This window comes from Clytia hemisphaerica, unplaced genomic scaffold (genome assembly GCF_902728285.1).
Source record: "Clytia hemisphaerica strain Z4C2 unplaced genomic scaffold, Clytia hemisphaerica genome assembly, whole genome shotgun sequence".
NCBI lineage: Eukaryota > Metazoa > Cnidaria > Hydrozoa > Leptothecata > Clytiidae > Clytia > Clytia hemisphaerica.
Genome location: NW_027103633.1, coordinates 246,578 through 390,756, shown reverse-complemented (window position 1 = coordinate 390,756; position 144,179 = coordinate 246,578). Strand labels below are relative to the sequence as shown.

The 144,179-nt window shown below is 35.2% G+C and overlaps 8 protein-coding genes across 8 annotated transcripts in view; 4 read left to right on the top strand and 4 right to left on the bottom strand.

Annotated features, from left to right (window-relative positions):
* LOC136802618 (chromatin-remodeling ATPase INO80-like) overlaps nucleotides 1–17,374 on the bottom strand; it is a 29,037-nt gene extending 11,663 nt beyond the window's left edge. Inside the window, exons 1-18 of the mRNA XM_067059370.1 lie at nucleotides 17,183–17,374; nucleotides 10,995–11,146; nucleotides 9,469–9,557; nucleotides 8,557–8,624; nucleotides 7,551–7,979; nucleotides 7,386–7,439; nucleotides 7,028–7,126; nucleotides 6,828–6,932; nucleotides 6,424–6,505; nucleotides 5,867–5,986; nucleotides 4,085–4,302; nucleotides 3,672–3,785; nucleotides 3,272–3,367; nucleotides 2,928–3,053; nucleotides 2,527–2,612; nucleotides 1,526–1,610; nucleotides 966–1,086; nucleotides 178–422 (exon numbers count right to left, since the gene is read on the bottom strand). Coding sequence (XP_066915471.1) covers nucleotides 178–422; nucleotides 966–1,086; nucleotides 1,526–1,610; nucleotides 2,527–2,612; nucleotides 2,928–3,053; nucleotides 3,272–3,367; nucleotides 3,672–3,785; nucleotides 4,085–4,302; nucleotides 5,867–5,986; nucleotides 6,424–6,505; nucleotides 6,828–6,932; nucleotides 7,028–7,126; nucleotides 7,386–7,439; nucleotides 7,551–7,979; nucleotides 8,557–8,624; nucleotides 9,469–9,557; nucleotides 10,995–11,146; nucleotides 17,183–17,215 — 2,322 coding nt within the window. The 5' untranslated portion in view covers nucleotides 17,216–17,374. The remainder of the gene's footprint in view (nucleotides 1–177; nucleotides 423–965; nucleotides 1,087–1,525; nucleotides 1,611–2,526; nucleotides 2,613–2,927; nucleotides 3,054–3,271; nucleotides 3,368–3,671; nucleotides 3,786–4,084; nucleotides 4,303–5,866; nucleotides 5,987–6,423; nucleotides 6,506–6,827; nucleotides 6,933–7,027; nucleotides 7,127–7,385; nucleotides 7,440–7,550; nucleotides 7,980–8,556; nucleotides 8,625–9,468; nucleotides 9,558–10,994; nucleotides 11,147–17,182) is intronic.
* Nucleotides 17,375–17,799: 425 nt separating this feature from the next.
* LOC136802617 (RNA-binding protein 14-like) lies at nucleotides 17,800–35,333 on the top strand. The gene is made up of 7 exons (XM_067059369.1): nucleotides 17,800–18,015; nucleotides 31,489–31,572; nucleotides 32,490–32,560; nucleotides 32,704–32,727; nucleotides 33,254–33,646; nucleotides 33,858–34,666; nucleotides 35,032–35,333. Exons 1-6 carry the CDS (start codon nucleotides 17,857–17,859, stop codon nucleotides 34,657–34,659), a joined length of 1,533 nt encoding a protein of 510 aa, XP_066915470.1. The 5' UTR covers nucleotides 17,800–17,856; the 3' UTR covers nucleotides 34,660–34,666; nucleotides 35,032–35,333.
* A 14,600-nt stretch (nucleotides 35,334–49,933) lies between these two features.
* Nucleotides 49,934–116,009, bottom strand: LOC136802615 (tubulin polyglutamylase TTLL5-like). Its single transcript, XM_067059367.1, has 31 exons — nucleotides 115,823–116,009; nucleotides 115,168–115,271; nucleotides 114,611–114,693; nucleotides 114,044–114,150; nucleotides 112,872–112,935; nucleotides 112,662–112,728; nucleotides 111,475–111,557; nucleotides 110,682–110,751; nucleotides 109,931–110,015; nucleotides 108,880–108,984; nucleotides 107,958–108,052; nucleotides 104,757–104,864; nucleotides 104,364–104,445; nucleotides 103,884–103,945; nucleotides 103,335–103,405; nucleotides 102,462–102,679; nucleotides 102,139–102,201; nucleotides 101,762–101,812; nucleotides 101,176–101,215; nucleotides 100,377–100,442; nucleotides 98,445–98,481; nucleotides 97,048–97,216; nucleotides 89,662–89,733; nucleotides 88,734–88,803; nucleotides 73,941–74,035; nucleotides 71,506–71,557; nucleotides 53,411–53,499; nucleotides 52,764–52,886; nucleotides 51,890–52,041; nucleotides 51,162–51,524; nucleotides 49,934–50,780 (listed from the first exon to the last, which is right to left on the bottom strand). Exons 1-31 carry the CDS (start codon nucleotides 115,951–115,953, stop codon nucleotides 50,452–50,454), a joined length of 3,306 nt encoding a protein of 1,101 aa, XP_066915468.1. The 5' UTR covers nucleotides 115,954–116,009; the 3' UTR covers nucleotides 49,934–50,451.
* On the top strand, nucleotides 55,736–71,474 carry LOC136802616 (uncharacterized). Its single transcript, XM_067059368.1, has 13 exons — nucleotides 55,736–55,839; nucleotides 58,266–58,503; nucleotides 58,913–59,102; nucleotides 60,470–60,648; nucleotides 61,127–61,454; nucleotides 62,560–62,677; nucleotides 63,110–63,382; nucleotides 64,111–64,943; nucleotides 66,392–66,527; nucleotides 67,250–67,313; nucleotides 68,223–68,420; nucleotides 69,155–69,434; nucleotides 71,160–71,474. The coding sequence occupies exons 1-13, from the start codon at nucleotides 55,818–55,820 to the stop codon at nucleotides 71,295–71,297; spliced, it is 2,997 nt and encodes a 998-aa protein (XP_066915469.1). The 5' UTR covers nucleotides 55,736–55,817; the 3' UTR covers nucleotides 71,298–71,474.
* LOC136802614 (uncharacterized) lies at nucleotides 77,916–87,290 on the top strand. Its single transcript, XM_067059366.1, has 5 exons — nucleotides 77,916–78,029; nucleotides 83,203–83,263; nucleotides 84,461–85,257; nucleotides 86,144–86,446; nucleotides 86,915–87,290. The coding sequence occupies exons 1-5, from the start codon at nucleotides 77,928–77,930 to the stop codon at nucleotides 87,197–87,199; spliced, it is 1,548 nt and encodes a 515-aa protein (XP_066915467.1). The 5' UTR covers nucleotides 77,916–77,927; the 3' UTR covers nucleotides 87,200–87,290.
* A 10,906-nt stretch (nucleotides 116,010–126,915) lies between the features above and the next one.
* LOC136802677 (uncharacterized) lies at nucleotides 126,916–127,755 on the bottom strand. Its single transcript, XM_067059436.1, has one exon. It carries the CDS (start codon nucleotides 127,753–127,755, stop codon nucleotides 126,916–126,918), a length of 840 nt encoding a protein of 279 aa, XP_066915537.1.
* Nucleotides 127,756–127,892: 137 nt separating this feature from the next.
* LOC136802676 (uncharacterized) lies at nucleotides 127,893–128,855 on the bottom strand. The gene has a single exon (XM_067059435.1). It carries the CDS (start codon nucleotides 128,853–128,855, stop codon nucleotides 127,893–127,895), a length of 963 nt encoding a protein of 320 aa, XP_066915536.1.
* Nucleotides 128,856–134,601: 5,746 nt separating this feature from the next.
* Nucleotides 134,602–140,794, top strand: LOC136802613 (dynein axonemal assembly factor 1-like). Its single transcript, XM_067059365.1, has 5 exons — nucleotides 134,602–135,541; nucleotides 136,598–136,865; nucleotides 137,251–137,451; nucleotides 138,316–138,470; nucleotides 140,203–140,794. The coding sequence occupies exons 1-5, from the start codon at nucleotides 134,654–134,656 to the stop codon at nucleotides 140,368–140,370; spliced, it is 1,680 nt and encodes a 559-aa protein (XP_066915466.1). The 5' UTR covers nucleotides 134,602–134,653; the 3' UTR covers nucleotides 140,371–140,794.
* The last annotated feature ends 3,385 nt before the right edge of the window (nucleotides 140,795–144,179 follow it).

Here is a 144,179-nt window from a genome sequence, read left to right as displayed (position 1 = left end):
TCATTGTGCAAAAAATCAGAAAAAACTTATGAGCCAATCTCGAGAAAAGCTGGTAACTAACGAACGGACGGACAGACGGACAAAGGTTAATTTATAGGACCTCCACCGGGGTAGGTCCAACAATAGATCAGGGAAATCTTATGAGCTAATCGTAGCATCAGATGACAAATTCATTACCTTTCTGAACTGCATGACAAGATTCATAAGAAGTGAGGTAGACTTTTCAGAGTTTGAAGTGGTCGATTGTAAAAGATCTTCAAACATGATCTTATTTTTGACGGCTTGGTAGAACAGCTTCTGTCTGGATGACATCTGACACATGACTTTGATCTCGATCTTCTCAGACAACTCATTTTCCACATCCTTTTTCACCCTTCTCAACATGAACGGCTTCAAAATCATATGTAGACGAGATAGCTGATCTGAATGTGACAAATAATATTAAAATACACGCTTTTTTATCATAAGAACAATTCTATAAGAACACAAGCCCCGGATTTAGGCCTCAGAACAATAGCTCTATTATTTTGAACAATAGAAATTTAAGAACAATCTCAGGCTCAACCAAACCTTACCTGTTCTTATAAAAGATTGTTAAGTTGCATTGGTTCTCAAAACTTACATGGGGGTAATAATTGAGAATTATATAAAAAGAGGGGTAATGTAATTTCTTTGATAACATCAGCAGCACACAGGTGAAACTTTGCTACATAATTGTATTTTGAATAATATTAAGGAAGCCAAACAGACACAGTAGTTCAGCCCCCTCTCACAATAATCTTTTTATTTCTTTGGCCCGCTAGCCCATTATGCTAACTGTAAAAAAGCGCAAAGAATCTTTCTATAATTCGAACTTATTCCCATCTCAGTTCCCGTCAAGGAGAAACCCTCTTGAAATAACCTCGAATCTCCCCATCATTCGAACGAATCGAGTTCGAATTAGCGAGAGTCAACGTATAACTTACTTTGGTCCAGGTTTGGTTTTTTCTCGGATGCGTGATTTTCAATGTCTTTGGAAAACCATTCATTGAATTCTTCATGATTATCGAAAAGCATCGGCATGATGAAGTGCAATAATGCCCAAAGCTAAGAACACACGATGATCGAGAGTGATTTATAGGAAAACATGAAAAAAAGTGAAAAAGTTGGATTTAGTACCTGGGCGCAAACTAGGAGTGCCCAATACATTTTTTATACGCATTCAAAAATCTTGAAAAATGCTTGAAGGATTCTTTATCCTAAGCAAAATTTTAGGGAATACCCCAGCCAAAAAGCCAAAATCTGAAAATAAAGGTCATGCTTAGCATATGCTTAAATTTTTGCCATATCGCTGAGCCTAATGCTTATAAACTGTGGAATGCTTATATAAAAAACATGTATTATGATCTTTTATCTATTTAGTTTCAGGGTATTGACTTGAGAGACTAAACGAGAACAATAACGGATTACAGTCTAAATCTTAAAGGTTAAAAGATCATTCAGCCGAATGTGTAGATATAGAAGATATTCAAAACATGCGATTCACCTCAGCCATGGTATTTTGTATAGGTGTACCAGTCAATAATAGTCTGTTTCTACAGTTGTAACCCAGCAAGATCTTCCACCTCAAGCTGAAAATCGAAACAATTTTAACATAAATATAATGGTGGTAACAAAAAGAGAACGTTACGAAAAAAACTGAATCCTTGTGTGAGAAAATGCTTATAATGAAAACTAATGCACGTTCCATACCCTGTATATAAAATTGAGGATTATTCTATTCGTGTACTGGCTCAACTTTAGCATTTTGAAAAACATTTTAATAGATCGAAATGCAAACTTGCACAAACAATACAATCAAATCTCCAGGTTACTCCCAAAATATATTGGCTACAAGAACAAAAAATATAAAGTAAACACCATGTCAAATTCTGTGCAATTGATATTAAAAATTCAATACGAAGAGAAACAAGGTGTCCTGGATAAAAAGTACTGCATTGCTATCAATAGACAACATTGAGTGTTCACTAAGCCTTACGAACCGTGGGCAGTTTATCAATCCGGGCAAGCCAAACTTCTTTGATTAGGGTTTTTATGAGGGTACCTATGGTAGCACTATTGGGCTATTCCAGAAAGAATTTGTAGGAAAGGTGACCTCCTGTATTTTTTTCCAATTTTTCTGGACCCACTTGGATTTTTTTCTCAATTTTGGAGCACCCTGGATTTTCAACCCCGTTTTATTGACTACCCTGGTTTTCAACCAAAACACCAGACCTCCTGGATTTTTTATTTTCCAGAACAACCTGGACATCACACTTCCTCCATATAGGGGTACAGAATATTTCTGGAGAGTGCTAGATCTATATTTCCTCGAATACTTCACCTTTTAAGTTAACGTTTATTTTTAGGTCTGCAATGGCTTCTTTGCGAGTGCCGAAAACTTTGATTAAATATGGGGATATAGCTTAGCTTAAAAGAGAGAAACTTTGTCATTTATACAAACAAAAACAGCAGTTTATTCGGCACATCTTTATAGATCGAACAAACCTTGTACTACTTTTGATAGCATGAGCTTCATCCAGTATCAGGTATTGCCATTTGATGCGTTGAAAATACTTCACATCTTGTACAATCTATTGGTAACAAAATTTATAAGTATAAATTAATATTTTTAAATCAAACTTTTATTCACTTTTCCAGTTAGTGATAATAACCGGAATTCGAGTAGCTCATTACAAAACTGTTTTAGTATAATAACTAGACGGTTCCCGTCGTCGCAAACGCCGGTTAAGCGTTAAGCTTGCCCATCAAAAGCCCTTAAAAAACTTAAAGGAGGATAAAAATCATGCATTTTGGCAGTAATTCTCTTTGAAACATCCGAAACTAGACCGACACTGCAGAAACTATCTAAATGACAATGATCTGTTTGATTGTACAGTTTTTCTTACCAACTGATAACTAGTGATAAGCACGTGAAAAGGAGCTTTCTCTGAGTCCGTCAAATACGAAGATGTTTGATTCCAGAATTTACGCAGACTCTTCCTGTCGCTAGGATCTCCCCAATATGGTAAAACCTGAATGGTCATTTTAGTGTAAAAATAAATAAGTCTAAAAATTATGAAAGATACTGAGAAATGAAATGAAGCAACCAAAACCAAAAGACACATGATATTTGAAAATAACAACAAATATTGACATCTCCAAAAAGCAACTTTAGAATATTAATTCCTGTTCTAAAATCATTAAAATGCTATGAAATAATGTTAATAAATGTTATGAAACATACTCATACCTTGAACTGTGGGAGAAACTTGGCAAACTCTTGTTGCCAATTGTGCAATGTAGATGCAGGAGAGACAATGACAAACGGACCCCAAATATCGTGTGCCTAAATAGAAATTAACAGATTTCAGTCTAAGACCCTGTTGCAGAACAAATTTAGAATGCTTTTCATAGAAGTATTTATATGTTTTAGATTATATTTCAACTAAAATAAGGAGGTTCCATCACAAAGGCTCTTTTTCTCTCGTGAAAACCTTGAAAACGCTTGACAATTTCAACCCTACAAAATGTTATAAAAAATATCATTATGTTAAGTATTTTATGTATCAAATTCTTTAGTTTGGACAATATTGAGTCAGTCTATCGTTTTAATCAGTTATTTGGGTGTAATTACAAAATGTACTCCTTACCTCTGCTAAATATGCTAGTAATGAGATACTCTGAACAGTTTTCCCTAAACCCATTTCATCTGCAAGAATTCCATTGATACCCTGCTCATAAAGGTTTATCAACCAATTCATTCCCTAAAGCAAAAAATCGAGATGTGTTAAATAAAATAAAGGATGATGTGTTTGAAAATTTGAGTCTTGTGAACTTAGATTACTGACCTACTGAACGAGTCTGGTGTATCTAGAAGTATGGTAAACCAAGGGCTGACTTTTCGATTGTTGACAAGTTGAGCAATTGTTATATCAATCATTTTGAATGTGAACCATTTGGGTAAACTAGACCGTTAAGATGCGTTAAACAATGAAATATTAAAATAGTTCAAAGCCTGAATATACAGCCTAATATTTTCTCAGCCAATTTGATATTTTGGTACCTTCAATTGATATGTCTTGAGCTTTCCTTCAAATATTTTTGGCTGTGGTAACTGCTTCTTTGAATTCATGGTTGGGTTGGCCAGACTGAAAGTGGAGTCAAAGGAAGTCTGTGATGCTGCTTTGGTTGAACCACTATCAAAACCATTGATCTTCTGTTCTTGACTCAATACAGCATTTTGAGCATTTATCAAAGCTCTGTTTTTCATTTCTTCAGGATCTGAGAAATTAAATAGTAGTTAAATTGGGACAGATTCAAAAACTTTGAAGAAAGATGATGAGAGCACAATACTGGTGTTTTAATTGCTTTGGTTGAAAAAAGGAAGAAGCTGGATGAAGGAACTGCATTAAGTGTAGACTGCACACATTCCAAAGTCAATTTTAATATAGGGGATGCGTACCCTGGCATATTATATTCCCGTCCGTTACCCAAAATTTGGGGTCCTGAAAGTTGCATGAATTTACATAATTTTGTCATATCCAATCAAAGAAAGAAAAAAATGAAGTCATTGTGTTGTTGTTTTCATAATTATTCATTGAACAAAGAAAAAAAGAAGTTGTTCGATTTGATTTTTTCCCTACTGTAAGAGCTTCAAAAGTTTATTAAAGTGACATAAAAAAATCGATTTACGTATGTGCTCATTCTGGCTAAGGCGGTTATTTTCAAACTAGCTTTCTTACAAAGATTTCCTATATACGACATCAAATAATTATCGCAGGTTACGTTTTGGTATTGAAAACAGTTTCTTCTCTAATATTTAGATAGAGCGAGTCGTCAATGATGTCAACTATTAGCTGCCATTTGTCAGCTTTACCAACCATTTGATTAATCGAAAGCCATGTGAAGATTTTTTCTGCTACAGAGCTTAGTTTACCACTTACTTCAATCCAGGTAGGAGCACTAACATAGGGTGTCGTATCGTCCGCATAATTAGCAACAGAGGGCCAAGGATGGACCCCTTGATCTTGATCCAGTTACTCAGTTCGTTGCCTACTTTTGTCCTTTGTTGCCTATTTTCTAGATAATTCTTGACTAACCCAGTGGAAAGGTCATCGAATCCGTATGCATTGATCTTTGCTACAAGTAATTTGTGGCACATGCAATCAAAGGCCTTAGTAAGGTCGATGAGCAGTGCTCCAAAAACATCTTTTTGTCATTGGCTAGCTTCCAGAGCTCTTCCATTGGGAGAAGAGAGGTTTGAGTGGAATATCCTTTCCTGAAACCACATTTGTTGTTCATCAAAGTAGTGCTCAAAGTATTCTTATATTTGATTGTGATATACTCTTTCATAAATTTTTGATATTACCGGTAGTATACTTATTGGTCTATAGTTACTTTTATCGTTTCTAGAATTTTTCTTGTTCTTGTAGACTGGGGTGACTGTCGCGAACTTGGAAATGTTGGGAAAAAAGCCTGAGCTGAAGGAGTCATTTATGCTTATAGAGAAGCAGTTTGCAAATAAGTGAGTATTTTTCAATTATTTTTGCTGGTATATCATTTTCTGCTTGAGACTTATTTGTCTTAGGGTTACTAATCATCTTCTCTACTTCGTCTTCGGTGGTGTTTCTGAACTTGAAGCAGTTTCCATTGTTCGATACCTTTTTTTTTATCTTGAGTATACTAGGGTCGTTTCTAAAAAGCATTATTATTACTGGTATAGCGCTAGTATAGGCTAACGCATCCCCTATATCAAAATATATACACTTTTAATCAAGGAAGAAAGGATGTTAACATTAGTGATAACAGGAATGAGAGCAATAATAAAATGAAATAAAATTCATACCATAATCATCAGCATTATGATTCACCAAAATTCCGCCTTGAACGGACCGATTAGATAGATTAGAATCATCATCAAGTTTCTTCAAAATGTCAGTCTGTTGAGCGCTGGAATCTTGATTTCCTGTTCAAAAAAAATAATGACTAAATCTCTGTGTCTTTTTTCGACAGCCCATCAGGTTTGATAAGGGAATTCAGCACAGGAAACCTTACCCTTATCTTTAGTTTGATTTTCTCTATTATTGTTTTTTAAAAGGATATTTGAACTGTCAAACGTGCTAATCGCACTGGCTCAACTTCAGTTTCTTTTAAATTACTTGTAGGCCCAATTGTAAACATAATAGATAAAAATTAAAAAAAATTAAAATCAAGATTTTTGATAAAAGAAAATTTTTAGCCTCGTTTTGGTGAAAAACTTGTGACCATGACCATAAAAATCAAAATTTTGAGAAAATGAAAAAAAACACCCCCAGATATTTACCCAAGGAACAAGTGTGCAAGATTTAAGCTGAATCGGATAATTATAATGTAGGTAATTAGAGTAACTAATTGAGTAAGAACCTTTCATCTTTCTGCTCATAAAATGTGCATATAGTTCAGTCTGTGTGATAAGGAAATTCAACTTTCTTTGCTGTCTCTTCATCTAAAACCAAAAGAATGAAGAAGTTTAAGCACGCTGCTCATTCGCAACAGCTTATTCATGCAAATAAGCACTACTATTGTTTAATCAGCATTCACTAACATTTATTCTTATCTGAAGGCTAACCATTTCGCTTGACCTTAAAAACTTTATTATTGTGTGTTCAGTCAGGTTCAGTCTCAAACTTTATCATTTGAAGGGTGAAATTTTTTATGCAATAAAATAGAATAAAGATCAAAGATTAGGTCTAACTTTTACAATCACTAAAAATGAAGTTTGCTCAGGTAAGATTCTAAATAAAACAGAATTTAATTTCACAATTTACCTCTCTCATTTCTTCATCTTGTTTCCTTTGCTCCTGAGCCTCTTTTTCAGCTTTCTTACGGTGTTCCTTTTCCACTTTGTCAAATTTCTTCCAATATAGCAACATCTATATGAACAAAACCAGACAGGTCTTACAGTTTCAAATTTGATTGAAATTATGATTTCTATTAAATTGAACAAAAAATGTCTTTCATTCTATACCTCTCTTGCCATTCTTTTTGCTCTCGGAAAAACTTCTTTTGATATCTTTTGTGACCTTGCGGCTTCTTTCCTTTTTTCTCGCTGGCATCCTTGGGCTACCTTAAATATTTAGATAGGTTTTTCATTTAAAAGCCTAATTAAATTTCTATCAAATCTGTTGCATGACAAGGATTAAAACTATTTAGATTTCTAGTTAAAAATGAATTAATTTCAGCAAAGGTTACAACAAACAGTAGTAATTTTAAAAGCTTTTAAGATACTGCGTGAATTCAATTGTACTGGGATAAAGGGGAAATGAACCTTGTTTAGATTTTCAAAATACAATGTGTAAGTTAAAAGAATTCAATTTATTCCAAACCTTTTTTAAGGTGGCCAAGGAGGTACCTCTTGAGTTGGTTTTATTTCTGCACATCTGAGAAAGAAAGAAAAATTAGGCCACAAAAATGTTAACTCATCCCGTATAAAATTACATTAAAAAAACATTACAAAAATGCAGATCAGTAAAACCAAATGAAAAAAATACCTTTGGTATTTCTTTTTTGCTTATAATATGCCAAACTTTTTTCCGTTTGTATGTCATATCTTTCTCCTGTTGCAGTTTAAGTTTCAACTTTTTTGCTTCAAGCAATTTCAATTTGGCTGCATTTTTCTTTTTTAAGTTCTTCTTAATATTGCTTTTGGAAAAAGTCAAATTTATTGGCTTCTTGACATGAGTCTGTTTAATGTTTTTCTTTTGCTTCTTCCTCTTTTTATGCTTTTCATGGTATTTATCGTGCTCTGACAGCAAACTTGAAGCAAAGTTAGAATACTCTTCATTACATTGCTCAGTATTGCGTAGGAATGATTTCTGGACAGCTTTCTTGCGCACGTGCATCTTCAACATTTCTTGAAATTCATTTTCTGTAATCTCACCATCACTTTCACTTTCAGAATTATCACTGAGAAGAATGTTCTAGAATAGAAAACCAAATCATTAGTAAAACATTTTTCAGAAATAGAAGCATCATTCTTGATTGTCTTTTGATTGTCTTACATTGAATTTCAATGTAAGTTAAATATTTTTTGTAATGGCATAATAATTACATAGAAAAGACATTGGAAAATCAATATGGATGGTTTCAGCCTGCTTTTAAGGTGCCCTCAACAATTCATTTTTTAGCGCCTGCTAAAAAGCTTCGTGGTTATGTTATTAAGATAGCGACTTTAAATCAAAAGAATCAATTTGAAATGGCAAAGGATGAGATAAAGAAAGACAAAAGAAGTAAAGGGAGACAAAAGAAGCAAAAGTCAAATTGGAAACTGAGTGCTGGGGCAAGATTTCAACAATTCAAAACATTTAACTTGAAAAACAGTTTGATAAACAGAGGATTCACAAAATTAGATTTAAACCCCCAATGGACAAGGCAACCCTAAAGAATCGCAAACTTCTTAGCCCCAACCCTGAACTGGCTTAGATGCCCTTCAGGCTTATCGAGGGGGGGGGCTGACATCATGAATATGGTATAAGTTTTCTCCCAGTTTAAACTTACCATCAACCATTTTCTATCATGTCCAATAGTTTTGAAGTTGTAGAATTTCAATTTTTCTTCTCTCCAATCTGAATAAAAACATCTCTAAATTTGACATTCTGAATTAAATATATCACACTGCAATATCAATTAAAGAGAAGTCTTTAAAATATAAGCCGCTAGCTTTTGAGGCTCGGAAACACTGAGTCAGGAAGACCCAGGAAGACCTGAGTTTGAGTTAGAAAAATTACATTATTTTGAAAAAAATGTAAGAAAAGTTTAATAACTTTTTGAGTAAAGATGTCATGTTGTAACTCAGGTTTTTCTTACTCGAGTCATAGTAACATTATGTACCATTTTCAATTTTGGCATGTGAAGCTTATCTAGTCGTTTTTCTGGTCAGGTACCAATCTTTTGAGAGATTTAAGTTGATTATTAACCCCCATATGCGCAAAGTATCATGCTTTAAGCCTTTGTGCACAATTTTTATGATTTTTAGCATCTGCTTGCACTTAAGTTGCGATGTCATGTGATTCCTGTTTAAACTCACGGTTCATATTGAAATTTTCATCATCTTATTATATCAATCAGCATGTTGCTGCAACTAGATTTTCAAACGTTTAGGAAAAGCTTTAAATTTTGAGTGCAGAAAAACAAAAAAAGGAGTAAAAACATAGTGAAATTTCAGATTAAAGTTATGGAAAACCGCAATCTAATGAGATTTGAGCTTGAAGGACAAGTTGATAAAAAAGACTTTGGCCTTTTGAGAAGAATCGACTGAAAGGGATTCATCCACTAGTTCATATAAATTGATCTTCAAAAGTTCAATTATTGCAGATCAATGACTCTTTGTGTAGGTCTTTAGCAGCAGGAAACTGATTGCAGATTGGGCATTGGTTCTTATCTTTTGAGGAAAAAAAATAGTTGAGTTACCTTTCTTGGCAAATATAGGAATACTCCTTTTATCTTCATTGGGCAAAATCTTTTCATCATCTACTTCTTCATTGTCTGAATCAAGTGAGCTAACAAATCAAGATTAAGGAAAAAAGTTTAACTAAATAAACAGATTTATCAAATTTAATCTTTGGTCTGACAATAAACTTATTATATATCATTGAAGAATTCCACAAGTAAAAGTGCAGAACAACAGCCTATGTTCAAGTTCCAGGCAATGAGATTTTAGCTCAGGCCTGGCTTTCTCTATTGCTAGATTGCTAGTGAAAAAAATACAACCTTGATATCTTAGCAATAGTCAAAGATCTAGGTCATTGAGAAAACTTGCTTTTATATAGGATAATTTGTGACCCCTAAGCGAAGAAAATTGGACTGGTCTTTCAGGGTGTCTACGGAATTTTTGTCGCCATTTTCAAGATTTTCAAGGTTTTTTGGCAAAATTTTAGTGTTTTTTTTCAAGGTTTTTTGGACCATTTATTGGGTATTATTATCCATATAGCGGTCAGCCATTAAAGGTTCAATCGGCGGGCGGTATTGAAAGGTTTTGTGAATCAAATTGTCATACCTGCGCTGAGGAAACTAAAGCGCCAGGCTTCAGAGGGCTAAAATATCATTATCATTATCTATACGGCCTGGGTATAGGGCAATAACGTCATTTGCGGCCCACTCGGAATTAAATTGAAGTTGTTGCATTGAAAAAAGAGACTAAACTAACGTCAGAAAAAAACACTTTTTGGTCATTTGCGGCCCGCTCGCAAGGTGCTAAAAATTTGTTGAAGATATGGCATTGAAGCGAAAATAATTGGTTGACGCTAGAAAAAAACGTTGTTTGAATGTCCGATATGGATAATAATAGTAATAGCGTTAAGTTTTCGTTCGTTGTTGTCATTAATTCTGCCCTTGCAATTTGATTATTAGCCCTCTAGTGCCATTTGCGCCCTCCGCTTCGCGTCGGGCCCAAATGACACTATCGGGCCAATAATCAAACTATGCGGGCAGAAAATAACAACAACGACCTCAAACTGAACGCTATTGTTATATTTTTAAGGTTTTTCAGAACTCAAATCGACTTGAATAGTAGGATATGACTTGTTGACAAGGTGCAAGAGATGTTACTACCTGTATTTGGTCTAGATTGATTACGAGCGAAGCGAGCAAGAAAATACTTACAGTTTAGCATAGACCGAAACATTAATGAGGACCCAAGCCAAAACAAGACAACTATACTGTCACAATCATGCATTTTCAAGGTCACTACAAGTCCAGTTAATTTAGCCGCCATTTTGAAGTGCAGGACAGGCGTTGAACTACCAGTCAATATCTTTTTTGATGTAATCGTTATTAAAAAACTAAAAAACAACCAGGTCTGAAGGCCAATCTAAAACTAGATTCTGACCTTCATTAGACCGCTTCTGATACTGTACCAAGACCAGTCTGATTTTCAGGTACTTTAAATCACTAGAGGAGTCACATTTGATCGGTGACAGATTAAAAAAAAGTGATACCTCAAGTCACTGATCTCTTCTTGAAAAAGATGTTCTGATACATTGATGAGATTGGATATGTCCAAAGATTTGTCTGCAAAAGCTATTGATGAAGGGGATCCATACTTTGATAGTGCAATTGGCTGAGTTGATGGGTGCACACTGCTGATTTCCTAAAGATGTTACAGAAATTAATTCTTTTCCATATGCAATTTTGTGAAACAATTGTCATCATCTTTTTAATGCTAAAGGGGGAGGGGGCGAGGTCCATTCTGCCACAGACACACTCATTATATTCCTTGGATCTCATGGGCTGGATGGATAAGGATTCAAAAATGCATTGCACTTTTTGGCAAGCATTGTTTTTATATCATTCGATCCCTGTTGCGTAGGGTAAAAACAGGAAATGCGAAATGGATTTTAGCAGAATTTTTTTGAAAAATGATCCTACAAGATTTGACTGTATCTTTTTATTCCATAAAGCAATTACTCTCAAATAAAAAATATTTTGACAATGAATGGGTAATCCAAACATGAATAGCATAGCTTTACTAAAAAATAGCACTTTAGGATCAGAAACAGTCAATAACCAGCTTTTTCCAATTTTCATTGAGTTACAGGAATTCGTTTTTTGTTTTGATCTGAAATTTTCAGGAGAGGTGGCCAACATAGTTCCCTCATTCTTGTCAGTGGCGGTATGGGACAGGGGGTAACAGAATTAAAGTTTTTAAGTAAAATGTAAATAAAAAGTTAATGTGAATCTCCAAGTGATCTTAAGTTACATAAAAGTCTTACGGCTTGATACTGGCAAAACTATAGGCATCTTGCAGGCAACACTCTTGTCGAGTCCGGCAATCCATCAATTACAGCGCTGGAAATAAAAGCTGGTAGACAGTTTGCCGGCAACATTTTGTGTAAATTCTTATTTTTAGAAAGGATTTGATTTAACAGGAGACTTTTGCTGGCTATCTGCCGGTAGCAAAGAAAAATAGCTGGCAATTTGCTGACAATGAAGAAAAATATCCAGCAATATGCCAGCAATATGCCAGCAATTTGCTGGCAGCAAAGAAAATTTGTTTACAGTTTTTACAGGCACTTTTTCCACCCTATGTCATGCGGCAATTTGCTGGCTACTGTTATAACATTGCCGGCTATACCAAACAGATAACCAGCAATTTGCCGGCAAAAACAAAACCAGCTAGTTGCTGGCAAGAATTTCATGTCCTTTGAATCGCTTGTATGGTCACAAATATCACCCAAAAAAGTGCCTTTTTTTGCCCATAGCTTTTAAATAAATAGCCCCAGCCTTATGCTGGCTTCAGTAAACCTTCCTATACCTTTTGTCCTTCAGAAAAACAAATAACATTGGTCTTGATCGTTTGCTTTCAGCTCCTATAGCCATTAGTATAACCACATGTAGACATTTAATTTCAATTTTATATCACACAGGTTTTTCAATAGAGATATCACGTGACTCAAATCCCGTTCGACTTCACATGACTCAAATCCAGTGTGCTAAATATTTTCTAGTTGACATTTGCTGTGGCATATTGAGTATGGACGTCAGCCCTAAGACAAAGAGCAAAAGTACCCTCCTGGCGCTCAGGAAACGCCCGGAGCAAAAAGTTCCTTTATTTTCATGCTCAGGCACGTGCGTTTGTGTAGGGTAAAATGGCGAAATGCGAAAATCGATTTTGGCAAAATATTTTTGAAAAATGACCCTACAAGATTTGACTATATCTTTTTATTCCATGAAGAGATTACTTTCAAATAAACAAGTGATACTTTTATGGACCTACCTGGTTATGCATTTAACACATAATTGATATCTACGTGAGCGTGACCATTAAAGAATCATTCAGAATACAAATAGTGATGATCTATTAAAATTAGTTGTTTGTTTCTTATAAAAAAACGTTTAGAAACCAAAATTTCATGCTCTTGAAATATTCTTTCATATTCAAGACTTTGTGAGCAAAAAAAAACATCTATCTCATCAAAAAATTGAGTTATTTGGCTAAGAACATTGATGTATGCTTATCAATAGTGATTCTTATGGATAAACATGCGTTTTTTGAGCTGAAAAATTCGTTTTTTACAAAAATCTGTCATCTTTTAAGTTTTACCTACTTTCATGCAAAAAATCAGAAAAAAACAATGATCCAATATTTCACAAAGTCTAAAAGACCTGTTTTTAGCCGCTTCTTGGCCCAAATTTGCCCAAAAACATTTTTTTCAAAAATCGGGCTCCGTCACATTCGAGAGTTTATAGTTATGCATCTTTGTGCAAAAAATCATAAAGAATGCAAGAGCCAATCTCGAGAAAAGCTAATACCTAAGTAATTGATAAAGTGCTAATAAAAAAATATTTTCTATAAAAACACGCTAAGCAGCCAAAATTTCATGTCTAAACACACATATTCTTCAAAAGTAAGCCCTCGTGAACAAAAAAATCATCTATCTTATAAAAAACTTGAGTAATTTGACTAAGAACATTGATGTATGCTTATTAATAGTGATTCTTATAGATAAACATGCGTTTTTCGAGCCAACAAAATTTTTTTGCAGAAATCTGCTTGAGCCATCTTTTACGTATGATGGTACCCTACTTTCATGCAAAAATCAAAAAAATTAATGATCCAATTTTTCACAAAGTCCAAAAAACCCGATTTGTAGTCGTATTGTGGCCCAAATTGGCACAAAAAACTTTTTTTTCGAAAAACGGGCTCCGTCATATTCGAGGGTTTATAGTTACACATCTTTGTGCAAAAAATCAGAAAAAACTAATGAGCAAATCTTGAGAAAAGTTGGTAACTAACAAACGAACAAACGAACGGACAGAGGTTAAAATTTATAGGACCTCCACCGGGGTAGGTCCAAAAATATATGACAATGAATGGGTAAGCTTTCTAGAAATCCAAACATAAATTGCATAGCTTTTACCAAAAAATAGCACTTTAGGATCAGAAACAGTCTAAAACCAGCTTTTTCCAATTTTCATCATGTTACAGGAATTAATTCCTAGTTTGTTTTGATCTGAAATTTTCAGTAAGGGTGGCCAACATAGTTTCCTTGCTCATATCAGGGTGGTCCGGGGGTGAGAGAATTAAAGTATAATGTTGGCCTTAATTGTTTGCTTTAAGTTCCTGTAGCCAGTAGTGTGACCCCCTGTATTTCTATTTTATTCCGCGCGGGTTTTTCAAGAGATGGCACATGACTCAAATCCAGCAGTGTTGCAGAGTTCCTGTGCAGTCCAATTGCTGAAAATCTACCTCCAGCTGGAACACCTGGCCAGAACACCGGAAGTGCTCTGGAATCTTCTGTTGTTCCGGCACATGCGTTTGGTTTGGTTTATTTTATCCATTAGGAAGTTTTTCCTTAACTTCATTTGACAGTTCCATCAATATGCCAAAAACATTTTGTTCAACCACCTTCACTTCAAGATAGGCCACCATAGAATGAACTTCCCTTTATAGGATGAACCATATTCATGTGGCTTTCAGCCTTGCACTCCATCGCAGAGGCTAATCAATTTTAATGACTTTTTTGACTAATGACCAAGTTAAAATTTTTTAATTTCTTTATATTTGAGTATTTAAAAGGCATGCATTCAAATAATAAAGGTTCAAAATTTTTCTCTGGGCTAGTTAGTAAAATATCTCAAATAGGCTCTGTGATGGAGTGTACACATGAATATGGTTCATCCTATATAAGGAAGTTCATTCTGTGATGGCCTCTCTTAGAGTGATGATGGCTGAACAAAATGTTTTGGTCATATTGATGGAACTGTTTGAAAAATTTCAGAGTGAACATCATATAAAGACTTGGTTGCGAGCGAAGCGAGCAGAAATTTTTGGGAATTTCAAATGCCAGGATAAAAGTTCAGGAAAATTTCCTTCAAATTCTATAGTTTTTCCAGAAAGGTATGCCAATTCCAGACTTTTCTGGACAGGTACCGCGAGAGGTCCTAAATCAGACACCACTGCCTAATTCCGACCCCCCCAAATAACTGTTATGAAAAAAAATTTATGTTTACAAACATTCCCTCTCTAAGTTGAACGATAAACTATTGCTGGAACTCTCGAAACAAAACATCTAACAAGATAGCTGTAATGTCAAGATGTCAATTAATGTAATTAAAAAGTGTGAGTTGTAAAAATAATTACCTTTTAAAGTAATAAAAACCAGGCTTGATTACGTAACGTTTCAAAATGAGTACGCTCATACACAGACCTCTTTTATATTTTGGTGTGCTTTGGAAAATCAAAACATCTCATTACTTTTTATGATGCTGTTACTACTGTTGTCATTTATGACGTTGTGCATATTGCAATAAAAAAATATCTTTTGTTATAAGAAGCAATTATTGTTATTTGGTTCAATAGACCTTTTTGCCTTTCCATCCGCCATCTTGAATTGTATGCAAAAATAGAGGAACGAAAAAGCCGTGGTTGGATTTAGTTGGAAAATATGCAAAACATATGCAAGTTTACACAAAGATTAAAAAGACAACAAAGCATCTTATAAAGAAATATTATAATCATTAGAACAATAAAAGATTGAATTTCTTAATCCAAAAAGAAATATTTACAGAAAAACAAAAGCCTTTTAGAAATTTGTTCTTAAAGACATTGCATATTCTGTTTTCATACCATTAAAGAACTCCACCAAGACGGAGTACACACATCAAACTTTCAAAACACGCAAACTGAAAGCAGTAATTATGACGTCACACATTCAGCGGGTTCAGATCAATGTTTTGATTTGATCGTCTGACGGTTCTATTTCCAAGGAAAATTATTAAAAAGAATGATTTGAATCTTACATAATATGGTCTTCTTTTTATTCCTTATCCCGTTCCCTTTTCTCGTGGTCTTCTCCTATTTGAAGCAGAATTTTTCTGGATCGTTTTTTGTACTGTTATACAACTTTGTGAATCAAACTGGTATTTGGAACTTTGAATTTGTCAAATGAAAATATTTAACAATGGATGATGATAAACCAGGAAAGGTAAATAAAATTAAATTCTACTATTCCTAGCAAATCCGTATCAATTGTAAATACATGGCCCGAACATGGTCCGAACAAAATGTTCGGGCCGATTCAATAATACTTTTTTGTGGCCCGAGCATGGCAGGCCCAAACATGTTCGGGCCATGCCATGGGTCGTGCGAAAGGTTTGTTTTTATTTTAGTTTGTATCTTTGAAAGACCCCATCGGATTTAGGCAGTGGTGTCGGATTTAGGACCTCTCACGGTACAGTGTAGACCTAAAGCTCTAAAACACCATCTAATAACATGAAAACCAGAATATGATTCTTCAATGGGAATCAAAACTATAAAGTGCACTTACAAACATCAATTTGTCAGATCTAACAAAATTAATAACCGCACTGTCATCATTGACAATAAAACAAACGATTTTCTGTCAAGAGCCTTGTAAACATTCCAACAACTTCCATCGAAATGATCTATCGCAGCTCAGTCTACCATTTTAGCGTGGTCCGAGGATTGAGCCGAGAACTCTCGCAGAGCGCCCGAGCTCCCGCGCGGCGCGCACCGCGGGGATGAAAAACTTCAATCTGTCAATCATTTTCTCAAGCGAAGAGTACGCGAAGCGATTCTAGCTTTACGATAGTGCCGCGGATCATCAATGGATAGTATTCAATTATCATCATCCCTTTATTTTCATTACTAGAACTTTTGCAAAAAAAGGAAAAATAGAAAAGTTGTATTTTTTACTGCTCTATTCACATACTGAATTTGAAAGATCTTCTATGTGGCGTTTTTTTGCAAACTTCAAAAAACTGATTTTTGTCCTGCCTTTGCGGGATTTTGGTCCAAGTGCTTGAGTGCAGCATAGGGTACAAAGTCCAAACACGCGTTTCCCGTAATTTTTGTATGAAGAGTTAGGTCTATACTGCGGTATGTCAATTCCAGACGTTTTCCAGACTTTCTTTCTAGACATTTCAGATCATTTCATCTGTTGCGCCCACGGGAAAGTTCCAATTTTTAATTAACGGGAAACCGGGGAAACCGGTTCGAAACGTGGATAAAAAACGTACGGAATGAAACCTGACAGAAGGTTTTCAACCAGATTTATGTTCATGTATAAATTAGGGAAGTTAGCTGAAGAAACAAAATCATTAAAAAAAAGTCGTAAAAAATACTTTCACTTTCATTTTCAATTTAATTTGAGAAACTCTTTACCTGATTTATACCCATTTCATTATGTTTCTCCATGCCAGTTTGATGACTGCCTAACACTCAAGCCTTTTGCACGAAAACATTTGCCAATTTTCCGACGACATGCTTTCACCGCGAAAGGCATGATAAAAAAAATTAAGATATTCATTTCTGAAATCGGTCGCGGGGGGCTGGCCGCCATTTTCTGAATACTGTAAATTTTAGAATGTGCGCATGTGTTTGTTCATATATCAACTTCGTACCCAAGTCTCCCTTAATAGGAAACTGCCGATTTTCTGGGGAGGGCTAAGTCTGAGTTTGCTAATTCTAAGAAATAAAGTACAGGGCCTTAAGTCACTGACCTTTATTTAGATGCTTTTAAACTTAAAAAAGTTCCAGAAAGTAATAAGAATTTATTTTTGGTATTCAATTCTCCCTTTGAGGTACACAGAAATAAAAAGTAGTTCAAAAATTACTAAGAAAATTTCACAGCCAGATGTAAAAGATCTTTCATGTAGACAGACCTTTAATCCATGGTCGAACTTCCTATGAACTTTATGATAGAAATACCTAAGTTTTCGCACTTTTTTCTTTTATGAAACATAAAGAGGACTAAATTTTAAGGAAGTGTATTATGTAAACTAAGCGATTCGTTAGTTAAGAAGTACAAGCTCGTCTAAAAGGTAAGATAATCCAATATGGCGGACACTGGAAAGGAAAATCAGAAATTTGATGACCAAACGATCAAGCTTTATGTTGGAGGCATAGATACATCATGGGACACAGAAAAGATTCAGAAAATTTTAGGAAACGATGGTATAAAAAGAGTCGATGTTGTCAAAAACTATGCCTTTGCAGTAAGTTTCAATATTATGATGCGATGAAAAAACGGGTTTGCTTATTATTTTATTTGACGCTCATGAAAATCTTCAATTTTAGGTCCAACTTTAACAAGCAATTGTTCTTTGTGTAGTTGAGCTATAAAATTAATTATTTTTGAGTAATCTGTAGCTTTCTTTTAGCTTTCCAACCATACATAATATGCAGGTGTAATATTCTACACTTTTGTCTAAAAATTCGTTCCAACAAGGCCATTTTTAGAAAAATTAGATCTGCGGGACACAAAAAATTTCACAACTCATCTTTGATTTCAAAGCGCTGCGGAGGAAAAAATGTTCAGACAGTGAAACTTTCCATATTTATCAGAAAATACCTGAGAAATCCAATGGTGCTACTATGCTCTGAAATTAATTCTTTCATTAAAGTTATTAATTTGTACTTTTTCATACTTTGGCAAACATTTTCAGCCTGAAAACAAGGAATAGAATTATAGAGAGTGGTACCACTGAAAAATTTGACCCTTTTTTAGCCTAAAACAGTTATTTATATGCCATGGGGAATTTTTCCTCCGCAGCGCTTTGATTACACAAAGATAGGTAAGTTCAGCAATTTTAACTTCCGCTTAATAACGTTTAATTGGTCAGCCTAAGCTGAGCATTCAAATAGGTAAAATTCAGTTCTTCCATCATCATAAGACGACAAAAAAAAAATCCGATTTTCCGATCTCACTTTTACTTCTAAACTTTCTTCCGATCGGGTTAACTTTTTGGGTACTTTTAGCGTGCGTTGTTTTTACAGATCATAATGTAGTTTCAAGATGGCGGCTCAAGCGATAGTCAGATGTGATAAGTCAGTGTTGTACAGTACCAAAGTATTTCCAGTGTAAATCTGTTGCAAGCTTCAATTTCTGTCATTTATTTTTTTAACTCGGCAAATCAAACACATGATTTTCATCAAGGGGATTCTTTTTCTACATCCTTTGAAGGTTTAAAGCCGTTTGCTCAAGTTTTTGTTTATGTTGAATTTTCTGATATATACTTTTTATTGCTGCTTTTTAATAGTTTTTGCAATAAAAACATATTTTTCTTGTTTGCCTCTAGGGGGATTGATGGTGTTATAATGTTATTTGGATTTGATAAAGTTTACAAAAGTACAGCTACTGTATAAATTTGATATAAAGACTGGATGCAATCGTGCTTTTTTGGACTTGGACGTGTTTGTGATAAAGTCGAATCGCTAAAAAATGTTTGGTTCCCGTCATTTCTACTTTAAAAAGTGGGAGTCGTTCGGCCGGTCAGTCGAAAATATTTTTCTGTTAAGAAGCAGCTATACGTCTTGTTGAAAGGGAATTCGTGTGGACTGATCCGAATTTTAAAATTGAGAAACCGTGGATAAACTGGTGTTTACGGTTTACTCTCCATTAGCATGCGGCTCTCTACTTCGATTTGAAAACTTTTAAACACAGAGCGTGCAGAGGTCGACAGTGGAAATCCAGCAAATGATGACATCACATCTCCTATTATTGGACTTGCAAAATTATGACAAATGGTCTTTGGAATTTGATCATTTATATTAATATTAATATATACAGTTCTTGTTGAAATTGATCAAACTATTTTTCACGCAGTTCCGGACGCAGATTGTGTTTTTCTAACCTTTTCTAACCTTGGCACACATTTTGACTGAATGATGGAATGGAATGAATGGCGATAACAGTTTATAGATATCTCTTATCAGACTTGCCGAAAGCGGGCTGCCGTCAAGTTACACAACATGCACACTCTCGCCACAACTTGCACAGCCATAACAAACAGATCAATCTGGTCTTCATTTAACATTGTTTTAAAGTTTAAAAAAACACTGCCAGTGCTTGGCACAGAAGAGAGGACTCCCAGTTGAAATTAATTCCTACACCGCTGCCCTGTTGAATTTATTTATTATGGTTGTGTGTTTATTCTGCCAAGGCGGTAAATCAATCGCCCAAATTCATAGACCAATCAAAAGCGAGTTTAAAGCAAAACGGGGGAAAAATGAGCTTCCCCGCATTGTTATGAATTTTAAGTTTTGCTTTCGATTATCATTTGCGACCAGCAAAGTCTTCAAGATGGTTGTGTGCATGTTGTGTAACTTGACGGTTACTAAACTACAAAATTTATTTACCCAGACTGGAGGGGCCATCCATATAGTATATACGTACACAGTGAAGGGGGGAGAGGGGTTCAGCAAAAGCGTACATCTATTGTTTAAACAAAGTCATTTCTATTGTTCTCTGCGTACAAGGGGGGAGGGGTGTCAAATATTTGGAAAATCTTTGCGTACATACTATATGGACAATGCTAAAGAGAAGTATACTTTAAGCTTCTCGTGGGGGGGGGGTTTGGAGGAGCTCTCAGGCTTGTTTTCGACCGCCTGAAGGCGGTTTTTTACCGTCGTGTTTTTGTTTTACGGAGTCGGGAGGTTGAAAGTTGAAATCGAAAGTGAAATCGTGCAGCTTAAGTTACCATCTTTAATTTTCATTTTTGGTGGCTGAATATTAGGGAGATAACCACGCAAATATCTAAGAGATATCCCGCGTGTACGGTGGCCCAGAGAGGTATGGGTGGATGGTACGGTGGCTTAGAAAGTTCAGCGTGTTAGCTAGGATGCAAGCGTTTTGATTTCAGAGGTAGTCTTTGTTTTTAGATGTACTTCTTGGAGTTATTATTTTGAATTATAACTTTTCTCGGTCCTCTGCAATTCTTTTTGGCATTGTTAGTTATATTGCATTTTACATGTGCTGGTTTTCACGAGGTTTTTCATTTTTTATGAAGTATCATACATGATTTGTGATGGATGTTGTTCTGTTGACTGCCAACAAAGTGTTAATTGCTCTGTAAAACAGCGGTCGCACCAGTTTGCTCTGAAGCAAACTGTGACCTAGTACATAATTTTAAATAAGTTATCAAATGTTTCACATTTTGTACATTATTCAACATATTTAGTCTACTCTGTTTCAGTGCATATCTTACATCTGTTAACCCACTTATCGACCGCCGAAGGCGGTTAATCGACCGCCTGAAGGCGGTTTTTTACCGTCGTGTTTTTGTTTACGGAGTTGGGAGGTTGAAAGTTGAAATCGAAAGTGAAATCATGCAGCTTAAGTTACCATCTTTAATTTTCATTTTTGGTGGCTGAATATTAGGGAGATAACCACGCAAATATTTAAGAGATATCCCGCGTGTACGGTGGCCCAGAGAGGTATCGGTGGATGGTACGGTGGCTTAGAAAGTTCAGCGTGTTAGCTAGGATGCAAGCGTTTTGATTTCAGAGGTAGTCTTTGTTTTTAGATGTACTTCTTGAAGTAATTATTTTGAATTTTAACTTTTCTCGGTCCTCTACAATTCTTTTTGGCATTGTTAGTTATATTGCATTTTTACATGTGCTGTTTTTCATTTTTTATGAAGTATCTATCATACATGATTTGTGATGGATGTTGTTCTGTTGACTGCTGATGAAGAAAGTGTTAATTGCTCTGTAAAACAGCGGTCGCACCAGTTTGCTCTGAAGCAAACTGTGACCTAGTTTCCCGAGCTGTATACGGGTAAAAAAGTTGGATTCAAAATTTGTCACAACTGTGCTATCCTTTTGAATATTTTAAAATTTGACTCGCCCATTCTGCACGTTTTGCAGAATTTTTTCGGTTAAAGGTTTGAGCAGCTGAGACAAATTTGAGATATTTGTAGAATCGCTTGTTTTCTGAAATGTGTGGCGTTTTACTACGGAGATAATAAAAGCATTTTTTCGGAGATAACGATGTTTATCATGAATAGATGAAAAACATGATGTGGCGCCCCGCTAGGGAGATAAATGTTAAGTAAATAAAAATACTTAAAGTATTTATCAGCTTCTGATTCAAACCACAAGTGATTAAACAACTCAAAATATACTATACTAGCTCATCAAATTCCCAGAACTTACAAGGCATCTTACACATGTTTTTTTATAAGCATACAAAAATCCGAAAACAGGCTCAGAGATGCTTAGGTCCAAAGCTTAATAAGGCTGAAAAAAGCTTGAGTGGATGCCTAAATCTAAAACACAAATTTAGGGAATTACTGAAATTCCAGCCAAAATCGGGAAAAAAACATTTTTCGTAGGCCCAAGTAATGTTTGCCATATGCTTAATTTTTCCCCATATCTGAGCCTAGATATGCTTATAAGTGCAATGCTTATAAAAAATATCCATATTTTCAAGTTAAATCACGCAAACGAGAGTGTCGAAGTAGATCATTGTCTAAACCGATGAATTCTTCATCAAATTTAAGGCGGTCGTTATCCAGTGATGTGAGCACTGTTCTAGTTAAAGCTATCTAGCTAAGCTCTATTGGCTGACCTTCCAGCCTCGGCTGGTTTATTGTTTTTTGCAATGCAATGCCTTCTTTTTCAAAAAAATGTCTTTTCTTTTCTTCCTTGAAGTGTTAGCAAGCCATTACAAAAAGAATTTGATAAAAGTCTGCAGTCAAAATGAAGATATCTGGAATATCTTGACTCAATACAATTGCTTGAATTTTCAATTTTTGCAGCATATGTCGGTTCCATTTTATATGCCATTTCTGGGCTAAATTGTCATCCTCAAATGTCTAAAAAGGTGCTATTTTAGCGGAACCAAAATCTCAATATCTCCGGAACCGCTTATCATTAGGAGGTGTATGACCCCTCATTTTTTTTTCTTTTTTGAAGCTCTACAAGATGAACTAGGTTTGATTGCCACCACAATAGTTTCAATTTGACCCTGGAATGGCTAATAGGACTTTACTTAAAACGTAACTCCTACCACCGTGTGAAGTCGGGTAACATAACTTGTGCATCAGTGGAGGGAAACTTACATAGCCCTCAAATGAATGACCTGGTTGGTCATTAAAATACAAAGTTAAATCAAAACAAAAATGGTAGAAATGAGTAGAGCTAGGGTAGGCCAGACCCGATCAATCGAACTTGTTGAACCAATCGACCAATCAAACTAATCGAACTCCATCGAACAATTAAAGTACGATTTAAAAGATTAATCAAACCTAATCGAACACTCACAATTTTTGAAGCAATAGCAGTTCAATTAGTTCAGTCAGTAAAAGCTTCAATTAGTTCGATGATATTAAATCCCTCGCTTGCAAAAAACTTTATCCTGGCACCACGCGTGTTCCAAAAGACAAAACAATGGAAATGCGTCAATCCGTTCAGCTGACCAAAATGACACAAAAATGACAAAATGAACTGTCAAGACATTCTAATATCTTTTTGTTTGGTAAAGCAACCAATGTCAAATAAAAAGTATCTTGACAAGGAATGAATAAGCTTTTCATATAGCCAAACAGAATTACCATAGCTTTTACCAAAAAAATTATATCAAAGATTCAATTTCAGCCATTTTCAGCCAAATCCAACTTTTGTTCTTGCTGGGGCTTCTTGAAAACTTATCCTGTCCATGTGTAAACATTCCCGTATGTTTGTTATGTACTTGACTACCTGTTGTCAAACCGAGATAAGACAGGGGTACTGCAATAAAAAGTTATGCAAGAAAACCCATGATTTCGACCTCAAAAGGTGACTTTCTTTACCAATAACTTTTGATAGAATTGTTCCCCTAATTTCCCCTTTTCAGTAGGTCTTCCTCTATCTTATATGCTTCAGAAAAACCAAAAACATTGCCCTAAAAGCTTAGCCTCGCAAAGTCCCAGCTAATAATATAACCCCCTGATTATATCTTTGTATTCTTATCCTATAAATATAACGGAACAGCCATTCTACGGAAATTGCTGTCACGTGACTTTTTCCTACCGCGTGATACAAATCGCGCATTTTCATTGGATGTTGAAAAATTATTTGTTATGTCACAAGAAGTTCCGACTTCACATTTTTAAAAAACAAAATGGCGAAAGGACGTTTTTTTATGATTATTGAAAGAATTCAGTTGATCTTAAGGTTTTAATTGCCATATGTACTAAAAGATTCTACAATGTTTGGGGAATTCAAATATCCAAAAGTTTTTCTATTTTTCATTGAAAAATGACCTACAGGCAATTTATTTGCTTAAGGTTTGTTTTTTCTTCGTGAATTTTCATTTTCAATCTTTCTTTAAAGATTTAATATTTTATCAATTATCTTGGGATTTTCAGGGTTTATTCTAGAACTATTTGGGAGTAGAGAGCTTTTTACAGATCTTAAAAAGGTTTACTAATTCTTTAGATACAGTCAAAAGTTTAGACATGTGTAAAACTTATTTCTCTGATCGAACATTGACACACGCATTTCCAAATTAGACACGCGTGGCACGCGATTGCCATTTCGACAATGCCCGGATATTTGTCCATCTGGAATAAAGTCCGTAGCCCCTCTGTTTCGTGCACGGCCAAGTGGCGGAATACTACTACTACGCAATTCTGGATACAAGGATACAAGGAAAGTATGTAATCTGTTATCAGAAATAATTTCCCCATTTACATTCCCAATAGACCTTTTTTCAAAGAGGCCACCCTGTTGAATAATTGAATAATTATGTAGTCCAGCAGAAAAAAAATGATAAAACCATGCATAATTATTAAATATGCATGATACAGTAATTATGCATGGCTCTATCATTGTTTTTATAGCTGAACTACATAATTATTCAACAGAACGTCCTCTTTGAAAAAGGTGGCGGAGCAGCACAAACTTGTAGAACAAAATTGGTTTATTGAACTAATCGAGCCTAAACCCATTGATCAAACTTAATCGAACACTCACAATTTTTAAAAAATCTTAGAGTTCCAATCTTTAATCGTTCGATGGAGTTCGATTAGTCGACTGTTCGATTGGTTCGACAAGTTCGATTGATCGGGTCCGGGGTAGGGCATCAACAGTCATTTTTGGGGCAAAGTCAAAAAAATTCAAGATGTAGTCTTTTTTATGAAAATTTAACCTATTGTAAAGCGTTCTGCACAATTTTTAAGGTTAGAAGTCCAAAATTGGCCGAACCCCTCTGGGGGTACCGTGAGAGTGGGTAACTTGCATCAGTGGAGGCTAATATGCATAGCTTCAAATGAATGACCTGTCTGGTCATTAAAATACAAAGTTAAATCAAAACAAAAATGGTAGAGTAGAACTGTGAGCGGAGCTGAATATAGCTTATTTTAGTGACCAGCCAGGCCATTCATTTCAGGGGTATGTATGTTAGCCTCCACTGATGGAAGTTTTCTGGCCTGTAAATATGCCAAAACTATTACAAATCTTATTTTTTTCATTTGCTGTACTAAATTTATGAAGAAACAACAAAATAATCATATTGGGTTGAAAATTGTGCCCATTGGAGCCTTAAACGAGCCGTTTTAAGCCAATTTTGGGTAAGCAAAATGCTTTTTAAGGCCAATTTTGCAAGTTCATAAACTTTAAACTGATTAAATTACATGTCTGAAATTTTTAGAATTAAAAGTCTTCAATAAAGTCTTTAAGCAAAATTAATTTCAAGTTTTTTCACTTTTTTCAAAAATTCATAATGGCATCTTCAAAAATCGCTTTTTAGCAAGAAAATATCATATTTATCAAAAAAATAGCATTTTTTAAGGCAACATTCTACAAACTGAGTTTAATGGTGACTGAAATTTTTTTTGCAGTAATAGTATTCTAGAGATACTCCAGGGAAATCAAAATTATTTGGGTCTGGGATGGGTGTATGTCCGCCATTATGGAAATAAAATCCTTGCTAAGAGCCATTTTTCAGGCAAAAACCCAAATTTGGACTGAAAAAATCTCTAAAATGACAATAGACAAGGGCTCAAATTTTCTTGCAGTGATAGTATTCTAGAAATACTGCAGGAAAATTAAAGTCATATCTGGGTTTGGGATTTGGGTATATCCCCCTTTTTGGAATTGAAATTCCTGCTAAATCGCAATATTTCAAGCAAAATCCCATTTTTGACTGAAAAAATCATTAAAATGGCAATAAACATGAACCTAAAATCTTTTTGCAGTGATAGCCTTTTGGAAATACTCCAGGGAAATCAAAATCCTTTAGGTTTAGGATAAGGGTATATCCGCCCTTATGGGATTGAAATTCCTGCTAAAACTGGCTAAAATGCAACATTTCGAGCAGAAACCCAATTTTTGACTAAAAACCTCTCTAGAATGGCAATAGTTTTGGGGCCAAAATCTTTTTGCAGTGATATTGTGCTGTAAATACTCCAGGGGTAAAAACTATTAGGTATAAGATGTTTCTGGGACAACAATTTTTGAATTGAAGCCAGTTTTAAAATGTATATAATATGTGACTTCCCAAGCAATTTGAAGTACCTGAAAATCAGGCCGGTCTTGGTCCGGTATTACGAGCGATCTAGTAGTGGTCAAATTTTTGTTTTAGATCGGCCTGCAGACCTTCTAGAAATGTAATCTCTAACGGTCCTGGCCGCTTCTAGACGCTCGTGGCCGCTCGTTAGACCAGTCCAGGCTGTTTGTTAGACCGGTCCAGGCCTCTAGTTGGTAATTTTTAAGAACGATAACATCAAAAAATTCTTCTTAAAAGGATGCCGACCGGGCGATCGGGCCGGTCTAGGACCGGACGTTTCGCAGCGGCAGCTCAATTAATTAGACACGTAATGGCCTTTTGGCAAATTTTTACCGGTCATTTACCGGCCCTTAAAAGACCGTCTAAAGACCGGTCCCATTTTCAGGCACTTTAAATCGCATATATCAAGCAAAAGAGCAATCTTTTTTTGACGGAATAAGTTTTGAGAATGGAAATGTATGTTGGCTATAAAGAATTGTCGAGTGGAATAGGATTTTTGCTATAATTTGTTTCAACTAGTATTTTTAAATTAAAGGATTGTAAATTCATATTCTTTGTTTAATGTTTAAATATTTAGTCAATTATGACGTATTGGATGGAAATATGTAGCATTTTAACAGAGATTTCATTTCCATAATGGTGGATGTAAACAAATCCCAGTCTCAAATGATTTTGTTTTCCCAGGAGAATTCACAGAATACTATCACTTCAAAGAAATTTAGGTCCATGTCTATTGCCATTTCAGAGCAGTTTTTAGTCAAAAATGGGGTTTTTGCTTGAAACGTTACATTTTAGCCGGTTTTAGCACATATTTCAATTCCATAATTGCGTATATACCCTTATCCTAGACCCAAAGAATTTTGATTTCCCTGGAGTATTTCCAGAAGGCTATCACTGCAAAAAGATTTTTGGTTCATGTTTATTGCCATTTTTAAGATTTTACAGTCAAAAATGGGACTTATGCCTGAAATATTGCGATTTAGCAGGAATTTCAATTCCACAATGGTGGATATACCCAAATCCCAAACCCAGATGATTTTGATTTTCCTGCAGTATTTCCAGAATACTATCACTGCAAGAAAATTCGGGCCCATGTCTATCGTCATTTTAGAGATTTTTCCAGTTCAAATTTGAGTTTTTGCCTGAAAAATAGCTCTTGGCAGGGATTTTATTTCCATAATGGCGGACATAGACCCATCCCAGACCCAAATGATTTTTATTTCCCTGGAGTATCTCCAGAATACTATCACTGCAAAAAAAATTTCAGTCACCATTTAAACTCAGTTTGTAGAATGTTGCCTTAAAAAATGCTAATTTTTGATAAATATGATATTTTCTTGCTAAAAAGCGAATTTTTGAAGACGCTATATGAATTTTTGAGCATTTTGCTACCCAAAATTGGCTTAAAACGGCTCGTTTAGGGCTCCAATGGGCACAATTTTCAACCCAATATGATTATTTTGTTGTTTCTTCATAAAGTTTAGTACAGCAAATGAAAAAAATAAGATTTGCCATAGTTTTGGCATATTTACAGGCCTGAAAAGGCCAGAACTGTAGTTCGAATCAGTACCCCCAATTGTTTTGGCCAGTTTTGGACTTCTGACCTTAAAAAAAATTGGGCAGAACGCCTCACAATGGGTTAAATTTTCAAAAAAAAACACTACATCTTGAATTTGACATTTGACGCCCCACCCTAGTAGAGCTAGAGCAGAGCTGCGTAGTTAATTTGTTTTGGATGGATGCAGCCAGACGTTACTAATCGATAAAATCGATTATCGATTAAAATCGTTACCTAATCTATAATTATTCGATTGATTAAATATCGATTAGATTAAAAACGATAATTGATAGATAATCGATACTCACAGTTTTTTAGGACTCAATTAAATTATCATCATAGATTTTCAATCGATAATATCGATTACAGTGTTAATAATTGATAATGTTGATTAATATCGGTATAATCGATACCTCGACCTTATCGATTTTTAATAGATAATATCGATGAAACTTGGATTAATATCTTATAATATTATAGCCTTTTTTTGACATATTTTTAAATTGACATTTTAGGTTTTTGAACATAACTTTTGAACCAATGAAGTAAAATTAAAAAGTAATACACCAAATTTCAAGTTAGGCTTTCCTCTGAATGATTCCGGAACAATCTTTGAAAAATGTCTTTTCTACTGGTACTGCCTACAATATCAAATCAAATAGGTAACTTATTTGTGGCACACCCGGTAGCTACATAAGCTATATTAGCCTGGGAATCCAAGCGTAAAATTTTGTTCACAGTCTAGTTCATGATATTTTTGCTGCTTGTTTAACGCTTGGGGCAGGTAACTCGCCTGCAGGGAGATTTTTCCCTGCAATGCAGGCTTGGCCTGATTGGCCAGCTTTCGGTGTATTACTTAGCAGTACTTTCACGCGCATTTTGATCATTTCGATGCGCGCGCATAATTTATGGAAAAAGCAGAAAAAAGGAAAACAAATGAAAATGAAAACAGATTAATTTAGAAACAAAATGGCTGTTGACTGGAAGTCTAAATACCTGTGGCTGATGTTTTGATGTGGTTTTTAGTAGTTTTGAAAGTCTTTAGAGCTTGTGAAAGAGTTTTTATGGTAAGTTGATTATGTGTGTACTTGCCTGGGTTTTCAAAGTTTAGACAAGTTTCAACAAGGGTTCACACACAGACTGTTTATAACATTCTGTGTCAGACTAATCTACCTGCACCAAGCTCCATAATCTTAGAACTTTTTGAGGTGAGGTATTTTTTGTCTTTTCTAAGATTATGAGCTTGGATTCCCAGGCTAAAGCTATATGGACATGTTTTTTAATTGTTTCGTTTTTGGCATTTTCAAAAAAGCTAAATTTTGATTGGGGTAACTTGGAGGTCCGAAATTTTCACAGGATGTTAGTAGGGATGATAGGACCCCAAAAAGTTCTTTTCCCAAAATTCTAGCTGTTGTAGGGGCCAGTTAGGAGCAAATTTTAGCATTTGTATGTGTTTCGCAAAATGATCTAAATCAGAGCTAAAAACCCAGGAAGTTGTCTATCTGACCAATGATTCTCATAGAGGGATGGCAATTAAAGCAGCCTATTGTTAAAAGGCCCACATTTTCTTATTGTGGGGCCCTTTTTAGAGCACTTTTTTAGCACCTATTTCCCCATTGACAATAAGTGCCAAAACACCATAGTAAAAGGCTTGATTGGATATAAGACTTCCATAACTTCTTTTGAAATAGTTGAATAATCAAGTTATTAACACCAATATAACACTTGAGCTGTTAATGGGCCTGTTTGGAGCTAAATTTAGCATTTTTCCACTAAAAATACTGCAGCAGAATTACTAGTATGTTTCTAAACACCTAATTAAAAGGCTGGAGTGGGTGTAAAACCTTCTTAACTTCCTTTGAAGTAATTTAATAATCAAGTTATTAACACCAATAAAACATTTGAGCTGTTAAAGGGCCCGTTTGGAGCTTAATTTAGCATTTTCCACTGGAAATACTGCAATTTATTCTGCTTCTCTTACTAAAATTAACTTTACACCTAGTCTAATTTTTGCTAAATTCAGCTCATTTGAGACCTAGGAACATAAAATAACCTCATGAAGTTCTGTTCAATTGTGTATCAAACATTAATGATAACTTATTTGATGTTCAAAACCTTTTCAGGGTCCAGAATCGAGCAAATATTTAACATTTTCCGTTAAAATGCTAAAATACTGCTCGCTTTTGGTCCATTTAACTATGACAAAGATCACAGAAAAGTCTTTTTAAGCTTCGTGAATGATCCAAGCATCAAATAGCGCCTAAATGAGCTATGAAATAACAATAACCTTCGGGTTTTCAAATAATAGCATAAAGACATGGCCTTCAAGAACTCTAAGTCCAGTCAATGCTAAATTTTTGCTCATAAAAGGACCCTGGAATGCTTTATATCGGCCAAATTTGGTTTTTCTAACTTTTTGAATGCCTCAAGTATGCATAATATCAATATCATAGTTCTTTTGTGTTTATCTTAACTGTGCTGGTGGATCAAAAAAAAGCCACACCCAATGCTAAAAACATGCTCATAATGGGACCATACAACCATTTTTAATGATTGCTTATGTTGGTATATTGATCTTATAAGGTATAAAAAGGCATGTGCAAAGTATTAGAGTCATAGCAGAAAAATTGAGAGAGATACAAGCCTCTAAATCCAAATGCTAAGTATTTGCTCCTACTAAAATGCTAAGTATTGGCTCATTTTTGGACCGCACTTTGTTGAAGCATAAGTCATGACAGATTTAAGCTTTAGAAAAAATTCTTTTAAATTTTTAAAGTCCATCTTTTCCACGCAACCATCACCAGGGCATAATTTTAGTTCATTCATTATATTAGAAATGAATGATGATTTCCCAAGACCCCTAAAAACGAAACAATTAAAAAACATGTCCATATATTCTTGATATGCCTAAATCATTTTTCTAGTGGAAACACCCTAAAAAAGCCGAGATTTGACCCCTCTCTGTTACTATAAATAGAAACAGAGGTCAAAAACTTTTTTGGGTGCTTCAAACTTATTTTTCAAATTCAAAACCTATGCCATTTGAAAGCCCTTAAATCATAAGAGAAAAAATGAGGGCTCGTTTACCTGGCAAAAAGTTTTAGTTCGTGAGATATATCAATTTGAAGCTCGAATTTTAGAGGTTGTAAAAAAGGCAATTATACAATATTAAAATTTAAGTTTTGTAGTTAAGAGAACCCAAAACCCAACTTTGTAGGTTTTAAGGGGTATGTGGTTTTAAGGGGTATCCATTGGTAGAGGTAATTTTAAATTTGAATGATTTCTGAATAAACTCCCACAAAGTCTTCAATACTGAGAAAATTGTCATGCTCTTAGCATTGTAAGACATCACTCTCTTAGCATACTACGGCCTCTTAGTACATTAAATTGGTCTAATGTTGACATCCCTCTTCTGATTTGGACATCTTTCTTTAAAGATAGGTCTTAGTATACTCTGTTGTCTTAGTATACTACGGTTAAACCCAATTGCACCCACACATACAAACCTTGGAAGGAAGAAATTTAAATCATATACCATATAACATTGGTACTGGAGGAGAAAATTCTAGAAATGCAGGCATAGACTTAGAAGGTCTGGTCTAACATATGAGCCAACCTTTTCCCTTTCTTTTTATTTAGTTTGTCGTGAACAAAGAAAAAGCTGACAACATTATAACACAATACAGTGGCACCAATATTGATGGGTGTAGGATTAATATACAGGTATGAATACTCTGGGGAAAGGCTTAACCTTCTTAAATTACATGTTGTTTTTTTTATAAGCAAGTGTATGTCCCTTGGTCAGGCTCGTGTATGCTTAAGTTCTCAAAGCATCCAGGCATAGTTTATGCTTATTATATGCTTAAGAATCATGCTTATGATTCACCCCCGAGCCAAGTTTTTAATGAAATTTCAGAAATTTTGTAAAAATTTGTTCAGATTTTGGGAGCAGTGGAATGTAGCTAGCCGTGGAATGTCTTATTTATTACTTGACCTACCAAACCTTTTTTAAACAGATAAAAATGACCACTTGAAAAATATTTTAGGCTGACATATATGCTCATGTTATGCTTAGGAATTCTGCAAATCTGAGCCTTCATAATGCTTATAAGCGTTATGCTTATAAAAAAAAAACATGTATCTATTGGTAGACTTTTCTAAAGGTGCTATAATTTGTTCATTCTTTCGGCAAATTCCTCAGCAAATCCCCATCCACAGTAATAGCCAAAAGAATTTCACTAACAGTGAAGGTGTCACCACTTCAGAAGGTGATATGATTAGATAATTCTTTTATCAAAATCCTTAGCAAATCACATTAAAGAGCCAAAAGAATTTGACTTACAGTGTCATTTTATAACTTTTTTTTTTAACTAAAGTCTCATTGCTTAGCAGGAAAGGTCATTTGTAAGTAAATGAATGAAAGCACTGACCATTTCTTTTAAATCCAAAATTGAAATTTTTACTGGTATATACCAGAATCTTTTGTTAAACATCTCAGGGGAGGGAACCCAGTATTTCGGATTTAAAAGGGAGAAGATAGATTTCAGGGAGGGGGGGGGCTAAAGTTCTTTCTATTCAACCAAGACCATCATAATAGATTCATATTTCTAGAAGAGTTCTTTTGTTGTTTTTTTATTCAGATTTCAAAGAACAAACAGAATCTACCAGATAGTGAAAACCTTTGCTTTGAGTGTGGAAAACCCGGTCACTGGTAAGCTCTTACGTTTATTTTTATGTACATTTTGTGTGATTTTTGTGCTGGTTTGTTCACTTTCTCCTTAGTTTTGTTTCTACTTTTTCTCTAGCCTTATTTTAAACTAAATACTATTATTGTTTACTTCTTTGTCTTTTTAGGGCTAAAGAATGCCAACTAAGAATGTAAGTTTATCTAGCTCGTTGATTATGGTTATCCTCCACTCTCTACTCTTAGCTTCCACTTGTTAATTTTTCGAAAATTTTCCAACCCCCGGACCTTCTTAGGACCCCCCCCCGTCTATTTTAAATTCTTAAGAATATTTTCAGCTGTCAAAGAGAAGGCCCCTTATTTTGCTCTGAATAGCCTGATTTTAGCCTATATTTACCTTTTTTGGGGTTTTCAGAAGTACAACTTCCAACCCCCGGCAATTAGTCCCCCCTGTTTATTTGGAACCTAAGAGTACCCTTGGTGATGTTCTATTACACCGAGAAGAGAACTTCGGTTGTCTAAATTGGGTTTGTTACCCATTTCCTGTCATAAGTGTCATAACGATAGTTGGTTCAAAAAATGGTATAATCATTCAGTATCTTGAATGAACCAGCTATTAAACTAATGCTTGAAACGAAAATATCACCAACAGAACTTTTGATTGCAATCTGAAAAGATGAAAATATATTTTATTGAGCGATTTCTCTTTTATTTTATTAGTGATCGTTATGCACGCCTTGATAGACCTCCACCCAGAGGTGGCTTTCGTGGTAGAGGCCGTGGGCGTGGGGATTATGGTGGCCGTGGTGGTTATGGTGGCCGAGGTGGTTATGGTGGCCGAGGAGACTATGGTGGCCGGGGTGACTATGGTGGCCGAGGTGACTATGGTGGCCGAGGAGACTATGGTGGCCGAGGTGGAGGAAGAGGAAGAGGTGACTACAGCCGTGACACCTACCAGAGGGATCCTTACGCCAGAGACCCGTATCTTCCGAGGGACCCTTATGCAAGAGATCCATACCCGAGAGACCAACACAGAGATTCTTATGGAAGGGACCCTTACTCAAAAAGTGGATACAGGGAACGCAGCCCGCCAAGAACATATGATTATTCAAGGTATACCTCCCATCCCCATAAAAAACGTTAGGAAAAGTTACACCTATGCAGAAACCATGAGATGGCTGCAAATATACCACTTTTTTATATATCTTTTTGAAGGGGGTACAAATACTACGCAGGGCTGAATAATAGTTCAGTTGACTTGTATTATTCAATGTTAATACTATGAAACCATTGCCTGTACTGAGAGTATTATTCTTCCTTATAGAGCACCTGCATCTGACCCATATGCTGCTGAAAGAAGACGTTTAGCTTACGGGGACTCCACCCCTTCTAGTAGCTCCGCTCCGTATGCTACTCAAAGTAAACGGGCTGATCCTTATGCTAGTGGTCAAAGCCAACGAAGTGACCCCTATGCCAGCCAGCGAAGTGACCCCTCTGCTAGCCAGAGAGGTGATCCCTATGCTAGCCAAAGAAGTGATCCCTATGCTAGCCAAAGAAGTGACCCCTATTCAAAGGAACGATCTGCTCCCTACGCCAGCCAAACGACTGACCCTTATGCTACAAGCAGACCAGTACAAAGTCAGCAAGTTGCTTCTGCGCCGTACGCCACACAAAGTCAAGCATCGACTGCAACTTACGCTACGCAAAGTTACGCTGCCACTCCATCTTATGCTACACCTGCACGTACCGCATCCTATTCCTCTTATCCAGCTCAGACCCAATCAAGCTCCGCATATGCAACTCAAAGTTATGCAAGCTCCTCATATGCCACTCAAAGTTATGCAAGCTCTTCATATGCAACTCAAAGTTATGCAAGCTCTTATCCTGCTCAAAGTCAATCGAGTGCCGCGCCTTACGCCACTCAAAGCCAAAACGGTGGAGCTCGTTATGCAACTCAAAGTTATGCTCAATATGCAGCAGACTCACCGACAAAGAGTTTGCCTTATCAGCAATCCACTAGTGTTTCTTCTGCTTCCTATGGCACCTCAGCTTCAGCATACAGTGCACAACCTGCGGCTGCTACTCCTGGCTCTGCATCAGCTGGCTACAGTTACAGTTACCGCTAGATACCAGGTTTGATCCTTTCTAAATTGTTTTCACAACTTTTTTTTATCGTCACAATTTTGTTGCTATACGTTTTATTTCTTCTACAGTTTGAAGTTTTCGCTTTTTTGTTTTGTCCGAGAAAAAGTGAAAATTGTTCCACTTTTTTAGTAGTTGAATGAGAATGGGATATCCAGAACCTCTAATTCATGATATGCACCACTGGAGAGTCTTCTGAGAAGTTATTTAAAATTTTCCACCCAATACGTCACTTAAACAATAGAATTTTTGAAAATTCTTGGAAGCCTCTTAAGTGGTGTATATCCATGAATTAAATGTACTTTTTCAATGAGAAAGGGAGATCGATTCACTGAGGTTTTCAATCGTTTCTTTAGGTCGAATGCGTGATTCAAATCCAAGCTCTTACGAAGGAAAATCGAGTCGTGTCGAGTCGTGTCGTATGTCGTATGTCGGGTATTATCGGAAATTTATCGCGGAATATCAAGGCTTTACTTACGTTCGACGGGAAAAAGACAAAAAATAACAACAGATAGTACAAATAAATTAAGGACGACGGACTTTCTTTTTTATTTCGAACTCGACGTATCGTTTTATCGCTTTTTTTACTCGCGTATCACTTTTCGTGGTGCATATATGTGATTTATTACTGAAATACTTTTTACCTCTTATATGAAAATCATGTTCTAATTGTTATGTGTCTACGTAGATGTCCCAAAAAAAGCGGAAATATTTTTATAAAAAGTCGAAACTCATTATCTAAAATGAGCTAAATAATTGAAATAAGAGTACAATTCTTTGTTCAATCAATAGATATTCAATTCCCAAGATGGTTGAATAGGTTATTGAGATTGAAATATTTAGTATACAAGTCATTAAATTGAGAATAAATTATGAGAATTTGTCTTCATATAAAAATGTGTCCGCTTTTCTTTTGGGACACAATGGGTATTTGATGTATCGAAACATTTAGAAGAATTCTATTTCTTCTTATACTTGAAGAGAGGGCCCTTCCTCCTACGAGGTTTCTATTCTGATGAAATCTCCTCATTGGTGATTTTCGACGTAGAAATAATAGTCCGGGAGCTAGGGAAGTTAACTATAACAGTCATTTTCCGTAATGGGCTCTTCCAGAAAAAAACGGTAATAGGGGGTGGAAGATATTGTCCAGGGGTATCGAGAAAACCCTGAAAAACTGCCATGTACATGGGGTGAGCTTGCAATGTCCAGGGGTAAACTTTATGTCCAGGGTGTCAATTTGATGCGTGTCCAGGGGGTGAAAAATCGAAATGTCCAGGGGTCGATTATTGATAATATCCTCCATCCCCCAACTAAAAACAGTAAAAATAATTTCGGCTGGAAGTAATTTCGTCAAATTATACAATTTAATTTCCTTTGAATTTGGTCCAGATATTTTATTCTTAGTTCAGCTAAAATATGTACAAAATAGCGTGTCATTTGGAAGTTAATTATCGCCAAGTCTCAAAAATGATTATCATTTCGCAAAATTAATTATCCACTAAATTGCATGAAAACTAGCGAGATGACCCATTCGATTTAGGTTGCATTCTTTATTTACATTTAACACCAACTTTTCCACACCTTTTACTTCCTCTCAGGAATTCATTATTATGTAAACAGGTTTTTTTGGACCTACCTGGAGGTCCTATAAATTAATCGTTGTCCGTTCGTTCGTTCGTTTGTCTGTCACAAGCTTTTCTCAAGATTGACTCATTAGTTTTTTCTGGTTTTTGGCACAAAGATGCAAAACGGTGATGCCCAAAATGTGACAGTTTCAGCCGAAAATGCCGGAGAAACCGTTTTTTTTGGCGTTTTCTCGAGATTTCATCATTAGTTTTTTTCTGATTTTTTTGCACAAAGATGCGTATATTAGAAATGCCCAAAACAAGTGTGATTTTTGAGAACATTTCCTTTCCGGCCGAAAATACCAGAAATATGCCGGAAAACCGGTTGTTTTTTTTGGCATTTTCTCGAGATTTCATCATTAGTTTTTTCCGATTTTTTGCTCAAACATGCGTATTAGGAATGCCCAAAACATGGCCGATTTCGATTTTCGAGAAAAAAATTTTTCAAGCCGAAAATGCCGGAAATCGCCGTTGATGTAGACTTTATTGAACTTTTCCCTTATATTTCTTTGTTTGTTCACGCAAAACATTACATATTGATAACAGTGCCCACCGTCAAGCATGCTTCAATTGTCACAAAAACTGATTTTTGAAGCCAGAATCACCGGAACAGCCGATAATTGCCGGAAAAACAGGTTTTCTTGAATTTCTCGAGCAGCACTTTATAATTTTTCATGAAATTTTGCACACTGATGCAAAATGGCAATACCTAATAAAATGTGACCTAGCCCGATTTTCAATAAACATACTAGTTTTCCTTGAAATAATTATTTTAATCTTCTTATCTTCTAATCTTTCTTATCCTTTCGGGCTGACCTTCCAGCACAGCTGGTTTATTTCCTTTAATCCTAGGAAGCGTTTCTCTTTATAAAAATAATTTTACATAAAAATATAGCATGCTTTTGTTTCGAAACTGCTGATGCAAGATTTAATTACAAAAAAATATAACATGATAGTTTTCGAGTGTTATATATATTTAGTGCAATCGGCTCTTGCATGTTGGAAATAATCTAAAATCATTTCTTTAAGAAGTCTACCTTGACAGGGTAAAATTATACAAGTCATGGCAAAATAAAGGTCTCATGATAATCATTGTTCACTTCTCTTGCACATCAGCTGCGTGGCCGAGTGGATAAGTCGATGAAACGGCAACTTAAGGGTAATGATTATAGAGAGTTTGAATCCTATACGGGTGCGACGAAAATTGTGTTATTTTGTCTGTTTTGTCAACATTGATCAAACTTTTTCTGGTTTTATGAGCTCTTATTGATATTTTTGAAAATTTCCGTTAAAATTTTAAGAAACAAAAATTGGGGGGGGGGCAGTCAGGCAAATTGACCGACGCCGCGACGGGTATCTGCAGCGGTTTAGGCTATCTGATATTCCGATGGCGTATTTGCGGCCGCCCACGCTAAAGCTCTAAAGGAGCGGACCAATATAAAATATGCCGGACCTTTAGAGCAAAGCGTGTCGTAGCATACATATTTCCACATCTGGTACCAGATAACGGTTAAGGGTATGTTTTCCAATTTATCAGAAATGCACTGTAAGGGTGGACTTTTGATAAATGCACTGTAAGGGTGCGATTCTAAAAGCCAATTTTTTTGCCGCACATACTGTCAAATGGTAACCCCCCCCCTCAGCTCAGCTCAATGCAGTTTGATTCAAGTACAGTATTTCAAAATGGATCAGGTTGATTAGCGGGTGGAGAGTCAAGAGTCAAGAGTTATGACTTTCCCTTGTCTTGAAAATCTAATGGGTTCCAAAACTTTCAACTAAAAAAATGCTAAAAAATCGGCTTTCGTCTTTTTTTCTTATATCTTATAAACACTTTTTTCAGAACCACGATGAAAAGAAAAGCAAAACTGACTGAATATACTGCCAAAAAAGTGATTGACAGGTCTAGAAAATGATTGACAGGCACGGGTTTGATATTTCCGTGAGCAATCTCGTTATATTTATCAAAAAGTAATATACTTGTGGAAAGCCCAATTATTCTACTTTTTCGAATGCTGTGTCATGGAATTTTTTTAACAATTAAATAGAACGGGGTTTCCTCTGATGTAAACAAACCTCGAGTCCTATCCTGAAAATTGACATTGAGCGTAGAAAAAAAGACAAATGAAAGTATTTTCCTTTTTAATTCATATTTCCAATAATTAAAGACTAACTTGAAAACACCAAGAGTGAAATGTAGCTAAATGATTAGAACGCCTTGCGACTTAGAATTTTTTTTCAAAACTGAAAATTTGACCCCGGCTTGAACTACCAAAGTCTCTTGTCAACGAGTCTGAGCCCGGTACGCTAGCTATGTACTATCGAGCCGATACGAAACCGCGTAATTCAAAAATCCTTATAAAAAATACTACTGCATATACGGGTGAACTGACCTTGGACCTCATGGGCTAGGCTAACTGTTTAGATCAATTACATACTCCAGGCTCCGTAAGGATCCTTATTATAATTGAAAAAGCGTATACTAACAAAAGATACGGAACTCGTGAGAGTGCTTTTTAAACCGTTGTCTTTGTTTATCTTCACAAGATTTTGTTTATCTTTGCAACTTGGTTCTCGCCTTTCGTCTATTCGTTTTCAGCCTATATCACCTTCGATTTCAGCCTCCCGACTCCCACCTCCCGCCTCCCAGCTTTCGTTTTCAGCCTCCCGCCTCCCACTTTCGTTTTAAGCCTCCCGCCTCCCACTTTCAATTTCAGCCTCCCGCCTCCCACTTTCGTTTTCAGCCTCCCGCCTCCCACTTTCAATTTCAGCCTCCCGCCTCCCACTTTCGTTTTCAGCCTCCCGCCTCCCACTTTCAACTTCAGCCTCCCGCCTCCCACTTTCGTTTTCAGCCTCCCGCCTCCCGCCTCCCACTTTCGATTTCAGCCTCCCGACTCCCGGCTCCCGGTTCAGCCTCCCGCCTCCCGGCTCCCAGTTTTCCTGTATGCCGTTTTTTTGACGTTTTTCTTGGTTCCTTTTTTTAGATGGCTAGACAGCAACAATTTTTAGGCGGCTGCAATGCAACAATTGCATTGCAGCCGCCTAAAAAAACTATCAGTGTAGCCTTAGCTTAATTGTGATGTTTTTTGTTTTTTTTTACATAAAATATTGTTGATAGCAATTCCCAATATTTTCTAAAAATTTCCGGGACAACCGATTATTGTGCTGTAAAAACGGTTTTATCAATTCCTCGAGACGTACTCAATATTCCATTTATAAATTTTTGCTCTGTTCGTTCGTTTGGGAAGTGCTTTTATACAAAGTTTGGGAAAAGTTAAATCCAGATCCATTTCCGACCATACCCTAATTCAAACAGTTTCAGGAGAAGTTTACATACCCTAATTCAAACAGTTTTTAGTACACAATTCCAAATATTGGGAAAACGTAATATTTTATTGGGAAATGATATTTCACAAAGTTTGGGAAACGTAACATCTGGACCCGTTTTTGCTGGTTCCCAGCGTAAATCTAGGCTAACAAAAGGTCTGGACAAAAATAAATCGGTTAGATTTTTGTCATTTTTGGATTGTGAAACTCTGACTCACAAGCTCCAGAAATTGAAATTCCCATAACCAGGTTATCCGAATATCCGCATCGAGATTTAAAGTTTGTAAAATTGCATTTGACAACCTTGTGAAGAGTTGCAGGATCCCAACCTTGTGATTAGTTTGGGAAACCCACCTATTCCCAAATCTGGAAACGACATTTCACAAAGCTTGTGATCTATTAATTTTTTCCTGTGTCGTTCGTTCGTTCGTTCATCTGTTCGTTCGTTTGTTCTTGTACAGTACACGTTTTTTTTTTTTTAAGAAACACACTTTTAAGAAACATGAGGCTCAGAATGTCTAAAAACTAAGAAACATCTAAGAAACATGCTGAGGCTGAGAATGACATTTTTTAATTCGGTTTTTTATAAGAACCTTCCAACCCAGCCTTTTATAAGGCTGACTATGTCAAAAAGTTTAGAAACATGTAAGATAAAGAAACATTTAAGGCTCAAAAGGCCGATTTCTTAAGAAACGTTGAGGCTGCTTGGTAAAACTAGTTTCTTAAAAAAAAAAATGTGTAGTTTATCTAGCTGGAATGTATCCCAAAACTTGAACGAATTTGCCTGATTTTCAAAATGGGGTGGTTTTTTCATATTTACACTTTCTTTAGGATCGATTTTCATTTTCTCTAGTTAGGTTGAGAAATAATATATATCCACTTAAAAGTCTTCTATATCGATTTTTGAAAGCTTTCGAATGGCGGTCTTAGATTTCAATTTTGATAAGTTTGAATTTTTGATTTTTTTTCCTCTCGGACAGGTAAAATTGACGTTACGAACCCTCTACTGAAAGGCCTGTCTTCACTAATTTTTAGCCTGAGAAGATAAGCATCTTCGGCTTTCTGAATACAGCTACGTTATAAAACAGCTGAAAGTGCGTCTTTTTTATTTGATAAATAATTTCATTATAGTAGAGGGGAGCCTCTTTTTGGACCTACCTCCGGGTACCCCGTTGGAGGTTCTAAATTTATTTGTTGGCCAAATTTGGGCCAAAAACTACCTAAAAATAGGGTTTTTTGGACTTTGTGCAAAATCCTGTCATTACTTTTTTCTGATTTTTTGTACAAAGATGGAGGGCAAGATTCTCTAAAGAATGGCTGAAGTGGTTTTTCCCGGAAAATTCTTATTCGCCTTAAAAAAACGGATTTTCGTATTTTGGGGAAATTGCCTTTAACCAAATAAGAAAATATAGCTTTTCTCAATGTTGACTCATAATTCTTTTCAGATTTTTTTGCACAATGATGCAAAATGGCAATGCCTAAAATGTGACGGAGCCCGATTTTCGAAAAAAAATATATTTGGGCAAATTTGGGCCAAAAACTACCTAAAAATAGGGTTTTTTGGACTTTGTGTAAAATCCTGTCGTTACTTTTTTCTGATTTTTTGTACAAAGATGGAGGGCAAGATTCTCTAAAGAATGGCTGAAGTGATTTTTCCTGGAAAATTCTTATTCGCCTTAAAAGCGGATTTTCGTATTTTGGGGAAATTCCCTTTAATCAAATAAGAAAATATAGCTTCTCTCAATGTTGACTCATAATCTTTTTCAGATTTTTTGCACAATGATGCAAAATGGCAATGCCCAAAATGTGACGGAGCCAGATTTTTAAGGAGAATTTTTTTGGGCAAATTTGGGCCAAAAACAGCTTTAAAGGTTTTTTGTGCCTGAATGGTTTAAGTGATTTTCGTATTTGGGGAAATTCCTTTTTACCATTTTACATTATTCAACACAAGCTTTATTTTTCCATTCTGAATTTTTGTACAATTACTGTCACTTTTTTCTTATTTTCATCTGATGTTAATCATTAGGGAGGTCCCCCGGGGGGGGTACTTAGGCAAAATGGGTGCCGGGTATGTGCGAGCCATAAGGGTACCTTTTCTCATTCCTCAAAAGTCTCTCAAAGGGGTACAAATTCCAAGGTTAGTCTCTGAAAGGGTCCCAAAATCACGAAAATCAATAATTTCTCTCTCAAAGGGTCACGATTTCCAAATATTTTGACCAAAATTTGGTGAAAATCAAACCAAAATTTGGAAAAAATGGACCAAAATTTAGGAAATGTCTTTCAAAGGGTCCTAAAATCACCACAATTTTTTCTCTCAAAGGGTCGATTTTCGATTTTCGGCTTGGACGTACCCGTCACCTAGTAACTAGTACCTAGTACCCCTCCCCCCGGGGGTAGGTCCATTCAGCATGTTGCTTGTTAAAAGCTCATTAAAAAAATTTTTAGAGTGAAAGGAGAGTTGCAACTTTGAAATTTTTAAATTTTGAAATTTATCGTTGAAACAAACCATTTCAGGATAGAAACGAAAAAATCCAAAATTTGTTAAGTTCCCCTATAAAATCTGATTAAGACTGATATTCGAAATAAAAGATTTTGTGCCAAAAAGTGCCGAAGAATGTGGTTTTTTGGACTTGCTTATTTAGTTTTTAAGTGATGCGAAATTGTACTCCTTTAAATGTAAGACTTCAAGATTTTTTGAAAGAGCAAGTTTTAGCTAAATTTGGGCCAAATTTTGGATTTGTGGAAGTTGCTTCATTAGATTTTATCTTTAAAGAGTTATCTTTACATGAAAGAAAAGGATTGTTTTTGTTTATGCCCAAAACTTAGCATATGGCTCCTTATCGCGCCGTAATCATGATGACGGGTTGTATCTAGCGGTTCCTTTAATTTTGAGGACTGCATTTTATGAAATCTAGCAATAGATTTCAATCCGGCGTATGTAAAAACAACGCGTGGGCGTTTTGGATGAGAAATAAGTGGTTTTATTTCCCATCCAGGAGTCTGGAGTCTTAGCACTTCGGTCTTATTAGTAAATGTTTACCAGGCCTCTAGCCTGTACCAAACACGGCAAGTTTTTTTTCAAAACATAAACGTCCGTGGGCGGGTTGGTACAGGCTACCAGGCTTCCCGCTGCAAAATCCTTAACGCGGCCGGGCAAAATTCCGTAATCCAAACCTTTGTTCCGACCTTCAGAACTTTAGCGTGTGGGATGAAAATTTCTGCATCTGGGTGCCAGATAATGAGCAGTTTAGTTGGGCAATTTTAATGTCCTTAAAACTGCTATTTGCGTACTTCATGAGAATCAAGAGAATATTTATTATTCATGGCAGGGTGAAACATTTTGCTTATTTTTAACTGAAGGTACCAGAGAGCTTATTTTAGAAGACGTGCTTGGGTCAGCCTTGCATGGATGGTTTCACACCCATATCTCTCTTCAGTTGATTTTACAGTGAAAGTTTCTAAAACCCAAATGTTTTTCATTCCACTCACACTAGAAAGTAATTATAACATAAATTAGGACGCATTTTTGACCTCTTGACATACACATATTTTTAATATAGAGAGTTTTCACCATATTATCTTTGAGAGTTTTCAAATGGTTATTTTTTAAGTTAGAGAGTTTCAACCAAGCTATCGAGTTTTGGTCCGTTATTTTTACCATCGATTTTTTACCCCGTTGATAAAACCCCACCGGGTCTGTGATTAAACAACCTGGATTAAAAGCTATATTTGGTTAAATTGCTTTTTTATAATCGAACTGTTCTTCTACTTGGCAATATCAGCACCAGTCCCGAAGCTCATCGTATGCCTTGGCTGACTCGACTTTGAGGCTTAACGGCTAACAAAATTGAAATAGCATAGGGTGATAATCAAAATTTTCTTTGATTCTTCCCAAAATGGTTTTATAAAGGGAGACGAGCTGCCTTAATTTTTCATGATGCTATTGATGTCTTTTAGCCATCCCAGATGATACAGAAATCCCTTTTGTATCCATTTCACTTTGTAGCGTTCAACCTGACCTTTTAGTTTTTTTGGTTTGGACTCTCTCTCTCTCTCTTTCACTAACGCTAAAATCAGTTTTGGCACAATTTGTTTTAGATAGAAGTGCAAATTTGGATGCAGGAGTTACTACTTTTTTGGTTCTTTACTAAATTCATTTTGTTTACAAACTTCACAAGTTTCTTTACCATACGTACACCCTTCAGACCGAAATTATTAAGGTGGGACCCGATTTTCCATCATACTTTAAAGGAATAGCATGTGTCGTAATGCTTTCGTGCACCAACATGAGATATTATTCCCTTACAAATATCAAATCTCTAGACGCTAGAACAAAGTCGGCCAAAGTGACATTTCTGATGGATCTTTTATGTTTTTATACAATACGTGGTCATCAGTTGTCTGGTACTCGATGTAGAAATTTTCTTCCGACACGCTAAAGCTCTGAAGGTCGGGAAAATTTTAATATTGACCCACTCCTTCAGAGCTTTAGCGTGGGCGGCCGCCAATACACCATCGGAATATCAGATAAGGTCATCAGTTAAATATCACCCATAAAGCCGAAAATTGTATCAGTTAGTGGAAGTAGTACAATTTTAGACTCTGATTTTAGAAAACATGAGCTAAAATCATCGTCAAACTTTAAAATATTTATATTTTCAAACACTCTTCTTTTTTTTTCATTTTGCATCAATGGGATGACAAGATTCTTCATTCAAAGTCCCAAAAATTTAACCAAAGCAAAACGTTAGCCTCATAGGATTTGTACATCTGTTACACATTGAGTTTCAAGCCCGAAGGGCTAGAGGCGAAACTTTAACCCTTCTCAGGCAAGAGAAATCGAAGCTACTTATTTCCCATCCAAAGCGCGCATAGAACGCGCCGTAATCATGACGACGGATTGTATCTAGCGGTTCCTTTGTTTAGGAAGACTACGCTTTTTGAAATCTAGCGATAGATTTTAGTTTCAATACGGCGTTTGTGTGTAAAAACTACACGCGGGCGTTCTGGATGGGAAATAAGTTATCTGATATTCCGATGGCGTATTGGCGGCCGCCCACGCTAAAGCTCTAAAGGAGCGGGCCAATATACCATCGGAGAGAAATAGTAGTCATCCATTGATGTGCCGACATAAGTTTAGCCCTCATTTTCGGGGCCGTGCTGAACGCTCAAAAATTGTTTTTTTGAGATCTGGCGCCTCAAAAAGACCGTCAAATCACTGTCGTTAGTTACCATCACGTCATGAGTATGTCGGCAAAAATTACAAACAACATGGCTGATGTAATTTTCAAACAAGAGCCACAAAGATGTGGTTAAATATTTCCTCCAATAGCTCAGAGCATAGATTGTAGTCGCAGTCGAACCCGACAGATTATCCTAAAGCCCCAACTTAGTAACTTAGATTTATTAAAGCCTTTATATTAAGCAATAGCCGATGCAAAACAAAATACAACCATATTCCTGCTAAAAATTGTCGTTATTTCATAGACATGTTCACAGATGATATAAGTCTAAAAACTTGTTAAAAAATTGCATGCAAATGATTAACCATTTTAACACAAAAATAAATGTATTTTATTCAACTAATATTGGTTTTTACCTTCATTAAGGAATCAAATCTTAGATTTACAAGTTGATATTATCTAAGACGCATCTGAGTAAGAAAGTGCCAAAATATCTTGAGACTGTCTACTAAGTGACTAATATGGAAATATAGCAATATGAATTTGGGAGATATCGAATATGTTGTACACATTAGTTTCATATGAAAAACTTCCTTGTCATCAATATTTTAAAGCACCATTTATACCCACAAATAAAGGTTATTAAAAAGGGATCTCCTTCTTTACAAATTTAGATTTCCAGTGCACAACATCTGTTACATTAGTATTCATGTGATAAAGACCAAATTTGTCAACCTTGAAATTGTCACATTTAGTTAGTATTGCTAAATATTTACAACACTTTCCAGCAAACTTTTTTGTGAAATTTGTGTCTTGATAAACTAAACTCCATGACATTTGTATCATTGATCATTAAATCACATCTTGGAACAATAGAGTTCCTTGGTTCAATTATTGCAAGAATGTTAATCTTTGTTCATATTCTCATTATGTTACATTGTATTGTCAGCTTTAGAGGTCGTCAAACTTTGTTGAATTTGTAATCCTGGCACCTGAATGTGAAAGGAAAGAAAAATTCAAAATTTCATAATGGGAAATAATCTCTTTACAGTAATCAATGCCAAATGTGTGGTCATTCACTGAAATCTCCCAAGAAAAAAGACTTTAAAAAAGTGAGACTCTGCTTGATGGTTCGAGCTATGTTTGCCATGCATATATACTGAGCCATTAAAGAAGTTTACGGGAACGTACAAAAAGGACCACAGGGTACGTACAATAAGGTACACTGGGAACATACAATAAGGTTGAAGGGAAACATACAATAAGGTTCACAGGGAACGTACAATAAGGTACAAGCGGAACGTACAATAAGGTACAAGGGGAACATACAATAAGGTACACGAGGAACGTACAATAAGGTACACTGGGAACGTACAATAAGGTTCACGGGGAACATACAATAAGGTACACTGGGAACGTACAATAAGGTACACTGGGAATGTACAATAAGGTACACTGGGAACACATACAATAAGGTAGAGGGGAACATAAAATAAGGTTCACGGGGAACGTACAATAAGGTATGGATTCCACGAAATCTCGCGCCGAAGATATTTTTCCGTGCAGCAAGCCTCACGCCAAGCAAAATTTCTTTTGTACCAGCATTCAATTTTTCAATAAGGGTGCAAGATGGGAAAAGAGGCCCATGCGCCAACATAACTAATAAATTGACGAAAGCAAATTTAGCCAAATGGAAGCTAAAAATCGATGGATTATGGAGTCATTCACGCCGAGCTGGAATTATTACTTTACGCCAACTGAAAATCAAACAATCTTTGTAAGTACCCTTAGCGCCAAAATCGTTTCATTTGTACGCCGAAGAACTTCGGCGTTAGTTACACGAAATCCATACTGGGGTACAAGGGGAACGTACAATAAGGTACACAGGGAACCTACAGGGAACGTACAATAAGGTATATACACGGGGAACATACAATAAGGTACTGGGGAACGTACAATAAGGTACATGGGGTACGTACAATAATGTATACGGGGAACTGCACAATAAGATACCCTGAAAGCATTCAAAAAGGACCATGGGTAGTGTACAAAAAGGAAAACGTACCAAAGGATCCCAGAGAGCGCACAAAAGATACAAGGGAGGGGAGCATACAAAAAGGTAAACAGGGAGTAAAAGCATCTATTATGATCTAGTTTTCTTTTTAGCATCTGGCATCAAGGCTAAAAATGGGGCACTGAGAAGAGTGCAAGCTTTTCCAAGTTTTGACCATTAAAAAATATCTAGACAATATATACATGATGGAAATCAGAAAGAAATTTATGCTCACCTTCTTCTCAGATAAGTTATGGCATGTCTCAAAAACCTGAAAATTACCATAATTTTTGAAGGCCATTAGCCGGCAGAAAATGAGGAAACCAATGATTTGCTACGAAAGGTACCATGATGAAGTTGCGCTGTAGAGGTGTTACCTAATTGTTTACACCCTTATTTTTGCGAAAAACCGCAAAAACTAAAAAATGCTGACGTCAGCAAAACTTGTTTTTTAAATAACTCCAGTTTGGCTAAAGATAGAAGCATGAAATTTGGACTGAAGTTGCGTATCATTGAAAGGATCATTTTGCAAAAAAATATTTTTGAAATTTTGCTGACATCAGCACTTTATTGCAAAATTTCGTATTTTGTTGATTTCTGCTGACGAAAGCAAAATTTCGAAAAGTTTTTTTTCGCAAAATGATCCTTCTAATGATATTCAACGTTGGTTCAAATTTCATGCTTCTACCATTAGCCAAACTGGAGATATTTAAAAAACAAGTTTTGCTGACGTCAGCACTTTTTGGTTTTTGCAGTTTTTCGCAAAAATAAGGGCGTAAACAATTAGGTAACACCCCTACAGCGAAACTTCATCATGGTACCCTTCGTAGCAAATCATTGGTTTCCCCATTTTCTGCCGGCTAATGGCCTTCAAAAATTATGGTAATTTTCAGGTTTTTGAGACATGCCATAACTTACCCGTTTCCATGTGTTTCAGCTTCTTTCTCCACCCTTCTTCTTCTCCTTATGGGAAAAACAACAAATACAGCACACACGAGAGGCAGTCCTCTGAGCTTTACACACAATCATTTGTTTTATGAAAAGCTGGTAAAAACCCCTGCAAAGGATACTATTTTTTTCCCCGCTAAATCTTCGCGACGATTTTTAGTCACGTGACTGAAGAGCCTAGTCATAATGTGCAGCACGAATAAAGAAAACATTAACATCGAAAATGGACGAAGAAGAAGAAGAAACGGAAAAAGGCCGTTTTAATAAATATTCCCCTATAGTAGGGAAATATTTAAAAATGTGTGCTGTTATGGTTGTTTTTGGTTTCTTTTGATGGATTTTTTGTAGTTTAACTGTACTTATCACTCCCTGAATATTAGTTTTAGTATCTTTCAGGCTTTTTTGTGTACAATGTTATTTCTATTTTGTTTTTGCTTCTGTGATCAGTTTAAAGAAGGAAAAATACTTATTTGAGTATTTCTACATGCCCTCCTTGTGAAAAGAATGATAATATTTTGCATGATTCCTTCTCCAAAAAGTTTTGTATTTGAATTTATTTCGTGAAACCTTTTGAAGTTTTTTCTGAGCCAAATTTTGTCGGCCATGACACCTTCCCGGTCCAAATTGCACTCGGGCCCATTTTTCTAAAAAATTACGCGGTCAGGCGAAATTCCGTAATGTATTTCTTCCAGATGTTGAAAATTTTCCCGACCTTCAGAGCTTTAGCGTGTCGGAAGAAAATTTCTACATCGGGTGCCAGATAAGGAAATAAGTGGTTTCATTTCTCATCCAGGAGTCTCTTACCATGGAGGTAATAAAGATACAGATGGAGAGAAAACGTCTCGGTAATGATCTAAATGGTCGTTGAAATCTTTTATAAATCTATTCAAAAGGGCTTTTCTTTGATGTACCATCATTGGAAGCAAGAAACATCAATTTATAACTTTATAAGAACAGAAAGAGACTGTTTGGTTGATTTTGAAAAACTTAATTTTTCCGAAAATCCTTGTTAAAATGCGATTCGAAATAGTTTCAACTGATTTAAGGATAAAAGAATATAATTAATTTCATAAGGACACATTTTTGTGCTGGCATTTTTTTAACATTGAGAGTTGCATCACATTATCATTGAAAGTTTCTTATCTTAAAATCTTCACGTCTAAGTGAGCAGCGGTTTTCATACTCTGACAAAATGATCGATACAAGGTTCCTAATCGTAACACGTAATTCTTTTTAAAATCTATCGATGGCTTTATGGGCAGCTTCCCCTAGAAGTTTGGAGTATTGTGCTTATTATGTGAAGTTTTTTTCAATTTTTCAAGACAAGGCTATTATATTTCAATATAATTGTTAAAAATGTAATGTCTTTTCATTCATCTTAAATATTCCCACGAGTACACCCAAAATTAATCATCTTACACGTTTTTTTTATAAGAACGTCAAAAAATTTCGAAGCCTTCGGATGTTCTTAGTTTTTTGGATTTGAAGCCTAAAAATGTTCTTAAAATGTTCTTATTTTCAGCATTTTTTGAGCATTTTGATGTAATTTCTTAAGAAAATGCATGTTTTTAAGTGTCCAAAGCCTTAGAATGTTCTTTAGAATGTTCTTAAATTTTTGGGCCTCGAAGCCTTATGTTCTTATATAGTTTGTTCTTATAAAAAAAAATGTGTATTCCCAAAGCAACCAAACAGCTGTTTGCTTCCGATGATAAATCAGAATAGAACAAAAGGCATTGACTCTCCATCTATATTTTTATTACCTCCATGGAAACTCAATGCTGTTACATGCTATTTTCTGTTCAATTTACAGAGGAAAAATGCATTAAAAATGTGCAGATTATGCGAGGTCCATTTGTTTACCCCCGGATGGAAAGTTCAGGAATAGTGAATAAATCTCCATAACTCCTTCATAATTTTTCTACCTTCCATAATTCGAACAAATTCCCGTGCATGTTAGAGGTACGGAGACTTAGTTTTAACTCTGAGTCCATATTAACAACGTTTGAATTATCATGTATGATTATTTGACGTGGGTAATTACAGTAATTATAATTTTGTCTTTTAAAATAATAAATAAAGATCTTTATATTATAGTTTATATTTACAATAATAAACTTAAAATATAGTGCCGCAGTGGCATTGCAGTCAAGAAAACTTTTAAGCGTGATTTAAAATTTTTGACGTACAAAAACTGTACCTAGTTTCTTAGTTCGATTGTAGGATTTTGATAGAATTGTACCACGTCCATCAGTAAAATAAAAAAGTGGTACAAATGGTTCTGGGTACGAGATTGTTCCAAAAATTAGATAGTGGTATTGGCTAGGGATACGAATATCAGAAAGAATACAAGAGTTTGGTTTATGTTCAAGAAGGTCATAGCACTTGTCAATCTTGTGATTGTTCCCCAAGACGCTTCCCTTACTTAAAAATATAGGAAAATGACCAAAGGGTAAAAATATTTTTAAAACGTTTTTAAACTTGTTGGTCTCGAAGCCTTATGTTCTTATATACTTTGTTCCTATAATGTATCTCATACTAATTTTTTCCGATTCTTAAAAATACTCCATCCTTAGTCGTAGTCATAGTGCAATACTCTCGTAAAAAACTTAAGTGATAATCAGGTACTGTTGTACCATGAAAATATTATTTCGATATTTTCCTTGTAAAGCGACTCTTTGATGACATAACTGATGGCTTCTTTTCTTTAGGTGGTTTAGGCGCATAGACAATAACATCTTCTTTTCCAGCTAGTATTTGATGTGAAAAATCCCAATCAGTATTTTCATCAAGAAGGTCTTCATTTTTATTGTCTCTGAAAAATTGTTCATTTCTTCGTAAAAAGTCTCGATAATCTCGTATGGCTTGATCTCGATCATTCAACTGTTTTATAGAATTGGTTGAACGAGCCGAATAAGTCCGTTGTGATTGACGATTTGATAGCTTTCGTAGAGCTTCCTTGATTTTTGGTTGTTCTAAAAAGGAATGATCAGATTGTTGGAGTTCAAAGAATTGTTTGAGATCTTTGACCTGCGATTCCTTTTATAGTCTTGAACAAAATGTCTACAAGTGATATAGTTTTCAACTTTGAGCACGTGTATTAAAATGGTTTGGCCTAAATTTAATCTTAATTGTTCAAAAATAAGCTGAATCTATGCCCTATTTATTCCTATTAAAGGTTGTAAAAATCACGAAATCTATTTTAAGATCCCTTTCCCTTGAGAACTTAGACACTTAAATCGTTTTAAACCTGAATCTCCCCACCCTGATAATAAGATGTGGTCTATCTGTACAAGAAAAATTGATTTTTTGAATATTTATCATCTAACAAGATAATTTTTTGAAATTTACTGTACCTCGTTGTTGCTTTTGATATTGATTTAATAGTTCGTTCGATCCAGTGTACACGCATACAGTTTCACGCATGCGTTCACGAGAGTCGACTCGCCTCAGACCTCCAATGGAATCTTTATTTGAACTACGTATTTTTTCTTGAGAGGTAGCTCGCCTCAGGCTCCCTCTAGAAGAGTTCGCGCTAAGACCCCGTTGGCGTTGTGTACTTTGATTTATCAAGCGTCTTTCGATTGACGTCGTTGAGAAGGGCCGGTTGTGTGGGTCTACAGCAAGGTTAGTGTCAGGTTCCGAAAGGCTTCTCGAGTGTCGGTTCGCAGAAGAGCTTCTTGAACTTTGGCGTGATGTTTTATTATATCTTGTGTGACCTGCATGAAATCGAGGAATTAAAGGAAAACAAATGATCAACTGATTAAAGGACAACATTTAACGTTTTTCTCTTATAATTTGGTTACACGGCAATTTAAACAAAAGACTGAAAGAACAACTTTTACCCCTTTCGGCATCGTGTGAGCACAAATTTATTAGAAAATCTATTATTTATTCTGCCATGTCAGCACTGCCTTTCTATATCATAAAAAGAATATCTTTAATTACTTCCAAAAAACGTAAAGAAAAGAAAACGTAATTAAAATGGGGTTTTCGAGATTATCTTATTTCTTCAGGATTCCACGGTTGTGATTTCTAGAGGTTCACTATAGCAAACAGGGATTCTGATGTTATAAACACTTACCAGAAGATTGGGGTGGCTTGGCGGTTGATGGCGGTTTGAAAGATAAAGGGCGGTGATTTGATAGGACACTTGTACCTGATTTCAGTCGATTCATATTCGTGTTGGTGGTCTGAAATTGGCTTGTGGAAGGGTTGCTTTTGCTCAAGTCATCTCTATGGTGATATAATGAAATTTCTAGATTTTCAATGCAGTTTTATAATAATGATGGATCAACTAAGGACATTAAATGATTTCTTATGGCTTAAAATGGGCTTTCCCTTCGAGGAGGAATAAGGACTAGCAGACTAAAGTCTATTCACGATAAGTGTGCACTCTTTTTTCTTTTACCTATAACTTTTGAAGGAATTCTTCAATCTTTATAAATTTGGTATCATTGGAAAGATATTAGTGAGTGGAAGAATTTGAAATAAGAAAATCTTTAAAAAAAATCTAAAAATGAAGATGAAAATGAAGAAGAAAAAAATGAAGATCTTGTAGAAAAGTGCTATAACTTTCGTTTTCACTTTAATTATATCAGAGGGCGGAAACATAAAGGCGGCGGGCGTTTGTTAGAATAGGAGCTGCGTAGGAGAACGAGCAAAAGTTGGTGTGAGGCTGCTGATTAACTTTCAGCCCTTGCCACCGACAAAATTTCTTCTTACGCTTACCTAACTTATACGCTCACTTCTCCCTCGTGATACCGTTCCAGCCCGATTGGCGTGTCACTCTAAGAAGGAATATGTCCTTAGCCCGGCGACCACTTGACTTAATAGACTAAATCCAACATTTTTGTTCGAATTACAGAAAGATTCGATTAATAGAGAATTAGAGAAAATTGACTGTAATAGTTAATAATTAAGAATTCCGAAAAAGTTCAAGAAATCCATCCCCTTACCTGGCTACATCAGCGGTTGCAGTAGATGATTTTTTGATGGATGATGATTTGGCACCAAGGAAGATACTTGCAGATTTGTTATGTTTTGTATAGACTGTCAATAGATCCTCCAACTGTTGTTCACTAAAAATATTGAAATAGTGAATATTAAGTACAAGCTAATTTCATCATAATATTTTTTATAAAGTACAATCATATGCATGTATCAGTGAAAACATCTCCAGCGAGTATTGTTATCCCCAACAAAAATACATTGAAACCCATTCATTGAAAAATGGATACTTTGTTGAACGTATTTTTAGATATCTCCATAAAAGTTTACGAACAAATAATCCTGAGTAGTACTGAAATTTAGAATTTTCAAAAAATAGTTCCCAAATAGGTACTTTTTTTCTACTTTTATTTGGTGGTTTTACAACCAGTTACAACTCTACCTTGGACTAGTGGATGTGTACACATGAGTCAGTAGTGTCTAATGACATATTCCCGTACCTTATCCCCCCAATGGTTCAAAAGATTTAAGAATATTTCAAAACAGCCTTAACTAGTATGGGGTACCTTATGGGACCCTACAGGTACAGTAACTTACATTTAATAGGCACCGATCTGGCGTAAAACGAAGATAGCAAACGAACGAATTATCTAACCTGGAAATAGCGATGAATGTGTTGAAGGCTTGTTGGTCAATCGAACATGCGATTTCCTCTTCTTCTCTCTCAAATAAAATCTTGCTCTCCTACAATCAAAATAGAAAGTTTAAAGGTTACATATAGTCTGGGAGCTCGCCAAAGTCAAATTCAACACCTGGCTACTGGACTATTTACCAAAATTTACTTAATTAACGTAACGCCATAGAAATTGAAACTGCCCATTCTAACACGTTAGCTTGCGATTCAGGGGTTAATACCGCAGTTGTTAGATACAGAAATTTTTTTCTGCTTTTTCATTGCATTTTTGAAATCTACATGGCGTTGATCGACGTGTGATTTGAAGGTAATTGAAACAAAACTCCGTTCTCTTAAAACCCAACTTTTGACGAAGTTTCAAGGATTTTTCAATTTATGAAAAGGGACCAATATTGAACGCGCGTCAACAACACAAAACATATAATTAAAGCGTTCACAAAATAGTAGTCGAGTTTGATAAACACACCTCTCAAATCAACAGATGTGGAGATAAAGTTGACTTATTAGCCCCAGCCCACGACACAAAAATTAAAAAATCAAATTAATATAAAACAAAAGCCACACCCAATGGATCGAGCCTCTTAGTGAGTTTTCCACCTCTTAAGGGGCCGTCCACATAGTACCTACGCACTAAGGGGGGAGGGGAGTCTTCTCAGCGTATAAATGCGTACAGGGGGAGGGGAGGGGCCAAAGGAAAATGTACGTACGCAGAGAAGATTTTTTCATAGCCCTTTTTTGCTTGTTTTCTGTCGACTTTTACGCTTCTTATACGCATCAAGGAAAAGAAAAAGTAAACATCGAGTTTCATGTATGAAATAAAGGTCCGAACCAAACTATTTGAATTCCAAATTTTTCGTCAACTGAGGGGGGGGGTGAATGAAAAAGTACGTACTTACCAGGAGGGGGTAGAGCCATTTGCGAACGCTTGCGTACTGGGGGAGTTTATCTGGCACCCAGATGGTGAATTTCATGAATGATTTTCATCCGACACGCTAAAGCTCTGAAGATCGGGAAAATTTTCAACATCTGGAAGGTTTACATTACGGAATTTTGCGAGATCGCGTCAAGAATTTTGCAGCGGGAGGTCTGGTAACCCAGCCCTCGTTTTCGGGGATTGGCGGGTCCAACCGAAATATTTATAGGTTTACGCACAAGGGCTGTTGAACCCGACTGAGGGTGCGGCACATCAAAGGCCGACTATCATTCCTCTCCGATGGGAGATTGGCCCGCTCCCTTTAGAGCTTTAGCGTGGGCGGCCGCCAATCCGCCATCGGAATATCAGATAATGGGGGAGTTGGTATTCGATTTTCGGTATTTTAGTGCGTATATACTATGTGGACGACCCCTAACTCTTTCGCTAAAATTCGTCCCAGAAACAAACTATCAAAACTTAGAAAGCTTTAAAAGGTTTTCCTCAGGGAAATTCACCCAAGGATCAAGTTTAGAAAACTTCAATGAAACCAAAACTTTTGCTACTTATACATGCATAGCAATTATATGTCATTATATGTATGCAAACTCTCTCAAAGTAGTCCAAGAGCAGTCTTGGTTGACCCTGACAAGTGGTATATACGGTATACGGTAGTTTTTTATTTTCCCATATTATATGATCCCTCGGGACTTTTTTTGCCAAGCTTGTAAAGCTTGGGAATTTTTCTATAGAACTATAAAGGGGTTTAGCTCAATTGGGGCCTTGGAAATTCAATTTTCGAAGTTCCTTATTAACTAAAACTGATTATAGAGCTTGGAGCGTAAATATCCAAAATGTTTTTTTTCCAGAGAAGTCCCCTGGAAATGGATGTTACGTCTTCAAAAAAAAAAAACTTATGCTGACATCAGCATTATGAGAAAGGATTAGATGAAACAAATCACTTTCAGCAGATGCGTCTCGGAGATATAGTTTGCAGGGTTTCCATTGCTAGATATTTGAGATATTTTGAGGCGTTTTTGAGCCTTTTCTGTGACCTATGGAGCCACCAGACTAAAGAGAGAAAATCATGGAGAAGGCGCCCTCATCTGCTTTCAAGACAGTATCAATAGTATGGACGTAAAATTGAAAATATTGTTTAAAAAAATCACCTGATGCGAGTCGGGAAGGCTTGATCAAAACATTTTTTTAATCGTTGAAGTAAATAGAGTTGGTTAAAGGAATCAAATACCTTATATTAAAAGGTGTATTTTAAAAGCCTTTAATCCTGGATCTGTATGATAATAAAAGATAAAATCTCGTAATAAAAAGCAATGCAAGTGGAGAATTCTTGTGAAGCTAAAGGAGAGGGTTTAGATAGATCTGAAGGTTGACTGAGATGTAGTGCTGAAAGTGAAAGAAGTCTTAAGTATTTGTTTACTTTGGTAAGATTTGCTAGCTATGGATGATCAATTGGTAACATGTGAGTATACATCCTTTCTATTCTATTTTATCCTATCATTACTAACGGTAATCTGTATTATAAATTCAAACTTTACGCATTTGTGTGTCACCACTTTCGTTTTCTTTAATTAGTACCGAGTTCTATCGCCGTTTTCCCCCACATATGCATTCATCTACCAATTCTCAAAAAAAGTCAAAATCTAGTTTTCTCGTACGACCCTAATACCAAAAGCCCATAGTGTGGAAAGGGGTCTGATCCTCCTTCTTGTCAACCTTTATAATGCCTATCCCTAAGGATTTTGGAAATAAAGAGAGAGAAAGCGAAATAATAAACTTCTTCCTCCTTTTCGACTCAGACTATGTACTCTAACAGAAAACTTCCTTTCATGTTTCATGAAGACCAAATTTCATAACAGTGCTTGAAAGTATAATCTACAATATATATGTAAGCCCTTCCTTGCTACCCCCCCCCTTTTCATGAAAATTTCTGCTCCCCCTTCTTCATTTTTTCAAAAGGTGTCACCCCCCCCCTTAAGAAAGGGGGTGCCCGAACTATGAAGCCACTTTAAGCGCATTGTCTGTACCCAAGAAAAACTGAGAATAGAAATAAGATTTTACCTAGCATAAATAATAGATTCATTGCTTGAGATATATTTAACTGTTACAACAAGCACTAATCGTGCAATTAAAGAGTGTCCTTGCTAATTAGGCTAGTCAATTAATTAATGTCAACATAATAGACCTAAAACGCTTCAGAAGTCGTAAAAGAGACTTCATCAAACCAAGTAAAAACAAAACTTTAAACTTTATTCTTTCATATGATTCTCTAGATTTTTTCAGGACTTTATTTTAAGAAAACTTTAAGGCAAATAAATTAATAAACTGGTTTGGGCACTCTAGGTTTTTATTTCAATTAGGATAATATTGGGTTTTATTTCCCCTAAAGAAGGTGAGGTTTGAATAGTATTGGGCTTTTCCAGAAAAAACTGTATACCCCCTGTTGAGGAGGTCCATCATTTTGTGGCTGGAAATGCTTCAAGCCCCTGGAATTCCAGGCAATTTCAGGCTTAAACCACTTTGGAATTCTGAATTTTAGTAGGATTTAAAAGGCTACCCCCATGGAATTCCAGTTATTTTTGACAGATTTTTGTATCATAACAAATCATCTCGAACCAAAATTGAAGGCAGAACGTACGCGTTTTTTTGATAAAAAAGAACATCCTAAATTTTTGAAGCCTTCGGATGTTTTTAACCTTTTGAGTTTTGAGTTTTGAGTTCATAAATGTTCCTAAAATAGTCTTAATTTCACCATTTGGTGAGTATATTTTTATGTAATTCTCTAAGAAAGTGGGTGTAGAAGCCTCATGTTTTTAAATAGTTAATTCTTATAATAAAACGTGTAGAGGTATTTCAATCACAAGAATTCAAACTCAATACAGAGAACTAAATAAAAGAAAGTATCCTGCTTACAAAAGATCAATAATCACCGCTTTTAATTGAAAGGATAACTAATTACTGCTGAAAGTTTTCTCTTCTGTAATTGAATTGTAGAAGTAGAAAAGCAATGACTTCTATGTAATCAGAATCGCAGGTCTGTAATCACAATAGTCCTTAGAATTAGGTAGGCTATTATATTACGATGAAAAAAGAACACGCGACCAAAAGTTGGCAAATTTTAACATGCCATAGTAAAATGTTATACACCTTCGGGAAGATATCTGCATATAGATATCTTACGTCAGACTCAGAATTCATTAAGTGGCACTTTTAAAAATTCTCGAACTTCCCTGATTTGAAATTTATGCGGTTCAAATTTTTCATATTATTTTCAGATGAAAAATTACAGCACTTGTGAAATAGGTTCACCTTTATTTTCAGTCCATGTTTTTATGGTCAATTTTGTTTCTTTTCGATATATTTTCTCAGCAGGCCGTACATAAAAACTTTTACTCCTCATGAGATTATTCCATTCGAACACGGATTTTCGTACGACGAAATGGATTTACGTTATCGTTTTACTACAATCAGTGCCAAAATACTTGGAACAAAAGGGAAATTCCCCACGAAATTTTATAACCACAGCGCTCTAAATTATAGGTTGGAAGGGTAAAGTTTTAACGCTAGACTGAGGATCCAAAAGTTCAAAAATGGTCCGGTATGGCTTGAAATATAGCCTAGAAACGAATAAATCCCTCCCGGATCGAAATATTCGATGAAATCAAATTTTCGAAAAATGTTTAAATAGCCAAAATTGCCAATATGTTCTGGCACTGATTGTAGATGTATTAGGATGCGTGCAGCCTATAGATGCATCGACGGCTGTCACTTCTTAACCTTCGAACTGAATCAAAATAATGCACCACTTAGACCACAGTAATGAGATCAAATTCTTAAGTTTGTTGAAAAAAAAACCATGACGTAACTTAATCTTCTCTCATTTCAAAGGGAGATGTCCAGAGAGAAAGCCCCAGTACAGATTTATCTGCAATCAAGTCTTCCTTGAAAAATGCACCTCCTCAATATGGAAATGCAAATACATTCACCCACCCAATCAAATCGATACACCATACATTTGGCTTTATGGGAGCAAAGACAATAGAGGGCTTGCTGATCTGTCAGTACCAGGAAATATCAATGAAGCTATAGAAGAAAGTTTTAGGAACCCGTATAACTCAATTTGCGGGTGAGTGGATATTTTATATTCTGGTTAATTAATTTTACCAGAAAGAGATTCCAAAGGATTTTTAAGGAATTTCATGAAGGTTATAGTAATTTCACTTGAAAATTCGCCCTGATGCCCTGGTCGGGAAATTTTTAAAGAAGTCTTGTACCCATAAGTGGTTTTACCTAATTATTTAGAGTAAATCCCTCTGATTTCTTTATAAAGAACAACCAAAACCAACACAGCCAATCAGACTGGTTTTAATCCCTTGACCTTTCGTAGAACAAAGATTACACTAAGTTCATAGTGTAAAAGTTTAAAAAGTTGAAAAATTCAATCATCTCTGCGCCTGAAAAAGCTTGTGACCATGCTATGATCCTTCTACAAAAAATAAATAATCGAAAAGTTTTGAAAATTTTCTTCATTACAGAGACCAAGATTACAGCGTGGATTTTAACAATTTATCCTCGTGCACATTCAAAGGCGAGCCAGTCATCTTTCGAAGGCTTTCAACATTATCACACCATTCACCGAACCTCAATCAAAAGAAAGAGAAAACTTTTTGTACACGTTGGTTATGGTATTGGGAAGATAGCGAATATAATTGGAATCTGCTAGAGGTAAGTTATGAGAAAATATTTGGGCTACTTTCAAAATTTGTTTTATTTCTTTATTTTTTGAAGGAAATAAGTTTCGAGTATTGCGTAGTGGTGTGGTGGTCATCGCTCTTAACTCCCATCTGAGATTTCTGAGTTCGATTCCCACCGTTTCTTTACGGTTCACTTGGCAAGTGAACACACCTTCGCCCGGGTCAACCCATACCATGTGAGGGGAATTGGGTACCTCTTCTCTGATACGAGAATGTGGGTGATATGCTAGACATTGTGGTGTGGTGTCACTCATCCCGTTCTGCGCCTACGGCGAGCTATATGCTCTCCCGACGCAGTTCAAGTGTCACCACTATGCATCATGGTACCTGTGTCACGCGTGCACAGAACCAGCGGTGTCTGGACCGCGATAAGCGTTCAAACTTAAAAAGGGAGGAATTCCTACTTAGTAAGGAGTAGGACCCATTTCCCAGTGGTGAAGGTTCATATCATCATCAATAAGTTTTGAGTATTGCGTCGAGTACGCTTCTCTTTGATTGATTGATTGATTGATTGATTGATGGGTAGATGAGAACCAATCTTCCATGTTGCTATGGCAACTGAAAATGGCGCATATGACTCTAACTCGATGCGCCGAATATTGGGCCATTCCATTTAATATTTCTACAGGGGGGAGGGTGACAAACAGAAAAATTTCCGAGAAAAATTTTCAGAGGGTGTTTTTTTCATTTTTCCAAGGGGGTATTTCCAAGGGGGTAAAAAGTTATTCTAAAATTTCCAGGGGGTAAAAGACTGATTTCACTTTGTCCACTCTCACTTTAAGGTATGAAAAGAATTTTTCCAAGGGTATTTTTGCAAATTTGTCGTTTTCCAAGGGGTATCCACACATTTTCAATAATTCTTTTCTGACTTGAAAAGGTTCGTCCACCTCCCTGTATGGTTTTTTAATGGAACAGTCCATCCTATTACCAAATAGTTTTAGACTTGAAGGATAAGTGATCATTAAGCATATCATAAGTGTGACTGTTAATTTCAAACCCACTTAAATGCACGACTAGCACGAAATTGATCAAAAATCTCCTTTTTGTTTGCTTTTATGATGTACCCTACTTTGGGGTGAAGAATATAAAAATGCAGAACTTAATCGTTTGAGGCAGAGTTTTACCAATTTCTCAGTTTTATACCTTTTTCCACGTTTTCCATACCGAAATTATGAGTCTCCTGGTAAATTCAAAAAGAACATACCGAGCTGGCACACAACGTTGTTTCAACGTTTAAATAACGTTCACAATGTCCATATAACGTTAAATGAACGTTGAAACAACGTTGTGTGCCAGCTGGGACTGTTGTTATATTATAAAATTTTCGCTATTTTTTAGAATTTTTCAAAATTGGAAGAACAATATTTATTATTCAAATCGCACAAGCTCAATCACATGACCATCCTAAAGGACTATGGAGAAGATAAAGTTTGTGACCTCGCCAAAATGGAAATGACAGACCTCCAGAAATCACTGGCGTATAAGTTAAGAAGACGACCACAACCTTTGTCCAAAAAGTAAGCAAATTACTATATCAAGCCTGTATCGCCCACTTAAGGGCGGCGACCATATTTTGAAAATCTTGCGTATTTAAGTCTGTTTATGTGTAATAAAATTTCCAGGCGATAAAATTTCCCCCATTTAATACTTTCCGAAGAAACGAATGTTTCAGGAGCAATTCTACCATATCCCAAGTTCACAATGCAAACTTTCTTTTTCTAAGTAAGTCTGCGACCGCAGTCGGAGGCGATCCGAAGGCTCCTCTTTCGATAGCTATCTACCCGAAGGTAGGGGAGGGCACCACTCTCTCTCTCTCCCTGGATTGCTCCATTTACCCTTGATCCTTCTCTTAATTGCTGAGCAACAAGCAGGCATCAAGTACCATTTTGGAAATCTTTGGTATGACCCAGCTGAGGTTTGAACCCACAATCTTGCGCACCGTAGCCGGATGCTCTACCACTGCACTACTGTCTTTTTCTACTAATTTTAAATCAGACATATCTTGAAGCCCAACCTTCCTCCATTAAGAAGACAATCAATGGATCAAATAGAAATGAATAAAATCAACAACATCAACAACAGCGACGATGAGTTGTATGAAATACCAGTAGATGGTGCTAGCAATTACATGGAATTTCATGAGGAACATGAATCCTCAAACGGAATCATTAATAATGAAGTCTTACAAGACCAGGGTGGTTCTAATACAACATCAAACAGTAACAGAGAAAATCATTTGGAGAAAGCAGTGACGGATGATTCAACAGATGAAAAGCAAGTTGGTGTGAAAAAACCTGAGAAAAAAAACAAAAGGAATAAAGAGGTAGGAATATATCTTTTTAATCTTTTTAAAAACGTGGATAGCCCAGTAATCTAGGACTTTTAGACAGTATTTCCATTGTTTTCACGGGGTCGTTGTTTTCATGACTCGGCTATCTATGAACTGAATGGAACATTGGAAGGACCAGGGATTCGAACCGCGAATCCCTGGTTTGAAACGCTGACGCCTTTGACCACTTGGCCATCGTTCCTTAGGGATATTATAAGGCAAGAATGTTTTACATTGAATCACTTTAAAAAGAAATCCGTATAATCGGAGTGTTACTAGGGTTGGAGAATGTCGGGTATGTTTGGAACAGGCCTTCGGAAATCGAACCTTTGAGAAATAAAGTCGCCGGAAAAGTGACCGATAGATAGACAATTTTCAAATAATTTCTAAACCTTGAGAGAAAGTCTTTTTAACTTTTCATACCCTCAATTAGACCCAAAAAGGAGAAGATATTGGCCCTTCGAGAGAATCCTTTTTACTTTTTGCCGGGGGAGGGGGGTACTAGGGTTGGCGAATGAGGGGTATGTGCGGACGGGACCTTCGAAAACCGACCCTAAGAGAGACTGATTTTTCCTGAAAAGGTGACCCTTAGAGAGACTTTGAATTTTTTTCGATTTTTGAAAAAAGTCATACCCTAAGAGAGACTTTATTACAATTTTTCTCTGGAAATCAAAAAAAATCCTAAAAATCCTGAATTTTCCGACCCTTAGAGACCCTTAAATTTACTAATTTTCAAGATCTTTATCTGACAGGGTCGACTTTTGGTAATTTTTGACAATTTTCAGGGTGGAAATTATTTTTCAATTTTGCGTCTACTTTTAGTCATTTCAATTTTGGCGACTTTCAGGGTGAAAATCGGAAATTTTTTTTGGTTTTTCTTTCTGAGAGGGTCCAAAATTTACCAGATACCAGATATAATTCATATCTGACAGGGTCCATTTTTTAAAATCCAGTGGCACCTCCCCGTCGGCCGTCAAGGTCCGCGCCCCCGGGTTTTAAATCAATTGGTCAGTAGTCAGGGTTTGCCAGCTGAACATACATCAAATGTATACAAGTGTTTGAATTATGGATTGTTAAAAATGTGATGTTTTTTTTTCAGGAGCAATTATGGGTCATAGTAAGCAAATCACATCAATCGAATGATTGCGATGATCTGAAATATCAATTACAGCAACATTATAAAAAGTTACAACAAGTTCAAAAGAAATTGATTGAAAGTAAGCAGACTGCTCGAGACCCTATAGAATCGAATTCCCATTTTGTATTACTTGATGGAAGAACCTTCTAGTGGGTTCAGAGCTTTTTTGGGATTTTTGAAGAAGAGACAATCGCAATCGGTCATTTCCCGTTGAAACATTTACTTATAATCGAGCAATGGTTTCTAGGGGTTTTATTTAAAAATTGATTAAACCAATAATGGGCTTTTCCAGAAAAAAAAAACGTTTTACACCCTGTTGAGGAGGTCAAACCCTTTGTAACTGGAAATGCTGTAACCCCCTGGAAAAGCAGTTTGTTTTGACAAAGTAAATCCCTATGGAATTTCGCCACATTTCAAACTTTAACCCCTTGAAACGGAAATGGACCATCTCGACAGGGGGTAAATAGCTTTTTTCTGAAAAGGTCTACTGTGATTATAAACTCTCATTAAGGACATGGCCTAACACACGATGATGTTGCTCAAGAATTTATACGATCAAAGGAAAAGATAAAAGCTGAAAAGACAAATGAAGAAAATGACGAGGAGAACTTATACTACCCAAGAAATCAACATCGTAAAGTTTCGAAGCGAACTTTATCGTTAGATCAAACGAACGCTTCTACCAGACTTCATCGTTCACACTGGAATTCTGGGAGACCTGTTCCCAAACCACGCCCACAACCAACGCCGCGACCAAGACCACGAAAATCATCTCAAGAAAATGGTAATTGTGTACTCTCTTTTTCTTTATTTATAATTTCAGCTTTATAGTTATTTTCCCCTTAAAATTCTTGCATCTTTTCTTTTTTATCTATACTAGTGTAAGGGTGCTGCTTTTGCAATCATACTGTGACTTTGTGATATTGCCTAATAAATTGGGTATTTTAAAGGAAGAATGTCCTCTTTAAAGCTATACTTTGAGACAGCATACGATCTCGACAAAATGGAAACACCATTTTTGAATACAAATTTCCAAAAATAATTGGCATTGAATTATAAAAATGTTTATACTAGGGAAACATAGAACTATCAGACTGTCTTTGTGCATAATTTCAAGTTGTATTTCAATGTGATGCATGAGATATGAAAGGATTTCTAATGCCATACCTCAATTAAAATCTTAAAAAATATCTTCCTATTTCAGAAAGTTCTTATAATTAACACTATATATCCCTCACTTGAAATAAAAAGAAAGCCAGCTGATAAAAGATAAATAGCACGTGTCTCGCATATTTTCTCTTTTTCAACCAATCAGAAAAGTTCTTTATTTTGTTTTGATTGTTTCGAAGTATTGCTTTAAGGAGAACCATCTCCAAGTCCGTAAAGCCTTAAACTGTTCTTAACTTGCTCTTAATATTTACGCCATCGAAGCTTTATGTTCTTATATAGTTTGTTCTTATAAAGAAAATGTGTATGTGTATGTAATCAATTCTCTATTATAATTGGTTTCAGTTGAAAGCTACGTTCAAACCATGTCGGAGAGGGCTGAAGAAATGGTTAGCCAAGAAGAGCATCTTGCACACAAAACTTTACAGAGGACTCAATCTATTTCTACTGAACTCATTGGTCAAAATGAAGGACACGCAAATCAACCAATGACCAGACCGAAGCCGAAACCTAGACCTAGACAGCCAAAACTACCACCCATATTAGCAGGCGAACGTTATGACAGTAGAATAACAAGAGATGGAAGCACCAAAAGCGATGGATATATCACATTGTCAAGGAGAATTGAGAAACTGAATCTGGTCGATACTGATGAAGATGACGATGATGATATTGACGCGTATACAGACATGGAATCTGAGACAGTTACAGGATATCCACCAGACGAAGAAGTTTTCTCTGATACTTATGATAATCCTCACCCTGCTTTACAACGATATTCAAATCCAGTACCAGACAATACAGTAGACGGTCCCGGTGATGCGTTCAGAAAGAGAGCTCAACAAGTAGACTCTTCTCTTTTCAATCGACCTCGAAATGCTGGGTCATCTACCAGCTCTGGGGCTGATCAATACAAACCCAAAGCTTTCCAACGTAATATCGCTGGTGATCTAGAAACTAGGAAGAGAACAGTATCAGACCAACCATCCTATACAAGTGGATACAGTGATCATTTTAACAGGACATTATCGTGTCCACCTTTACCGAAACCGAGGCTGTCCAATCGGAAGAATGCGTTGACTAAAGAACAGTTGGAAAAACTGAACCAAAAGAGACGCTCCTCCGGTGCTGGTGTTTCAAAGACTATTGAAGAAAATCGCTCTGATACTGAAAAATTGGTAAGATAATATTCCATTGCTGTGTTATATTTGTAACGCCGTGCAAATCTTATAAAAATGTCTACTATTGGGCTTTTCCAGAAATAGTCCGTGCCCCCCCCCTGTTGAGGATATCAGAATGTTCTGATGGGGGGTTAACGATTTTTGTTCAAAAGTGAATATCCAGGGGGTTAAATATCTACAAGGGAACGGATATATATGAAAAGTTGTCTTTTCAATTAATAATACGATATCCAGGGGTAAGCATCTTTATAAGAGAGGATATCCAGGGGTTGAGCATATTTTTGAATCCAGGGGATTTACTAATAAAGTAGGATATCCAGGGGGTTCGATACTTTGAAAAATCAATATCCTCAACAGTGGGGGTAAAATATTTTTCTTGATAAGCCCATTGCATGAAACAATTTTATACATTTCCACTTATAAGATCGACAGTACGTTGAGAAATTTAAAGCTGTTTTCCCTGCGATTCAACGACCAGAAAAATATCACGTTTCAGAAATAAGGGGGTGTTGAACTTTTGAACTGCCATACTCCGCTTCATGTATCTAATCGCTTCAGTCAGTGAAATATCGATCGCTAACAGGCTAGTCGTTGAACACACCTTCAGGTAAACTTTATTAGCCTTCAAAGGTGCTTTAATAGCTTCCTCATAACCAAGAGCCGCTGCGGCTTGCAGGCTAGTCCAACCTTGTGCGACGACTCCAGTGGAAAAGTATGTTGGTATCGCTCTGCTCATCCGCAAGATATTTTAGAAAATACTTCAAACAAAATATCATAAGGCATAAACTAAGAGTCCACCTTGTAAAGTATTGAATTTTAGGAAATAGTAAGTAAGTCTGCGACCGCAGTCGGAGGCAACCCGAAGGCTCCTCTTTCGATAGCTATCTACCAGAAGGTAGGGGAGGGCACCACTCTTTCTCCCTGAATTGCTCCAAATACCCTTAATCCTTCTCTTAATTGCTAATCATCAAGCAGAGAGGCATCAAGTACCATTTTGGAAATCTTTGGTATGACCGGCTGGGGGTTGAACCCACAACCTTGCACTATTGAGTTTCAAGCCGAAGGCTAGAGGTCAATCTCTTTGGTAGGATTTGAAGCCAACAAATCCTACCAAAGTTGCGCGGCCTTGAGCGACCCGCCTGGTTTTTACACAAATGACAGATTGAAACTAAAATTTACCGCTTAATTTCGAAAAATATATCACTCGAAGACAAAGGAATTGCTAGATTCAATCCGTCATCAAAAATACGGCGCATATTTTAAGGCTTCAATTTTTCTTGCCTGAGAAAGGTTAGAGATTGACCTCTAGCCCTTCGGGCTTGAAACTCAATGCCTTGCACACCGTAACCGGATGCTCTACCACTGCACTACAATCGCTACGTGAGAGTTATAGAGGGGGGCTTCAACTGTCTACTTATTCTAACTAACTATTCTTTCACGTTTAGTTTGGATTGATAACGAAAAGTGATTTTGCTGGGATGACATTGGAAGGTTTTACACGGCATTACAATTCTTTGATGTACGTACACAGTGAGGGGTTGTTTGTTGATGGACATGCAAGTGATACAGATGAATATTCAGGTGATCAATAATCTCATTGAACAATAATTCTTATATCCCTTCTAGACCGAACATATGTTTTTTGATAATTTCTTCACAGTTACAATCATGGTCAAACTCTACTAAGAATATAGCTTATTTCCTCTTTTTTCGAAATTTGGAGTTTGGGCGAGAAAGTCAATTTAGGGTCATCTCTTAAATTTAATAGGATATTTCAATTTGACACGGGTTTATAGACTTCCAGGCTATATTCTGAGCCTTATTGGACCATTTTTGAGCTTTTGGATCCTCAGATCCTAAGGTCCGCAACCTAAACTTAGAGCACTTCCAAATCGTTTGTGGTTTTGAAAATTGATGGGAAATTTCCCTTTTTTCTAAAATACCATGATTGTACAATACGTTTTGAAATTGAAGATTTCTTATTATGAAAATGAAAATCATAGCACAATTCTATAAGAAGTTCATTTTCTTCTACTTTTTTCTCAACTTTTTTCGTTTTTATTTTTATTATTCGGTAATATTCCACACATCCCAGCTGACACACAACGTTGTTTTAACGTCTATCTAACGTTATATGGACGTTGGGAACATTAGATGGACGTTGAAACAACGTTGTGTGCCAGCTGGGATAGATATCTTCTCAATGACCATAAAAGTGCCTCCCATCTCAATGCATTAAAACCAAACGATTGTTAACGATAACACAGACTTCTTTTATAATAATTTTGACATGCATATTTTAGAAATCCCAGAAACGGACGAACTTCAAAGAAGGGAGCATGGCAACAGGCGGAGACAAAAAATGAGGTTATTTAATCATGATTAAAAACGAATAGGGCTTTTCCAGAAAAAAATTGAATATGAGGGTGGAGGATATAGCATTTTTTGGAAATTTACCCCCGGACATTGTGACTTTTGACCCCCCGGACAACAGATCTAATACCCCGGACAAGCATCAGTCGACCCCCCCCCCCCGGACAAGCATCAGTTGACCCCCGGACAAGCATCAGTTGACCCCCCGGACAGTCATAATTACCCCTAAACAGACCAGTTTTGCCACCCAAACAAGGCAAATTTTGTAGATTTTTCACTACCCCCGGACAATATTTCAAATATATCCTCCACCCCCAAAGTACGAAAACTTTTTGGAAAAGCCCATTGCAAGACTTTAAAATTGCGATTAGCATTACTTTAATGATCGAGATAAATACTTGAAAACACCATAATAAAATATTTCGAAATTTAGACAGTAAAACCGAGGAGAAGAAGATCTGAATAAGAAAAGTAGTAATCTTAGAATTTGAAAAGATTTGAAAAGAGCGGTATTACGTTATTTTTGCAGTAATATTGAGTGCAAAAATGGGGAGATCAGTATTTATTTTTTTAAATAGGAGTGATATCGTTTGCTTACTCATCAATTTTAATTTACAAGCTTTTTCACATCGAATTGACACGGATGTGGAGCAAACATTTTTTTGCGTATATAAGCATAATATAACAATAGGTCCTGATACTGTCCTGATATGAAATATGTGTCTGAGATTAAACGGGAACACTTATGTAAAAATATAACCTTTAAGTTAAGAGCATTTTGAGTTGTAAGGTTCATAAGACATGGTTAGTTGAAAGGACTAGAAACTTTGTTCAAGTTAAGGAGACATTCGAGTTAAAGACGTTCCACTGTATTTATTTTTGACTTTGAAACTATTTTTTAAGGACAACGAGATTTTACAGTTTTCCTGACCACTGGAAATTATCTGTTTCACCAAAGAACGCACATCTTAATAACCAATTCGATATAAAAGACATCAAAACGAGAAGGGATATTGAAAAGACGTTCAACAGGTGTGATCGTGTTAAGATAATGGCATTGAAAGAAGTCATCAATATACCAATGTATAGAAAATTCCAGATGTAAGTGAAAGTACCCTCTCTCTCGTGGTATGACAATGAATTTTAAGGCTGCCGTAAGTATCGGGTTTTGTACAGAACACAACTACAAATAAGCATTACAAAAAAAGCCTCTCCTCTGTGTAGTTTGAGTGCCATGTTCGCATACCTAACTGAAGGGATGAAATTTTGGCGGGAATTTAATTTCGCAGATGACCAAAAAGATTTTTTTAAAGGGGATTAAATTTGGCGGAAACTTTTAATTTGGCGAATTTTGACTAAATCCGCCAAAATTTCTTCCCTTAAAAGAGAATATAGAGGTTTTTTCAAGTTTTGTTAAATAAAAAAATATTCAAATCTGAAGAGGTGAGGCAACGTTAGATTTTCATAATGGCGGAAGTTTAAAAACATGAAAAAACCTCTCTCTAATGAAGTGAAATATGCTAGAATGCAAACTAGCCATGAGGTTTCGACATTATATATCAAGGACCATAAAATAAAGTGGCCTGGAGGCTAGCTTTCCCCTCTCTTAATGAAAGTAACATCGGTGGACGACACATTCCATCCTTCCACTCAATGGATCACACAACGCCTACCCTAAGTAGAAAAATTTCCACAAATCGGCCTTTTTTCACCTAATTTTATTTCATTTTCCAGGGGTTTTGGAAAAAAATCGTCATTCTTTTAGCTAAATTCAATCGAAATTTAATCCACTTAAAGCATCCGTCCGACCTATATTTAGTCCCCATATTTTTCAGGCAATGCCGTGATATGACAAGGCAACGTTTCTACCAAACCGACCAGCAAGAGAACCAAATCAGTAACACAGAACTCGAAGAACTTCAATTATGGTGTCAAGTCTCTTCTCAATATGTTGACAGGACTTGTAGGAATAATTTTCCACAAGAAATCTTTCAATATATCAGTGGAAGACGCGGTTTGGCGATGTTTGCGAATATTGAAGATTGTCTTGACAGTGATTCAGATAACATTGAATGCGTATTTTTATGTGATGTTGTTCTTGGAGATAAAAGTTTGGTAAGAATAATACATTCCCAATTTTTGAGAAACTTGCATTTAATCAGGTTCATCAATTCTGCCTCTTTTCCTCCATCAGCCTGCGGTCTAGTAGCAAGCACCTCGCCAAAGTACTTTGACGCAAATTCGATATTTACCCTACTGCAGGAGCTTCGAAAGTTAAAAATGACGTCAAAAAATCGAATGTTTGGAGCCCGAAAACCCAGACTCAAAACATTCGAAAAAGTCGCAAAGTGGAATAGACGTTACTACGTAAAGAAAATGCCGCTACGTCTATTATAAGCTAGCAATAATAATAAAGCTTTACAGGTTTGCAGGCCACCGTGAAGACACATGGGCCTCTATAAACCGCTCGTACTTTTTACAATGATCTTTTTTAAATAGAGTTTTTTTCGCGGGCTCCCCCGGACTTTCCATTTTGTGTTGTCTTCCTTGATTTTAGCATTCATTTTTCGGCTTCCTTACACCATTCTTTAATTATCTGTCTTTCATTTTTGATCAAATCCTCTGTCACTCGGTAAGGAAAGCCTTTTTCTTTTGTTATTGCTTGCAACACTGTGTTCTTGTCCTCTTCTTTTCCTAGCAGTCTAGTTCTTTCCTTTTGTTCATTTTAAGCTTTAGGAACATTTAGCAGACCGTGTGCAGTCCAAAAGAGAGTTTAGAACAAGCTGATAAACTAAAGCTGTAGCACACAAATGCAGTTACAGTTGGTGTCCTCTAATTCGACGTTTTAAGGCAGAAAAACTTTCGCGATCAAAAACTTTTGCGATTTTCTCGAATTTTGCAAAAGTTTATGCTCGCGAAAAATTCTCAAAAAATCAAAATAAATATCAAATTTTCGGTATATTATTATCCTTTAATGCCTTTTTAAAGAGAACCGTCATTAGCAGATTTAAGGAATATTTTTCACTTTTTAGGCAATTTTTATTCCAAAATTCACATTTTTATCCAACGATTCGCGAAAGTTTATGCTCGCAAAAAAACATTTTTTCCTCAAATTCGCGAAAGTAAATGTCGTAAATGTCGCCATTTTTCGACCTCACGAAAGTTTCTGCTCGCGAAAGTTTATACACCTTAAAGTACTATTTGATATGCTTCATTATTCGATAAAATTGAAAGTCAACAAGAAACTCTCATAAACGACGCTCTACTATTCGATACGGTCCCTCATTCGATGGAAATCCAGTTCCCCTTGAAATTCGAATTAGAGAACGTAAAATGTATATTGATTTGAAAATTGTCTGTACAATTCGAGGATATTCAAAAAAACCCTTCCATTTAAGAAAACCTCAAAATAGGATTTTCTCGCTTTCGTTTGGGAAAGGTCACGAAATTCTGGACCTCCTCAACAGGGGTTGTTTGTACACAGACCCAGTATTTGTGGCTAATTTCAAAATTCATTGCCGTAGAGGGTCTGTTGTGATTGTCTTTTCTCATTTGAGATTTTTCAAACCGACCGCTGCGATGGAGTGTTGGTGAGAGAAGAGGGGAGGCGACGAGAGAAGTGTTGCTATTTATAAATCATACTTCTTCGCAGAGATCTCCGTACGGGAATATTTTTATCAAACAGACAATGTGCACATAGTGAACTACGAAGCGATAAACGTGAGATACACTCTGGTACAGAGTACAGCAGGGGTGTTGAGGTTTCTCTCTTAAATAATAACTGATGTAATGTCTGTAAGAAAATTCGTTCATTTTTTTATAAATTTGGTATCATTATAGATAACAAGCAAAGATGGCAATCACAAAACATGTTTGGTGGACGATCTAAACGAACCGAAGGTCTTCCTTATCCAAAATACAGATCAAGTTTATCCAAGGTATCTAATAAAACTGGAACAAATGTACATCTTACCATGAATATAAGCGCTTAGGGCGAGACCAATTAAATTTATTTTTCAACGAATCCGACCGACCCTGTTTCTTTCAAAAATCGAAAAAATAATGATATCGAATTTGAAAAGCTGGACGACGGACGATAGAAGTTTTTTCTAGATATTTTGAACAAGTTAAAAAAATTGAATTTAAACATCACAACATGTAAGATTAATTAATTCAAATTGAATACCTTTCTGTAAACTTTGATGAAGTCGTTCAACTGCCGTGCTAAGATTCTTTTCCTGGAAGGGAATGATAAAAATCATTTACAGTCAACTCTCTATAATTCGAACCTCTACTATTCGAATCTTTCTATAATTCGAACTAAAATATTGATCCCCTCAGCTGAAAAGTAGCATAAAATACTCTCTGTAATTAGAATCTTCCTCTAACTCGATAAAAAGCCCTGGTCCCTTGAGGATCGAATTAGAGAGGGTTAATTGTAGTTACAAAAGCAACGCCTTTCATCTCAGATTGGACAATGGTCTTTTTTATACAGCAAAATAATGGCTAGGAGGGGGAGGATACTTAGGCGAAAATTGGGTATGTATGGACAATAAGTGTGTTTCTAAGAGTTGGTTTTTGGAGGTCCCGTTTACTAACCCTCGGGAATTTAGCCCAGATTCTTGACATTTTGTTGAAGTTTGCAATATTTTTTGAGGCGGAATTATCCCTTTTTGAGCTCTGAAATGGTACTAAACTAGCCAGGTTTATATCGTTGAAACTTTCTTTATAACTTTGAAATTTGATTTTGGCGCTATTTTTTGTTGACAATTGTAAATAAATTTAATTCTTATCAAAATAATTGATTATAAAATTATTCGTTCGTTTTCATCATTGATTGTCCCCCGTGCCCATTGGGTGGTATAAAAGGAGGGGGCTGGAAGTCGAAATCTATTTGAGTAATTTGGTTAAGAACATTGATATAAGCATGTAAATAGTGATTCTTATGGATAAAGATTCTTAGGGACCATTCAAAAAGTACGTACGCTCGAAAATGGCAAATTTTTGACTCCCCCTCCCCCCTTGTACGCTTTCGTACGCTTTATGTGTACCCCCCCCCCCTTCAACGTACGTACGCTTTTTAGTACACCCCCCCTAACCAAAGTCGAAACTTGAAATTCTTTTAACAGTAGAATATGTAGGTATCCAATCGTATTTATAACAAAGTCTCAAGAAATTAAAAGAATCTATAAGATGAACAAAAGTGCCAAAGGAGAAATGAAAAATAACAATCGCAAAAACAATTTTTTGCTGTGAAGATATTGCGTTTTTCTCTCAAAAAAGACAGTTTAGGAAAAATTACGAGCGTACGTACTTCTCTTCAAGGACCCTCCCTCCCCCCTCGTACGCTTTTGTACACATTTGTGAGTACCCCCTCCCCCCTCTCGAGCGTACGCACTTTTTGAATGGTCCCTTATGGATATAGATTCCATTTTTGAGGTGAATTTTTTTGGTGTGAAAATCTGCTTCAGCTAGCTTTTACCAATGATGATACCCTACTTTCATGCAAAGAAATCAGGAAAAATTGATAATCCAGTTTTCTACAAAGTCCAAAAAGCCCTTTTTTAGAGGTTTTTAGCTGTAATTTGTCCCCCAAAATTCTTTTTTTCGAAAATCGGGCTCCGTCACATTCGAGGCTTTATAGTTATGCACCTTTGTGCAAAAAAATCATAAAGAATGAATTAGCCAATCTCGAGAAAAGCTAATAACTAAGTAATTGGCAATGTGCTTATAAAACATATCGAATTTGATCCATTTTTCAATAAAAACACGTCTAGCAACCAAAATTTCATGTCTAAACACAAATATTCTTCAAAATTAAGCCTTTATTAGTAAAAAAAACATCCATCTCATCAAAAGATTAATTAATTTGGCTAAGAACATTGACGTATGCTCATAAATAGTGATTCTTATAGATAAGGATGTGTTTTTTGAGCCGAAAAAGTTTTTTTTGCGAAAACCTGCTTGAGCCATCTTTTATCTATATGATGGTACCCTTCTTTCATGCTAAAATCCGAAAAAACTTTTTTTAGCCGTTTTTTGACTGAAATTTACCCAAAATCTTTTTTTTTTTTAATCGGGCTCCGTCACATTTTGGGAATTACCATTTTGCATCATTGAGCAAAAAATCAGAAAATCGAATGAGCCAATCCCGAGAAAACCTAATAACAGACAGACGGACTTACACAGGTTAATTTATGGACGGTATGAAGGTATAGGTCCAAAAATATTGTAAAATATAATTTGCAAAGTGGGCAAATTGTTTTTTCGAATTGGAGAAAGATTCAACTTAAAGTCATTTGTCACTTGCCAGTTAATGGAGCCAATATTTTAATTCGAATTACAGAGATTCGAATAATAGAGATTCAAATTAGAAAGGAGACTTCATATAAAAAACTTGATTGAATTTATAAAAAAGATTTATAACAAATTTCCACAATTCATTTTCTCCAGGTCTTCGGCCGTTAAAAAAGGTATTCGACCGCTAATTCAGGTCTGCTGACGGAAAGAAAATCTGCCGGATTACCAAGGTGATTGATTGTTGTCAAAATATTTGACCGGGGATCGAACCCCGAAGGTTAAATCTCTCTCAAGCAAAATAAGATGCAATGATTATTATACCTTTCGAATATGGGTAGATTTTGGTGTGGAATGATGACATTGATTGGGTTACTCAAGTTGACAGCAGCTTTCATCAAGAAACGATGTATAAGATTCTGAAAAGAAAACAAAACAAAAAGGCGACATTAGATAACAGCAACCGAGTGTAAAGTTTTTTAGAATTTTCGCCTTTTTTTTATAAGAATGGTGCTTTTTCATTTCATGATGGATATTCTTAACTTTTTGGCGAAAATCATTTTAAAATATTTTTACAATATTCTTAAGTTAGGATCGAAATCCAACCTAAATTTAATAACATGTTACAGTTGAAAATGGCATTCTTAGGTTTTCTTGCCTAATTCCATGACAATGGAATTCTTAGCATATTCTTAATTTTTTGACCAATTTCATCATGAATATTTCTATTAAAAAAATGAGTGGCACTGTTTGCTACTAAGATGAGTTTTACCATTGCCCTTCAAATAATCTATAACCAGCCGTCCCGGCGCCGTCCGAAACCACTCTTTTCGTGATAATTAAGCTCGCTTCGCTGGCTGTTTTTTGTTTGTTGAGAAATTAAATGCATTTTCTACTTTTAAGAGAAATACAGGTAGACGGTTTCTTGTATTTTCTAAGGAAAACGAACAAAAGTTTTTTCTTGTATATTGAATGGAACATTAATAAATTAAAACATTTTCCTGTATTTCCCAAAGACCTAAAGCCTAAAGCAAATTGTTGTACTTTCCAAGGAAAATCAACGAATGCAGTTTCTTGTATTTACCAAGAAACTTGCTACTTTCACCAAGTTGATTTTTCAAGAAAAATCGCTCCCTGTCTTAAAAAAGATAAAGAATAGAATAGAAAGAATATAATTCTTTATCTTTTTTAAGGATTTCTTGTTCTTATGGTAACTGGCTCTGTAAGCCTTGCTGGCAGATAGTTACGTAAGTTAGACGGAGCTTGGTTATTCGTAATCTTATAGAAAAATATCATTTTCCTGGCAAAGTGTCTGTCAGCAAGGTTTTTAAGGCCAAGTTCAGAATATATTCTCTCCTGAGACGTTCCACGAAAGCAACCTGTGATAGCTAAGCAGGCATTATTTTGAATGGATTCAAGCTATTCTGCACAAAAGAGGCATTTCCTGTGCGGTCATATATGATATCACCGTAGTCAAGATAAGGTCTATTGTAAGATTTATAGATGGTAAGAAGAGAAACTGCTTCATGCAAGAATGGGAGAGTTCGGATTTAAGCGTATTCTAATACAGATATCTCTCAGTACCTCTTAGATTATTTCACAAAATTAATTGATCCGTAATTACACCCCTGTCTCACAACCCCGGTGGAACTTCTTTCCCACAGTTGGCATGAAATTGTTTATCGAAATACCAATGGGGATAGAAATTGTTGTAAATACCCAGGTTAAAAATCCGGTGGGGATGGTTTTGCAGTGCAATAGTTTTCCATCTAATTCCACCTAAAAGAGGGTTTATCTAACAAATCCTGCATTACTAAATATAGACAAAAAGAACGACAAATTTCATAAAGAACGACAGATTTTATCTTATTAAATATATATAGTATAGCAAAAACTTATCGAATCTCGGACATACTAAACTCATTCCCACTAAAAGCACGTGAAAAAAGGGTAGTCCACATGTTATGAAGACCAAAGTCTACTCCTGACTCTCTGAACTTTGCTCTATGACGATCCTTGGTGATACCGAGTTCGGTAAAGGACTTTGACCACTTCAATAGTGACCAGATTTTCCATTACATCAAAATCAAACAATTAAGATATTAACATATCATTTTTCAAAAATAATGTGTGATTTTAAACAAAGAAATGTCTGAGTGTACATTATAAGCCCTGTGGCTACTTAATAAAAAATAATTTCTTCCAAAAATTTTTTAGCTCTGTTGCAACTCAACAAAAAAATAATTAGCTCCAAATTTTTTAACTTTCTGGCAACTCAACAAAAAACAATTTAACTCAAAAATTTTTAGCACCGGGGCTATTTAACAAAAAATAATTTCTTCCGAAATTTTATTTTCAATTGTCCAGCCTAGAAATGTTTGAAACCATTGCGGTGTTATATACAGGTGGGCAAAGATCAGATCAACTGAAAACAAATATTCTTAGGCCTTAGCTCTGCCAGTGAGCCCGGGGGGGGGGGCAAAAATCACAAAAATCAAAAATTTCTCTCTCAAAGGGTCACGATTTCCAAGAATTTTGACCAAAATTTGGAAAAAATGGACCAAAATTTAGGAAAAAGTCTCTCAAAGGGTCCCAAAATCACCAAAATTTTGTCTCTCAAAGGGTCGATTTTCGATTTTCGGCTCGGACATACCCGTCACCTCGCAAACCTAGTACCCCCCCCCCCCGGGCCAGTGAGCTATTCCAGAAATAGTCTATACCCCCTATATTGATGAGGTGTGACCGTCCAAGGTGGTCTGGAAAATAAATATTTAACTGTTAAAATATTTAAATATTTTTTGTTTATGTCTTCACTTTGGGAAAGATTCGATTTTTATGATAAACTTCAGAAAAAGCCATTCATATGGCATGACAAAAGGAATCCAATTTTTCAGCAATTTGGTAAACAAATTAACATGTACTTATAAATAGTGATTGCCAAAGATTCAATTTTGACCCAAAAAATACAAAACTCTAATCCATCTCAGCCTTTATTAGCCCCAGAAAATTATTCCGAAAATCAGACACTAGTCTCAGTCTCAGGGTTTATTGTTTAAATTCTCTGTGCAAACAAATTAGAAAAATAAGTTCTTACCAAAATTAATCTTTTTTTTTTTTGCCTAAATAACCCCTAATTTCATAAAAATTGCTCAAATGATGCCCTATATTAACAGATTAAGCCAAAATAAGTTCTCGTCAAATTTGAAAGTTTCACCATTCACCAAAATAAGTTCTCGCCAAAATAAGTTCCCTTAATGTATTCAATCGAAAGAAAGTCAACATAATCCTGATTTTTATTCAGCTAATTTTTTTGGTAGAACCATCATCAGTGCTAGATCTCGCTAAAGGTATTTGGTAAATAGGTTTGGCAAAACATTGCTTAAAATGTAAGTCTAAGACAGGTTTTTTCCAGGACTTTTTCTGCTACCGTTATTTGGTTGCAAAAACTTTTCAAATTAAATCTTGTGAAGAAAATTTTGTAAGTTAAATAATGCAAGATAAACAAATGACGGTACAAAAACTTGAAGGAGATACACCTTTTCGACCGTAGTCGCGCGGGCATATTTTTGTCTGCTTTATCCCACTAAAACCGTCCCAGTCCTTTTTTTGCAAAGGTGTATTCAACCTGATGAATGTAACAAGTAGTAAGGTTATTTTCATAATCAAGTTAGAGTTTTTTGGCTGTTAAGATGCATGAAAACAGCAATTGAGGACATCTAGAGTGCAAACATTTTCTTCACCACCGAACCATCGTGGGTGACATTTTATACCACTGCATTGAAACTAAACCCTATGTTAAAGGGAAATCGACTTACCTTAATTTTAAATTACCTAAAAATAGATTATCTTTGACAGAAATTTCTGTTTTGCGAGGTGTGTGGTACCTTGGTACCCAGCCGGCACACAACGTCAAAGCAACGTCCATTTGGCATTCATAACATCCAAATAATGTTATTTGAACGTTAAAACAACGTCGTGTGCTTGCTGGGTAGTACCATGTTCGCGTGTCGGATGAAAAGGTGTGAACAATTTTAAGACAAGTTCCTGGCAACAAGAAAAACAGTGCATAATTCCATTTGAATTGTTTGAGTTGGATTGTTCAAGAAGTGTGCATAGTGCAAACGTTAAAATTTAAGACACACGATGACAAGAGGGTTAAAAAGGTCAAAAACAAAATGCATAACTCGAAACGGCAAATTCTTTTGCAGAAAAACGCAAATCTTGAAATCTTTTATAATTTTTTTCTAATCACGCTAGGAATACAAAGAAAACCCAAATTGAATACGTGATTTTACCCCCAGCAAAGTTGGGATGGCATTTAAAAGTCAGGGCGTTAGTTCAAAATTTCCTTTTGCAAAAGTTTTAATCAATACGCAAGGTAGCAAGCAAGCAGGAGGAAGAATGCTGAAAAAGGTAAGGTCTTTTATTGTAAATAATACATACAGCGAAATCAATAGAACCACAAAGTACTCAAGAAAATTCGAAAAAGTTCGAGCGAAATAATAATATCAAGTATTCAAGAACTAACTTTAACTTACTACACGGTGTTTCATGCTGTCTCAATCTTCAGGCAGTGCAGTGTATTGTAAAATGCAATAAAAAAAAGTTTCCCTATCAAAAGTTATGGCTCTTTGAAGAGCTGTCGGTATTTTGACCCCTCTACTACGAGTACTCTATACAAGTATACTTGTAGTTGGCAATAAACGTTTTAACGGGAAATAATCAATAACTCGAAATTAATTTTACGTATTTTATAAAATGTTCTGACCTTACACTTTCGATGCATACCAGAACAGAATAAGCTAATAAATTTCCCCCCGGAACTTAGGCAACAAAAAAAAACTAAAAGTCGAAATGGTCTCGCTAGGGGTTGGAATTCCGACCTTTTAGGCTCCCTCAAAATATATAAAAACCACGAAAAATCAAAAAGGGTACAAAATCTTTAGAAATTCGTCTCCCAAAGGGTCAATGCTAAAATTTACTCACATAACGGTTTAGCCTGGATAGCCAGAAGGTTGTAAAATTTTTTTATATTTTATGTTGCTGGTTTACAGCCTAGTCTTCTGAAGCGATTTGCATTCCAATACCAGAAAACAGCGCATGTGTATACTTTGTTAATTCAAATATTGCGCAAAGCTAAAGTTTTGCCAAGCCTGAGTTTACAAGCAAGTATGTAGACCAAGCTCAAAATAGTAGAAACATCGAAATAGGAAAACAATTAACACCTTGTGGATATCTAGGCTACAAAGGGAAAGTTTTCGGATCTCCTGTCCACACATACCTTACCATGCCTATCTAACCCTTACCTCCTTTGAGAAGATTCAACTTTACAATAACGACAAAAGCGAATAAAAGGCTCAGTCGAACAAATTTTCTTTTAAGAACAATACAATATTTTTATAGGAACGCATTTCATAGGAGCTAGGAAACACAAAAACGCCGAAAAATAAAATAAGTCAAAAACATTGAAATTATTTGATACTAAGCAAATTATTGGCCCTAATCGTAAAAATAGGGTATGTCAACCCTATTACAGCATACCTTATTTGTTAAGGAACAATTATGTTTAGGAAAATTAGGAACAGGTTAAGAAGATCATGGCTCAAACGGCAAAAAAACATTAGAACAGCCGAGCAATAAAAAATATTTTTTAAACCTCGCCCTCAGCCCCCCCCCCCCCGAAAAAAGCTTTTCTTAGCACTTTCCCAGCTCCCTAGGCATCTAATAGACGATATCAGCTTTACCGAATTCTCCCCGAACGATTACCCATGATGCATTGCGCAAAAAAATTCACGGACGATAACCCAAACCCTGACTATGCATCATGGGTAATCATTCGGGGAGAATTCAGAAAGCCGAAATCGTCTATAGGAGTATGGAAAAACCTCAGCATATGAGAGTATTGTCAGTTTTAAAATTAGTTATCATATATTGAGCACACTTGTGCTAATCAGCGCCACAACACAAGTTTGATTATATGATATTATTATTTACCAATTTAGATAAAAAAGGTGCGATTCAGCAGTGTTTCAGCGCAGTGGAATCATCTTATTCGAGCGTTAAAAATAAATAAACAAGTTATAAAACTGCATAGTGAAGTCAGGTAAAGAGGCACTTTAAGACCACAACAATTGACTTTTCAAAATAGAAACCGAAAGCCATTAGCTCTCTCTCTCTTCTCTCTCTAGCAAAACCGGAAAATCTAAATCTGTACTAGCCTTTTTCTTACTAGGATTGTCGGGTATTCCGTCTTCCCCTGCTAGAAACTACGTTGTAGTCTCCATAAGTCGAAAAAGCAGGGGGGACGCAAATTTGTTCGAGATAAAGAAATTTCGATTTATGAAATAAGGTTTATAAGGAATTGTTAACTAAACGGGTCAGAACTCTTGTTCGGGTTAAATAGATAGTCGAGTTATAGAGGTTCGAGACTATAAAATCGCCGGAGGTACTAAACTATACAGGAAAGAAATAAAAAGATGTAATGAAAGAAGCTAAAAATGTATTGAAGATGACTATAATTGGATAAATCTTCGCGAGCTTTAATTTTACGAGACAAAAAATTCGCGCAATTTTCCGGATTTATTTTCGCAGATCACTCTTTTGAAAAATATCGCGTGGATTTAATTTCGCAAATCAGCTAAAAACAAAAATTGACCCTTTAAACGTCAAAAGTGGCATATTTATGGTGTATTTTACGCTGAAAATTTGATTTCGAAAATTTCGCTTGGATTAAATTTTGCAAATCAGCTAATAAGAAGTGTCCGCCTTTTAGAAATTTTTCAAATCTGTGCTCTAAAATTGGTATAAGGTACTATTAAGGTGTTAAGTATGTAAAATTTTGATCCGAAGTGCTTTTCTAGAGACACTAGGATATAGAAGAACAAGAGAATGATTATTCAAATGCAACAATTTAGTTTTTTATGAATCACAGTAGTATTGAAGTCCCTGTAAATTATCAATTTCATGACGTAAGCAAATTCACCAACTGGATAAAGGGAGCGCTCCAAACGTTTATAAGCAACTTTGAAGTGTTTAAGAAATAAATAGTTTAGGTAAATCAATTCATAAGTCTGCGACCAGTTTGACCAGAAGTTTTTCCGTCTATGTCCGCTAATTAGAGAGGAAAAAGTAGGGTTCCGGCCATTTCGTGCAAAAAACTTTGTCCGCTAATTGAAGGGTCCGCTAATTGAGTGTCCGGCTTTTGGAAGCTTTTTATGAGGATTTGACTAGGAAATGGCCGGGGTAAATAAAATTTTCCACTAGTCAGAGGTGTCCGCCTTTTAGAGTGTCCGTTAATTGGAGGTTTTACTGTATATGCTCGAAAATTGGGTAAACAGTCATTGCCAGATGCTTAATTCAATGTAAGTCATTCGCATCATATGAGAGGACTCGTTGGTACAGTCCTGTACCAAACTTAGATCTAGGAGTTATATAAAAAATGGCGGATTGGCGGTCCTCTACGTTTAAAGCTCTAAAGGAGTGGGCTAATTTCCTATAGAAGAGGAATGATAGTCGGTCTTTCATGTACCACATTCCCAGACGGGTTAAACTACCCTTACACGTAAATCTGAAATATTTTGGTTGGACCTGCTAATCCCCGAAAACGAGGGCTGGATTCAAGGCCTCCAACTGCAAAACCAACCGTAATCTAACCTTCCATATGTAGAAAATTTCCCGACTCTGGGAATGCGGTACATGAAAGACCGACTACCATTTATTCCTCTTCTATAGGAAATTAGCCCACTCCTATAGAGCTTTAAACGTAGACGACCGCCAAAGCGTGAAAATTTCTGCATCTGGGAGTCAGATAAATATAGAAGCGCTCCGATCCACCCAATAGAAAAAATTTTATTCTGGTCAGAAAGATCTTGATCAGGCCTTTCAATGATCGATTTTTGCGTTTAGAAATTCTGGTTGGTAAAAAATGAAAGAAATTTTATACACTTGCCAAAATTTGTCTATTTTTGGATAAGTTAAAAAAAACCTAAATCCTTTCGCTCTCTCGTGACCGCAGTGCATGCACTTATATGACCGTCATTAGGTCTCGAAAAAAAAACGAAGCAGGGAACTTTTAAGTAAACACAAAGCCAAGTCGAACACGTCAAGACACGTCAACTGACGTCAATAACACGTCAATTAACGCACAAAAAAACAGGCTTACAGTTGATTCTCCATACCTCGAAAATGCACGGGAAACACAAATGTATTCGAGTTAAGGAAATTTCGAATTATGGAGTAAGGTTTATAAAGTAATAACTGATATGACCATCTAACTTGTTCGAGTTAAAGAGATATTCGAGTTATATAGGTTCGAGTTAAACAGACTAAACTGTAGCCCGGACGAGTCATAAAAATGCAATTAACTTATGGAAAAATAATCATTTATCTTAGAGATGGGAAAACTTTCTTTTCAAGGCCGCATAAATGGAGTTTTCATATTATACAGAAAGTAAAAACCATATTACTTCGAATAAACGCTCCCTCAAATAAACACCCCCTTCGAATAAACGCCTCCCCCTAGGAGGGGCATTTGTAAAGGAAGTATAAAAGGAAAAAAAAACTCTATTCTTTTTATATTAAAACTGGTTTCGACCCATTTCTATATGCCTAAGTAAATCGACATATTTGTACCAACAAAACAAGGTTCCAATTCACGTTACTAACCAACGTGACCTCGTTTATTAATCAATTGATAAATTAGCATAATTTGCAGAAATAGTGAACTGACTTTTGATTTAATTATTTCTTAATTTTGATGGGAACTCCTTTAAAACTTCAGTTGAGCTCTTTTCCGTTTCAGCAAAAACAACAATCAATCAATATTTACTACAAAATATTTCTGTCATGACTATTATGACGTAATATTTTGTCATGCGCATGCACGCAAATCAAGGGCTTGGAAAACTAATAATTTTTGTTTGAAAATTTCAAACTTACACCATTTGTTACATAAAACAGAGAAACATGGGTCTGATTTTGGATTTTTTGGGTGTTTCTCAGGAAAAATGGCCTAATTCTGGCATATCGATATTAAAATGATGATTTTTTACCAGCCTAGGAAATAGGTTAGTAATTGTTTAAACTAAATTTGTAATTTCTTTTGTCTCTCTACAATACACAGCAAAACAAGAAGGTTTTGGATAAAAATATTTTCTTGGACCACGAACAAATAATTCAAATGTATATAGGGCAAGACCAATTTAATTGGTTCTACGGGCAGATCGTTCGACAATTATGAGTCGGTCGGTCGGTAAAATAAGAATAAATTTTTCATTCATCAGGGTTGGTAAGGTACCGAAAATATTTTCCAAAAAATATCTGGATCAAAAATTCACTTTTTTATCTTTCGATGAAGATCATAATAAAATTTGGAATGTATGGAATGTTTGATTTTCTAATTTTTCCAATTTCTTGAATTAATTTTCAGCTTTACTCAAAATAACTAGTGTGTAAAATTCAATATCATTATTTTTTTTGATTTTAGCAAAAATTAGGTTGGTCGGGCTCGTAGAACAACAAATTAAATTGGTCTTGCCTAAGTGAAAAACTTAGAACTTAATTTAATTTAATCTTATGTTTTTTTCAGGTTGTATGGTTATTTACTTTTGTGATATCTCTACTGGTGGTCAGAGCATATTCCACCAAAGGTATTGGTCTCTAACAGTCTCTAGCTTTGAAACTGGTTTTAATTTTCTTAACTTGATGATTTTAAAGAAATACTTTCAAACTTTTGGCCTATAGATTATTTTTTGAGCAGTTCTTTTGCCATTGATTTTTTCACATTCGGTAAGAAAAATGTTCATTTTATTTCAACTTCAAGTACGGGGATACTAGTAACTGTATCTTGAAAAGGGAAATGAAAAAAGTAAAATTAATTTTAAGTGGATACCCCTTAAAACCTACAAAAAATAGAGGTAACCTTTATCTGAAAGTTTAGGTGGAATTTGAGGCTGAAACTTTTTGTGTTGAAATTACACTGTCTACGATTTTCTTCCCTAGCAGTGATCTTTTGTAGAAACCAGTTTTCAGTTTTTCATGAGGAATTGAAAAAACGCCCTTTTAGCTATTTACCCCTTCAAACCTACAAACATTGACCCCTTGCTCACAACTTACTGAAATGGTGAGATTGCAATTCAGGTGCTGAACTGTGATTCAATTGATATTTGCTAGATGACCAGGTTTTGAGAAAGTAGATTTTCAGATTTTATTGGCCACTACCATTAATGAGCTTTGAAATAGAACTTTGAGGGCCTTAAGATTTCTTTGAGGTCTAACCATGAAGAAGAAAATGATCTTTTCATACCTGCAATGAGTAAAGTTACCTAAAAAGTATAGGTTTTATGACCTTAAATTCAAATGTGTAATCTGTAGGTCCCAAAAACTTGATTCTTTGAAGGGATTTTTGATAAAATTTTGAATAACTTCGAATTTTACGACACTTTGCTGCCATAATTGAAATTTTCGAAATTAGGTACTTTATGAAAGTACATTTATAAGAGTTCGTAAAAAAGTGAATTATACAATATTAAATTAAGTTTGATGGCTAAGACAGCCAAAAGTACAACTTTGTAGGTTTTGAGGGGTGTGGTTTTAAGGGATATCCACTGGTAGATCAACAACAATTTATCTAATTATCCTTTTATCAACCAATTTGTGGAGTTATGTACGATCATTAGTAAACTGAAATTTATGTTTTCTATTTTCAATACTGCTATTGTATTGAAAACTATGTAAATTTATTTAAAAAAATTTCCAAGAGGCAATCGAATCTAACCATATCATAATAAAACAAAATTGAATTAATTTCAAGAGTATTCAAAGATTTATTTTTTGTAATTTTTCAGGGAAAATTGATTTTGACATTAGCGAGCAAAACGAAAAAGACTTCAAATCTTTTTGGCTCTTTTTGATTCAACACTCACAACCATTCAACCAAAGCTGTTTGGACTTGATCAATAATGAAGAAAGAAACCATTTGAAATCTATTACAACAATCGTAAGAAAGAGCCAAGAATGCCACCAAATCAACAAACCTACTTCAAATGGAAACCAGGTTTATTATGGCCAGTTAAATGGTACCTTCCAAGTACTGAGAAATATCCGAATTAAAAAACCAACCATATTTTTAAAACACGAAAAAAACAAATCGCCAACCCTGGTGTTCGGTGTCATAGATTTCCCTGGAATCTCACTTAAACTAATTGAAGAGAACAATGTAGTAATCAAAATCAATAATGATGATGAAATTACAATAAAGACTTTTGGTAAAATCAATTTCAAACCATCTTGGGTTGACACTAATCTAGTGAATATACAGAGATTCAAAAGTCGAAAAATCCAGTATATCTCACGCTACAATATCAATTATTTCACCAATTTAGAAGTCAGTCAGGATACAAGATTATTGGGTACTGAAAATAGCATTATTATGCAAGATGGAAATTCAACATTCAAAACACTTTATCCTAACATGGAGAAATCAGAAATTGAACATTACCACGATGTAGAATCTGAAATGTTGATTCTTGGACATGATTTTCTTGGAGTTTATCTAAGTTTAGAGATGGTTGAAACGAAACATTTGTTAAAAATGATATTACCGAGATTTCTACATCGAAGTGTTTCCACCCCAAAAATGAAGGTATTAAAAGTTATTTACAATATTCTAGCTAAATATTCTAACCAACCAGACCAATTGTATCAAGTTACAAAGTCATTGCCAGGGCAATACTAGATTCTTTCGTGGTAGGTTAAACCCTTTCCAGACGCAAAGTCCACGGGGTAGCCCATACTAGTGACGAAAATTAAAACCAATATATCTCGAGATCTAAGCCTTCCCAAGAGCTCGTTCGGCTATCGTTGGATTGAGTAGAAAATTTTGAATAGGATGGGTCAATTTGAGGCTCCGTACCCACGGCGAAATATTTTGAATTTTTTTTCAGAATGTACATTTCTCTCATCCGGCAAGGGTTAAAAAATGTCAAGATTTCTAATAATTAGGGGACCAAACTAAAAGGTATTTTCTTTTCCTGCTCAATACTCAATAGATTTTTTCATAAATTACGTCACGAACATCACTTGCCTCGTTTGAAATTATTGCCATGATGATTAACTCTCAGCAGCAGATTTTATTAAAACTACTTTCTTTTCATAAAAAAAAATCATTTTTCTCAAGGGACGTAATAACCATGCTAATTGTTTGAATACGAGGCAAGTGATGTTCGTGACGTAATTTATGAAAAGGCCTATCAGATTATTATGAAAAAGATGAAAAAATTAGATGATTTATTTCCTAGGGGGGTTCAAATCGCGATAATATTGAATGAATGGATAGCATTTCTACAGCTGAAAGAATAATGGCTGGATCGAGTTTTGGGTGACAGAGAGGATATTTTGACTCAGAAAATATTTACATCATTTTGAACAAATAATCAAAATTTTAAAAAATTTGAAGATTAAAAACTTTCATTAGAGAAAAAACCATGAAGAACAAACAATATACATCAGATCTTCAATTTCAATTTCAGGCGAACATAGTTCTACTACGTGGTCCTAAAAATTTGAAGCTTGATCAATACGACACGATGGAGAGACAGGAGAAACTAATGAAAGTATCGACTGTCTATAGCTTGATGAACAAGTACAGATTCTACAATGGTCTGCTGATTGAGCTGTTTGGAGCAACACCGAGCCGATATGATACTAACTCCAAATTCCCTTCGTATATCTATCCAGAATCACAAGTTCAAGTTATCATAAAGTATTCCAAAATAATGAAAGTTCAAATACTTTTCCACAGACAAAACGACACAAAATGCATGTCAACAAAGGTAAACATCTCTATCTTAACTTCGATCTATTGGTTAGAAATTACGTCATTTTCAAATTAACCGATAGCAAAGCTTAGTTTTAACATTAGCGAGTTTACGAGTCTACCCTTTTTAAGGACGGCGCGGCGACTGAAACGATTTGGAACAAAACACAGTTCTGAAACGGTAAAAGTGACAACTTTACTGTCCTCCTCAGCCAGTTAGGGTCTAGAGAAATCAGCAATGAACCAATTCCGTTGCAAGAAAAAGCGTCTTTGAGCTGCAAAACGACACAGTCTGGAAGATATTGAAAAAAAAAATTATGTTGGTTCTTGAATTGTCATACTTCAGATGAGATGTTTGAATCATTTAAAATGTACGTCCAAATGGTCATTCTTCATATGAATTTTTTTTAAGCAATATTTCGACCTCCTTAGTGGAGGTTTTCATCAGGTTTACAAACGTTCAAATTATGTTGGTATTTTTTAGGATGAATCTTGGTCAAGCCTACGAAACACTTTGTCAAAAATGAAGAAGTCCTCATCAAAAACAAAACATGAAGAACATTCAATATCACATTTAATACACCCATATTGTGACCATGACCAATATCTTTTACACTCAATCGAGGTCGAATTTGACAGCTCAAGATTAATGGGTGTTTATAATATGGTTGTGGAATATTTGAATGGCGGAAAGCTTAATGTTGATCACTTTAGTGGAGCAAATATTTCTTTATATTCAGTTATGTTTTTTATGTTCAAAGGAACTTAAGCATAAGTCTACGAAGGATAATTTCAAAAGAATTAAGGTACCTGCTTCAGGCAAAACTTAGCCCTTAACCTTTTCCAGGGGGGGGGGCACTCTAAGGGTGTATAATCTAGAAAATATGACCATATTGTCCCTGAAAATGGTCAAAAACTTTCAAAATAATGCACCTTAAGGGCCGTTTTTTCGCCCAAATTTACTCACATTTTGCTAAATTCTCTCTGCATTGTAAGGGTTTGATTTCAAAGGCCTAATTTTGGGCCGAGTACATCCCACATGGGACCCTATACTCAACTATGAAAATATTTTCACTAGCAAAATGGATCTTAACATTGCTTTTTTTATTTATGTTCTTGTATCGATTGCAATGGATTTTAGGATATGATTAAGCGGTGGAGCCCGCTTCAATTTCTCAACATCACATTCGTTTGATTTATTTTGATTACGTAATCAATCCACTCAAACTCTACAAGTCTTTGCAAAAGTTTACAAGTTTACGGACTGCAATTGGGCTTTTTCAAAAAATTTCCATACAGGGTGGACGGAACTTTTCAAGTCAAAACAAATTTCTTGGAAATGTGTGGATACCCCCCGGAAAATAGCAAAATTTGCAAAAAAGACCCTGGAAAATCTCTTAAAGGTGAGGGTGGACGAACTAATATCAGTCGTTTACCCCCCTGGAAGTTTAAGAATAGCTTTTTACCCCCTGGAAACATGAAAAAACATTTCCTTACACCTCCTGGAAATTCTTCTCAGTTTACCCCCTGGAAAAGTTTGTCCACCCCTGTATGGTTATCTAATGGCCCATTTTTTGAGCAAATTTATAATTTATTAGGAATTTTTTAAACTTAAATTTGTATTCCATTTTTTACGGACGCCCTGTGATAATTTCAGTTGAAATTCAAAGAGGATTAGGTGATAAAAATGATAATAGACCAAGGTCTACATATTTATATTTTTCCCCATTTCGGCGAAATAGGTGTAAGATTGTATCCTTAAGATTAATTATGTTGGAAGAAAATTGTCACTTGAATCTTAAGACTAACGAAGAGATTAAAGTCCTTTTTGGTCCAATAACAGATAACGACACCTTTCAGCAAAACGCCCTGAAATCGATTTTTCATAGGTATCAACTTTTGGGGTCGCAGAATGGGAATCGGATATGTGCCAGTCATAAGGGTCCCTTTTTAGACCCTCAAAAGCCTTACAAAGGGACACATAAACCATAAATTCTTTGAAAGGGTCTCAAAATTACGGAATATAAAACAATCGACTCCTTCAAGGGTCTTAAATTCTCGTATTTTGGATTAAAGTTTGAAAATTTTGGCTGTAAGTTGGGAAAAATAGTCTGTCAAGCCATAGGGTCGTAAAAGCCTCAAAAGGCAGCAAAATTTTCGAAATTCAGTCTCTTAAAGGGTTAATTTTCAAAATTTGGCTCGTAAAAACCAGTCATCACGCAAATTTGATTTGCTTTGTAAATAATTGTTAAAAAAATAACGCTCCAAAAAAATAACGCTCCAAAGAATTAACTGCTACTTACAATTTGATGTTCTTGTTTTTCCAAATCTTCAAAATCGATCTTTTGATATGCATAATTGTCTTGCGACTGCCTATAAAAATTAGATTCTTCTTATTAATTGGGCGTTTGAATCAAAACCAAGTCGACTAGGTCTTTCAATGTATAAAACATCAAATTTGGTCAACTAGTTCCGTTATTACGGGACTTTTAGGTTTTACCTAGAAAGGCTTATGATAACGTCATCACAAAACTTTCAACCTTCATAACTTTTGATAGGAAGATTTTCAAGGCATGTTTTATACCTCGATTTTCATCAGCATTTCATACTCTTTCCGCTGGAACAATCAGATTTTGAATATTTTCAAAAAAATAAATATTTGCCCAGCCACCTGATGACGTCATTTGGCAGGTGGCCAGGTGGCAAAATTTGTTGTTACTGTTTAAAATTAAGTTTTAGACCCTCTAAGGATCATCTGTGCCAAATTTCATGCTTTTATCACCATCTGAAGTATTTTTGTGCTAACAGACCTCACTACTTGGTCAGACACGTATATGCTTAAGTTCTCAAAGCATCCAGGCATAGCTTATGCTTATGAATCATGCTTATGATTTACCCTGAGCCAAATTTTTAGTGAAATTTCAGAAATTTTGTAAAAGTTTGTTCCGATTTTGGGAGTCGTGGAATGTCTTTTTTTTACTTGACCTCTTCCAAACCTTTTTTAAACAGATAAAAAATGACAACTTGAAAAATATTTCAGACTGACATATATGCTTATGTTAGGAATTCTGCAAATCTGAGCATGCGTTATGCTTATAAAAAAACATGTAGTCAACTGAACACATTTCCTTTCATTTAATAGAAACCTGATCAAGTCAAGTAATAAGAGATCAGTGGATTAGACATCAGGCTTTTATGATGATCAAATAAATCAAACAAATGAATAATTACCCAATTTCTTGTAACAAGCGATGCTGGACTCTTTGTAAATAAACCGAAAATGCTTCTCTTGCTTGGTATTTACTGAAATGCAGAAAAACACGTTTTTTTCTTATTTGAACCCAATTTATAAGAATATTGAGGCTGAAATTTGGAAGAAAAAAACAACATCGTAAGAACATGGCCAGCCTGAGAATTGAAAATATTTGCTCTAAATTATTTCAATTCATAAGAAACTTTTGTAATTTTCAGTAATTATCAATTTTAAATTAGAGCAGATTTGTTCGAGGATCAATTTTTAATAAATCTGTAAAATCTAACGAATTAATTTCAAAAACGTCAATGAGAACATTTTTATGAACATGGTCAAAAAAAATTAACACATCCAAACTCAGCCCAAATTAAGACGTTCTAATAAAAAGAATGAGACGTTCATTTCAAATTTAATGAAAAGGAATGACTATTTTGATGACAAAAAAATCATGGTAAGGATTTTTCTCATTCAAAATATAATGGTTTTACGAAAAATATCATTTGTAGACTATGCTATAGTCTAAGACGAATTCGAATAATAAAGAATAATCTCACACACGCAAATTAGCAGTCAGGCGGAAATTTTGTCCGCGCGGTCGAAAAATAGTCAGAGGGTCTCAATGTCACAGACTCTATATCTTCCGCCTAGACTATGTTATAGTCTAAGACGAATCGCTATCTAAGAAAAAAGCCCAAAGCCGAAGAAAATTCGCAAACGGGTTTTTTTCCGAAAAGAGTTTTCAGTCGGTAGAGTTGCCAGTCTTAGACTATACGATTTTGGCACAAAATACAAAAACAGCCCAAATCGTACGAATTCGAGCTTCCGTATGCGAGGCCAACTGTGTTTGGTATTCGAAAAATCAAAACAAACAAAAAGAGGCGGGAGAGAAACTGAGATAAAAGAGGGATTCCAAGAAATATTATAGTTCTCTTTTGAGACCCTCTCCCCTTTATTTCCCTTTATATTTTCTTGGAACTACACTTTCTTTTCTTAGAAAAAAAGTCATTTTTTTAATAAGTTTGTAATTTCTTTGCAACAAGGATATCTATCTAAACTTTCACCTTATAAATTTCTTAAAAAACATCAAATGATGTAAGTTTGTTTGTTTGTTGTTTTTTTTGCCTGAGGATTATTATCCTTATATTTACCCCTTTTATATATTTAAGTCCATGTAAATAAAAAGCTATTATAGTATATTCTCCCCACCACCATTTGCTCAAAGACAAAGGATATGTATACAAATCATTGACAGTTTTAAAAATACTTGCAATTTCGAATTTGTGACTTTCCTGTTTTGTTTGATAAAAAAATTTACAGTAGTGGATGAAAAATCTTATAACTTTTGCAGGGAAAAAGTAAAAAAGTTCCAGCTTGTAAGCTTTGCAGTTTGTTGATCTTGCTTTGATTTAGCTTGAATTTCTTTCTACCCAAAAAGAGACGTTAAAAATGAGGATGAAATAGGAGAAAAGTTAAGAAATCCCCAGAAATTAGCTTAGAATGGAAAAGTACCAATTAGTAAAAACCTTGAGGCAGATTTAAATGACATTAAATTTCTCATTTACAAAAACTGATAAATAGCAATAGGTAATTCAGTCATGATAAACAAATGATTCTAAACTGCATTACAGTCTCGACTAATTCCAGAAGGCTGATGTAAATTTTTCCAAGTCATAATCTCAAATTATATCAGGACGTCAAGTGAAAAATTGCATATCATGGATAACATATTTCAGTAACAGTCTACATTTATACCAGGGCGTTGGTGAAATATTCCAAGTCATAATCTCAAATTGTACCAGGACGTCAAGTGAAATATAAGTTATAATTTCAAATTAAACCAGGACGTGAAGTGAAATATTCCAAGTTATAATCCCAAATTATACCAGGACGTGAAGTGAAATATTCCAAGTTATAATCCCAAATTAAAAATCAGGACGTGAAGTGAAATAATCCAAGTTATAATCCCAAATTAAACCAGGACGTGAAGTGAAATATTCCAAGTTATAATCTCAAATTATACCAGGACGTTAAGTTAAATATAAGTTATAATTTCAAATTAAACCAGGACGTCAAGTGAAATTATGCAAGTTATAATCTCAAATTGTACCAGGACGTCAAGTGAAATATTCCAAGTTATAATCCCAAATTAAACCAGGACGTGAAGTGAAATATTCCAAGTTATAATCTCAAATTATACCAGGACGTTAAGTTAAATATTGCAAGGCATTTTCTTAAATAATACCATAGGACGTCGTGATTAATAAACCAGGATGCTGTGCCAAATATTTCATTTCGGTATTGTGCTCTCTGCAAATTACTGCCACATATATTCTCATTATTTTCCCATGCATCCAATTTCTGAATTTCTGATTCTTTACCTAGAAAATTTAGAATTATAATCTGATAATTTTTACAGGTACGACTAGGTAACTGAACTTCTAGACAATTCAAATCAAAATGAGAAAATGTGAAAGTTTTCGAACAAGAAGTATATTAAAAGCAGTCTTTTAAAGTCCACAATTGACAATAAGTACTTTGTTTGACATTTTTCAAAGTTGTCAAAGAACTGCTAACACCAGATGAAAATAACTTTTTAAGAGTGGAGATATGAGGGTATTCACATATCTAATAATATCTAATAGAACACTGCCTGTGATTCATAGGATTCATAAGAAATATACAAACTGACTTACCTACTTTGTTTCTCTGTGTCTTTTCTACAGAAGCATACTTGAGGAATAAGTACTCCCTTAAACTAAGTTATTTTGTAGTCTCAATAAACCAAATGAACCAAGAAGAAAAAATCCATAATGAGCTGGATTTTCACAGAAAGACCACAGATCCATCTTGCATCTTGTCCTTGTGTCTTCATCCCATTCCCAGAGACCAGCGTGTTTTTGATCGTTTGGACCTAGTCTGAATCGCAGACCTCTACAAAACCACAGGTAGTATATAAGGAGCACGAATCCGTTAGTGGATGCCAGCAGCCTAGTTTGGACCAAGCTCGGCCTTTAAACTTAGGCGGTTTTCACTACGGAGCGACTAACCAGTCTCACTGGTTAGTCCAAGCAAAACCGCAAAAAAATTTTTATGCCAAAGAGTTATTTATCTGATATTCCGATGGCGTATTGGCGGTCGCCCACGCTAAAGCTCTAAAGGAGCGGGCCAATATACCATCGGAGAGGTTTAGTAGTGGCCCTTTGATGTGCCGACAACAGTCGGGTTCAATGGCTATATCTTCGCTTGCTCAAGAATTTTGTTCGTCCCGACTGAACAGAAATTTAGCATGAAAATGTCTGCTGCGCCGACCGTCAAAAATTATTTTTATTTATAGTTTTGGCGCTTCAATGACAAAGCAAATTTCGGATTCAAGAAGGTACAAGAAGGGCAAGTAGTGAAGAGAAAATTTAGATTTTGGTTGTTTTTTGGTTTGTTTTGGTGGACTTTTTTACAATATAAATGTCTTTATGCTTTCTTAGTATTACTTTTAGTATTCAGTATAATTTCTGTAAATGCACCAACCTTTTTAAAGATTGTTTTTTACGCACAAATGTTGATTATTTTTTGTTTGTTTTGGTGGACTGATTTTAACTGATTTTTCTCATATCCAAACTCAAAGATCATAAAGAAACAGTAACAGGTATGATCCTTATGCTTTTTCAGTAAGTTTCATGTTGGTATAATCTTGTGCGGTCCTATCAAAACGACTGTTGACCGCCAGACAACTGAACACAACCGACTGACCGACAACAGTCAAAGTCAGTCAAAGTCTCTAGCAGCAGTACAAACATGTGTACAAAACAGATAATTTTGTCTTCAGAAAGATCTACAGACTTCTGTATAGGTAGTTTGTATCTTACTAACGATTAACCTCACTATTTATTTGTGTACCAACAGAACAGCCCAATTTTGTAATTTTACAGAGCACATTGAAAATTCACTTTTGAGGTCCTGAAAACGATGAAGGTTAGTGTAATATTTATCGAGTATGTCTAGGTAAGTAGGAAAAAGCAATAAATTCATGTTTTAAGTTGTATTTTCATGTAAATGAAGCTAAAATAGGGATTGTTTATGTTTATTTACTAGTACATGAATATGATTCCGAACCATATCGAATATGGTGCTAATATTGAACATGGTGCTAGCCTAGAAAATATAACAAATCTGATGCGAATCAGATTTGTTATTATTTTCTGCCTAGCACCCGCATCCGATATGGAATCAGATGCTAACTTGTTATGTTGATCGTTTCCAAGCTCCTCACAAAATGTTCAAACGCGGTCAAGTCAAATCCCGTAATGCAAACCTTCCAGATGTTAAAATATGCCCGACCTTCAGAGCAAAGCATGTCGTAGTATATTTCCACATCTGGTACCAGATAAAAGAGTTATCGTCCGTTTCTTCGAAACTCTCCCGCCGATTTTTTCCGTATACCGCCATAACGCCATACTGCCATATTTTCCCGCCTTTACTATCACTGTAACGGACGATAACATCGTCTATCTTCCGCCGTGCATTATAATACGTTTTATAATATACAACTATGTTATATCGTAATATCATAATTGCCCCCGCAGGAGCGTAGCGACGAGGAGGCACTCATAGTTTCACGCATAGATATTGGACTGGAATCTCAAAATTTTGCGAGTTGTTTTGTTGTTGTTGTTGTTGTTGTTGTCGCGTAAGCATATCCTTAGTTAGTCTCTTCCGTAAATGTTCGGTTTTTTTCCGGGACGGTAGTATACATATTTTCATATTACGTTATATGGTATTATCATTATTACATATTACAATTTTAGTTTTGATTTAGCTTTGAAAAGCTGAAGCGAGTGTTATAAATGCAAATCAAAACAGTGTATGATATAACACGAATTACAATATTACTTGTGCAAATCAAAACAAACAAAATGGCAGACTGGTTATGATGATGATGAGCTGATTCATTGACTAGAAAAAGTGTTTTGTATGTCAAATTTATTTCTTGTCTTTGAAACTGAATACTAACTACTGTAATTTAGTCAGAAGTTCACTTCAGGAATGATTTCAATTCTTTTTCCAGAATCTTTAAAGAAATTTGCTTAAGTTTTCAAATGTACATTTGATATTTTTGTTCAAACTCTAATTTTAAACTCTGTCATTTTATTGATAACTACCTTTATTGTTTATAGGGCTTCTTGAGCTTTAAATACCATCATGTGGTCGTAACTCGAGAAAGTCCTTCTTAACTTAGTAAAACAACCGGCAAAGTACAAAAAAGATGAATGTATGCATATGTAAAGTTGAATCCAAACGTGGTTGACTTTTTCTTTTGGTCTTCAAAATAATTCACCTCACTTAGAGTGTTTTTTCGTCTTTTCAGTGTGGTAAATCTTTTTCAAAAACCTGAAAAAAGTTTGTTTACTCGTTAAACTTTACATGCGCACGTTAAACTTTTTCATGCAGTTGTGATAGCCTAAATAACTTACGCTCCAGTGGTTTGGTGAAATAGCTCCAAATTCTGGCTTTCTAAGTGGTTAGACTAGGAACACAGACAATCATACAGAAACACCATAAAGGGAAAGTATATCGCTAGCTAGAAACTCAAAAAGTCTAGCTTCCTGAAGGCACGTCTCTTCATTGTCTGCACTGCGATCAGCTTGGAGAAAAGATTGCATCATGAAAAAGGACTATGCACTTGAAAAGAAATTTAGGCGCATTTTAACTTTTCTCGGCTGTACGTCTGAATGAATCACAATGGCATTCCTTTACTTTTCTTTTGACCAATAACATAGAAGATTTTGCTTAAGAAGTGCAATCACAGCGTACGCTAGTGAAGCCCGGGCCTTAACTAGGATAAGTGAGTTTCTATTTCCCCCAACTTAAGATGGCGCAGAACTTTTTGATAAATTTTATACGCAGTATCCTCTTGACTATTGTTTATTAGGCAAAGTAGCAATAGAGAAATGTTGAAATATAGCAGCCAATGAAAAAAAACAAGCTATTTCTGATTGGTTACCTTTTGGATTTATTCACTGCGTATGTCCATATATTTTGCCTACAATCTAAGATGTCTGCGACATTATTAGAAAAGGTCTATTTAGTGAATAATAATCATGACATATATCGTTATAAGAAAGAAACTACCGGGTGCGCCACAAAAAAAGTTTCTCACTTTAAGATTTTTTCGGAATCCAAAAATTCTAAAAGAACCATTCCAGTTTCATTGGAAAGAAGAAAGATAGACTTAAATTTTGATAGGTCATTTATTAAATTCGATTCATTAGATCAAAAGTTATGCTCAATTGAATAAAAAAGTTACTTTTAGAAAGTGCTCAAAAACGTTGAAAATTGACCTATCACATTTTTATTTTAAAATTGGCAATTGAATAGCCTTCACATGATTAAGAGCATTTTTTAGTCATCAAACACTGACATTTTGAAACTGAAGGCTCGAAAGCGTTTAAAATCTTCACCAAAATCATTTTGATTTACTTTTACCAAAATTTTCCTTAGATTGTTGGTTCTAGACTGGATAAAGTCTATTTATAGCTAGATTTACCTCAAAAAACCAATATTTGGTGTATTTTTATGAATTTTACCAGATTTTTGGGCATTTCTCAACGAAATCTCTTCCCTTTAAATTATTGGAATTCAACCTTCCTTTATTCAACAAAAGGTCATCTCGACAGTTATTTACTGTTTTTAATGACCGAAACGAAATTACTGACGTATCATATAATTATGCTTCTCTACAATTTGATAGGTCGATTTTTAACGTTTTTGACCATTTTCTGAAAGTAACTTTTTTATTCAATTAAGCATAACTTTGGTTCTAAAGAACCAAATTTTATAAATGACCCATCAAAATTTAAGTTTATCTTTCTTCTTTCAAATGAAAAAGGATTATACATACTTAAATTCTTAGACTTCGAGAAAATTCACTTTAAAGAGAGAAACTTTTTTTGTGGCGCACCCGATAGGAGAAAAACAAACAAACAGGAGATGTGAAAATCAGTAAGATAATGATACCATAACTTTTTAAATATATATTTTTGAGAGGCTTTTCCAGCTTTTCCTTAAATTTTATTATGTTATCAAGCTGCATGAATTCTTCAAGTATTAATTTTTCTATAATGGAATATAATTTTTTTTTTCAAGCAAACGCCTCAATCAATCAATAAATAAACCAATCAATCAATCAACCAATCAATCAATCAATAATTAAATCAATCAATTATTCCTGATTATTTTTTAATGTTTAATCTTTAAAGCATTAAAGCTTTATAAGTGCATGACATGATCTTTATGTGGGGGCATTTAGTGAAAGCATCATTGAACAGTTGTATCTTCATGATAAAAAAAATTGTAAAACAATCTTGACTTACTTTAGATGTTGTGCTTTCTTGAGAACATCCTCTGGTTGTACGTTGGCTTTGTAATCATGACAACCATCCAAGAGCTTGTTTTCATATAGGTTGTTGTCATCTGATTGTAATTCACCTTGTTTTATTCTTTCTCGTTGACGATGAGGAGGACGTGTGCTGGCTTTTAGATCTAAGAAGACAATTTTTTTTTTGATAAACGTTTTTTTTACAAGAACATCCAAAAATTTTGAAACTTTTTGAGTTTTAAGCCTAAAAATGTTCTTAACATGTTCTTATTTTGACAATTTTGTGAACATTTTTGACCATTTTCCTAAGAAAGAGGTCTTTTGAGCCCACCGAGCCTTCTTAGCTTGTTCTTAACATTTTGGCCAGCGAAGCCTTTTGTTCTTAAATAGTTTGTTCTTATAAAAAAAACGTGTAGCATAAATCATGCGGGTGTAAAAGAAAATAAATACACCACAGAATTTTTTTTATATTACACGTTTTTATGAGAACAAACTAAATAAGAACATAAGGCTTCGATGGTTAAAATATTAAGAACAAGTTAGGAACATTTTAAGGCTTTGGGGACTCTAAAACACCTTTTCTTACGAAAATGAACAAAAACACTCACAAAATGGCGAAAATAAGAACATGTTGAACATTTTTAGGCTTAAAACTCAAAAAATTAAGAGCATCCGAAGGCTTCAAAACTTTTGGATGTTCTTATAAAAAAAACGTGTACCTGTGAAATTAGTAATGCCTACAAAAGATATTATTGTTGCTGATTTTTGCTAGTTTGTTTATTCAGTAACTTTAGCCGTGTTTATAAATTTAGGTTTAGCACAAATTGGTCCAGATGGAGCTTTAGGCTGAATTTCCCTCATTTCTTACCCGATTTGTTTTCTCCAAAAGCCATCAATTCACTACCCCTTTAAAACTTCAAATAACCTGGAGAAACCACGAGTCTAGTCTAGAGAATTTCTTTAGCGTCAATTTCCCGTCAATTTAGACGATCCTATGGTATAAACTAGGTACACGGCGTAATTTAATGGTGGGTAGATTTAAACGACGCGAATACCGCCAGGGTGGAAAAAAACTCGAGGCGGAGTAAACAGTGGGGCGGAGGTGTCAACAATTTGTTGAACGTCGATTCAGCTTAGGTTATCATCAGAAAGAAAAATGATCAGTGGAATAGCCCATTGAGTTTCAAACCCGAAGGGCTAGAGGCGAATCTTTAACCCTTCTAGGGCAAGAGAAATTTAAGCCATTTATTTCCCATCAAAAATGCGCATAGAACGCGCCGTAATCATGACGACGGATTGTATCTAGTTGTTCCTTTGTTTTGGAGGATGGGCGTTCTAGATGGGAAATAAGTGGTTTCATTACCCATCCAGGAGTCTCGCGGAATAACCTACCATGAATTTGCTTTTGTGGACTGTCTTGTGGTGTATTCTGAAAGGAAAAAAAGATGAAATTTTAAAGGTATGTCTTTATTGTGATAAAAAGCCGACCAAAACGCTTAGAAGGAAAACAGTTAAATAACAAAAGATTTTTTTTAAATTTAAGACGGTATGGTAGGTATGGATACAGGGGAGGAGAGAGGGGATCGTTTACTGATGCTGACTAATACTTTATTGGGATAAATTTTCGCGGGGATTAAATTTCGCGGATGGCGCAACTAGGAGACAAAATTTTTCAAGATTTTGTACCTTTTATTAACAAATTGTGCATGTTGGTTGTCGAAATAGGCGCTTCTTTGACACCAGTGAACATTTTAAAAGTTTGACATTTTTTGAGTTTTGTTCATAATACTTAGCGCATAACTCCTTCCAAAATTTTCAGTTGGACTTAATTTCGCGTATTAAGAAATCCGCAAAATCCGCGAAATTTAATATCCGCGAAATTTAATCATTAGAGTATTTTTTGAAAATTTGGTAGACTGTTCCTTCCCCATTTGAATAATTCGACTCACAAACCAATCAGAAGCCTCCCAGCAACCACTACTAATGACCCAAGCAGTTAAGTAACAAACAATTTTTGAGCGATACGACCTTAGACAGGAGACCCGTCCTGTATTTTTATAATCTGATGTATACAGGACGGGTATGACCTGTGAGGCAGATTTCTGCCTCAAAAAATTTACAGTGGGGAATTCAAATTTAGCGCTGTCCTCACTTACTAAAATAAAAACTAAATTTCGGAACTTGCGCTTTCTCTAAGAAAGTGTGACCAGTAAAAGAATAACTAAATTTGATTGGTTATGTTTTCAACCGTTATTAGGATCTGGGAAACTCAAACTCTCAGCCCATACCATGCTATATATTTCGTCATCAGTATATAGAATAAGAGATCATAGCATGGATCTCCAGGCTAATACGACCTTTGTCGTCTCTTCAAGCAATAGGTTCGACTGACAATTCCTGCATCAACAACACGCATGCGTCATTCATCGTTCATTAAAACCATAAGTCGTTAATCTTTGTAATAAACGAAGAGGAATGAAACCGTAGGGTGAACAAACTAACCGGTCCGGAGTTGTGGACGGCGAAATTTGTCGTTTTTATCAAGTTTGTTGTCATTTTGTCCATTTTTCAAAGTAAGTAAGTAAAGTAAGTTTGCGACCGCAGTCGGAGGCGACCCGAAGGCTCCCTTTTCTCTAGTTGTCTACCCGAAGGTGGGGGAGGGCGCCACTCCTTTCCCTAGATTTCCCCACTTACCCTTGATCCACGTCTTTAGATATTGAGCATCAAGCAGAAAAGCATCAAGTATCATTTTTGGAATCTTTGGTATGACCCGGCTGGGGATCATACCCACAACCTAGCGCATGCTACGGTCGCGTCTATTTTCAGTAAATACAGGAATCCTCACGTTGAAGCCCTCTAAGATACTTAACAAGAGGAAACTTATACCAAACCGTATATAACATTACGTCATGGATATCGTGAATATAACCCTTGTCGTCTCTACCAAGATCCGGGGGGGGGGCACTTAGGCAAAATTGGGTACGGAACGTGTCACTGGTCAGGGTCCCTTATTTAGGCTCTGAAGACATCTGGCAGGGTTTCAAATCTACTAACTTTCAAGATGTGTATCTGACAGGGTCCACTTTTAGTTATTTGGACAATTTTTCAGGGTAAAAATTAGAATTTTTTTCAGTTTTTTGTTTACTTTTAGTCATTTTTGCCACTTGTTAGGGTGGAAGTTGGAAAAGGGTCACCATTTTACCAAAACTTCATATCTGACAGGTCAACTTTTCAAACTTTTCAAAAGTTTTTCAAAAACCCCGTCGGCCGTCAAGGTCAATGCCCCCACGGGACTAAGATACAATTAAACAAGAGGAAACTTACCCAACCTCCCAACTTTCGTTCATATTGTAGAAATCGTTTGTAAAAATTGCCAACTGTTGAGTCCGTCTGAACGATAGAAAAAAACAGTACATTATTACACCTACGTATGTGACTAATCAAGTATTTAAGGCGGGAAAAATGAGAGCGGTATTTATTGACGCGAAAGGCAGAGAAAATTATCTTGACTCGAATTTTGTTAAACGGTTGAAATTATTAACACAAGGTTAACCAATTCGCGTTAATATCTTGTGTAGTTATATATAGAGGATTTTGACATTTTTGTAATTGTTGTGGCACTACAACTCGGGTTAACTACTCGCTATTCAAATAGCAGGTAAACTTTTTGGTTGTTGCGGACCGGTATCTTAAAATACATTAGGCGAGACCAATTTGATTAGTTGTTTTACGGGCCCGACCAACCCTGAAATTCAAAAAATCGGAATAAAAATAAAATTGATTTTGGTAATACATTTTTATTTTCATTGCTTTGCAGACTACCAAATTTTCAAAATTTGGTAATTTTTCCAAGGTTTTTTTCCAATATTATGTTCAATTTTTCATTTTATCCATGAATTCGACATTTTTGTGTCTTTTAATTCAATATTTGGCATTTTTGTCAAAATGTAGTAGTTTTTGCTGTCTTTTTAAGAGATTTTTTAAGTGGAATTCTACTTTTATTTTTATTTTTTTCGCCGACCGACCGACCGACCGACCCTCTTTTTGTGAAGCTTTTGGCCGTAAAACAACAAATTAAATTGGCCTCGCCTTATGGAGATAAATGCAATATAATATTACTTACTACAGAATCAAAAATTGGTTTTGATATTGAAGAAAAGTTCCTAAAAAAGAATAAAATGTAGATAAAAGTAAAAGAAGATGCAGAAAGATTGCTAAAATTCTTTGAGCTTTAACAGATACTTGATGGATGTACAGAATTTCAAAATATGGGAAAACCTCAGTCTCTATTTCGTGTTTCATTGGAATGGGAAAACGCATTTCTTTAAGTCGATAGAGAAATCTTTCACCTTATTTTTGTTAGTTACTTTAGGCCCAAATCTCTCGCCAGTGAGATTGAATTTCGCGCCATAACACGATGAAGCTATAATATGACCATGTCTGAAATGGGTCATTTCATTTTATATCCATAGAAGAATTTCCAAGGTTTAAAAGTTAAAAGTTAAAAGACTAGTTCGTCTACCCTCACTTTTAAGAATGAAAAGAATTTCTCCAAGGATTCTTTTGCAAACCTTGCCATTCTCCAGGGAGTAACCAAAAATCTGTTTTTGCCTTGAAAAGGTTCGTCAACCCTCGTATGGAAATTTAATGGAACAGTCCAATAAAACAAATAAAAAATATCGAATTGATGATAAGAAATTTTTGTCTACCTTGCACGTGCTATGTAGGTTGTTGTTTGAGTTGTAGTGCCGCTGTTCCATCTGAAAAACAGGTGACGACTTCAAATTATTCATAGACCCGGTTGTAGCAAAACAAACAAAAATATCAGTGTCCAGGCCCCAAAAAAATCACCAAAAATCACCCAAGGAAGTTGAAGTCGCCAGTCTGCCCCGAAAGTTTTTGTGACAGTCTTTTCTCTACAACAAAATTGAAACAGGTTACCTGTTACCAAAATTGGGGTAATTCTCGGACGAGAATTTTATACAAGATACACGATAACCCTATATTAAAACATATCAGATGGGATGGGCGCAGTGGTTTTACCCAAAAAATGGTAGAGGAAGTCAATCATGTATATAGAACTTACAATTGAGGGAATAATTGTGAATGAAGCATACGATTATTTGTTGTCTGATGGTCTTGAAGTGAGCTGTGTAAAGAAGGAGAACAAAACATCAATACGTTATTTAAAGACCCTCAACTACGCCTTATCTAAGTTAGAAAGTAAGTCTGCGACAGCAGTCGGAGGCGAGTTGCAGGCTCCTCTTTCGATCAGTTATCTACAAAATGTGGCGGAGACACGAGAAAGCGTTTCAGGTTGGTGGGATGGAGCATGTCGCATTGCACCAACGCGAAAAAAACTTCTCATGTCCTCAAGCCTTTACCCGCTATCAAGTTAAGGAAAGTTACCTATACAATTCCCAAGATTCTGGTGATGGATAAACACGTATAAATCCGCCTCTGTTTTTGTATTCTTCTTTCGCTATCCAAACCATTTTTCGTTCTTCCTTCGACAAGCCGTCTTTTGGCTTGTGAAGAAGATTGGTTGTTTTATTGTTTGATTGTTTAGTGTTGTTACTATGGCGATTGTTGTGTGTACTGGGTCGTCGTGTTGCGCTAAGTAAGTTCTATAGAAAGACGTGTATGAAGTCAATTATAGTTGACGCTCTCTAATTCGACATTCTACTATTCGATGCGCTCCATTATTCGATAATATTGAAAATCACCATTAGCAATTTTTCCTAAACCACGCTCTGTTATTCCATTAAAATCAAGTCCCCCTTGAAAATCTAATTTGAGAGCACCAACTCAACCGGTCAACCTGTACACCCGTCCATTAAGCGCCTTTCCGCCTTTAAAGAAACGCCATGTTTTTATGTGTGTTTTCCATGTCAATAAAGGGTCACCGTCTAGATTTTTTGAATTTAAAACAATTAGAAGCCGAAGTTGTCAACAAGAACAGTAAATAATATAGCAAAATAAACTAGAAACACTTTTTTTATATGAGAAGCCCAATCCAGCAAAAAAGTTAGAGATTAGATTTTTTACTTTGTTTTTGATGGGCTGGCGAATGAAAAATTAACTTCAGCGAACTCTAAATTCTAGGCCGGCGAATTCTTAGCAAGCCCAGTGTATTGAATGGGGTGAAAATGTACTTGCGGTGGCAAATCGAATTTTTAGATCGGTGAATTGTTTTTCTTTTCGTGACTTGGCCCGGCGAAATTCGCCGTTTGCCGGGCCAAATTAAACTCCTGAGAGATTAGCGAAAGTTTGTCAACTTACCTCTCGATTTTTGAAATTTATATTTTTGCTATTTTTACGGGTTTTTGTGACTGGCTCCTCTACCAAAAACCCTACAAAAAGAAAAACAAAGAAATAGTTCCAAATTCATTATTTTAAAGACATAATTTATGAATGTTTTAGATTGTCTCGTCGATGAACCCATTCCAATGTTAAATAGTAAGTTTATGTATTCAAGATGAATCGAAGGAGACGGTACAAAGGAAATTTGACATATTGCCAAAATCGCTGTCCACTTTGCTCGACGACGGGTAAAAACACCAAATTACCGTTCTCTGTCTAGATGAGCAAAGGCGAGAGATTTATTATTTATTCTTATCTTAGGGAGAAAGCCTTTTAATTACAATGATCAGATATACATCTATCGACCGTGCCGTCTCGAGGGGACATGGACCGAGTTTTTTTATCGTCTGAATCACAGACCTCTACAAAATCTTTAGCGTTTGCAGTCATTGGAGAACCTACTAGTAAACTTAAAACCAATAATACGAGTATCCTATAGCTATCCGCCCTATTCTCCGTCTCACCGACCTGTCATATTGAATAAATCTGTGATCAAATTGGCTTTGATTTTCAAGTCCATTGGTGCATCGCTGTAAAAAGAAAAAAAATCAGAGCTGCATTAACAAATTTTTTTTTATTATATTGAAAACAGAATTCTTTTTGAAACTTTACTTCGTTCCACCGTTGATGCTCCTGAAAACGATTTTCAAGGAATTGGATATTAATTGAATTCTGGCTAAAGATTAACATTGAGCATTCTAAATACACTGCTATTACCAGAAAATGAGACACTATAAACCTTATCGTTAGAAAAATCGTCGGCAAAACGCGAAGAGAACTGCTCGGTGGTGATTATTTTTCACCGACGATTACAAAATTAATCGAATAATTTTTTGACTGATAAAATAGCCCACGCAAAATTTCCAAATTGCTTCCATGACGCAAATCTAAAGGAAAAGCTAAATTCATCTTAGAAATTAGACTAATACTTCAGCACAGAATTCATACCAAGCTAGTGAAGGTGACAGATTGACTTCAAGTAACCATGGTTTCAAATTGCTATCCACCAGAATGTCAAAGCCATACAATTCTAAAAAATGCAGAAATATAAATGGTATAGCATTATTGTAAGATATGTATGTTGATTGTTTAAAACCGACACTGTACCCAGCCAAAAAGAGCTTCATAGTGGGCACCTCCCCCTTGGATTCAGGAGGAGGGGGAGGATGGAGAATTTACAGAAATTTGAGATGAGGGGGTGGGTGGTTTGAGGAGAAATGACTTGTACTGACAAGTGGGGTAAATTTTCTTACCAACAAACATCTTGCATGAGGTGGGGGAGGGGGTCGGGTTGAAGAGAAATTTCAGGTGGGGTAAATTTTCTTATAAATACCAGCTTACCAAAGCAATTCTCAGGAAAAGGAACGAACATCTTGCATGCAATTGCAATGGTTAATTCACCAGCTAAGATGGTCTTGATAATCACATCTTCGATTCGAGCCATTAAAACTAAAGAAGACGACAAAAATGATAAGTGATTTGACTTGGAAAAACAAAAGCATCAAGAATAGACTCAATTCAGTACAATAAGTCCATCTAAGGGCAAAAATACCTAACATCCATTCTACAGTTCAAACCGCAATAAAATATGTAAAACACTCAATCACTTCACTTAAAACTTTTTAAAGGTCAAAATTTCATTTTTTATATTCTAGAATATGGGTTAATTTCTAGAAACAATTTCACCCGTAAAAGCTCTTAGAAACTTTACCAACGATGCAAAGAAAACTGGAACACAGATTAAACATGTACCCTTGGTTACCTTTAATAAACGCCCTCTCCCTCCCCCCCTTTTCCCCCCGTTCTCAGCTATGTATAATAGCCTGGGTTTAGATTTCAAGCCCCCCCATCGGTAAAAAGGTTCCCCTCCCGTTTATTAAAATTTCAACCACCCCCTCCAAAGTTTATTAGATAATCTAAATAAGTTTGCGTTTATCGACCCAGTGATATTCATATTGGAAGTTTATCGTGGCTTGGATCACGAGATTTATGTTTGGCTACGTTTCGAGAGATTCTTCTCCGATCATCGGGCAATGTGGAGGATGTTTTCTCCAACTATTTGTAATAATAGACCTTCTGATTACCCAAAATTAACAAGTATGATTTCATTACAAGGTGTGAATGTTACCATAGGTTTAAGGTAAATTATGAGATTACTCATTATTCTGATTTCCATTTCGCCTCTCTGTCTGGATGTTAGGAATCCAAATATTTATTAGATAACTCAAAGGTTAAAGGGGAACTCAACAAATTTTGGATTTTTTTGTTTCTATCCTGAAATGGTTTGTTTCAATGATAAATTTCAAAATTTCAAGGTTGCAACTCTCCTTTCAATCTAAAAATTTGTTTAATGAGCTTTTAAAAAGAGGCTCCCCTCTACTAAAATGAAATTGTTTATCAAATAACAAGTGATACTTTTATGGACCTACCTGGTTATGCATTTAACACATATATAATTGATATCTACATAAGCGTGACCATTAAACAATCATTCAGAACACAAATAGTGACGATCTATTAAAATTAGTCGTTTGTTTCTTATAAAAAACACGTTTAGAAACCAAAATTTCATACTCTTGAAGAATTCTTTCATATTCAAGACTTCGAGTGCAAAAAACATCTCATCAAAAAATTCAGTAATTTTAAGAACATTGATGTATGCTTACAGTGATTCTTATAGATAAATATGCGTTTTTTGAGCTGAAAAATTCTTTTTTTACGAAAATCTGCTGAAGCCATCTTTTACCTACTTTCATGCAAAAAGTCAGAAAATAACAAGTCCAAAAAACCCTTTTTTATCCGTTTTTTAGCTGAAATTTACCCCAAAATTTTTTTTCTCCAAAAATCTAGCTCCGTCACATTCGAGGGTTTATAGTTATGCATCTTTGTGCAAAAAATCATAAAGAATGAAAGAGCCAATCTCGAGAAACGCTAATACCTAAGTAATTGATAGTGTGCTTATAAAAAAATATCGAATTTGGCCAGTTTTTCTATAAAAACAAGCCAAACAACCAAAATTTCATGTCTAAACACATATATTCTTTAAAAGTAAGCCCTCATGAGCAAAAAAAACATCTATCTTATAAAAAAAATTGAGTAATTTGACTAAGAACATTGATGTATGCTTATTAATAGTGATTCTTATAGATAAACATGCGTTTTTTGAGCCAACAAAATTTTTTTGCAAAAATTTGCTTAAGCCATCTTTTACCTACGCTGGTACCCTACTTTCATGCAAAAAATCAGAAAAAATTAACGACTTAATTTTTCACAAAGTCCAAAAAACCCGTTTTTTAGCCGTTTTTTGGCCCAAATTCGCCCCAAAATTTTTTTTTTGAAAATTAGGCTCCGTCACATTCGAGGGTTTATAGTTATGCATCTTTGTGCAAAAAATCATAAAGAATGAAAGAGCCAATCTCGAGAAACGCTAATACCTAAGTAATTGATAGTGTGCTTATAAAAAAATATCGAATTTGGCCAGTTTTTCTATAAAAACAAGCCAAACAACCAAAATTTCATGTCTAAACACATTATTCTTTAAAAGTAAGCCCTCATGAGCAAAAAAAACATCTATCTCATAAAAAGAATTGAGTAATTTGACTAAGAACATTGATGTATGCTTATTAATAGTGATTCTTATAGATAAACATGCGTTTTTTGAGCCAACAAAATTTTTTGGCAAAAATTCGCTTAAGCCATCTTTTACCTACGATGGTACCCTACTTTCATGCAAAAAATCAGAAAAAATTAACGACCTAATTTTTCACAAAGTCCAAAAAACCCGTTTTTTAGCCGTTTTTTGGCCCAAATTGGCCCAAAAAAATTTTTATTTGAAAATCGGGCTCCGTCACATTCGAGGGTTTATAGTTATGCATCTTTGTGCAAAAAATCAGAAAAAACTAACGAGCCAATCATGAGGAAAGCTAATAACGAACGAACGAACAGACGAACAGACGAACAGACGAACGAACGGACAAAGGTTAATTTATAGGACCTCCACCGGGTTAGGTCCAAAAAAGACGCACTTTCAGCTGTTTTATGACGTAGCCGTATTCAGAAAGAGGAAGATGCTTATCTTCTCAGGCTAAAAATCAGTGAAGACAGGCCCTTCAGGGTTTGTGACTAAATTTTTGTGTTTCTTGTTGGATTTTTTATTGTCATTCAGCTAAATCACCCACAATTTACCAGGAATACTTTTTTATGTATTTATTTCTTATTTAAAACAGAACTCTGAAAACATACTGTAGTCATAACTGAATTTGTTTTGTTTTCTGAATGCAGTGACGTCATAATCCAAAGAGAAGTCGATCTTTTTTTTAAAGAAAGGGGGTGATTTTTTGAACATATTTTTAACTGAAGTTAAGAGTAATTTTTCATGATTTTTATTTGAGAGATCGGACTTATATACTTTCTTTCTCATTTTTATACTTAATATTACCAAAAATCAGTAAAAATATAAAATTGTCAAATTTGTTGAGTTCCCCTTTAATTACAAAGCCAATTACGATATCCTACGTCGATTTGTCGCAGAAAACCACTTACGTTTAGTATCAATCCCCTCTTCTTCTTTGAGATGTCGCAACATAGCACTGAAACTCCATTTACTCCCATAGTTGTCCACCTCTGGGTCTTCACATCTACAAAAAGAGAACTTAAATAATCGATAAACGTTTTTTTGAGCAAGAATGTGAATGTTCTTATTTCTTTTTTAGTTTTAAGCCTAGCAAGTGATACTTTTATGGACTACCTAGTTATGCATTTAACACATATATAATTGATATCTACGTGAGCGTGACCATTAAACAATCATCCAGAACACAAATAATGACGATCTGTTAAAATTAGTCGTTTGTTTCTTATAAAAAAACGTTTAAAAACCAAAATTTCATGCTCTTGAAATATTCTTTCACATTCAAGACTTTGTGAGCAAAAAGACATCTATCTCATCAAAAAATTGAGTAATTTGACTAAGAACATTGATGTATGCTTATCAATAGTGATTCTTAAAGATAAACATGCGTTTTTTGAGCCAGAAAAATTTTTTTGAACAAATCTGCTTGAGCCATCTTTTACCTATGATGGCACCCTACTTTCATGCAAAAAATCAGAAAAAGTTAACGATCCAATTTTTCAAAGCTAATAACTAACGAACGAACGGACGAACGGACAAAGGTTAATTTATAGGACCTCCACCCAACCGGGCTAGGTCCAAAAATGTAAGGACTTAAATGTCAAATGTTTAAAGGATTTTTGTGTGATTTTTTAAGAAATTAGGAGTTTTAGTTCTATTTCTTGTTCTTAATATTTCGGTCATCGAAGCTTTAAGTTCTTATATAATTTGCTCTTATAAAGATCATGTATCAAAGAAAGAACTGTTTCAGTAAAAAAAACGTCATTCCAAATCGTTCGGGATAACCTTTCCATGATGATGTAATCTCTAGTTAAGTATATAATTATGTTTTACCTGACGTATCCATCGCTGAATTTGTTCAAACTGTAATTAGTGAGATGCATGCATTGATTCTGTAGGTTGGACGAAGAACCAGCTTCGTATTTCACTGTCGAGAATCTGAAAATATAAGAATTGAGAAGTGTTCAATACACATTGCTTTGAAAGTACTGTTTAGTAGTTGTTTTATAGAGTATTTTAGCATTTCATGTGTATTACAGGTTAGCATCGGTACATCAGCAAAGTTTCCTCAGAAACTAGCTAACTAGCGAACGTTAGTAGCATACCGTGGCGAATCTAAAAATAGAAATTAATTTTTCTGTTTGACCGAAATTCAATCCCATCACCCTTTGCGTCTATTGCGTTTGCACGCTATTATTTACACTCGATTACAAAGAAAAAAATAATAACTTTCACGACTTTTGAATTAAGACGAAAAGGATTGTGGGATTGAATTTCGGTCAAATGAGAGATGAAGTAATAATCATGAAGTTTGTATAACTAAGCGCTACTGTGAAGTACAATCTGATTTCTAACAGCGTAGATGAATTGGCCTCGAGTGCACCATCGATTGGCGTTGTCAATGAGTGTCAATGTAATTTTGAATTTTGAATTATCGAGTCCTGTAAATTTGAAAACAATCCTCTTCGAAGCAGCTCAAAAGTAAAGGCTGAATTTAAAAGAAATGTTTAGTTTGCCGTTTACCCCACCCTTGACTTTGGAGGTGGGTCAGTCGGTCGGAACAGTTTCTTTTTTGACGATCTATGAAAATTCTATTTGTTTACATTTGAATTTTGAACTGAAAAAAATGGAAGAGCTACAATAGAAGGAAATTCCCGATTATTTGGCTTAAAATCGAACGAGTCAGACAAGATGGAGCTTGAAATTTGAATAAAAAAATAAAATAAAATTTTTTTGAAGTAGCAATAACTTATTGGATCGGCAAGGTCGGTCGGGTGACGGCAGACCAACATTTCTTCAAGTCCAGCCAAACTGATTGACAACATTTTGAATGCCAACAACATTTAATAACATTAGTCTAAGAGTATTATGATAGATTTTATACCTTGCAAGTCCTTCTTCATAAATATATATTCGTAAGGGATCGTAAGACATTACAGCAACATAAATACGACAGTCAAATTTATAACCTGAAAATTAGGAAAATGACAGAAAATATAAAAAGCTCTAAACTTTCAAATCAGAATTTACATAATTATCATCATGGAGTTTGTTTTGTAACGCTAAGTTTACCAAATTTTCAATGTACAATATACTCCTTATTCCAAAATTAAGAGAAAAACTTTCTAAGAAATTGGGTTACTTTTCATAAGAAGATTTTAACTTTTTATGTTAAGGAGATCTTTTTTGGAAATACATATCCTCTGGATATTTAATGTATTTAAAGAAATGAAATTGCAATGGTCCAATTGGATTTTTACTTTGAGAGATATTAGCCAAGAAGTTTTGTTTAGGGCCAAACATGCAAGTTAATAATCTTAAACCATGACGTATGACTTTACACGTTTTTTCTATAAGAACAAACTATATAAGAACATAAGGCTTCGATGGCCAAAATCTTAAGAACAAGTCAAGAACATTTTAAGGCTTTGCTGACTCTAAAACACCCTATTTCTTATGAAAATGGACCAAAATACTCACAAAATGGTGAAATTAAGAACATGTTAAGAACATTTTTAGGCTTAAAACTCAAAAAGTTAAGAACATCCGGAGGCTTCAAAATTTTTGTATGTTCTTCTAAAAAAACGTGTAAATTAGACTTTTAAACTTTTATAAATGACTCAAAATAGTAATACCATTGACAAGTAGTGGATTATTGATGTACCGACATACAAGAACATTTTCGTCCAATGGAATTTTATTGATCTAAAACGTGAAAATGAGTGAAAAAGATAATAATTTAGCTTGCATGACATTCAAAATATAGTGTAGCTAAGGTCTATAAAACTTGTAAGCTATTTGTTATTTGCTAATCTTAAGACAGTCTTTCAAAATGCCATCACGACTAGGGAGGTAAATATATCCTGAATCCTTCTCACCAACGAAAGACCTGCCTACACCTTTGGCTATGCTAATGATGTGAGGCAAAAATATGAATCTAACCTTTTGATTTCAATAAGAACAAAGTCAGCACAACTCTGAAATTTGATTTTGATATACCTAGGGGATGTTTATCTTGTAAAAAAAATCCTTTTGAGAGTTACCCCCGTCTTTGTGTGTGTTTTAGAGGGGTATATTCTGAACTGCTGAGTCTTATGAATTTGTCTAGTGGTAATGTAAACGCTATAAATTTAAACAGATTAGAGGAAACTCTTGGACAGGAAATTTATACACAATACGCATCCCCTATATCAAAACATATTAGAAGGGATGCTAGCCTGTTACACGAAATCGACTTTTTTTTATCGCGTTAAAACAAAGAAAAATTTGGTTTGTGGGAAGGCACTGGCTAAAGTAAAAGGATGTGTGCAGCCCAGAAACTCAGCAGCTTGCCATGTACAATGTACATTCGCCATTTCACCTTTCAGATGACACTATCATGGGGAAAATTCGCTTTATTTCAAAATAATAAAATCTGAATGTACTCACATTGTTAACAAGAAAGATACCACGACCCCTTGATAAAGCACATGGTTTCACTATCCATGGCCCTCTATCTTTCAAAAAAGCAGCTGAAAAAAAAAGGAGAAAAGTCTTTTTTCATATGATTATTTTATAGTCGCATGATTATATTAGTCTTAAGTCTAAACATTGCCAAATGTGCCTATGATAACTTAATTTTCTTCATTACACAAGACAACTCGATGTCTATTTTTAAATAATACAGTGGAGTTTCCATAACTCAAACACTCAAGGAGAACGAAAATTTACTAAAGTTGTGAGAGCTGGGCAGACGACTTGTTTGAGTAAAGCATAGTAAAGTAGAATATCAGCTTTAAGCTGTATTGAACGATCTAAGAGCCGTCTCACCACTGTGTACATGATTGATTATAGTGCCTATAACATAGCGTCAGCCCCCCCTGCTGGTTGGGGGGGTTACACCCTAAATTTCTCCCAAAAGAGGAGGGGGCTGGAAGTACACCACTTTTTGGGGGGGACCTATGTACTTGGGGGGACCTAAAATCTCATCACCGAACGTGGGGGCTAAAATAATTCAGCTTAATAGTTGGCTTCAATTACTCAAATTGAAGCTCATGAATCTGAAAAATTTTCCCCTGCGGCGCAAGATTTTTGTAGAACAAGTGCAAAATTATTTATCTTAAACTGAACGCAATTTACATTGGAAAAAACTTTTTTACTGGATTAATTTTTTGAAAGTGTCTAGGGTCAAAAGTCCTGGGGGCTAACGAAAAATTCATAAATGTTTGGGGGGACTTAAAATTCAGGGGGGACCTAATTTTTTCCTGGGACCTAAACCCAGGCTGACGCTATGTATAAACTCTTTTTTATTATTGAACCTGGTATTTTCTGATTGATGTGAGCCACCAGAGTTGAAAATTTGAAACTGTTAGAGTATGAATTTCGCCGATTTTTTGCTTCACTGCAAGGGTGCGATTCTAAAAGCCGATTTCTTCGCCGCATATACCGTAAGTTGGTAAACCCACTGCCTCCCCCCCTACCCCCGGGTTAGCACAGTCACTGACTAACAAATTGAGACCAGGTTATTATACAAATTAAGAATAATAGGAAAGGAACCCACACAAGGAGTCGTCATTGTGATGCGTAACCAAAACAAAATTACAACGGAAGCTACTAAAAAAACAAAAATATTTTACCATAGAAATCGTTTAATTCTGTCGGTAATACAAAACTTTGTGGGATAAAATCAAAATGCCTCAGCCCCTAGAAAGAAAAATTATTTGAAATTGTAAAATTTTTTTGTAATTCTAACTACCTATAATTGAATAAAATACTTTCAAGATTAGCTAAACATGGATTGAAACAATTGTACCTTACTAATTTTGAGTAGTAAACAATGAAATTACCTTTGAATGTTGCATTTTTTGGACATTTTTATATAATCTATCTTTTCTTGTCAACTCGTATGACCTGAATGAAAAATAGTTATTTAAGACAAAACTATTTTTCTGATGCTCCTTGCTTTCATTGTGTAGATTTATGGATTGTTTGAGGACACGTTTTTTTTATAAGAGCAAACTATATAAGAACATAAGGCTTTGATGGCCTAAATATTAAGTTAAGAACGTTTTCAGGCTTAAAACTAAAAAAAAATTCAACGAAGGCTTCAAACATTTTGCAAAAACAGAAGAAGCTGAATGAAGCATCGTTTGGAGGCTAATTGAGACTCACAAAAAATTCTTCTAAAGAGTATTTTGCAAGACTTTGTGGAAAAAAATCTTTTTTATAAAATGTGATTCTGGAAATTATATATAAATAAGAACATTTGAGTGCCTGATTACACAAAATGTTAATTAAAACCCCTTTAACCAAAACCAGCTGTGGTGTACTTGAAAAAGCAAACAAAATTTGTGTTGATTGTTTGCCCGTTAATTTCTTTGTTAATCATATGCCCGGGAGGGGGGGGCACTCATATGGTCTGAACCACGGCATGTGCCGCCCTTAAGGGTAGGTTATTTGAGACCCTCAAAATGCACTTTCAGGGTGTACTTTTGAGTGCACTACACTTCTTTTAGCTGGATATACTGTAAGGGTGTGTTTGGGGACTGCTGAATTGCTAGTCTGACAGTAAAAGTCTGATGTATCTTTATAGTTTTGACTCGAACCTATTTTGAATTGTTTTGCTCCACATTGTGTCGACATCGCATGCTCATTTTCAGGTGGCTTAAGCAAAATAAGATATGAAATCAAACTACACTGTAATGGTCAGAAAAGTTTGGTAAAATGCACTGTAAGGGTACCTTTTCACTGCTCAAGGGCTGCACTGTAAGGGTCCGATTTTGAAAGCCATTTTTGGCAACATGCCGTCGTTAAGAGATCGAGTGCCCCCCTGATCATGTGTCTACTTATTCTTGTGTAATTCATGATACACACCAATGCAATGACTTCACGAAATTAGGCAACTTTTCTGTTTTTGTTCCACCCAATACGTCACTTTTTCTATTGTTTAAGTGACATATTGGGTGGAAAGTTCTCGGAAGACTTTCCAGTGGTGCATATTGTGCATAAGGTAGCTTACCGTGGAAAATGATTGAATTTCTGATAAACCTTCAACCCTCTTAAACTGTAAGGTTTGACATGAGAACCACTCCACATCAGATTAAAATTGGTGCTATTTTGAGCGGTCTGAAATGGTTTAAAAGCATCATATAAACAACTATTAGAATCAAAAAATTTTTTTGAATTGATCAAAATTTACATTGTATAGTATATATAGTGGAAAAAAGGCCCCTCCTTGAAGTGATTTTTCTCTAGTTCTATAAACTGTTATAGAATCAATCTTTTTGCATTGGAAAGAGGAAGGATTAACCTAAATTTTGAGAGGTCATTTGTCGAATTTGGTCAACTGTTATCATCAACTGTTAAGCTGACTGATCAAAAGTTATGGTCTAAATGCTAAAACATTACTTTTCAAAAAAATTCACAAAAGCCAAAAAATAAGGTTAGATTAAATGTTAGAACATCCTAACGCTTCAAAGTATCTTCTGAATATAAATTTTTTTTGACATTGATAATGATACTCATTGAAATATCAAAAAAAGCTGACCATAAGTAAATAAGACGATTTTTTTGTAAAAATGCATACTTCCTTGAATCCGTGTGAATGAAGAAGTGTGCGAACCAGTTTACATTCAGTGCTAATGAATTTGTACCCAAGATCATACTTTTCTGAAAAAGATATAAAATGGGGAGAAACTGCTGACCTTTATATACCCGTGAACCAAGTTTCTCAATCTGGGCCAAGCAAAATCTTTGATCGGAGTTTTTTGAAAAGTGGTACCCTAATGACGGCACTACTCAATAGCGGTGTAAATGCATCGAGAGCACTACATCTACGTTCCCTTGAATACTTTTGATGAAGTGGCGCCGTTAGACGATAATTTTTAACACTGCACTGGCTTCTTTGGGGGTACCAATTCAAAAAGAACCTCGATCAAAGATGCCGGATATAGCTTGGTCCAGGGATATATAAAGGTCGGTGGGAGAAATTAACATCTACAGTACTAGAGTTGTAAATTGATATAGATAGTGTAGTCTGTAAGGATATCAGAGGACATTATGAAACTATATCAGCAAACAAAAAAATAAGATCAACTGGAAAAATGCCATCTTTTAACCTCATAAAAAAATAAATTTGCTTACTGTTCTCACGTTTCCAACCAAGAACTACACAAGATGAGTTAAAATCAACATAAAGTCTCTTTTTTCCTGTACTGGTTGTTGATCGTAAACCAAAAAAGTCACCTCTAAAATGATAACAAACGTGAATGGGTGAATAAAGGAAGAAAACGAAGAATGTCATATTATAAAGATGTTTTTCAATAAAGAATAACTCCATAAAAGATCTGTAGAACCTCTTATGTTAGCTTTTTTATTAAATCCCAGCAACATCACTATACTGCAGCCTTGTTCAACCTGTTAACACTCTTTGTAATGTTTTTTAATCAATTTTCGAAAAATGGTAAAATAGCCAAAATTGCCAATATGTTCTTGCACTGATTGTAGAGGTGTTAGGTGTTATCCTTTCCCATAGTATGCACTCCACCCCCTCCCCTATGAGCTTTAGGGGGGAGGTGCTAAGTCTTATAATCTGATAATTTACAATAACTTTGAAAAATCAATTTTTAAAAAAGCACCTTTTTTAAATCTTGATAGATTCTTAAAAGTTAGATGGTAGCTATTTTCATTGCCCCATTGAAAATTATTTAGCTTATATGCTTCCTTGTGTTAAGAGGTAATCCTTCATTGTGTTAGGAGGTAACCCATAATTCTTATTTTTATGGATTAGAATTTTCACCTTGGTCCATTGATTTCACTTGATGTTTTACTGTGAATTTCGTCATTGCAGCCTTCACCATCTTCCTCGCCATTGTCAATAGAACATGGAGGGCTTTGGGGGATTGAGTCAATTGTAGTCTTCTTGGACATACCATAAGATTTCAAATTGTTATAGTCTGTATAAGTATAAGAATTATTTTGTTGAGATTTCTATAATAAAAATCAAAGAAAAGTGACCGATCAGTCCTTGAATTTTACTTAGAAAGCCTGATTTCAAGGAAATTTAGCGGTATAAATAATGTCAGTACAGTAAGGTATCAGTAAGGTATCAGTAATCCATTTTAGATATTTGATAAATTGCTGAGGCCAAAAAAAAAAGTAGTCTTGTTTCCGGAAATCGGCCGGGTGAACTTTTTTTTGGAAAAAATATATCTCACCCGGCCGCAAATAGAAAAAAACAGCGAGCTCGCCGCAATAAAAAAGATACATAAAGAGTTTATTTTCCATTTTACGATTTTACGATCCATTTAACGATTATTGTATTCAAATTACGTATGTCACTTGTGTTTTGAAAAAGAAAATCTTCTGTCACAAATGTTTTCTACTTTCCTGTTTTATGTTGTTGTGAATAGAATTACCTTAGAGTACAGCTTCTTCTTAAAATTTCGTTTTTTCAAGTAAAGAGACATCGAACCTGGATTATTTTTTCGTACACGTCAATTAGAGTTTTTCTAGGAAAATTGAAAAAAAAAAAATTTTCCGGCCGCCCGGGTGAGATTTTTTTTCGTCACCCGCATTTCCGGAAACAAAACTACTTTGTTTGGCCTGATACCAAAATCAGAAAGTACGCACAATAACACTTCTCGAGTGACTTAGGGCAAGTCTCAGAAACCTAACAGTTTACCCTAAGTTTTCGCTACCAATAGCATCCAGATTCAGATATCCACTTAGGGCTCTAAAGTACCTCTATACCTTAAGGTTTCAGGACCCGGTTGTTACGTAATTAAATATTAACCTAAAAATTAATTATTAAAGGAATTGTAATCATAATGTCATAATTTGATCGAATTTGGTGACGTATGAATCCTATAATCGCTATAATATTAAAAATACATGTTCGATCTTTCCCAAATTTGAACCAAAGATGCATCTAACTGAAATGTAACTTTTTGAAAAAAAAATTTGATGACGTCAGTAAAAAATTGTATTTTTCGATCTTTTGCATTTTTTGCTAACGTCATCAAAATTTTCAAAATATTTTTCATTGAAAAGTTTGGCACCATTAAGATGCATCTTTGGTCCAAATTTGAGAAAGATTCAACATGTACTTATAGAGTTAGAGCTAATTTACAATTTATGACGTCATAACTCACCTGAGTTTCAATATTTTTTGACAACTTTTCACGATGAAGAAGAATCTTCATGAGAGAGGATCTTATAATATATATGTCTGTGTCAAAATCTATATTGATTCTCACAAAGACTTAAGTCAAAAATACATTAGCAAGTTAATCTATTTGCACTTTTGAAGACGACAGAGTGACTAAAGTGATTTGGAATACCCACAGTTTTGACCTGGAAAGTGGAAGACAATTAAAGTGCTGATTTACTGTCATACTTTGTCAGTAAGAATCTAGACAGCCAAATCAGAAGCCAATCTTCTCCTGCACAAAAAAAATACATACATAAAATTGGTACCAAGAAGGCAAATTTCAAAAACCCTTGATAAACATTACTATATCCAAACATTGAAAGCAACATAATTATTCCTAAATTGAGACTTTTCTTGATATAAATATCATATCTATAGGTAAACCTCAGTATAAATACAGATCAGACATCAAAGTTTATCAGTCGAAGGTTCTCCTTCATCAAGTAAGGATGTCAGTGTTTAACTTTTCAAAAAACATAAAAAAATAACAAAAGAGAAAAGTCCCCAAAAAGATCCAGAGGTTTTAAAATAAAAATTTCAGGAAACGTCCCCCCATAAGACTCCCAAAATTTGCCTCAGAAATTTTGGATTTGGCTTTTGGATGAATTTACCTGTTTACTTTTTTTTAAATTCCCTTTTGTCTGTCATCCTTCCCTGCTGCAGGTTAGGCTGGGATCACAAATAGCTTGTGTTCACGCTGTCCGACAGACTGATAATTTTTCTTAATTTTCCAAATCAGAGTCAGAAAGTTGCAAAATCGAATTTTTATCCAATTTCGTCCTCCCGCTGCCCTACCATGTTTACTTCAATTATCGACCACACAATTATATTGTTTTATAGAAAAATTTGATTTCAAAATATAACAGAGTTTATATCCGACATTTTCCTATTGCCTATTCTATTGCCTATAGGTTTGCGGGAATGTGTTATTATGTCCCTAGTCATAATAACAGAGATAACACATTTGAAAAATAGAGGGACTGTATCATGAAATCCAAGGACCGCATTGACAGGGCACTACGTAAACATGACAAAATAGCTGGCTGTTTATTTTAAATTTCTACCCAACTCTGAGATATTAAAAAAATTATCAGTGTTTGATCAAGTTTGTTGATCAATGGGTACAATCACTTTATTGACCCAATTTCGTTAGTTTGTTTTTTTCGTTTGTGCCATTCGTTTCTCTTCAAAGCAAATTTTACTTCTGATAACGGATTATACACTTTTCCTGTGCTGTATCCTTTCAACGCCCTTATCAAGGCAGTTTTTTTGTGAGGTAGGTAGTAGTCTACCACACGGCAGCAGGAGAAATTACAACAGAGGGGATATATTTATTCCAGATAGATAAATATCTGGGTAAAATAATCCTTAAGTCCAGGAACTGTCAAAATGGTAATCCTGAACTGCGATAAATTTTTTTCAAGTGAGGGAAGAGGTGAGGTTTGAGGATTGGATATCATCAAACCAATCGAACTTTTTACTGACTGAACTAATTGACTCCTATTTCTTCAAAAATTGTGACTGTCCAATTAGGTTGGATTAATATTTTTACTTGAACTATAATCGTTCAATGGAGTTTGATTAGTTCAGATTGATCGGGTCTAGTATAAGAACCATTTAGGCGACCTATATTACATATATTATATGTATATATTACAACTATATTACAACAAACAAGCAACAATGCTACAAAAATTATCATAGTAATCTCATATAATGATATGAATCAAAGATAATATAAAAGCTAAAGCTGGATTGAGCGCCAGCTTGCTATTGAAGCGATTTCTTTTGATTTCCCTTTGATTCGCGGGTCTTTGATGTTGCCGCGCTTTTCGATGTGTGGGACACTAGATTTGGGTCGGGCATGCCTGGTTTTTGAACTTTTTGAAAACGAAAGTGATCAAAATAATTGAATTCTAACCTAAAAACTGCAATTTTTTTATAAACAGAGGAGTATTGGCTTCTTAACTATCCATATGTTCTGTATTTTATCAAGATTTATCTTACAAACTTCCACAATAACTATTTTTTTGCCAAATTTAGGTTGAAAAGTATGGTCACTTTGAAGCAAAACTAAATAGTGTTGAAGGTTTCTGTGACATATAATGTACATATCTACGGAAAGCTAAAAGATTGAAAATTACATTGGAGTATTAAAAAATTTCAAAATAATCCACAATTTTCCACAATAATTAATCATATTATACCCTAAATAACAAAATGTGAAACTCACAGCATAACTCCCGAGCATTGCACGGACCGACGAGGTTTTTGTTTTCTGCCGAACACTTTTTTAGCTAAACACTTTTCTTTTCGAAGTTTAAAAGTTGTTTTTATTTTGTGGCTTTGAAGAAAAATGAGTTTATAGTTGAATTGAATTGTAATGGAGAATACTATTTGTACAGATGGAATGTAAGAACATTCGAGAAAAATTTCCAAGGTATGCAGACTTTGTAGAAAGAAAATCAACACAAACGAGTCCAACGTCAAGACATGTATGTGTTCAATTGAAAGAAAAGACAAGATTTTGAGCTGTTTTCCCATGATGTTTCAGATGATGATCCCCTTCAACACCCAACAAAATTGTGTCACAATTGCTCCGTCAAACTGAATAAAGTTGAATATGATGGCCAGTATTTGAGTTCTACGATATTGCAGAGTTTAAGCATGATGATAGTTGTACGTTATGTAGATTGCACCGACTAAAAGAAAACAAGTTTCCACCACAATGAAACAATCCAAGATTTTTGACCTTGATACTTTAGTTGCAATTACTAAAGAGAATGGTTTCATACTGCTGGAATTATTGTCAAAGAAAATAGTAAAAATTGCTTTGTTGGACAAGGACAATGTTATAACACTTTTGTTTAACTGTAAAATATGATCTCTCTTGGATGTTAAAGGTTTATCAAAGAGACATAACGCAGGGATCGTTCTTTCAAAGTCTTACAGTCATTTTAACAGCTAATAACATTGAAAGTGTACTTCAAGATCTGAAAGAAGCTAAAATTTGCATAGGAAATGATGATTTCCGTGAACTAATTGAATACAAGGTTGAAGGGTTCGAGTCTTTTTTACCGAATGGATATTTAGAGGACCAGGAACTAAATGTTATGACCACTAACTCACTTATCATTCGAGCTTCAAGTTGTGAGGTTCTTCTTTCCAAAAGCCATGGACCAACTCGATGTGATTTTTGTTCGAAGCAAAGGAGAGCATTACTCAAAGTCAATCGAAAGCTTCCAAGCATTACATTTTATATTATCTTTGTTTTAACTGGTGGTGGTGGGTGTTGTACAGTTGACAGTATTTATTGTTACATACAGATGACAGATAACTGATAAACTTTTTTATATACCTGCATATATTTATATTAGATATATTTTAAATGCTAACCATTTTCAAATCTTCAAAATTTTCAAATCTGATTATTCATGCATTTCTGTATGAAATTGTCTTTTTTGTAGTTTGCTTTGACATATCATGCATGGATCATGGATATTAAACTCTTATATTTTCAACTTAAGTAAATAGTTTCTGTATGTAATTTCATGTTTGAAATATACAGCTACAATTCAGCTTCAGAGATATTTTTATAAATAATTTTAGAAAAAAAAGAATTTCTGTTATTATTGAGTTCAGTCCGAGTCCGAACAAAGCTCGTCTTTTTTCGTTGTTTTTCTCGTAAACGTCAATTAAAAAAAAAGAGAAAATAACGCACTCCCATTGGTCCGCTCATAATAGAGCGCAAATAAATAGCTATTATTACGGTCCCACACATCGAAAAATAGGATTTTTTTTCGTACTCTCTCCAACTTGTTTTTATATTCTCTTTGTATGAATCTAATATTTGGCAAAGCTGAATCTGCTATTAGTCAATCTTATCTTTTTAAGAATTTCACCGTCAATGTTATGTTTCATCTTTTTGTGTTTTCTCCCTTCTTCCCTTTTCAACTTTGTGAATACCATACTTTTTCCCTTGCCCTTTCTCCCTTCTTCCCTTTTCAACTTTGTCAATACCATGCTTTTCCCTTGTCTCTTTCTCCCTTCTTCCCTTTTCAACTTCGTCAATATCATACTTTTTCTTGTGTCCCTTTCTTTCTTGTGTCCCTTTCTTCCTCCTTTCCTTTTCAACTTCGTCAATATCATACTTTCTCTTGCAGTCTTGTGTCCCTTTTTTCCTTCTTCCCTTTTCAACTTTGTGAAACCATACTTTTTCCCTTGCCATTTCTCCCTTCTTCCCTTTTCAACTCTGTCAATACCATGCTTTTTCCCTTGTCCCTTTCTCCCTTCTTCCCTTTACAAGTTCGTCAATACCATGCTTTTTCCCTTGTCCCTTTCTCCCTTCTTCCCTTTTCAACTTCGTCAATACCATGCTTTTTCCCTTGTTTGTCCGGCAAGTACAAAACGCCTACTACCTACTACTTAATACTTACTACCTACTACTTACTACCTACTCAGTTTGTATACTTTACAGACCAGAACTCTCCTTCGCTTGTTCGAAATCTCTATTCTAAAAAAATTGGTTTTGTAATATCTGAATGCTAACACACAAGTCTTTGCTTTATATTTACTTGAAAAAAGTGTTATCTAAAAGAATATTTAGCATATTTACGTAGTGAGTAAATATTCTCTTCGCCTCATATAAGTATACTGAAGTATAAAACAAACGGCCATTATCTTGATTTTTTCTTTTTCCTAAACCTACTCTCTCTTATCACTCTTATTATAAGAACTCTCCTTTTTCCTAAACATACTCCCTCTTATGACTCTCATTATAAGACGATAAGAATACACGTAAATGTCTAAAAAAGGCTCTGTAATATAAATAGGGGGTCAATCTATCTCTATCCTATTGTATGATCTGCATCATATCAAATGGTGCCAAAATATTTCTTGGAATTGGTTTGCGAAGCTTTTAATATTCAATAACTGTGTCAATATTTTTATCAAAAATTTCATTTCGTCAATACTTTGACATGGTCAAATTGACACCTCTAAAACAGCTCTTTGTAATATTTTCCTACTGAAAATTTCTACCTTGCAATACTGAAAGCATCTTATTGAGCACAATAAGAATTTTTGCTACATAAAATGAAAAGTCTACAAAGGTCATATTTTACGACCCTGTCAATAGTTTGGTTCAAAAGGGTCATTTTGTCAATAAATGTCAAAGACATGTCAAAGGATTTTCAGCAAGTACCCAGTGAAACATAGGGCTCTACTTACATGTTTTTTTTATAAGCATTACGCTTATAAGCATATGAAGGCTCAGATTTGCAGATTTCCTAAGCATAACATAAGCATATACGCTAGCCTGAAATATTTTTCAAGTAGTCAATCTCTTTCTATTCAAAAAGGTTTGCAAGTGGTCAAGTAAAAAAAGACATTTCACGGCTAGCCACATTCCACTGCTCAAAAATTGAAATGCTTTTTGAATCGAATATTAACAAAATTTTAAAGATTTTATTAAAAAATTTGGTTGGGTGAATCAAAAGCATAATATGCTTTGAAAGCTTAAGCATACTCGAGCCTGACCAAGGGGCATACATTTGCTTATAAAAAAACATGTACTTAAAGTATTTTAACTTTTTAGATTGATCAATTCTTATAAATAAAACTGACATGAATAAGTAAGTGTGCGAAGGAAATATTTTTCTCTTCTATGAAGCACTGCGTCTGTAAACTTTATAGAAAAAGCGCGGGAAAAAGTCATAAACAAAATAAAAGAGAGAAAATATTTTGAAGTCTTCAAAGTACGATAAAAGAAGAAGTTTTAACTTTTTTACCACCAGATTTTGCTAATTTTAACATGCTGAATATTTTAAAGGTAATTTCGAGCCGTTTTGAGCTATTTTACAGTAGGTAGTAAGCAGTAGGTAGTAAGTATTAAGTAGTAGGTAGTAGGCGTTTTGTACATGCCGTCCCTTTCTCCCTTCTTCCCTTTCTTTTCTTCAACTTCGTTAATACCATGCCATGTGCCATGCTTTCTTCCCTTTTAAACTTCGTCAATACTATGCTTTCTTCCCTTCTTCTTTACATATATACTGTATTCTGGCTATTTCCATTAAACTCAATTTCATATCAAGGTGTTTTTTGTTTTTGGTTGGTTTTGTTGACCTTTCCGAATGCGCCATTTTGAATACACAAATCACAACATTCGTGCCCAGTCTATTCTCAGAAAACAAAAAACGAAAGTCACTCCATCTTTTTGTTTCATCAATTTTTTAAATCAAAATTTGATAATTAATGAACAATTATGAATTGACATATTTTAACATTACAAAATTTTGTATTTCATTAAACTAATATTCTCCAAAGAAATCTGATTAATTCAGAAAATCTAGTAGGGTCAACAAAATCTGTCCTAAAGATGGAGAACAAAATATTCGTGAGAATTTTACACTGTGATAGCAATGGTGTAAACAAAGTTGATCGCGCTTTCGCCTCGATCTTTCGGTAAATCTTTCTCAAGTCAAGCTCTCTGCTCTGGCAATCTGGTCACTGGTAGTGTAGTGTAGTCTGGTGCTTGGTGCTGTCTGCTGTGTGTCTGCTGGCTGCTGCTCAATCACGCTGCTGTTCCCTGCTCTGGCAGTCTGGTTGCTCACATGTTCATCCCCATACCAGCTCCAACAGTCCAACATCACATATTGCACAGGAAACACAGTCTATTTTTCTTTTTTACCCCAGACGTCATCAGAACGGCTCGATATGTGATCGATGGATTACTTAACGATCCGGCTAGGAGATCGATAGAGGATCGATACTCAAGATTTTTTTAAGCTTTTTATGATTAGTTATCAATTATTTATCGATCTATCATCGATCTTTTATCGATCTTATCGACCCTATCGACTCATACTCGATTTATGATCGATAACAAATTGATTAACGATCAATGACGAATCGATTAACAATCGATGATGATTCGATTAACGATCGATGACAAATGGATCAACGAAGGATCGATACTTAAGACTTTTTAATGGCTGAATCTTCCATCGATCTCCTATCCGGATCGTTAAGTAATCCATCGATCACAATATCGATCCGTCATCGAGCCGTGCTGATGATTGATCCTATCGAGCGCGGACGTCTGGTTTACCAGTTTAGCAATCAATCTGGTTACATATTATATATCACCTCCTATTTCATCAGTTCAGTCATTTGCTTTTAAATTTTGATCGTGTGAGTAAGTTCACTTTTTTTATTCACCTTTTCACACTATAAATGGTGAAAGACACAAAAATATATTTTTGATCCTTTTTTTTCTTTCTTTTAATTTCATTTATTTGATAATGTAGCTTGTAGCTGTAGGTTGCAAAAGGGTAGACATAGCTGATGTGGACCTACAACATAAAATTCAATAAATTAGAATAAAAATGAAAATATTTAAAAGTTATATGTTAAAAAATTATAAAATCTAAAAAAGTTTCTGACATTAGGAGGTTTAATGAGCAAGGCAAGACTGAGACTGAGGTTTAGAAATAAGTCAGAAGTGATAGTGTGATAAAACGAAGATTATGAGACTAAGCCTAAAATTGTAGTAAGAAGAGCGCTAAATGTTGTAGTATTTGAATTCATCGTTATGTAATTCAAAGTAAGGAAAATCTTACTAAAAAAGTAAAAGTATTAAGGTTTATAAATAAATATAAGTAGATTGGGATATAAAAAATTGACTACAGAAAGATCGTTGTGTATGTTAAATGAATTGTATACAAATGAAAATTTATTAATCTTATTTTTAAATTTGGATGATTTCACACCAGTAAGTTCATTGAGCATTGAGTTCCAAAATTTCAATGCTCGTCTGACAAACGTATTTTGGTTCTGTGTTTTGTATAGTTTTGAAATGGAAATTTGATGATCTCTTCTTTGAGGAGTATCATCATTTGGTACACAGAACATTTTTCCAATTTCACTGTCAATGTTTTTGAAAAAACTTTGTGCATAATACAAAGCAATCTTCGTTTGTACATATAGGGCATACTCATCCAACCAGCTTCTTTTAACAAGTCCTCATCTGTTAGGTTGCTGTCAAGTTGATAAATTTTCCTAGCAGCCTTAGCGTGGAGCTCGTCAAGCTGCTACTCCAGCATGCAGGAATAGTGTCAGGACCTCAGGCAACCTAGTCTAGATGGCTTGGGTTTAAGGGTGTGGTTGTGTATCAGATTAGCTAGCTAGGAATTGGATTATTTATCAGTTAGGCTCAGGATTTGAGCTCGAAAAAACAAGCACTCTTTTGTGATTTTCTCTAAATTTAGTCTTTTCCGTAGAGTTTGTAAAATAATGAGGCGTTATAGTGGGCATCAACCTTGATTCCTGTACAGGCGACCAAGGTTCGATTCCCACTCACAACGGTTCACTTGGCAAGTGAACAAACCGTCGCCCGGGTCAACCCATGCCATTTGAGGGGAATTGGGTAGTCAATTCAAGGTGCTGACGGGATGCTTACTCAAAAGCATCTATAGTTGCAAGAATGGGCTTCCAGAGCCTCCTGTAACTCAACCATAGTAGATAGATAATAGATAATAGATAATAATTAGCTGTCAGAAACACACTGTGACTTTCCTGAGTGTTGGTTTTCTCAGTGTTTCTCATTGTGGAAATTTTGCATTTTCGGTTCAAATCCCACCACCGGTGTTGATCTTTCAGAAAATCATTCAAACTGTTCAAAAACATAGAAAAACTACAAACAAGAGACTGAAGAGTAGAGTATAAAATTAGTCCAGACGTGTCTTTCGCCATTTTGAAGAAGCCACAACCGTTTGTGAGTAAATGCTTCTTCTCCTCTGATAAAAATAAACATATATATATAGTATGAAAAAATAAAATGTTTTCTCCTGTCAGAACTACAAACAACAAAGAGTGTGTAAGTCCACGCACACACACAGACAAGAATTTGTAACGTTGATTGATGAATTGATATTGAGGTTCAAGTTCAAACTAAGAAATAAAATGAATGAAAATTCCTAAGTTTCTAATTAACAAAATAAATTGAGCCTTGAATTATAAATGTATTTGACAAGTAGAGCCTAACTTAACTTAACCTAAGGCCTGAACAGTCACTATGCAAAAAGAAACAAAGAAAACAGAAAAAGTGCAAACAAGAAACAAGAAAACCTACCAGCTGGCCAAGAATGTGTGCTGGAAATGTGAGCCAGTGAAAATACAAAGTTGAAATTGAAGTTAAATTCTGATTATTGTCATTTGTCATTAGTCATATTGATGTTGACTCTCTCATAGTCAACTTGTGACTGAGTAGCGAGTGAGAAAAAGTTGGCCTTTTTATAATAAATTTGATACAAAAAAACTAGTTTGACAAGATAAAAACAATGAATATATAACACTCTTGAGAAATCAAATGATAATTAAATAAAATGCGTGTGAAATAATTAATTACTAGATAATGACTAAATGACAAAATGATAATAACTGACAAAGTGTTTGAAATAATTGATAACATAGATAAATGACTTTAAACATAGAACAAAACAAACGACGCATGAAACACGAGAATGCACAAGAGAGAAAAGACGCTGGGGACAAAAAGACACTGACAAAAACAAGACACTGAAAATTGAACTATAAAATATTTTTGCTTTTTTAAATATACTAAAAATTTGATGAATCACATTACACTCCCACCAAAAAGCAAACATTTACCATAATTTACGAATTCATTTACGAATCAAATCAACATATAAAGCCATTTCACCCAACTCTTTCATCATATCACAATCGTCCACGTGATGAATAACGACCAATGATCGAACAGCTCGTTTTGTTTCTCGAAATACGCTTTCATTTTCGTTACGATATCGAATGATGGCCTTACGTGCCACCCCATCACGACCGAATTCGAGACTCTTGACGATTCCATAGGTGTACGAGTTTGACAGAACTGATTCGTTTTTGGTGAACAAGATGATATCGCCAACGTTGATTTTGTCTGATGTAAACCATTTTTGCTGGTGCATGAGTTTTGGCACATGGACGAGAAGCCAAACTTCAAACCAGGCATTGAAGATGAATTGGTTCTCCTTGATGATATTTGATGGGTTGGTAGATGATAGAATGCCAATGGGGCAACGATTATTGTTTCGTCCCAATAGTAAACGATTCGGCGTTATCAAGTCGAGACATTCGAAGTCTCCCACAATGTTACCAACAGCCAAGGGCAAGTTGTTAATTTGATTGCCAATAGATGATGATAACGTTTCCCACTGAAGGATTGAAAGACGTTGGTTGTGAGCAGATTTTTCGATTGAACTGTTGATTTCACGAATTTTTCGTTCTACTTTTCCATGCATTGAGTGGCCTTGAACTGGACATAATTCGAACTCAACACGTGCTTGTTTCATCAATTTGGATTTGATATCAATGAAATCAAGTTGCATTTCTTTGCAGGCTTTGATGAGTTGACCTCCTTCGTCACAAAGAAGTCGTTTCGGGTAACCGTGGTCACAGGAGAAGCGATTGAAAGCAAGGATGAATGATGTCGTTCCATAATCGTCCATAACCTTGATTTTGACAGCTGATGTAGAGCAACAGCAGAAGACAGCCAACCATATTTTAACTGTCTTTCGTTTGTGATGTGGTGTGTAGCATTGAAACGGTCCAGATAGGTCGACTTGGGTGTAGAAGAATGCTGGAGCTATGGTGATATTGCATCTGGAGATTGGACCCATAGCCATGTCGATGGTTCGTTTGCCAAAAACTTGCAACGTTGACACGAACTTTTGATGGATTTGATAAGAATTCGACCTTCAAGGATGTAAACTTTCTTGAGGACATAGCGAAGTGTGGACTCTATCCCAGCATGACTGACTTCTGGATGATTCCAATGTGTGTCGAGGATGATACTATATGCAATTGGTGATCTTCTGTCTATAACTGGTACACAAAAGGATGTCGAAGATAAATCTTTCATTGATTTGGTGAAACGTCCAACTATGGATACTTGATCATCGGCGAGGATTCGACCAGTGTACACCAAGATTCCATTGTCGTTGAGTCTGGTGATATTTTCATATTTTAATTTTGGAAGGAATTGAATTATCTCTTGTGATGCTTTCCTGTAGAAATACGTCTCGGCAGCTTTGATCTCGTCATCGTTAATGAGAATGGTTGAATGTTTCATCATGGTGAGTTGGGAGCGAGATTTATCTTTTTTACGTTTGAGTAGAGTGTAAATATACTTGAAGACGATTGCCATGATACGAATAACTGTAGAAAACTTGTGTTGATTTGGGTTCAGAAGGTATTGAGAGAATTTATACCTTTCAGATGTTTCTTTGAATGATAAGATGTGATAACTTTGAACGATAGTATGTTCCTTGTTGATTTCAACCATCTGTTTGTTGGAGATCGTAACTTCAGATGCTGATTGGATGGGAAATGATGACTGTGATTGCTTCATCCACTGATGTCCATTGATCCAATTAGATGATTGGTCGATATCCTGGAATGTGGCTCCTCTTCTGGTGCCAAGGTCTGCAAGGTTTTGATCTGTTGGAACGTAGTACCAATCTTTCTTGTCCGAGAAACGAAGGATTTCTAAGACGCGACTTCGAACCCACTTTTTCAAAGGTTTGTCGTCATTGCTTATCCAGTACATTGCAATTTGGCTATCGGTCAGCTTGATAGAGGAATCATGAAGACTTTTCAATGATCGTTTAACGACGATTCGCTTGTGTGAGTGTTTACAAGAGCAGCAAATAATTCTGCCCGAGGTAGAGTGTAATCTTTTGGTACGACTTTAGTTCTGGCGAAAATGAGTTGTGATGAAATTCCCCATGAGGTCGAGGAAAACGAGCGTAAATTGCAGTGCAGATGAGTGATTGAGATGCATCCCCAAAATCTACGGTATTGACTTTTAATGAAGTTGCATCTGAGGGAATAACAGCACGTTTGAATTTGATATTGGAATCTCTTGCATCATCTCGAAATGATCTAGCCAGATTGGCGAAGTTCGTCTGGAATCTTATCATCCCAGTCGAGTTGTCGAGTTGAAAGTTCGTGGAGATTGAGCTTGAGAGTGGCAAACAATTGGTGCGATTCGTCCGGTAAGGTCGAAGATTTCTGCGACTTTAGAAGCACAGTGACGTCTTGTCAATCGTTCTGGGATGATATTGATGGTTTCAGTTGATTTCTTCCCTCTACGTTTCTTTGAAAAATTCAACTCGGATATATTGATTGAGAGCTCATCGGTTTTGGGGTGCCATATCATGCCTCCGACGCCAATTGTGACACCATCATCCGTTAGCTGTTCTGGTGGATCAGATCCGGAAAACGTGATTCCTTTTAGCTTGAAATCACCATGACTCAGGACGAATTCAATTTCATCAGCTCTTTGGTGTGCATCTGGAATAGTTGATGCACCTGTTATACAATCATCAACATAGACGTCGTGTTGAAGGATTTCGTCAACTTTGGGATATTGATCTTTGAAGGATGTCGAGATCGAACGAAGGGCGTATTCGGCTTGATTGCCACTTGGACGAATGCCATAGATCAAAGTCTTTATGATCTTTTCTTTTGGAGCTTTGGTTGAGTCAAGTGATACTTCCCAGAGGTAACGTTGGTAACACCAATGGGATTCGTGGAGTCTAATGGTGTTGTACATTTTTCTAATGTCAGTATGAAAGCCGATGGGATGGATTGTCCAACGGATGAGTATTTCCTGGAGTTTATTGAGACTATTGTGACCTTTAGCCAGTAAATCGTTGATGCTAAAGCCAGTTGATGTTGGGTGTGATCCATCGAAGACGATTCTACAAGGAGTTGTGACAGATGAAGCCTTCCATACGACTCTCCAAGGTATGAAGTTGTGGATCGATGTGTCCTTGAGCATTGATTGTTGTTGAGCATTAAGATTTTCAATGTAGTCCACAAAACCAAGATCTTGAAGTTTTGCTTCAGATGAAATTGATTTCGACTTTATCTGATGGAGAGTTGTTGAGTTTTCGAAGCTGTTGGTGATATATCTTCAGGGCGATGCTCTTGTTTGGTGCCAACTTGGTGAGAGGGTCTGCAACAAAGGGTAGAGTTGCAGTGACAATTTTCGTATCAGGGTCGATTTTAACAGAAGAATCAATGATGTTCTGCTCAATTCTTCTTTGATGCTATTTCCTCTGGGATGTTTGAATTCTTACAATCGTTGCATTCTCTGCACTTGATGCACCGATAAGATATGGTTGAACCAGTTGATTCTATCTCTTCGAATTGCTTGATGGGATACGATGAGTAAGAAAATAACTTGTTGACATCTGGATTCACTTGAATTCCAGTTCGGTACAATGATAATTGATCACTCAAAATCCAAGGAAGTTGGTTTGATGAAGAATGTTTGATGAATTTTCGTGAATATCTCATGAGGTCCTCCAATAACCCCACGACCACCATCTTGGTTGTTGAAAACTGATTCATAGATCGTCAGTCCTGACGCAAGTTGATATACGACTTTTGGGTGATATCGTAAATAGCTAATACCAACCATGAAGTGGACATCTCCTCCGATACTTGAAGGTACAGATGGAAGTTGAGTTGAACAATGATCGGATGAGTGGTAGCTTTGAGCAATCTCCGTGTAAACATCAGTGAGTGGATACTGTGGAAAGGTAGCGGTTATCGTATCAAGTGATATGCCATTGAATGATGCTAAATTGCCATCGTGCATTGGGATTTCGACGTTGAAGGTTCCAAATGACTGCAATGATGTTTGACCAACTCCGCCGATGGACGTAACTTGGGATGACATTTGTGTAGCTCTTGATAGGCTTGATTCAGTCGGTCCCAAATTTCGTCTATGTCATCTTGAGTTTTGACACAACTCAGGGCTGGTTCCTTCAGATAGTTATTCTTGAGTAAATCAGCAAGTAGATGTTTCGGAGTAGTTTTGAGATGTAGTTTTTCAAATTTTGACTTGAAGGTATAAATATCGATACTATCTGAATATCCAGAAAATTTCTCAAGTTTAATGTTCAGGTTCGATTCAGAAAACAACTTTTGCTTATAGACTTGACGGTCATCGATTTCTTTGTTGAGATCTCTGATGTACACAGATTTTGATAAAGTCAAATGATCATACCGTTCCAATAGACATTGGATTGCTTCTGTAGTAGTTTCATTGTTGGTTTCAGCTGAAGAGATGGATTCAAGACGTTTTGAAGTTTCATTGACTAAGTTGGTATGTGATGATAGATTTGATTTCATGTCCATTAACTCCTCGTTGGAACAGTCTTTTGGTTGGCGTGAGAACTGAGTAATAAGCTCCTCGATAGAATTTTTAGAATCCTTTATTGAGAATAGAAGTGATTTTTCCTTACGGTCAACAGCATCACTTTCCTGCTTTGCTTATACCATTTGAAAATGACGTTTGGATCTGGTAGCATCCTTGATGTAATCCTTCATCACGTTGAGTGTCTCTAGGATGGTTGTTGTCAAGATTGGATCGGGGGTTTCAGTAACGAGAGTTTGTTCATTGGAACGAATGGATTTACGTAACTCGATTAACCTCTCGATGACGTCTTTGTAGTCAGCTCCAGGTTCGACAGGATTTTCGTCAATAGTGTCAGCTACCTCCTGGATAAGGACTTTGATGTTGATTGCGGATTGAGATGGCATCTCGTTGAATGTTGATCTTGTTGAGTAGATTTGAAATTCAGTTGAAGACTCCTTTGACGTGGCAACTTTCTCGACTAGCTGCCCAGTAGAGTTGAGTATTTTGTAATCGATCCGACGAAGATTACGTCTTGACATTCACGTAAATTGAGTAACGTGAACAAGTTGATAATAAATTGAGAGATTTGACTGATTCAGTTGAAATAAGTTGAATGAATTGAATTGATTGAAACGTTTTGCTGCACGATCAGCGGTTGTTGAGATGGGTTCTGTTTGAATGTAAGTCCACGCACACACACAGACAAGAATTTGTAACGTTGATTGATGAATTGATATTGAGGTTCAAGTTCAAACTAAGAAATAAAATGAATGAAAATTCCTAAGTTTCTAATTAACAAAATAAATTGAGCCTTGAATTATAAATGTATTTGACAAGTAGAGCCTAACTTAACTTAACCTAAGGCCTGAACAGTCACTATGCAAAAAGAAACAAAGAAAACAGAAAAAGTGCAAACAAGAAACAAGAAAACCTACCAGCTGGCCAAGAATGTGTGCTGGAAATGTGAGCCAGTGAAAATACAAAGTTGAAATTGAAGTTAAATTCTGATTATTGTCATTTGTCATTAGTCATATTGATGTTGACTCTCTCATAGTCAACTTGTGACTGAGTAGCGAGTGAGAAAAAGTTGGCCTTTTTATAATAAATTTGATACAAAAAAACTAGTTTGACAAGATAAAAACAATGAATATATAACACTCTTGAGAAATCAAATGATAATTAAATAAAATGCGTGTGAAATAATTAATTACTAGATAATGACTAAATGACAAAATGATAATAACTGACAAAGTGTTTGAAATAATTGATAACATAGATAAATGACTTTTAAACATAGAACAAAACAAACGACGCATGAAACACGAGAATGCACAAGAGAGAAAAGACGCTGGGGACAAAAAGACACTGACAAAAACAAGACACTGAAAATTGAACTATAAAATATTTTTGCTTTTTTAAATATACTAAAAATTTGATGAATCACATTACAGAGTGGCCGAATTCTTTTTCCTCTTAGAGAGACGATGTTACAATGAAAGGGTAATTAGTCCTCTCTGGGTCCCTCTGTCTTTATCCTGGCTTGGGACAGGCTGACTGTCATTTAAGACAGTCAGGCGACATTACCCCAGCAGCCTGTACAAGATGACAACAAACTCCAGGTAGACTTATATTTATTTATTTATTTATTTATTATTTATTTATTTATTTATTTATTATTTATTTATTTATTTATTTATTTATTTATTTATTTATTTATTTATTTATTATTATTTATTTATTTATTTATTTATTTATTTATTTATTTATTTATTTATTTATTTATTTATTTATTTATTTATTTATTTATTATTTATTTATTTATTTATTTATTCATTTTGATAAGGTCAGACCAGGCCCAATTGATAGTTTAGTTTGTGTTCCCCGACGGACTCTTAAGCATTTGAGAGAAAAAATCTAATCCTTCTTTCCTCATTTTCAAGTGGAAAAAACTCTTGTCTGGGAGTTTGACAATCATTGTCAGTTAGGGTTAGGGTTGGAGCTTGAGAGTCATAACATAGGGAGCTGAAGGCCCTCTTGGGAGCATGGTAGGGTTGGGACAAACACTGGTAGGGACAGGTATCGAAGCATAAGGACGAAGACCTTTTTTAAGAGCACTGGTAGGGTTGGGGGTTGCATTGCTAGGGTAATATATCCGGGTGTGTAAAATACATGCTATTAATAGTTTTGAATAACGGAGTTCCGTTGTGCTTTGATGGCACAGTGGACCTCAATCTGGCTTGGTAATCACTGAATCTTTGCATTTGGTGGAATCGAATCCCATCTGGGTCAAAATTAAGGTTGAAACACTTTGAAATAGTCAGAAAACACAAGAAATAAGCCAGAAAAGTCACCAGGGGGTCAGAAGAAAGACTCAGAGACGATAGGCAGAAATGAAAAGTCTATGTGGGAATGCGCTATAGATAAGAGTTTTTATTTTCTTTTCATGTGACCCACCATCTCTGCGGTTCTTTCTTTATTATAAACAACATCCACTTCGGGCACAGAAACGCAAGAGGCACAGCTTACACCATTGTGAACGAGTGGTAAAAATGTCCCTGTGTAACCTATACTTAAAAAAACAATAAGTACCTAAAAGCAAAGAGTGGCGACTGTATTCCTTATAAGAACATGCAGCGAACGCCCAAATCTGCAAGTGTAATAGTTATTTTGTAATCAAGGTGCGTGCCTTTGTGCTATTTCATTACATTCACAGTAAGATTCCAGGATTGAGCGATGGCTCGAAGAATGGAGATTTTTGCTGGAAAAAAAAAAGGTTCCAATTTTAGCTACCGACCAACTGAGGCAACCTATTTTTTAAAGCTTCCAGGACACAAACGAAACAATCAATTGGGCCTGGCCAAAGTCAAAAAAAGCAGTAAAAAATACAACTTTGGTATTTTTCCATTTTTTGCAAAAGTTCCAGAAATAAGAATAAAGGGATAATAATGATAATCCAATACTATTCTGCAACATCATCAAATTTAGGGCTATCATTGCCTGAAGGAGCCAAATAGGTGGATATTTTTGGAACAGATACATTGATTTACATTTTAGGAAATATATTGATTTTTCAGTCAGTCATTTTGAAATTTTGCATTTTCGTGCTTTGTTGTGGGAAGAACAAACTTGGGTAGAATCTCCAAATTACCTTAAAATTCTTTTCAGGTCTAAAAGAAAAAGAACAAAAAACAAAAATGGTTGCTCAAACTCTCTTGAATTTGAGTGATAAGAAAGATGAAAATAGTGAACCAAGAATGACACCAAAAGTGTTGAAACAAATTTGCAAAACATTGAAATTATATCAAACGCCATATTTGAATGATGTCTTGTATTTACATTACAAAGGATTTTCAAAGATTGAAAGCCTGGATGAATACACTGGTTTGAAATGTTTATGGTTAGAATGTAATGGTATAACAGCTATCGAGAATATAGCACATTTAAAAGAATTGAGATGTTTATATCTTCAACAAAATCTGATCAGCAAGCTTGGTAATCTTGAAGAGTTGTCTAATCTTGACACTTTGAATGTTAGTAATAATTGTATCAACCTGATCGAAAATATATCTTGTCTTGGAAAATTGAATACGTTACAGATCAGTCATAATCGTTTGGAGTCGTTTGAAGATGTTGAACATTTATCGGAATGTCAAAGTATTGGTGTGCTTGACTTATCCAATAATCGTTTAAAAGATCCAAAAATCACAGAGATTTTCTCACTGATGAGTAACCTCCATGTTTTAAATCTAATGGGAAATCCTGTCGCCAAGGAGATCAAAAATTACCGTAAAAATGTCATTCTGAGCTGTAAAAATCTAACTTATCTGGATGATCGACCTGTCTTCCCTCAAGAGCGTGCATGTACAGAGGCTTGGGCACGAGGTGGTCGGGAAGCTGAGTTAGCTGAGAAGGAATTTTGGGTAAATAAAGAACGTAGAAAAATTCAAGAGAGTGTTGATTATTTACGTTCAATCCGTGAAAACGCAAGACGAAACATGCTACACAGTGAAAGTAAAGATGAGGGCATTGAGATTCTGGATATCAGCCAAGAAACGGAGGTTTCTGAGTCAGAGGAAGCTGAGGTATTATTTTATACTTTTATTTTTTTTGTGATCTTTTAGTTCCTCAATCGACCAAGTACAACGCACGGAGCTCTTTAATTTCAGGTAGATTTTCGTCTCAGTAAGGTCCAATTAGGAGGTATTTCTGTCACAAATTTAACAAAAATTCGATAAAATTTGAAGAATCTTGCCTTATTTGTTGTATAAGTCCATTTCCATCTGAAATAAAAAGTTTTGCTTGATGGACCAATGCGAATAGTACTACCTTTGTTTTGGTGAATTGTAAGGGACTTTTTGAATTAATAAGGGTAATGGGTAATGGCTTTATACAACCTTTGTTAGATATCTATAAACAATCCCGGGTAGTACCTATTGAAATCGTGTTTTTGAATTTGTAATGTAAAAGTTTTTACTTAACATTTATAATTCCATTCTGCTCTGTATAGTTCTTTTTCATTGTTGTAATTGCTGTCATATGATAAAATGTGTTCTAACCAGACTACGATGAACGGCTTGAAGCATTTTTTGTTTACATAGAAGGGTTTGAAAGTTACGATCAGACTAACAAGAGATATTTTGAAGAAACTTTAAATCTTCTCCTCTATCGTTTAGACGGCCGATTTTCGCCCTGCCTTTTCTAATTGTGGATTAAAGCCAATACGTTCCCCTCTTTTGACGTCAATGCAATGACTTCTTTCAATAAAGATTTTCCCGACTTTTGCCTACTTTTTACCTACTCTAACAATTAGAATATGTAGGGTGGAAAGTCGGACGTCTAAACTAGAGCTCAGGTTCCATTTCTGTTGAACCGAGTGCATTTCACTTCGTAAGACTTTGCATTAGCATGATCGATTGTTGAATATTAATCTGATATTTTGACCAAATTCTAAACTTTCTCCTCTGTCAGCTGTTCCTCCATTTCTGTTGAAATGGATGCATTTCACTTCGTACAATTTTGTAATTGTCAACCTTTTTTAAGACATAGTTAACTATTTTCGATTCCCTACGGGTAGTTTAAGCATGATAAATTATTGAATGTTTATCTGATAATTATATTGTTTTTTGAATAATGTATAGGTTAATGACGAACCAACATTACCAGACCTTGAGGATCTGTCAGATAGTGATGAAGATGACAAAGATGACATCATAAGTGCCACAAACAATACAACCTCTGCCAATGCTGGTGAAAATCGAAGTGATATTTTCATCACATCTCCATCAACATTATCCAGTGTTCAACAAAGACCTCTGACAGCTGATCCTATAATGCAAGCATATCCAAAACAAATGAAACAAAATATTACACCTGCGGCTGTTTCCAATGATAATGATAATACTTTAGGTGAGGTGATTTTCGCGGGAAGAAACTTTTTTCCATGCTTTGAATTTCAAAACCTATTTTCACATTTAGCAAGAAATCTTTCTTTTTAAAATAACTCTACAAGATTTTTAAGATCTAGTTGACCTTTCTGTATGATACGTAGGCCAATTCCTAGAAATTTCAACCACGATTGGAGACCTATGCTCGATTGATTGGTCTCTATGGGTGCTATCAAATGCATGGGTCGCGGCGCTTCTAAGTTCTTAACGATTGTATCAAGTTAAAAATGAGCGTGACATAACCTTTCCACTGGAATGGCCAACAAAGTGATCTCCCTTCTTGTCTATTTTCCCGATTGTCAAGTTTTCCATGATTGATAATAAGCTCTTACTTACTTACCTTTTAGATTCTGTTACCAGCCAACAGAAGTCCATGGATGAAACAACAACCGACTTTTTCACCAATCTTAACAAACTGGCCACTTTGTCACATCACCAAGTTTCTTCTTCACATAATGAACCAAAGACCGATTCAAATCAGGAGATTCCGTTCATCACCAGATCTGACACCAAACCAACCAACAATATGTCTTCAAGTGTTTTTTCAAGTAAGTATTGAGTGAAGTTCGGTAAATTCCTCAACATCAAAGAGTTCACAAAGGTTTGTTGAATAAATGAAAAAGAACGTTTTTCTTAAACCTAGTTAACCAAAGTCTTTTATCTGATTTTCTAGAGATTTAGAACTATAAAAGCACTGCTCGGTGTGGCTACTTTTGTGTTACAACGAATATAAATTTATGAATATAAGTTTCAATTTAATAACCCTTATATACACCCCTTTCTCACAGACCCGGTAGGATTTTTTCAGCCGATGGGGATAAAACTAACGGACTGAAACTCGATGGGGATTGGTATTCCAATATTTTTTATGCCTGGCGATTTAAATTTTTCGTTTTCAAATCAGAAAATTCGGTGGGGATGGGAAAAATAGCATAATGTTTATTTTCAGTGGGGACAAAAGTTGGAGGATTATTTTCGACAAGGGACGATTTTTGAACATCTTTTTCAGTGGGTCTGTGGGAAGGGGTGTCATCATCAAGCAGTTACTACATTTTTGTGATAAAGATTTCGGATTCGTCTAGATCTTTAGATGTGATCAGTAGGCCGTACCCATTGGGTCATTTCTTTAAATTCACATACGTATGGAGGGTTGACGAACATTTTCAAGCCAAAAACACTTCTTTGAAATGTGTGGATACCCCCAGGAAAATGGTAAAATTTTCAAAAAATCCCTTGGAAAATTTCTTTTCATACCTTAAAGTGACGTGACCTTAAAGTCTTTTACCCTCTGGAAATTCTAAAATAATTTTTTACCCCTTGGAATTCTGCTTGAATTTCCCTTTGGAAATGTTCGTCCACTCCAATGTATGGATATAAAATGGAATGACCCTTTGATTTTTCTTTTGCCATAGGTGTTGAAAGAACTCTTGAACCAAACATATCATCAGATTTACTCTTCATTTCAAACGATGAAGGAGATCAAGAAAAGAACACTCCTCTTGATAATGATGAGGATATCGAGACAATCGAATTGACCAATGAAACGAAACCATCACTAATAATCGAGGTAAGCTTGACTTGTTACTAGTATGTGGACCTTAATTTCGTACCAAATACCATTTGACCATATTTTGATTTTACTGATGGACCTAATGCGGACCTTTTTGGGAGCGCTACCAAAATCATAAAAACGTGAGCTAAAAGACTGGATACGAGTTTCTTTGGTATGTCTATTCTATTATTGAGGTAAAGGTATTCAATAGAGCTCAAAAAACTTTAAGTTTGAGAGAAGAGCAAATAAAAACAGAAAATAAAGCGACTGCCAGTCAGGAATATGTTGTTCAAATTAGCCGATCATCAGTTGTTTACAAAGATGGATTGGTTATTTAGACGATAGCTTATCGGTTGAATAACTGCTGATTGATTGCTTACATTTAGGTTCCAAATAAAGGGGAAAATCTTTGAGATTTTAATAAACAGGGGGACCTAATTGCCGGGGGGGTTGGAAATTGTACTTCTGAAAGCCCAAAAATAAGGTAAATATAGGCTGAAATCAGGCTATTTAGAGCAAAATAAGGAGCCTTCTGTTTGACAGCTGAAAATATTCTTAAAAATTAACAAGCGGGGGGGGGGTTATTTGAAACCTAAGAGTACATAAAATACGCTGAATTTAAAACTTTGAAAAGGGGGTTTAGATTTTGATAGAGTGTCATCCTATAAAAAAACATGATATAAAACAGGGGGGGGTCAAGCAGTTAGTACAAGACATCATGCCTACTAAGTGATTCTTTGGAGGAAAGAGGCCACACCACCACCCTTTGACAGTTAGTATGAAATATACTAAGTGATTTCAAAGGAAATTCACTAAGGACCACCCCTTAAAACCTATCAAACGAGTGTGATATTTACTTTTTGTCAAACCATGTTCCCAAAATTGTTTTGAAACAGTTATTGATTTGGTATGATGAATTAAAATGAATCAAAAATTTTATTTTAACACAACGCTGTACAGCGATATATGTACAAGAGTTTCAAATAACGAAGTACTTCTCAATTGATACAATAATGAAACACCGTAAACCAAAAACATAAACATAATATGTAGCGTTCAATCAAGGCAGAAAAAAACTTTTCTTAAGTACAGGGAATTACCCTACGAACATTAGGGGAAAATCAACTGACTTTTTTCTTTTATTTATCAATCTATAGTTAGGGAATTCCCCTGATATAGTGTTTAACTAAAGGGTAATACCAAACAAACTCCAAAGGGGAAGACTTAAATGTCTTAGGTTCTTTGATTTCTCTTATGGAGGGGGATTTCCCTGATTGCTTTTAGTATTTATTTTTAATATTTTTCTAGAAAAGGTAAAAAAGTAGCACTTAGTATTCATTTGTACTAACTGTTTTCCTAGATTTTTTACTTGACACCACCCTAGCAGTCACTTAGTACCATCAAGTACTAACTGATTTTTGAAAATTTTGTAGGTATACCACCACGGTACTAACCGGCATGATGTCTTGTACTAACTGCTTGACCCCCCCCCCTGTATAAAATGGATGATTATATAGCTCGAAAAATTGTGCATTTGGAAGTTAAATTGGGGATTTTAGATTTTGGTAAAAGAATAGCCATTCTCGATTTTTTCAATTTTTTTTAATCAGCTCGCAAGACCGTTATTTTAGTATACGATTCAACCTTGGGAGGAACCAAGGTTCCATGGGTTAAAAACAGTCTATTTGAAAAGGTTGAACATACTTCTTGTATTCCACTTAAGGTTTTATCATTTTCCGTGTTTTAGGAGATCGTTACAAAGAAGAAAGAGGATGGTGGTTTCTTTATCAAAGAAGCGAACGATGCCACTCGAAAGATGAACGAGGAAAGTGAATTGACAGCACCGTCGTCGCAACAAAAGAAGAAATTATTAATCCAAGAAATTGATGGTGTCGATGAAGATGAAGTTGATTGATTGAATAAACAGAACAGGATTAATCCGAGTTTACCATGGTCGAATGACGTCAAATTGCTGAATACTTTAATCGTCTTAATTTTCCCGAGATTCAATTTCGCATTTTTTGCGAATTTTTACCTTTTTTCGCGAAAATAAAAATCACGAAATTGCATGAGATTACTGACTCGCAAGATTAAATTTAGGCGAAATCTAAAACTTTTTTGCTATATGGGACAAAAATTGGCGTTTCAGGGTCATTTTTAACTAATTTTTGCGAATTTTCGGCGCTTAAAATTGATCCAAATAAAGTATCTGAATACGCTGATGAAATGTTTTTCAGACACTTTTTCTCATTGACTTTGGTAAACCAAGCTCAATCTTCTCTCGTGTAGCCTTTGGCATATAAAAAGTTCATCATCCATGATAGATGATAATGGATCAGAACTGTAAAGTGATTGTCTTCTTTTACAACTCACCTTCACACAATTCTTTTGTGTTTACTTGTAAAACCGGTATAAAAACTTCTAGGAAAAGGAAGATTTTTGCAATTGAGAGAAGTTTATAAAACTTTGGACGGGGTCATTATAAAGTTTTTATTTTTAACTCCCAAAATTGGAGCATAAGTAATTCTTTTCATAAATTATTTTGAGTGCAACTACTGCTTCGTTTCGAAACTATTACCGAGGTGATTATATCCCTACACTGGCGGATTTCGAACAATAAAGCAAAAACGTCGAAAACATACGAAGGAGTGCAACGCTCGTTAAAAGACAATGAAATTAAACCTCTTCCTCTGATAAGTTCAACATGGTCTAAAACCGCTCTAGAGCCTTCAAATGTTACTATTATAGATAGAGGTAAGTTTTTATGAACTCCTCTGGGAATCAATTACAATTATTTTGAACCTAAGAGTAAAGTGCAACTAACCTGAAATTTGATAGAAGGACAGAATGAAAATATGGTGATTCTTTCTCAGTCGTTCATCAATCTCAAAAATCTCAAAACGGTTATTTTTCAAAATCAAATTTGGTTTCAGGTACCTTTTCGGGGAAAACTTCGTAAGGGAAAATTTTCGTCACTTGGCCAAAATTTCGTCACTTTTCCCCGATAAGGTAACCCTTGTTGACTGTTACAGATATTGGTTTTAAAGGAAATGTCATTTTTATGTTATATACAGTTTGATGTAAATATTCATAGATATTCTGCTTAAATTATTTTAATTTCGTAAATAACAAAGAGTGATATATGTGAAAGTCTTTTGAAATTTGAATTTAAATCGGGTAAAATTGAGAAGGTGAGCCGACCTGATACCTCTTCTTTGCACATTATTTATTATTCGAATCTTCTGCCATTATGATAGTCCTCAAAAACGCTACCGGCTGTATTGGGTACGACAAAAATTCACCAAAATTGGTTCTTAAAAAGTTTGACCTATCGTCAAAATAAGTTTTAAATTTTAAGTTAGAGACCAAGGAGGCTTTCATCTCAACGCAAGAGATATTGGATTAGGCTTCTGCTCATCCTCTAGCGAAAAGATTTTTCATAGGAAGTTTATCTATAGAGGTCTACAAGTCAAACTAATATTGGATAGAAATCTCGAATTTTTGTGCATCTGTGTTAGTTAGTATCGATTTTTATGAACCCTGAGATTTTTCATTTGATTTTATTTCATGTGATTTTTTGCCATTTTCAAACCCTGTGACATAATTCTAATAACAAAATTTCCCTTCCCGGTCTTTTTCGGGGAGTGAAAAGTAATGAGGATGAGTAAAGAACAAGTCACCAGGGTTGGTAGCTAGGTGTTCAGGGTAAATTCCCACACATGTAGCTTATCGGGGGAGACTTCGTCGGGGAAAAATATTCGTCACTTTGCTGGTAGTTGGTAAACGCATTAAGCCCGGGGAAAAATATTCGTCACTTGGTCAAAATTTCGTCACTTTTCCCTGACGAAGTTTTCCCCGATAAGGTATTCGATGGGAAACTGGTCTCTTTTAGAGCTTTAACACAACCCTTCTCACAGACCTATTGGGAATCCTTCCCACTGGAAAAATTGGCCAAAATATCACTAATACGTAATAGAATCTTTTGTTTATTAAAATTTCGTTTGAAAAATAAAATCTTTCAAAATTTTGATGACATTAGCAGAAATTAGTAAAAAAACGAAAGAGTCTATTTTTTGCTGACGTAATCAGAATTTTGAAAATATGATTCGATTATGATGTCGAAAATTAGCGAAAAAACAATTAGGTTACACACCAGGTTAGAAACTACTTCATAGTACCCTTCATGTTAAGTCATTTGTTTGATCGTTTTCTGTCGACTAATGCGATCTAAAAATTATAATCTTTTTTTTTAATTTAAGGCATGCCATAACTTACCCTAGAGGGCCCGATAGCATAACGAAATTCTTTTGAATTTACTTACACTTTTAAAGAAAACGGACTCACTACACGTCTTTTTAAAGAAACACACTTTTAAGAAACATGAGGCTCAGAATGCCTGAAAACTAAGAAGCATGCTGAGGCTGAGAGTGAGAAAATAACATTATTTAATTCGGTTTTTTTAAGAACCTTCCAATCAAAACAAATGTTTTTTTTTCTTTGCATGAAAAATATACGGTGGCCGAAGAGGGACAAACAAAAGAAAAAAAGGAGGAAACAAAATAAAAAAAGAAAACAAAATAAAAAAAGGAGAAAACAAAATAAAAAAAGAACAAAATAACAAAAGAGAAGCAAAATGAAAAAAAAAGAAAAAACAGAATAAAAGAGACAAAGTAAAAATTAAAAAGTTATTTTGCGCATGCGTGCCTGCGTGATCCTCGAAGAAACTGAAAGTGGCGATCTAGTGTTAGGCCATATGTTTTTAATCTCAACGTTCAAGTAGGCGAATTATTGCCTCGTGTGTATGGACATTGTTAACGTATCTCGTTATGAGAGATTGCTCATCTTTTTAGAATTGCATTTCTTCTTGGCGTCCCACAAGATTCACAGAACATGCTAGCAGATGAACATGAAAATTCACCACAACAATCCGCATTTCAGCATCATTTCATGATTCTCTATTCTATGTTATTTTTATTTGCTGATTTTTCATTTTGTTTCATTTTTTTTATTTTGTTTTTCATTTTTTATTTTGCTTTTTATTTTTTATTTTATTTTTTTATTTTGTTTTTATATTTTTTTGATTTTGTTTTTTGATTTTTTGATTCCGTTTTTATTTTTTTATTTTGTTTTTTGATTTTGATTTTGTTTTTTGATTTTTTTATTTCGTTTTTATTTTTATATTTTGTTTGTCCCTCCTCGGTCACCGTAAAAATTAGCTGATTATGTCAAAAAGTTTAGAAACATGTAAGAAACATTTAAGACTCAAAAGGCCGATTTAACATTGAGGCTGCTTGGTAAAACTAGTTTCTTAATTAAAAAAAAGTGCATTAATTTAGCTAAATGCGACTTTTTAAAAGACTCTATCGAATTTTTCGGTCACGTGTTTTCTAACGGAATGAAACCCCACCCTACTAAAGTTGAAGCTATTCTTAATGCTAGGCAACCAGAGAACCAAAAAGCCTTGAGAAGTTTTTTAGGACAGAACTTTTATATAAAAAAGTGTAATTAAAATTCAAACCATATGAAAATGTTACATAGAAAAGTAATTTTTTGAGTTTTTTTTCACTTTTTTCCCCTCTAACAATTATTACAATTATTACAAATTGAATGATAAATTATAATCAAACTAGCATTTAACTCTCGCTAGGAATACCCTTCAGAGCATACTTTTTCGATCATCTCATAGCAGCACAATTCGGTTACTGAAGATCCATACTTTCGTTT

Excerpts from the sequence above, each read along its gene's own strand:
- LOC136802617 (XM_067059369.1), top strand. The coding sequence starts at position 17,857 with ATGGCGGACACTGGAAAGGAAAATCAGAAATTTGATGACCAAACGATC. Across the intron at positions 31,573-32,489 it reads GGTGTAGGATTAATATACAG|ATTTCAAAGAACAAACAGAA; the intron begins GTATGAATACTC and ends TTTTTTATTCAG. Across the intron at positions 33,647-33,857 it reads AGAACATATGATTATTCAAG|AGCACCTGCATCTGACCCAT; the intron begins GTATACCTCCCA and ends TCTTCCTTATAG.
- LOC136802616 (XM_067059368.1), top strand. The coding sequence starts at position 55,818 with ATGGATGATCAATTGGTAACAT. Across the intron at positions 59,103-60,469 it reads ATAATTGGAATCTGCTAGAG|AATTTTTCAAAATTGGAAGA; the intron begins GTAAGTTATGAG and ends GCTATTTTTTAG. Across the intron at positions 62,678-63,109 it reads TCAAAAGAAATTGATTGAAA|GACATGGCCTAACACACGAT; the intron begins GTAAGCAGACTG and ends ACTCTCATTAAG.
- LOC136802614 (XM_067059366.1), top strand. The coding sequence starts at position 77,928 with ATGGCATTTAAAAGTCAGGGCGTTAGTTCAAAATTTCCTTTTGCAAAA. Across the intron at positions 78,030-83,202 it reads GAGGAAGAATGCTGAAAAAG|GTTGTATGGTTATTTACTTT; the intron begins GTAAGGTCTTTT and ends TGTTTTTTTCAG. Across the intron at positions 85,258-86,143 it reads TTTCCACCCCAAAAATGAAG|GCGAACATAGTTCTACTACG; the intron begins GTATTAAAAGTT and ends TTTCAATTTCAG.
- LOC136802615 (XM_067059367.1), bottom strand. The coding sequence starts at position 115,953 with ATGTCCAAGAAGACTACAATTGACTCAATCCCCCAAAGCCCTCCATGT. Across the intron at positions 51,525-51,889 it reads CAAGCCACCCCAATCTTCTG|GTCACACAAGATATAATAAA; the intron begins GTAAGTGTTTAT and ends GATTTCATGCAG. Across the intron at positions 50,781-51,161 it reads ATATCAAAAGCAACAACGAG|AACAACCAAAAATCAAGGAA; the intron begins GTACAGTAAATT and ends ATTCCTTTTTAG.
- LOC136802677 (XM_067059436.1), bottom strand. The coding sequence starts at position 127,755 with ATGGACGATTATGGAACGACATCATTCATCCTTGCTTTCAATCGCTTC.
- LOC136802676 (XM_067059435.1), bottom strand. The coding sequence starts at position 128,855 with ATGTACTGGATAAGCAATGACGACAAACCTTTGAAAAAGTGGGTTCGA.
- LOC136802613 (XM_067059365.1), top strand. The coding sequence starts at position 134,654 with ATGGTTGCTCAAACTCTCTTGAATTTGAGTGATAAGAAAGATGAAAAT. Across the intron at positions 135,542-136,597 it reads CTGAGTCAGAGGAAGCTGAG|GTTAATGACGAACCAACATT; the intron begins GTATTATTTTAT and ends AATAATGTATAG. Across the intron at positions 137,452-138,315 it reads GTCTTCAAGTGTTTTTTCAA|GTGTTGAAAGAACTCTTGAA; the intron begins GTAAGTATTGAG and ends CTTTTGCCATAG.